This window comes from Eleutherodactylus coqui, chromosome 8, assembly GCF_035609145.1.
Source record: "Eleutherodactylus coqui strain aEleCoq1 chromosome 8, aEleCoq1.hap1, whole genome shotgun sequence".
NCBI classification, from domain to species: Eukaryota; Metazoa; Chordata; class Amphibia; order Anura; family Eleutherodactylidae; genus Eleutherodactylus; species Eleutherodactylus coqui.
In genome coordinates, this window is record NC_089844.1 from 139,670,891 (window position 1) to 139,815,069 (window position 144,179).

The following is a 144,179-nucleotide window of genomic DNA, read 5'->3' on the forward strand; positions in this document are numbered from 1 at the left end:
AATCTACCAAAGTAGCACATTATTTACCTCGCAAGGTGAACCTCGTCCGAAAAAAAAGAACGCCAGAAATGCACTTTTTTTAGTCACCCTGTCTCCCAGTAAAAACGCAATAAAAAGCAATCACAAAGTCGTATGTATTCCAAATTGATACTACGTGAAACTACAGGACATTCCGCAAAAAATGAGCCCTCACACAACTAAGTCAACGGAAAAATAAAAAAGTTGACGCTCGCGCACAAAATGACCGCAGAAAATAATTGAAAAAAAATAAGTCTTTGAAAAAAAAATAGTACAGTAAAAAAAAAAACTACAAGTTTGGTATCGTAGCTATTGTACTGACCCATAGAATAAAGTTATCATGTCGTTTTTGTTGCAGTTTGTGCGCCGTAGAAACAAAACACACTGAAAGATGACGGAATGTCATTTTTTTCCCCTTTTACTCTACTTAGAATATTTAAAAAGTTTTTCAGTATGGTACATTAAATATGGTACGTTAAATAGCACCAATGAAAAATACAACTCGTCCCGCAAAAAACAAGCCCTCATACAGCGACGTCGATGGATAAATAAAGGAGTTAAGATAAAGAGGGGAGGAAAAAACAAAAATGGAAAAAAAAAAGTGGTCGCGTCATTAAGGGGTAAATGAAGTCCAGCCTAACTACACTTCGTTAAATGAACTGGCAGTTAGAACAGTTGCTTTTAACTTGCAGGTAAAGTACTTTTATCATGTAGTGCCAGTCTAGGTCACTACAACTGGTTTGTCTTCATTTCTTCTCTTCATCTTCTTTTTTCTTGTCGGATGTTTTGTGACTTTTGACGGAAGACTTGCCTCCCATCCGAAGATGTGTCATTGGTTTGTCTTCGTTTCTTCTCCTCTTCTTTACCGATGTTTTGGGTCTTTTGACGGACGACTGTCTCGCATCCGAAGATGAGTCCCTGGTTTGTCTCTGTCTTTCTTTTTCTTTTTTCGCCTCCATGAAATCGTTCTGCTTACAGTCTGTAGACGTCTTCCTAACAGTCACTCCAACTGTCACTCTGCCGGTTCTATGGAATCATGACAATTGATTCCACACTGGTCATATGGCCAGGCACCAACCAATCATATTGAAGGACAAGTATTTTAAACTGAGATTGACATTCCAGATATTTAAGGTCCTGTAAGATGTTCTGTGGGATACAAGGATCCACCTTTACTGATCTCAGTGGAGCCACACAAAGTGGCCATTTTTGTCTGTTACTACAGATCATCTTGCGTGGGTACTTCACCAAATCTCAGCAAGATGAATGTTTCCCCTCTATGTACTATAGACATATGGATTACCATTTTTCTATATGGATTATGAATATCATGGGTTACCTGCTTTGACCTTTTGTTCTTGTAGTTCCTGTTTACTTGGTAAAGTGGATTGGCCCACAGATATCATGAATCACCTTTCCACAGCACAGCAGGTGGAGTGACGATGGCACGTTCTTCTTTAGAATGGCGCCGGACGCGCTCAGTATTCATTAACCTCCTGGAAGTATTTCACTGAAATTTGTAGTTTTTTTTTGTGTGAGATGTGGGAAATAGCTTATTTATGTATTGCCATATGATTGCAGTTTAGGACATTTAACAGTTGTGGAGAAAATGTGTAATTGCCAAATCCTGAGTTATGGAGTTGCTATTTGAGGTTTTGGCTACAGTTTAGTAGTATATATGCTGGCCACTTTATTAGAGATTCTGTCCCTTTCACAATTCTCCCCGTGACCCTAAAGTGCAGCAGAAAATCACCTGACAAGTTTTCCATGGATCCCTTTTTGTGAATCCACATTAGAATGAGAAAATCCAGCCACCCGAGTGACTTCCAACGAGACCCGGTCATTGGTGTTAGAGTAACCCGGGCCGGGATGTCACTGCCAACCTTGTGAGGTTTTTTCCGTGCAGCGGTGTGGAGAATATACAGAGAATGGTGTAATCAAAGGAAAACATCCATTGGAAGGGGATCCTGGGAATGGAAACAACCCATCAAGGAAAAGGGATCAGAGGAGGATGTCAAGAATCATTCTAATAAATAGTGCACAGTCAAGGAAACTGCAGGCGAACACAATGATGGCGCTGCATCGAGCATGTCCAAATGTACAACTCTTCGTTCTTTAGCACAATGGGTTAGAACAGCAGATAACCAGTTCCAGAACCATTGCTACCTAAGATAAGCAGAGAGACAAGACCCCAGAGAGCAAAAGAGCATTAAAATCAGGGTGGATTCAGGCGACCGTATATCGGCCTCGTATTCACGCTGGCCGATATACGGCGCCTTTCTCTGCAGAGGGAGGAGGCTGGAAGAGTTGGGAGCAGTGCCCTGAGCTCCCCCCCCCTCTGCCTCCTCTCCACCCCCTGCACTATTTTCAATGAGGTGAGGCGGGACAGGGGCGGGGCTAATTCCCAGAACCTAGCCACGCCCACGTCCCGCCTCCTCTTATTGCAAATAGTGCAGAGGGGCGGAGAGGAGGCAGAGAGGGGGCGGTAGCTCAGAGCACTGCTCCAGGCTCTTCCAGCCTCCTCCCCCGGAAGAGAGAGACGCTGTATATCGGCTGGGCGTGAGATGGGCAATTAGGTTAATTAGTTCAATATGTGCTATTTTTATAAATGCGCAGAAAAATAGAGCATGCTGCATATTTTTTTGCGCAAACAAAATGCATGCAAAATAAGCTTATGTAAGCGACTTTATTGACATCAATGGATTCCATCCACTGTATATTGCACGCGCAAATTGCTGAACAAATACTTTTGTGTGGCGAGCATTAAAATAGTGTGAAATAAAAAAAAGAATACTTACCTATTCTGGCGGCCCACTATCCAGCATTGCAGCCCCGGTACTTGCCACTCGGAACCCAGCGAAAGCAGTGGGCGGTCATGTGCCATTCATTGTGCATGTGACCACTCAGCCATTTGTAGGAAGGTGATCGGGTGCCCGCTGACAGCGCTGGTATACAGTGGGATCTCAGGTGAAGGAGCTGCTCCATCCCCTGCCTACTGGCCGGCGCTTGGAATTGCAGGAGCAGCTCCTATTGATTTCAATAAAGGCTGTTGCTGCAGTTTCAAGCGTCGGCCACTACACAGATGTCGAAGCAGCGGATCCCGCTGCGACCCCAGTGTATATCAGTGCTGTTAGCGGGCGGCAAATCAACCATTGACAACCTATTCTAAGGATAAGTCCTTAGCCCTTACCAATTCACTTTGGATTAAGAGTTTTCTAGGGGGCTTGCGGTTTCTGCCATTATACAATGGCGCCATCTACTGGCTAAAACCAGTAACTACATGATGGGATGCTTTGGAGCAGCGTGAGGAGTAGCTGGCGGAATAATACAAGTATACACTGTCTGACATCGGAGCTGTACAGGCTTCAGTGGTTATGTCGGAAGATCTTCGAGAGTGGATTGGAAAGGGTTAATAGTATTTTAGTGAAAAATCTCATTTAGCTGTGCCAACAGTAAGCTTGCAGACATAAAATATACTGCAATACAGAAGTATTGCAGAATATTGTATAAGCGACCAAATGGTTCCTAGTTAAAATTGCCTTTCGGGTCTAAAAAATAAAGGAAAAAATAAGTAGGGTTTTTTTTTGTAATTCTAAAAAAAATTTAACAATTAAAAAATGCTTTTTGTCATTTTTAACTTAAAAAACGTATCTGTTCCCCCTGATCCTGTAAAAGTCTGATTTATTAAAATAACCCACAATGTCTCCCACACAGTGACCGTCTTCAGACACCGTGCCGGAGTTCTGCTTTTTTAGTCACCCGGTCTGCAAGAAAAATGTTATACAAAGTGATCACAAAGCTGTATGTGGCCCAAAACAACACCAACTAGAGATGAGCGAGCACCAAAATGCTCGGGTCCGCGTTATTCGAGTCGAGCTTTGCGTAAAATTCGCGAGCTCTACTCAAGTAACGAACCCCATTGACTACAATGGGAGACTTGAGTATTTTTGTATGTGGGACGCCGGGTGCCGAGCTTTTTTTTTTTTTTTCTAGTCTCTCTCTCTCTCTTTCTCTCCCTCTCTCTTTCTCTCCCTCTCCCCCCTCTCTCTCTCTCTTTCTCTCCCTCTCTCCCTCTCTCTCTCTCTCCCCCTCTTTCTCTCTCTGGCCTGCCAGACAAAAAATTTGCCATTGATGCGCGCTGCGTCGCGGCAGGGAGGTGCCAAAACAGGAACGTCACAGCGGGGAGGAGCCAAAAACTGGGGCGAGGTCAAACACGGCTTGATGCTCATTCGAGTAACGAGCAACATCGAGTACGCTAATACTTGAACGAGCATCAAGCTTAGCAGAGTATGTTCGCTCAACTCTAGTACCAACATTTTTTGGTGGGGCAACCCCAAGAAAAAACGCACCGTCACACTGCTGCATCGACGAAAAAATAAAGTGATGGAGCTCAAAAGATGGGGGCAGGAATTTTTTTTTTCTTTTTTCAGAGCAGTACAACAAAAAAGACATAGAAATTTGGTATCGCCGTATTCATACTGAGCCACAAAATAAAGTTAACGTCATTTTTTCGACATCATGAAAACAAGACCCCTTAAGAACAGTGTAATTGCATTTTTTCCATTCTACCCCACTTTAGACATTTTTAAAAGCTTTTTTTTTCAGTTCCTTTTATGGCACCCTTGTACCTATAAAATCTCGTCCTACAAAAAACAAGCCCTCAGATGGCGCTGCCAACAGAAACATTAGAGTTATGAGTTATTGAAAGTGGAAAGGAAAAAGGCAAAAATGAAAAATTGCTCAAGAGTGAAGTGATAAAAACCAATGGGCTTACTATAAAATGTACTGACCTGCCTGGTGCTCCCAAGGAGATCATTTCTGTAATCTCTTTTCACGTAGTTGATGGGCCGAGGTCCTGAAACAGGAGGCGCCTAGCTATTCAAATTTAATAATAGGGAATATTGAAAATCCATCCAGTGTCTTCCTGGCTGTGGATGTACACGTGGAGGGGGGTCCTATCAGTAGAACCACCATTAATGTAACATATCACCTATCCAGTGGATAAGTGCTGAATGTATTAGGCTAGAATATCCCTTTAACGCCTTAGTGACCAAGCCTGTTTGCGCCTTAGTGACGGAGCCAAATTTTGGAAATCTGACTTCATTTTGGACGCACATTTTTTAAAAAGCCATTTAGGAGACGTACAAATTTAACATTGATTATCCACATTTTGAGGAACGCCTTGTTTTCCTACACCAAGCCAACATTGTAAAGGCTCATAGGTGTCAGGATGATAGATACCCCCCCAAATGACCCATTTTTAAAAACTACTTAATATACTCACTGAGGGGGGCATGAGTATTTCAATCCCACAGTTTTTTTTCGAAGGCTCAGTCACACAGGCGGCGATCCGCCTGTGTTTCTGTATGATAAGACGGCCGCACCGTGTGTGGACGACTCTCTGCCTGACCGGCTCCATTGCCGGTCATGTGTTCTTTCTAACGGCGGTGCGGAGAGTCGTCCGCACCTGCAGTGCGGCAGTCTAAATCGTGCAGGAACACGAGCAGATCGGCGCCCGTGTGACTGAGCCCTCAGGAGTTAATGCAATTTAGAGGAGAAAAAATAAAATTTCATATTTTTGCAAATACGTCATTGTATAGAGCACATAAAAAGGATTCGCACCCCAAAATGGATCCCCCTGTTTGTCCATGTTCGGAAACTTACCCATTGTGGCCCCAATCTTATGTCTGTATGCACAATGAGGCCCAAAATGAAAGGAGCAGCCGGTGGCTTTCAGAACAGACATTTTGCTTGAAGGTGTTTTAGGCCCCATTGCACACTTGTAGAGCCCTTGAGCGGCCAAAACAATGGAGAACCCCCACAAATGACCCCTTTTTGAAAACTGGACCCTTAACAAATTCATCTAGGGGTGCACTGCGTATTCTGACCCCACAGTTTTTAAATGACTCTAAGCAAAGCAGAAGAAAAAACTTACGATTTTCATTTTTTTGCAAATTGTGTCATTTTAAAAACAGTTTTTTTTGTACAGCATACATAGGAATGAAGACTTTCACCCCAAAACCCCTGTTTATTCATGTTCAGAAACATACGCATTGTGGCCCCAATCTACTTACAGGACACATGGCTAGGCCTATAATGGAGGGGACACCCGTTGGTATTTAGGGCAACACTGAATAAATTTCAGGCCCTGTTGCTCACTTGTGCGGAAAAAAATGGACTCTCTAAAAATAATCCCCCCACCTCCCACACACACTCCGCGCCCTTTTTGGCATTCCCTACATCTTAGATAAAAGTAATAATGTAAACTTTGTGGTGTGTCCGAAGACAGGGGTAATTACGGTGGCCTGTTTGGGATGGGCACATGGGGCAATAAAACCGGGTATCACTACTACTCTCATGCTTTTTTTGTTTTTTTTTCTTACCAGCAGCCCGTGCACAATGTAGTTGCGTATCGGCTGTGGGTATATCCGCAACCATAGAGAATAATGGGCTATATGTTGCGAATATCCGCAATAAAACAGAACATTCTGCTTTCTGTTTTTTGCAACTGGATTGCGTAATTCCGACCCGCTAATATAAGCGGAATTGTGTAATCCAATGCATTTGATTGATCGTTCTATTACCACGCATCAAAAGCATGCAGAATCCGTAATTCGTATCCGGTCGTGTGGGATCTGCCTAAGGTAGATTGCTACCTTTTTTTCATGTGACCGGGGACAGCTTAACGAGGCCACCGATCACTGCTCCAGGCTCTCGGTTACCTTTGGTTGCCGGGAGTGAAGAGATTTTAAATTTCCCAGGCCCTCCCCGCCTCCTGCGCATATGTCTGGCATTTTGCCCACAGACGCATGTGCAGAAACCAGGTAACATCCATGGAGGAGGATCGCATCGGGGGTTCAAATACGGAGGCCTCCGGTAAAAGGTTTCATCGACTCTCACTGATCACATCGGTGAGGGGAGATGAAACTTCAACTTTTATTTAACTTTTACGTGTTCGCTATTATCCATTGGATAATGAGGATCACGTGACAAGAAACCGCATACTGCAGCTCCCCGTGACATCTCCAGGCTCTTGGCTACTTTGGTAGCCAAGACCAGGGAGATTTTACATTTCCTGGGCAATCCCTGACTTTTGCGCATGCATCTGCCATGTTGCTGCTGGGCACATACGCCGAAGCCGGGGTAAGGTCCATGCCCGGGGACAGGTCACCGTGATCGCCGGTGATATCTCCTGCCTCCCGGCTACTTTCAGGAGCCAGGAGATTTCAAGTCTCTCAGGGATCCAGGGTTGTGTGCGTCAGGTCATAGGTCTGGCACGCATGCGCAGAAGACTGGCTTCAGGTCCTGGAGGACTAGATCGCTGCAGGACATCGCAGAGGACGGGGGTGAGTACTCACCTGCCCCCATGGATCCGATCCCTGAGGGCAGCTGAATCTTTAAATTTATTTAACTTTTTATGCACTTTTATGTGAGCTGCGTTATCCATTGGATAGCGCCAATCACATTGCCGGGGGGGGGGGGCTTCCCATGGCCCCCCATGACAGCTCCATGTTCTCGGCTTCCTCCATTAACCGATAGCATGTAGCTGTCACGTCCACAGTCTATGGGACTTTAATCCTCAGGGACATAAAAACATGCATCCCCTGAGGATTAAAGCCCACTTAGGAGGGACATAAAAAGGCAACGGTGCCGTCACAAAGAGGTTAAAATTGTCATGAGTTGCGTCTCATTCGTAAAATCTTTACTTTTTTTATTTAGTAGGCGCCATGTTCACATGAAAGCTGTTGACCCTCGTTCTAGTGGTCCAACCACAACCAATTTTGCTGGGCATGAAGAAACGTGGCTTTGGTGCGGGTCGGTGGAATTGGCTTTTGGTGGTAAAGTACAGGATGAAGAAACAATTGAGGAATCTGCAAAGCGGTAAATAAGGGGTCTGAATACAAACTACTTCCCAACATACAACTTCCATTGAAAGGATGAGGCTGTGATCTATGATCAGACAGGGTAATCCAATCCTGAGGCTCCGACTATTAGAGGGGAGGCTCAACCCCCATCTGTGAAACCTAACAAGTCATTTGAAAAGGATTATCCTGATGGAAGTACCCTTCTATAAAGCGGGGGCTTCAAATGGGGCACTCCATGGTTAGCCAAGGTAAAGTTGCCCATACACCTTCTGTCAGGGTACTATATTCTAAATACAGCACCAATCGGGCCCACCCCACTTGCCCCGTTGCCGGCGGTAAGAAGAGACACCACACAGGGAGGTCTGGTATCATTCCTCACACGGGACATGGCTGCGCTTTGCCAAGCTTTATTACAGATTACATGAGATCTTATACCCTTTGTCCCATCACCATCAAGGGGTGATGGGCTAATAACCATATATGGGCAGTCCGGCCTGAGACACTGAAAACAGCCGTTATCTTGCTACGGCGCCTCTGGCTTATGTACAGAAAATCACGTATTCAATTAACTCCAGTACAAAGAATCACCCACTCAATTCTAAGAAAACGGCCAAGCATGCATTCTCCATATATGGGAAGTCCGGATTTCCGGCCTAAGACAGTGAAAATTATGTACATAGTGGAACATCTTGATATGGGCTTCTGGGAAAACGGCCAAGTACATGCGTCCTTCATGTCTGGTTCGGTATCATCTCTGAATTTCTAGAACATCTCTCTCAGCCTTGCAAAGCCTTGGAATATCTGATGTAAGGCGACATATAAGTTTTTTCCTCATTTGGAATTGAATAAAACTTGCATATAGGTATAAAAGTATAAAGAACATATGGCAATATATATATATACCCTCACACTTCTATAGTTGCCCCAGCTGACAGCCATTTCTCCGGACTCACTGATACACGTGAATGCTCAGTTCATCCAATCGTTCCTCTGTTTACAGTGGACAGAGGGAGGTAAGCAGCAACCAGACTCTTCTGGTGGTGGTTTATCTTCAAGGAAAACAAAAGTATCGGGCGTTGAACTTCAAGGTGCCTGATCCTTCCTTCCCCCAACATCATCTGTTAGAGAACATTTTGTGAGGTCCCTAAATTAAAAAAAAAGTCACTGGTCCCACTGAAATCAGCAGGTCTGGACGTATTCTCACTACTGTATGGCAATCTTAAAGGGGTTTTCCAGGTAATTGAAAGGGTGCTTTTAGATGGACCGAACAAAAGTGAATGATATAGTCAGAGAATGAAAATCGAATCATTTACTCATTATTATTTGCCTGTGTTGGCTTTGGTTACTCCATCTGCTGCATCGTACCCTGAGCCTTGTGCCACCATCACTCCGTCCATGACACTAGGACGTGCTGAAAGTTGTAGTTGTGCAGAAGTTAGAGCCTCAGGTTTGGAAGAATACTAGAAAGAACAGTGAAACCACAGGCAGGATGACACGACTCTGCCACGGGCAGCCTCCTGTGACTTTAGAGCTCGGCGTCGGATGGCACAGCGCAGGAAGCAGGAGTGGTGCCCAATTGGCAGTCTTTGAGGAAACCAATTGTCTTTCTGTGCAGGGAGGAGAAGCATGGGCTAGAAGGAAAGAGTGCAGACAGCGAGGACCCGTGTGTGAAAAGCAAGTCTTCCTGTCTAGAATATTGACTCCCTCTTCCGGCATGTACAATATGATGAGACAATAAGTAACAATGGGAACGACACGTAGTGATTCTGGCTACTTTTCCTTGGTCAGTTGTAATTGCAGCCAAACCCCTGTGCCCAGAGGGCCCCACAAACATCAGGCCAGTATAAGCTAATATAAGCCCCATATAGGGCCAGATTCACACCAGCGTATGCGTTTTTGCGCATCGAGCGGTGCATATTTGCATGGGCAACTAAGTTTTCACTATACTTTTTGAGCGCGCAAAAAAATCTAATTAGCCTAATTAGTTTCATATGTTCTATTTCCCTGCACAGGAAAGTAGAACATGCTGTGTACTTTTTTGTGCAACAGAATTGCGCATGCAAAATACGCACTTGTGAATGAACCCTTTGAAATCACATTTTTTGTGTACAAATACGCTTACGTGAATCCGACCTAGGAGTTTACATAGTGGGCCTCACAGCAAAATCAACATGGGGGTTCTTCTTGCTGCACGTTCACCCCTTTACTCCTTCCTTGTTGAAAAGAAGAAACTTGTGGTCCCTGGGATACTCCATTTTTTTCTCAAAAAGATTTTCTGGAGTTTTAATATTGATGACTTATCGTTGGTATAGATCATCAGTATAAGATCAATGGGCTTTGACTCCTGGTACTGTCACCAATCTGCTGATTTAAGGAGCCTCTGCAACCTCTTTATTGTATACCTGGCATAGCTCCATGCATTTTGCAGTGGTTGTGCATGGTACTGCAGCTCAGACTTGCATTACTAAACACAGCTGCTTCAAAATGTACGGAGCTCAGCCTGGTAAACAATGAAGAGGCCACAGCGCTTAGGTGACGTTGTGGAAGTTATCTGATTAGTAGGGGTGCTGGGAGTAAAACACCACTTACTTACTGATCGTCTACCCTTTAAAAGGGTTTTCTAGAAAAAAAAACAATTGATGACTTATCATTAGGATAGATCATCAATAGTTGATCGGCTGGGGTCCGTCACTTGGGACCCTGACCAATCAACTGAAAGGGCGCATGCTGTCAGCGCTGCAAATACACAGAGCTTGGAGCGAAAGTCTCTGAGCCGAACTCTGTGTAGTGGCGGTGCTTGTAACTGCAGGCATGGCTCTGGTTGAAATCAATGTGAGCCGTGCTTGCAGTTACAAACGCCAGCCACTACACAGAGGTCAGCGCGGAGCCTTTCGCTCTGACCTCTGTGTTATTGACAGCATGCGCCCACTCAACTGATCGATTGGAGTCCTGAGCGACAGACCCCAGCCGATCACCTATTGATGACCTATCCTGATGATAGGTCATCAATAGTATTTCCCTGGAAAACCCTGTTAACCCCTTAGTGACCAAGCCTGTTTGCGCCTTAATGACCAGGCCAAATTTTGCAAATCTGACATGTGTCACTTTAACATGGAAAAACACCAGAAAGGTTTTGCCTATCCAAGCGATTCTGACATTGTTTTTTCGCCACATGTTGTACTTCATTTAGGCGGAAAAAAAAGACCGATAGAATTTGTGTTTATTTATTAAAAGCGCCAAAATTGGGAAAATTTTGAAACAAATCGTCATTTTTTCACATTTCCAACTGCAATATCTCAAATATGTGCAAACATAATATAGAAATTTTTGCTAAGATTTATATTTCCACCCGTTTACTTTATTTTGGGCGCACATTGGAAAAACTTTCGGTTTTTTTAACCATTTAGGAGACGTACAAATTTAACATTACTTTTTAGCATTTTGAGGAACACTGTTTTCCTATACCAAGCCAAGATTGGAAAGGCTCATGAGTGTCAGAATAATAGATACCCCCCCCAAATGACCCCATTTTAAAAACTACACCCCTTAGTGTATTCACTGAGGGGTGTCATGAGTATTTTGACCCCACAGTTTTTTTTCAGGAATTAATTCAATTTAGAGGAGAAAAAGTAAAATTTCATATTTTTGCAAATCTGTCATTTTAAAGACATATATTTTTTTCCTATAGTTTACATGAAAATCAGGAATTACACCCCAAAATGGATACCCCTATTTCTCCCGTGTTCAGAAATATACCCAATGTGGCCCTATTGTTATATCGGAGTCCACAACAGGGCCCAAAATGAAAGGAGTAGTCAGTGTCTTTCAAAACAGAAATTTTGCTTGAAGTCCTTTTAGGCCCCATAGCACACATGTAGAGTTCCTGAGCGCCCAAAACCATAGAAAACTCCCACAAATGGCCCCATTTTGAAAACTAGACCCCTTAAGGAATTTATCTAGGGGTGTACTGCATATTTTGACCCCACAGTTTTTGAATGAATTCAAACCAAGCAAAAGGAAAAAATTGTGATTTTCGTTTTTTCGGCAATTCTGTCATTTTAAAAACACCTTTTTTTGTACAGCACACATATGAAGGAAGACTTGCACCCAAAAATGAATACTCCTGTTTGTCCCGTGTTCAGAGACATACCCATTGTGGCCCTAATCTTATGTCTGGATGCACAACGGAGCCCAAAATGAAAGGATGAAAGGAGTAATCAGTGGCTTTTAGAACATAAATTTTGCTTGAAGTCCTTTTAGGCCCCATTGCCCACTTGTAGAGTTCTTAAGCGCCCAAAACCATAGAGAACCCCCACAAATGACCCCATTTTGAAAACTAGACTCCTTAACGAATTTATCTAGGGGTGTACTGCGTATTTTGACCCCACAGTTTTTGAATAAATTCAAGCAAAGCTAAAGGAAAAAATTTGGATTTTCATTTTTTGGCAATTCTGTCATTTTAAAAACAGCTTTTTTCGTACAGCACACATATGAAGGAAGACTTGCACCCCAAAATGGATACCCCTGTTTGTGCTGTTTTCAGAAATATACCCATTGTGGCCCTAATCTTATGTCCGCATGCACAACGGGGCCCAAAATGAAAGGAGTAATCGGTGGCTTTCAGAACATAGATTTTGCTTGAAGTCATTTTAGGCGCCATTGCCCACCTGTAGAGCTCTTGAGCGGTAAAAACCATAGAGAACCCCCACAAATGACCCTATTTTGAAAACTAGACCCCTTAACAAATTTATCTAGGGGTGTAGTGTGTATTTTAACCCTACAATTCTTGAATAGATCTAAGCAAAGCAGTAGGAAAAAATTAAGATTTTTCATTTTTTGGGCTATTGCGTCAATTTAAAAACAGGTTTTTTTGTACAGCACACATATAAATGAAGACTTTCACCCCAAAATGGATACCCCTGTTTGTCCCGTGTTCATAAACATACCCATTGTGGCCCTAATAGACTTACAGGACCCATGGCTAGGCCTACAATGAAAGGAATACCCGTTGGATTTCAGGGTACAACGGAATAAATTCCAGGCCCCATTGCCCACTTATAGAGCCATTGAGCTGCCAAAACTATAAAGAACCCCCTCAAATGACCCCATTTTGAAAACTAGACCCCTTAACGAATTCATCTAGGGGTGTACTGCGTATTTTGACCCCACAGTATTTGAATGAATCTAAGCAAAGCAGAAGGGAAAAGTTACGATTTTCAATTTTTTGGGCAATTTTTTAAATTTAAAAACAGTTTTTTTGTACAGTGTACATAGGAATGAAGACGTTCACCCCAAAATGGATACCCCGTTAGTCTCGTGTTCAGAAAGATACCCATTGTGGCCCTAATTTACTTACAGGACCCATGGCAAGGCCTATAAAAGAGGGAACACCCGTTGGATTTCAGGGCACAACTGAATACATTCCAGGCCCCATTGCTTATTTGTATGGAATAAAAATTGACTCCCTAAAAATCCCCCCCACACACACTCCGCGCCCTTTTCGGCATTCGCAGATCTTAGATAAAAGTAATAAATTGAACTGTGTAGTATTTCCGAAGACAGGGGTAATTACGGAGGCTGGTTGAAATGGGCCCATGGGGCAATAGAACCGTGTATCCCCCCTCCTCTCATGCTTTTTGGGGGTATTTCATGACCTCAGTGGCGGGTATGGGGTGTAAAAAGTGGCGTTCCGTGAGTCTCCGTAAGCTTACGGAGGTGCGGCGGTTTCACACAGAAGGCGCTCAACAAGCTGCTCCTGGTACTGCATGAAGGCAAGCGTTCCCGGGTCTTCTTGTAAATTACGTATTACAAGTGGCGGTCTGAATAACACCGTGCTTACGCAGCCATAGGCGGAATCCGCTTGCGGAGGCCCGCAGCGGATCTCATCTGTGAGCCCAGCTGTGACCCTGCGTACGGCTGCGTAATGTACTGCGCATAACTGCGTACTTACACGGGCGGTCATGCGCAGTACACTTTTTTTTTGTTGTTTGTATTTCCCGCACCGTCGCTTAGCGATGACACGGGTTCCCGCAGCCCGTACACAATGTAGTTGCGTATGGGCTGCGGGTATATCCGCGACCATGGAGCACAATAGGCTCTATGCTGCGGATAGCTGCGGTAAAATAGAACTTTCTGCGTTCTCTTTTCTGCGAGTGGATTACACAATTCCAACCCGCTAATGTGAGCGGAATTGTGTAATCCAATGCGATTGATCTGCGTATTACCGCGGATCAGACGCATGCGGAGTCCGTAATTCCTATCTGGTCATGTAAGACCGACCTATGTTAGAGCGGTCCGCGGCCTCCCGTGAAATCTCCAAGCTCTTGGCTACGTTTTGTAGCCAGGAGCAGGGAGAATTTAAATTATCCTGGCAATCCACAGCTTTTGCGCATGCGTCCGCCATTCTGGCAACGGGCGCGTGCGCAGAAGCTGGTGTGAGGTCCACGGATAAATCCGGGGGCCTTATGTACGTACTTTCATCCTCCCTCACGGATATGATCCATGAGGGGAGATGAAACGTACGCTTTTTAAACTTTTTTTTAACTTTTTAAAACTTTTTTTAACTTTTTTTTTTTTTTACTTTTTTGAACTTTACATGATCACTGTCATCCATTGGATAACAGTGATCATGTCCCCGGTATAATCTCTCTGCTCCTGGCTACACATGGCAGCCTGGAGCAGAGGGATTTTGAATTTCCCGGGGCTCGAGCCCCTCTGTGGACACGCCCGACATCAATCATCGGGCGCGCATGCGTAGAGGGGGACTTTGGGTCCCGGAACACCGGGGACATCGGCGGACCTGAGGTGAGTATTTTCACCTCCCCTCATGGATCCGATCCATGAGGGGAGGTGAAACATTTACTTTTTTAAAACTTTTTTGCACTTTTCCGCGATCGCCGTTATCCATTGGAATAATATCCATTCGGGGCCTGGAGCAGCGGACCTCGGTGAGTATTTTTACCGATCCATCAGGGCAGCTGAATCTTTAACTTTTTTTGTACTTTTATTTACTTTTTTGCGATCGGCTCTAGCCATTGAATAGTGCCGATCGCAATGCCGGGGGGGGGGGGGGGGGTTCCCGTACAGCCCGGGATGACAGCTCCATGCTGTCGGCCACCTGCGGACACCGACAGCATGGAGCTGTCACGTCCAGAGCCCGAGGGGCTTTATTCTCTGCAGGACACATATTTTTACGTCCTCAGAGAATAAAGCCCACTTCGGGAGGACGTAAAAAGACTATGCTCCTTCTCGTGAAAAACACATTTGGAGACAGTGCTGGGAACAATGAGCAGGAGTGTGTGTTGGAGATAGCGCACAAGAATCCAACATACACACCAGTGTACAATATTGAACCAGTTAAAGGAGATGTCCCGCGCCGAAACGGGTTTTTTTTTTTTTTTAAACCCCCCCCCCCGTTCGGCGCGAGACAACCCCGATGCAGGGGTTAAAAAAACCACCCGCACAGCGCTTACCTGAATCCCGGCGGTCCGGCGTCTTCATACTCACCTGCTGAAGATGGCCGCCGGGATCCTCTGTCTTCATGGACCGCAGGGCTTCTGTGCGGTCCATTGCCGATTCCAGCCTCCTGATTGGCTGGAATCGGCACGTGACGGGGCGGAGCTACACGGAGCCCCATAGAGAAGAGGAGAAGACCCGGACTGCGCAAGCGCGGCTAATTTGGCCATCGGAGGGCGAAAATTAGTCGGCACCATGGAGACGAGGACGCCAGCAACGGAGCAGGTAAGTATAAAACTTTTTATAACTTCTGTATGGCTCATAATTAATGCACAATGTACATTACAAAGTGCATTATTATGGCCATGCAGAAGTGTATAGACCCACTTGCTGCCTCGGGACAACCCCTTTAACCATTTAACTGCTTGCTATTTCCTATGAAGGTAGATGTATGGATATATATATATATTAGCCTAGGCTGATGTAGGAAACACATATTATTACTATAACAGTTCCTCCTTTTGTTTCTTTACAGCAGCCAGGAGAACATCTAGCCAGGTACTTATAAATGGCCTAGTGACATAAGCCAGAATTCCTACACAACTTCCCCAGATCCCCCAACTGACGTCCGCTAGCACTCACAAACAAAAAGTATCATAGTAAGGCACTGCAAGAAGAGAGGGTTGATCGAAAGCAGATTAATCTTCAGGGTCAGTAGTCAAAGGCAAAGCATCATCATACATAACAGGGGCAGCTTTGTCAATAGTCTTTGAGATAAATCCTCGAAGGCACTGAATAATGCAGTCAATAATAGCAATAGCATTAAGAATATTCACTAAAGTTGACAGTTTGTCAAGCTACCATGCTCCATCTGGAGTTATCGTGATACATACAATTGCAGCATCACATAGGGTGACCCTGGACACAAGGCATACGTTGAGGAGTGGGGAGGGTAAGATGCTGGCTTGTCACCACAGCACTTACCATGCTCCCTCCCAGAGGGACACATGTAGCCTTGGCCAGGGCAGCGCTGGGCCTCTGCCGGACACCCCGAGGAGAGGGATGCCCAATAAATGTAGAACAGAGATAGTAGCTGTCACGGGTGACGCCACCGTTCCGCTACACACCAGAATGACCTTCGGCAGAGAATAAAGGAGCTGCAGACAGATATAAAATACCTCAGGTACCTGGGAACGGTCATGGCCTGGCAAAACTTTACTTGAATAAAACTCCACGGTACAAGGCAGAATAAACGCTTGGGTGTGAACAATTGAAAAAGAGTACCTCCATCCAGCGGTCTCAGACTTCAGGACGCTCGGGTATGTGAATTAAAGACGAGTACCTCTGCACTAGGCCTTGGGAAGAACACACTCACGGTTCGCTCACGCTCCCTCTCTCTCTGGGGCTTACTCTTCGCTCATGCTAGAACAGTCAATCAAGGGAACCTCTCCTCTTCTTCCATTCTTCACTGCATGAGGGTTGAAGGTACCCCCATGCAGCCAGCACTCTTGATCAGGAACCCAGAAGAATCTCAACCTCTGAAGAATGGACCTCTCAAAACTCACAGGCAATTTGCAGGCCTCTGCAAACACTTAACCCATCACACGCTGCAGCTGTGCAATACACATAAGAGCATGACTAGACAGATTTGCACGGTACACCAACATAAGACAGGACATGTATGACATTATGGAGTGAGCCAGGAAAGCATGTACTGGGCCACTACACAATCCTAACCCTGGGGCCGACCCAAAAAGTACCTCATGTGGGTTGGGGCCTATTCTGTTAGGTATGTAACGTACAGAGATGACTGCCAGGGGGAGACACTCGGTCCATGGTCTATTGGGCTCTGCCATGGCCTTCTGGATCGTGTTTTTTAAGGTACCATTTAAGCTCTCTGCTCTACCTCTGCTTTGTGGATGGTACGGGGCATAAAAGGCCTATTCTACCCCCAACGCTTTCATTGCTTTCTGTATCACTTCTCCTGTGGAGGGAGTACATTGGTCACTCTGTTATCTCTGGTACACCGTACCTGAATACCACCTCAGATATCAGTTCTTGGCCGTCCTGAGCGGAAAAACCCCAGTCGATCAAACGAGGATAGGTTATCAATAAAAATAGCCCAGAAAAGCCCTTCAATCCACAATTTGGCTTATCTCCTTTGGAACAAAAGGATGGGGTATTAAAAATGAACATCCCTAGCCGTCTTTTCCTTGACATCAGTCAGGTGACAGTTGAGCTACCCTAATACCCATTAGAGAGTCGTCTGACCCTGCTGTTATCAGCAGGTTTGGATGACTAAACTCTAATATGTATGGGGACCTTAGGCTTCCTTCACATGGGTGACACGAAAAAAAAGATTGCTCACCTATTCTGGTGGCACCCATCCATCGCTGCAGTCTCAGTACCTGCCACTTGGAACCCAGCAGAAGCGGTGGGCGGTCATGTGCCATTCATTGTGCATGTGACCACTCAGCCATTTGTAGGAAGGTGATCGGGTGCCCACTGACAGCGCTGATATACACTGGGATCGCAAGTGAAGCCACTGCTCCATCCCCTGCCTACTGGCCAGCGCTTGGAATTGCAGGAGCAGCTCCTATTGATTTCAATAAAGGCTGTTGCTGCAGTTACAAGCGCCGGCCACTACACCGATGTCGGAGCAGCAGCTCCCGCTGCGACCCCAGTGTATATTAGTGCTGTTAGTGGGCGGTCAAACAACCATTGAAACCTATTCTGAGGATAGGTCAATAACCCTTTCCAATCCATTTTTGGATTGAGGGTTTCCTAGTGGGATTGTGATTTCTGCCGTTTTATATAACGGCGCCATCTACTGGCTAAATTCAGTAACTACATGATGGAATGTGTCGGAGCAGCCGGACAAGTGGCCGGCAGAATAATATAAGTATACACTGTCTAACAAGCATACATCTTCCGATATTGGAGCTGTACAGACTTCAGTGGTTAACATATTTGTTATCCCTGATCCTGTAAAAGTCTGATTTATTAAAATAACCCACAATTTCTCCCACACAGTGACCGTCTTCAGACACCGTGCCGGAGTTCCACTTTTTTAGTCACCCAGTCTGCAAGAAAAATGTTATACAAAGTGATCACAAAGCTGTATGTGGCCCAAAACAACACCAACGGAAACTTCAGGCTGCCCCACAAAAACCGCACCGTCACACAGCTGCATCGATGGAAGAATAGAGTGATGGAGCTCAAAAGATGGGGGCAGGAGTCTTCTTATTTCTTAAAAACAAGGAAATTTGGTATCGCCGTATTCATACTGATCCACAAAATAAACGTCATTTTTTCTGTACTATTGACGTCATGAAAACAAGACCCCTTAAGAGCAGTGGGATTTGCATTTTTTTAGTTCATTTTATGGCACCCTTGTAAAATACATCTCGCCCTCACATGGCAATGTCATCTGATACACGAGAGAGTTGCGTCTCAGTCGTAACATCCATACTCTTTTTTTATTTGGGAGACGCCATGTTCACATCAAAGCTGTTGACCCTCGTTCTAGTGGTCCAACCACAACTAATTTTGCTAGGTATGAAGAAATGTGGCTTTGGTGCCAGCTGGTGGAATGGGTTTGGTGGTAAAGTACAGGACGGAGAAACAATCTAGCATGCTGCAAAACACTGAATATAGGGTCTGAATACAAACTACTTCCCAACATACAACTTCCATTGAAAGGATGAGGCTGTGATATATGATCAGACAGAGCAATCCAATCCTGAGGCTCCGACTACTAGAGGGGAGGCTCAACCCCCATCTAGGAAGGTCCAGAAAACAAACCTGCATACTTTAATTAAGCTGTGGGTGCCCATGAATAGTCTATCGGCGGCTTGAACTCCGGATCATCCGCGCAAGTGCCCTACGTGGATCCTGGGACATGAGCCCTAAAATAGAATTCAAGTTTCCCACACACTATGCGAATAGCTGTAGGATATTCCATAGACCAGGAGTCCCCAACTCCAGTCCTCAGGGACCACCAACAGCTCATGTTTTCAGGATATCCTATAGTAAGAACACCCGTGGCAATGTCTGAGGCACTGACAATAATTACATCACCTGTGCAACACTGAGGAAATCCTGAAAACATGACCTGTTGGCGGTCCCCGAGGACTGGAGTTGGGGAACACTGCCATAGACGGACCCGTACTGTCTATGCTGCCCCCATTGCATAATCCAGCCCCTCTCTCGATCGGTGATGTGAATGACATCTCCTACATCATCCACAGCACTGTCCGAATCTGATGCATGCGCCGTGACCACAAACCAGCGCATGCGCAGAAAAATCACTTGAGTGCATCCACAATAGGGCCCGGCGATCCCACACTGCAGCCCCGCAGTCCTTCCGGTCCTTGTTTTGGACCGACTACCACCTGATCACTGTAGCCAATTAGAGGCCTCAGTAGTCCGGTGTCCTTCTCCTGGTATAGATGCTGCTAGTGGATATGCCAGGAGAACAACAGCTGGCCATTGCAGCGGTCAGGTGGTAGTCGTTCCACAACACAGATCGGTGGGACTGGGGGGCTGCAGCGCTGGATCACCGGGTCTGTCAGCGGATAAGTCCCTCTATGATGTTATTTTAGCATGCGCAGACATAAAGCCCCATTCACAGGAGCGCATTTTCGGTCCATATTTTTTACTGACTGAATATGGACGGCGCACAAACCCCCCTAATTTGTTGTATTCAGATGTGCGGTTTTTGGGGGGTATTTTTTAAATGGGGACTTATGTTGCGCAAAAAAATAAAATTAAATCGAAATACGTCCTACTATATTCCATATTCACGGACCAAAATCACCCAATAAAGTCTATAAAGAAAATTTTTTGCACGCTCCGTTTTCTGTGGATTGTGACAAAATGGACATCACATGGGCCTTCTTGCTTTATTTTTCGCCCACACATGAAAAACAGCTGACACATGGATGCAGCATGGACATAAGAATAAAACACACACGGACAACCCCTATACGGCCGGCTCCACATGGGCGCACACATATTTGCAAGCGACGGGACACTGTGAATTCGCGGAATGAGCAATGCTTTTTTGCACGCGCATTGAAGCATCGTACTATATATTTGGCCCCGCAGGACATGTTTATTTGTGTGCGGCAAACAAAAACACCCCAATTGAAATGGCTAATTAGTTCCCGAGGTGTTCTTTTCCCAGTGCGATTACAGGGTTTCACGCATCTCCATGCGTATCGTGTGCCCCCCATTGACTTCTATGGGGACCTGTGGTGCGCAAATGTGCAGAAAAATAGAGCAATGTTTTATCTTTCTTTTGCGGAAGCGAAATGTAAATGAAGTCATTGAGATCAGCGGGTTCTGTTCTCTGCATATTGTGGTGTGAAGCCAGCCTAACTGAATGGCTGCCCGTCTCTCCACATGGCATCGCCCGCCCTATATATATAGCGGGGTTATCTCTGCACTGACACACTGGATACATACAACACATCCTCCTACGCACCAATAACCTCCGCACGCTGCGGTCAGGAGAAAAACTTTATCAGCACAACCTATTTAAAAAAAAAAAAAATAGAATTTGAAGCAGCAAAATCTACAATGGAAAGCAGCAGCCGAGGTGAAACCGCGAGAGGCCAACGGCGCGGTCTAGACACAGATAGACCCCACAGCGGTGCGCCTAGTGCCGGGTTATATGGCTGCACCCACCAGTAACATCACAGTGCACAACACCAAGGCTTGTATACACCGGTCAGTAAAAGGTCTCCGCAAATCCTTGAGTCATCCTCTTATGGAAAGAGGATTCTTAGTCATATCTGAGCGGTGACCACTATGGGAGTTGTAGTGGCAGCCATATTGATTGTGACCCAACTTTCCCAGAAACAGAATGACTCAAGTCCATAGACTTTCATTGCCTCCATTCACCACGTGTTGCGCACGGGAAAAAGGCGTGCAAAATACGTGGTGACAAGACCCCTTGTGAATGCGACCTTATGTACACACATCGCTTCTGCAGGAATTCTAGTTATTGTCCTAAACTACAGTTCCCAGCAGGCATTGCCAGACCGACAGTCTGACTAATCGCACACCAATCTGAATTTTAAAGATACAGAAACATTTATAATCAAAAGCATAATTCAACCAGACAACATCAAAAGAATTGCCTAGAAGTATAACTCAATAGTATGTGAGCGCAGAGCCCATCCATATCAGTCCGCTGGTCCGCTTCAGTATAGAACACTGGCAGATGAGAGACGAATGGAAAGGCAGCAAAAAAAGGAATTCTAGTCCTGCTTAGGGAGATTAAAGGGGCTCTCCAGTTTTGTGTACATAAAGTTAATTGAAGCAAGAACGGGACGTTCTACTGTTAGAGGAAAGACCGTTCCATCACCAACACAGAAGGATGTTCTTTACTGTAAGAGCAGTGAGACTGTGGACTGGGGGGACTTCCCACCTTATAACGCTCCCTTTAATAAAACACGGGACCACTTCTTATTAACAAAACTTCTTTATTAAAACAACCATATTTCTTTATGCTGGCATAAATTTGTGGGAAGGCCACAGCTTATTTATTAATATATAAAATCCAACTATTTATTTCTTTCCATGCCTATCGCCTATTCTTACTCCTAACGCTACCAAAACTTTCGAGGCGTGAGAAAGCCCGTTACGGCCTGTACGCACCCTCAATTCTCCAGCTGGCATGGAAATACCGCTAAACCGCCTACTGCTGTGACAACTTAACAACAAAACTTCCGCCAGGAACCCCTTCCCTCTCCCCCCTCAGCTCAGAGGGCGGGCGGGCGTCTTCCTTCTTCTCTTTCTCCACGTGGAATGAGCCACTCTTCCCCTCTTCCTCCCATCACTCCACCCACTTCTTCCGATCGCTTAACCCTTCCTTTGCTCAACATCCCGCCCCCCAGTCCCTCGCTCCTACGCTACTTGCTTTGTAGCTATCTAGGACACAAAATCCACAAACAAGGCCATCAACTAACTTTATTGAATGTCCCTGGAGAAGCACAGATACAAGTAAAGCTTACATCACAGTGTAAGGAAAAGTTCTGCAACTTTCTAATATAGCTTGCATTTCAATTTTAAATATTCAAAATCTTTGCCTGCTGTCAGTGAATGGAAACATTGTTTACATCTCAAGGCTTATAAACCTGCCCTTGATCATGTGCTGCTCCTGGCATGTTACAATGTATCAGAGCTCTCCCTTCTAGTGGCCGGTGCAGCTGTGTGAGCAGGATACGTTTTCAAACTCTGTGTTTGCATTCACTGAAAGCAAGCAGAGATTTTGAAAATTGTCAGCAAGCGATACACATGTATATTAGCAGTTGTAGACCTTTTCATTATACAGTAGCAAGAGTAATTCTGTAGAGACCTCTGGCAGGATGCACTCAGCATTAAGTACCCGATGGCGGCCGTCAGTTGGCTTTAAACAACCTCATTTTCTTAGCAAGGAGCTGGGATCAGAAAAAAAAATCTGATACAGTCCAAAGCCGATCTCCTCCTCCATCAGGGGCGAGAATAAATTGACTTCTTCGTTAAAATAGCAAGGGAGGGTCCTGCTGCCCAGATACCCGATGAGCGCCTCTATGACCTGTAGGAAACGGTCGGCTATACTAGACTCTGACCAATCAGATGAGTCATTACTGACAAGGAGAAGAACATGTCTTAGATGGGTTAAAGACAGTTGGCCAAGTCCTGAGCGCTGATGGCCGATATTCTTTAGTATGTGTAGGCGCTTCTGTTGAATCGTTGCTGTCTAGGCCCTGGAGGCGGAGAATCTCCTCGCGGTAAAAGGTCCTTCACCAGGGGTTTTCGGACGGGGCGGTAGAGTGGGGGTATACCAGCAGGATAATGTCTTTGGTTTCAGCCTCCAGCCTAAGGTCATGAGCACAACAACCCGCCAAACATTGCACTCAAGGACCGTCCCGATCGATGGCCAGTTAATGGACGATGTGATGGTCTTGTGCAAGGACTCCACGATTATCCTGGTGGAAAGGTAGCCCCCCAACATATACCTGTCCCATGGACTAAGCCCCCAGACTGTATGCTCCAGAATAACCCTTTTAATTATCCAAAATAGAGGGTCATTGAGATGGTCCACAGTGCCGGTTCAAGTATTAGAGGCAGCAATACGTAAGCCTGGTCCAAACTGGTAACGGGGAGGCCATTACCCAGGGAACCCCCCCCAACTGCATGGCGAACAAAGGCATTTCGGGGTGCTTTGCCTTCAGAAAGTCCTGTAGTTCGCTAACATAGTCCAGCAGCAGCTGTCTGGCCACTTGTGTCTTGTCGTCGGGCACAACTGCTTTGTGGGTGTAGTAATGCAGGAGGGTCTCCCGTATGGTGAGGCACATAGGGGTCTTCTCAGCAGCAGGGGGTTGTGGAGGATCACTGCTCGAAGCTGCGACATCTGGAAGGATGGAAAGAAAAGAATCAGGCTCTCCTTCGCTCCATCTCTTGCTATAAAAGGAACCGGTCAACTCCGAACAGCACTGAAAACTAAGTTATAGTGTGTGGGGAGGCGACGGGAGTCAGGGGGGATGTATTACCTTTACTCACCTACTCCTGCACTGCTCCACTCACCTGCTCCTAGTAAAGTCCGCACGCAGTCAAAAAAATATGACCAATTTCAGACCGCTGTGCGAACACAGTCCCATAGGCTTCCAGGGGAGAGCGTGTGCACAGCCGTTTGAAAAGATCTTGGACACCGCAGGAGGGTCAAAAAGAAAAATACATTTTTTTGACTCTCCCAAGGTGTCCACGATCCGTCCAAAAATCTGACTCTTTTCAAACTGCTGTGCATCCCCCAGATTCTCCGGGGCGTAGCATTTAGGAATATGTAGCGTTCACACTCCCTAAGGGACATTCATAGAAGATTAGACGACAGTTTCTCACACAAAAAAGCAGCAATTTTTTGCACGTGGGGATCTGAGCAAAAACAGGCAACTTTTTCACTTTCTATGTCACCGACTACCAATTATTTTTTAAAGAGCGTGGCTTGTCAGAAAGGGGGCGTGGCTAGCACAGACAGCCATTTATGTATAATATACGCCGGTGTAAACTATACCAGAAATGAACCCCAGATCGGATCTTGCATACATTTCTGATTAGGTGCATAGAGGAGCTGAGATGTGCCTAATATATGAAGTGTTGTGCGCCTACTCATGTATTAGGTGCGTCATGCCCCGGTGGAAATATTAAGACCAGCACTTGAAATACGGGTCTTAATACAATTTCCCCGGTGTTGTAGTCTGAAGTAGAAATAAACCAGGAGATTTCTGTTAGCAGCTTTGGGTATGACCGGAGTAGAGATGTGATAAAGCATATTATATATGATATTATAGCCACTGGTGAGGACACTTTCGGTTCCTCTGCTGACCTGTGACAGGCGGGTCTGGCTCAGGTGCTGCTAATGCACTGCTCAAGTCCGGGCAGGTTGCTTTTCACAGACGTTTGGGGGAGGCCTTCATCGGAACAGCTTCCTTCCAGCTTTCTTCTATGGTTTTCTCTTCCACTTTCTCCTCAGGGGGCGATGCTGCTCGGTGAATCAGCTGCAGACAATAGGAGTAGAATTAGCCATAATCATGTGCAGAGTCAGCTTTACAGCAATGACTCATTTAAAGGGACCATGACCCAAATGCATATGTATTTTTCATTTACACAGTGCCAAATTTGAAATCTCCTTTAGGGTGCGTTCACAAGAGCGTATATCGGCTCGGTTTTCACACCGAGCCGATATACGTTGTCCTCGTGTGCAGAGGGGGGAGGCTGGAAGAGCCAGGAGCAGGAACTGACCTCCCGCCCCCCCTCTCTGCCTCCTCTCCGCCCCTCTGCACTATTTGCAATAGGGAGAACCGGGACAGGGGTGGGGCTAATTCCCAGAACTTAACCCCGCCCCGCCTCTTCCCATTGCAAATAGTGCAGAGGGGCGGAGAGGAGGCAGAGAGGGGGCGGGAGCTCAGTTCCTGCTCCTGGCTCTTCCATCCTACCCCCCCCCCCCTGCACAGGAGGACAACGTATATTGGCTCGGCGTAAAAACCGAGCCGATATACGTTCGTGTGACTTCACCCTCAATGTGGTCTTTCCCATTAATGACATTCTTCCCTTTTTTACACGAAAGGCAATATATGTTTGATCACTGGGGGTCCAACTGCTGGAACTCCCAGCGATCCTGAGACTAGCTCATCCGAATGCCCCATATGAATAGAGCAGCAGTGCGTATGTTGAACCGCTCCCCCGTTCCCTGCTACTATGGGAAGAATGGAGATGGCTGTCCTTGGCAATCTCCTTCTGTCCCATAGAAGTGAATGAGACAGTAGTCATGCCTGTCCATCGCCACTCCATTCATGTGAGGCATTTGGGTGCACCAGGCTCAGAGTCGCTGAGGGTCCCAGCAGTCAGATATGTATCCCCTATTCTGTAGACAGGGAATAGAGCTCTGAAGTGCTAAAACCCCTTTGAGTATAATTTACCACTTACATATAATTCCTGAGTTATATCATGTCTTATACTCCAGTCACACATAAAGCGGCAAAAAGGGGGGCAGCTTTTTGCCACAAACGGCTAATCGCACCGCGGGAACTTACTTTTGTCACACTTGGCCAATCGCAAGGCGGACACCTTTTTTTCATTTCCCCACATGGCTAATCGCACTGCAGGCACCTTTGTTTCTCATTTGCCACACACGGCCAATTGCACCGTGGGCATCTTTTTTTTGTTTGCCACAGTCAATCGCACCTTGGGCACCTTACGGCCAATCGCACCATGGTCACCTCTCTTTTTCGTTTGCTACACACGGCCAATTGCACCATGGGCACCTTTTTTATAGTTCGCTACACACGGCCAATCGCACTGCGAACACCTTTTTTTATAGTTCGCTACACACGGCCAATCGCACTGCGGGCACCTTTTTTATAGTTCGCTACACACGGCCAATCGCACTGCGGGCACCTTTTTTATAGTTCGCTACACACGGCCAATCGCACTGCGAACACCTTTTTTATAGTTCGCTACACACGGCCAATCGCACTGCGGGCACCTTTTTTATAGTTCGCTACACACGGCCAATCGCACTGCGGGCACCTTTTTTTTGTTCACCACATGCAGCCAATTGCACTGCATTGAGATGCGGCAGATGTCGGTCCGGAGGCAATGGGTCCCAGAGAAAAACACATAGTGTCCCAGTAAAAATAACACCCCCAGTAGTAATAGTACCCCCTAGTGGCCCCAGTAGTAATAATGCCCCCATAGTAGCCCTAGTAGTAATAATACTCCATAGTGACCTAAGTAGTAATAATGGCCCCCATAGTGATCCCAGTAGTAATAATAACCCCATTGTGGCCCCAGTAGTAATAATGCCCCCATAGTGGCCCCAGTAGTAATAATACCCCCATAGTGACCCCAGTAGTAATACTGCCCTCATTGTGGCCCCAGTAGTAATAATGCCCCTATAGTGGCCTCAGTAGTAATACCCTCCTAGTGTCCCTAGTACTAATAATACCCCTATAGTGGCCCCAGTAGTAATAATGGCCACCATAGTGGACCCTGTAGTTTTAATGTCCCCATAGTGGCCCTAGTAGTAATAAGGACCCCATAGTGACCCGAGTAGTAATAATACCCCCATAGTGGCCCCAGTAGTAATAATGCCCCCATAACAGCCCTAGTAGTAATAATACCCCCATAGTGACCCCAGCAGTAAAAGTGGCCCCATAGTGAGCCCAGCAGTAATAATACCCCCATAGTGGCCCCATGGTGACCCCAGTAGTAATAATACCCCCATAGTGACCCCAGTAGTAATAGTGGCCCCATAGTGACCCCAGTAGTAATAGTGGCCCCCTTAGTGACCGCAGTAGTAATAATACCCCCATAGTGGCCCCATGGTGACCCCAGTAGTAATAATACCCCCATAGTGACCCCAGTAGTAATAGTGGCCCCATAGTGACCCCAGTAGTAATAGTGGCCCCCTTAGTGACCCCAGTAGTAATAATGCCCCCATATCACCCCTCTTTGACGTTCTCTCTGGATGTGGCTGGTGTTTTTTAGCATGAAGTAGCTGACAATCAGGAATACTGGAGATCTGGAACCCCTTCCCAGCAAACTGTGAGTACGAGGTTAGAGCCGGGGGTCTGGTTGCTGATGGTAGTGGGGGTCTGCTAATTATAATTATAGATCCCCACCGTACGGCCCCCAAAGAAAGGAATTGGCCCGTACTGCCCCTTATTATGTCCTTTACGGGGTCGGCAGGACAACTAGCCGCGTTACGCCATATTACGGACGCGTTCTCCCTACAAGCGTTACTCTGAGGGCCTTACTATTATATGGTAACTTCTATTTAGCACAGCTGAGGATTTGTTACAGATGCAGTCAGAGCCGACGATCAGCTGTGAATTCTACTGGATTCCAGCAAAGTAAAGCGGCAGAAAAAAATGGGAGAAAAATAAAAATCCGTAATAAAAAAAAGTAATAAAAAACCTCTTTTGCGCACTTTTCCTCTTTTGTTAAATAAATAAAAACCCGCATTCGGTATTGTCGCATCCGTAATGATCTGTACAATAAATGGAACCGACTTCTGATCCCGCACGGCAAACAATAAAAGTGATAAAAAAACACATGTAGCCCAAAGTGGTCCCATTGAAAACTGCACCTCGTCACCGAGCCCCACTGATCAAAAATAAAGTTATGGGATTTTGAATGCAGCGCTCTAAAACGAAGACCTTCCAAATAGGAATCAATGTTATGGCTTTTAAAGAGCGGAGATGAAAATCCCCCCCAAAATCGTCGCCTCCTTAAGCCTAAACTAGGTTGTGTCACTAAGGGGTTAATGCCTTTAACTTGATGCACAACAACACTGGCAGCCCTGGAGACGGCACATGGCAGATCACCGTAGCAACAGAATGTCCAGAGATCTCACCCGGCGGCCATCTTGTGTCAGCTGAGCTGGACAGCATGCAGATGACTGGTGCAGGTATGTAGCTCCTCCCTCAGCGCTGAGGCCTCGCCCACACATGGCGTAGCTGGTAAAATGGGCACATCTGGGCACGGTGGGGTAGATTTACTGAAGGCCTTCAGTGTTGTGGCGTACAACAGCTGGACATGATGTTGCGCAGCATCTTGTGCGCCGTGCGGGGGACTTTTTACACTTTCTTACACTGGCCACACTACTTTTAAGAGAGTGGGCGTGGCTTCACATGAGGGGGCGGGGCTGCTCACGGCCATCGCATCTGTTTTTACACCAAAAACTGGTGTAAATTTATCTTTGGCGCACAGCAGACGGAAAATACCCCAACTGTATGAAGAGGAGCGAGCGCTCTGTACATTTAGGACGCTTCCCGCCACCACGATGTTTCCTTAGACCGGCGTACGACGTCGCTGAGTAAATCTGCTCCCTGAAAAGCACTAAATACAGTTTGTGGTTTGTATGGAGCCGATCCCACGCCATACAATGCGTCAGACGGAGACAGCGTGAACACTGAGCGTGGCTGTTAACCCTTTAAATGCCGTTATCACGCCTGACCATGGCATTTAACCCCTTAATGACGTGGCCCCTTTTTCTTTTTCCATTTTCGTTTTTTCCTCCCCCCTTTATCATAACTCCTTTATTTATCCATCGACGTCGCTGTTTGAGGGCTTGTTGTTTTTCGCGGGACGAGTTGTATTTTTCAATGGTGCTATTTAAAGTACCATATAATGTACTAAAAAACTAAAAAAATTTTAAGTGGAGTAAAATAAAAAAAAAATGACATTTCGGCATCTTTTAGTGCATTTTGTTTCTACGGAGCACAAACGGCAACAAAAGCGACATGATAGCTTCATTCCATGGGTCGGTACGATTACTGCGATACCAAACTTGGATAGCTTTTTTTTTTTACTATACTACTCTTTTTTTTTTTTCAAAGACATTTAACTTTTTTCAATTATTTTCTGCGATCATTTTGCGCGCGCAATAACTTTTTTATCTTTCCATCGATGTAGTTGAGCCAGGGCTCATTTTTTGCGGGATGTTCTGTAGTTTCTGATAGTACCAATTTGGAATGCATACGACTTTTTGATCGCTTTTTATTGCGTTTTTTCTGGGAGACAGGGTAACTAAAAAAGTACATTTCTGGCGTTCTTTATTTTATTTTTCGGACGACGTTCACCGTGCGGGAAAAATAATGCACTACTTTGATAGTTCGGACTTTTACGGACGCGGCGATACCAAATACATATTTTTATTGTATGATTTAGATTTTTTAATAATAGATATGGCAAAAGGGGGTGATTTAAACTTTGACAATTTTTTTTTTTTACAATTAAAAAAACTTTATTGATTTAAAAAAAAATTACTTTGAAGTCCCCCTGGGGGACTTTAACATGCGATGCTTTGATCGCTCCTGCAGTATGACGTAATGCGGGACCCTCGAACATCGTTCGGGGGATTTAAATGCCGCTGTCAGAATTGACAGCGGCATTTAAATGGTTAATAGCCACGATCTGCCACACGGCTATTGCCTGCGGTGTCAGCTGTTATAAACAGCTGACGCCCGCACTGTATGAAGAGAGGTCGCCACGCGGCTCCATGACGTACCAGTACATCATGGAGCAGGAAGGGGTTAAATGCCCCAATCACTATTCCGGGGTCCCAAACGCCCCTCCACTTCCCCCCTGCAATGAGATCATGAGGCGCCATCCGGTTGCATGGCTGCGAAGGCATGCCTGTAGTGTGGCTGGAAAGACTGCCTGTCAAAACATAGTATAATGCAATACTATGATAGCTTATTATACTCTATGAGCGAGCTAAAGACCGCAAGTTCAAAACCCCTATGGTGACTAAAAAAATGTAAACAGGAGTTTAAAAAAGTTGTATTAATTTGCAAAACTAAAAGGTATTAAAAGTTAAAATAAAACCCTTTGTAATTTTTTTATACAAAATTAAAAAAAATTATATATATGTGTGTGTGTGTGTGTGAGATATGATTGCGTCCGTAAAAGTCCAATCAAAGAAATGTATTATTCATCTCACATGATGGAACGTCGTCAGAAAAAAAAAATAAACATCAGAATGGCATATTTTTGGTCAAATTGTCTCCAAGAGAAAAATAAAAATAAAGAAAATCATAAAGTCACATGTGCTCCGTAATGGAGCCAATAGGAAGCACAGGACACCCCTCAAAAAGACAAACCAAACCATATAAGCCTGGTATTGTCGTCATCGTACTGACCCATAGAATAAAGTTATTTTGTTTTTGTCAAAGTGTGCATGCCGTAAAAATAAGTCCCCCCACCCCCAAAGATAGTGGAATATTTTTTTATATTTCACCCCAATTAGAAATTTTTAGTATTTACCTGTCCGTTGTCTTTGGATACGACAAATCTCAGCTTCTTCTCGTCCCACAGGCGCAGTAGAGCTTGTCGGCTGGTTGGGTCCTCGAGAACGCGCGGTCCGCTCACCCAACGGCTCCCGCTGACAGTCCGGACCTGAAAATAAACAGAACAGCAGCTTCCACCTGCCAACCGTCCCCCTGCTGAAGGGTAAGTTTGGAATGAGGGGCTTATGTATGTGACTGTTTATGTGCCAAGGGGGGGGGGGGGGGAGGGCTATCACAGTAATTTGTCGTGGTAGAGGGTGTCACTATTACAGTGATCGCGAACCTATGACACGCGTGTCAGCACTGACACGCGTAGCCATGTTTGTTGACACGCCGCCGCATACAGAGAAGTATGGGGCCGCATGCCGAGAACCGAAAAGAATGTTTCATCCTCGGCTCCTGCACGGCCAGGTGTCACTCACTGCTCCGCTGCCCCTTTTGTGTCCTCTGCAGAGCATAGGGGACACGGAGGAGCGCTGAACATCGCCCAACGCGGGGGCACTATCAAGTGCTGTAGAGAGGCGCCGGTGCTCACTCCCTACAACGGAGGACCGCAGTGGGACTGGAGATTGCAGCACAAGGCTTCCCCCACCACTGCTGTGTGCCCGCTGTCAGCCGCCATTCATAGAGTCTGGAGCTGTAGGGACGGGACAGACTACGAAGCTGCAGGCAATCGGAAGCTAGGGGTGTGACAGGGGCATTCCCTCCTGCTAAGTGCTGTCACACCCCTAGCTTCCGGTGTCGACAAGGTACAACAGTACCCACAGCGGCACCTTGTCACACATCTTCTGGTCCTATCCACTAATCATGCCTTATTGGCAGGAAGTATAAGCACGTATCAAAAAAGATACAAATCTAACCGTACCTGTTGTCCCAAAACTCGCTCTACTGATTATTGGTTTCAATAGAATTCACCCAGCATACAAAAAATTGATAGGCCATGTCCTATTAGGTGCCAAATTGCTTTTTCCAAAAATTGGAAATCTGAGGCCCAACTGTTTGTCAAAGATCTAATTAGTAGAGATAAGCGAGCACGCTTGTTTAACCCTTTGAGTGGCGGGTTTCCTACCACCCTGTCGTGCCCACCAGGGCAGGTTTTTTAACCCCTAAACGACCGCCCCATCGGGAAACTACATCCTCAGAAAGTGGGCTTTAATCCTAGAGGACGTAGTTTTATGCATCCTCTTTGGATTAATGCCCACTGGCCTGAGGACGTGACAGCTCCATGCTGTCGGTGCCCGCAGGTAGCCGACAGCATGGAGCTGTCATCCCAGGATGCGGGCAGTCCCCCCCGGCATTGCGATCGGCGCTATAAAATGAATAGCGCCGATCGCAAAAAAGTAAATAAAACAGTGTAAAAAAGTAGTAATTCAGCTGCTATGATGGATCCGATCCATCACGGCAGCTGAAAATACTCACACGGCTTGTCGGCGGTGTCCCCCGGAGATCTGGTCCTCCCGGACCCGCCGGCGGCCTTCTGCGCATGCGCGCCAAACGATGACGTCACGCACACGCGCAGAAGCCTGGGTGTCCCCGGCAAATTTAAAATCTCCTGGCTCCCGGCTCCTGAAGGTAGCCGGGAACCAGGAGGTGTTACCGGGGACCATTGCGATAGCGGTGATCGCGAAAAAGTTGAAAAAGTAAAACAAAAGTAAAGTTTCACCTCCCCTCATGGATCGGATCCATGAGGGGAGGTGAAGATACTCACCCCCGGTCCTCTGCGATGTGCCAGGACCCGAAATCCCCATCTGCGCATGCGCGCCCGATGATTGACATCGGGCGCTTGCACAGAGGGGCTCGAGCCCCGGGAAATTCAAAATTGCTCTGCTCCTGGCTGCCATGTGTAGCCAAGAGCAGGGGGATGTCACCAGGGACATGATCACTGTCACCCAATGGATGACAGTGATCATGTAAAGTAAAAAAAAAAAGTGCAAAAAGTAAAAAAAAATAAATAAAAAAGGGGTAAAAGGTAAAATAAAAAAAAGTGCAAAAAGTAAAAAAAAAGTTTTAAAAAGTTAAAAAAAGCTTGCGTTTTATTTTCCCCCATGGATCATATCCGTGAGGGAGGATGAAATGACATACCTAAGGCCTGCGGATTTATCCGCGGACCTCACCCAAGCTTCTGCGCACGCGCCCCGTCGCCAATGTGGCAGGCGTATGCGCAAAAAACGTGGTTTTTTAAAATCTCCCTGCTCCTGGCTACAAAACTTAGCCGAGAGCCTGGAGATTTCACGGGGGCCGCGGTGAGCGGTTCCTGGTCACGTGTTCGCCGTTATCCAAAGAATAATGGCGATCACGTAAAAGTTAAAAAAAGGGGAAGGTTCAACTCCCCTCACCGATGCGATCGGTGAGAGGAGATAAAACTTTTTACCGGAGGCCTCCATATTTGCACCCCAACGCAATCTTCTTCCGTGAACTTTCCCGTATTCTGTGCATGCGACCGCCGGCAAAACACCGGGCACATGCGCAGGAGTCGGGGAGCCCAGGAAACTTAATATCTCCTTGCTCCTGGAGCAGTGACGGGTGGCCTCGTTGAGCGGTCCCCGGTCACGTGAAAAAATGGTAGCGATCTACCTTTGGCCGGTCTCACATGACCGGATAGGAATTACGGATTCCGCATTCGTCTGATCCGCGGTAATACGCAGATCAATCGCATTGGATTACACAATTCCGCTCACATTAGCGGGTTGGAATTGTGTAATCCACTCGCAGAAAAGAGAATGCAGAAGGTTCTATTTTACCGCGGATATCCGCAACATAGAGCCCATTGTGCTCCATGGTCATGGATATACCCGCAGCCTATACGCAACTACGTTGTATACGGGCTGCGGGTACCCGCGTCATCGCTAAGCGACGGTGCGGGAAATACAAACAACAACAAAAAAAGTATACTGCGCATGACCGCCTGTGTAAGTAGGCAGTTATGCGCAGTACATTACGCGGCCGTACACAGGGTCACAGCCGGGATCCACCTACGGCTGCGTAAGCCCGGCGTTATTCAGACCGCTACCTGTAATACGCAATTTACAAGAAACCCAGGGAACGCTCGCCTTCCTGCAGTTCCAGGAGCAGCTTGTTGAGCGCCTTCTGCGTGAGACCGTCGCACCTCATCCAGCTTACGGAGACTCACGGAACGCCACTTTTTACACCCCATCCCCGCCACTGAGGTCAAAAAATGACCCCCAAAAAGCATGAGAGGAGGGGGGATACCCGATTTTATTGCCCTAGGTGCCCATCCCAACCAGCCTCCATAATTACCCATCTTTGGAAATACACAGTTCACATTATTACTTTTATCTAAGATTTGGGGAACGCCGAAAAGGGCGTGGAGGGGGGGGGGGGATTTTAGAGAGTCAATTTTTATTCCGTACAAATGAGCAATGGGGCCTGGAATTTATTCAGTTGTACCCTGCAATCCAACGGGTGTTCCCTCCATTACAGGCCTTGCCATGTTTCCTGTAAGTAGATTAGGGCCACAATGGGTATGTTTTTGAACACGGGACAAACGGGGGTATCCATTTGGGGTGAACGTCTTCATTCCTATGTACACTGTACAAAAAAACTGCTTTTAAATTGACAAAATTGCCAGAAAAATGAAAATCGTAATTTTTTCCTTCTGTTTTGCTGAAATTTATTCAAATACTGTGGGGTAAAAATACGCAGTACACCCCTAGATGAATTCGTTAAGGGGTCTAGTTTTTAAAATGGGGATATTTGTGGGGGTTCTTTATAGTTTTGGACGCTCAATGGCTCTACAAGTGGGCGATGGGGCCTGGAATTTATTCCGTTGTACCCTGAAATCCTTCCATTATAGGCCTAGCCATGTGTCCTTTAAGTAGATTAGGGCCACAAGGGGTGTGGTTCTGAACACGGGACAAACAGGGGTATCCATTTTGGGGTGAAAGTCTTCATTCCTATGTGTGCTGTACAAAAAAACAGTTTTTAAATTGATACAACTGCCAAAAAAATGAAAATTGTAATTTTTTTCCTACTGCTTTGCTTAGATTTATTCAAAAATTGTAGGGTAAAAATACACAGTACACCCCTAGATAAATTCGTTAGGGGGTCTAGTTTTCAAAATGGGATCATTTGTTGGGGTTCTCTCTCGTTTTGGCCGCTCAAGGGCTCTACAAGAGGGCAATGGGGCCTAAATCACCTTCATGCTAAATTTCTGTTCTGAAAGCCACCGACTACTCCTTTCATTTTGGGCCCCGTTGTGCATCCAGACAAAAGATTAGGGCCACAATGGTTATGTCTCTGAACACGGGAGAAACAGGGGTATCCACTTTGGGGTGCAAGTCTTCATTCATGTGTGTGCTGTACCAAAAAAGCTGTTTTTAAAACGACAGAATTGCCAAAAAAACGAAAATCACAATTTTTTCCTTTTGCTTGGCTTGAATTCATTCAAAAACTGTGGGGTCAAAATGGTCAGTACACCCCTAGATAAATTCGTTAAGGGGTCTAGTTTGTGGGGGTTCTCTTTGGTTTTGGCCACTCAAGAGCTCTACAAAAGTGCTATGGGGCCTAAAACGCCTTCAAGGAAAATTTATGTTCTGAAAGACACCGACTACTCCTTTCATTTTGGCTCCCGTTATGCATCCAGACATAAGATTAGGGCCACAATGGGTATGTTTCTGAACACGGGAGAAACGGGGGTATCCATTTTGGTGTGTAAATCCTCATTTTCATGGGCACTATAGCAAAAAAATATGTCTTTAAAATGACATATTTGCAAAAATATGAAATTTTATTTTTTCTCCCCTAAATTGAACTAATTCCTGAAAAAAACTGGTGGGGTCAAAATACTCATGACCCCCCTCAGTGAATACACTAAGGGGTGTAGTTTTTAAAATGGGGTCATTTGTGGGTGTATCTAATATTCTGACACTTATGAGCCTTTGCAAACTTGGCTTGGTGCAGGAAAACAAAGTGCTCCTCAAAATGCTGAAAAGTAATGTTAAATTTGTACGTCCTCTAAATGGTTAAAAAAACACACAAAAGTTTTTCAAGTGTGCATTCAGAATAAAGTAAACAGATGGAAATACATATCTTATCAAAAATTTGTACAGTATGTTTGGACATATTTGAGATATTACGGTTGAAAATGTGAAAAAATGACAATTTTTTCTAAATTTTTCCAATATTGGTACTTTTAATAAATATACACAAATTATATCGGTCTCTTTTTACAATCTAAATGAAGTACAACATGTGGCGAAAAAACAATGTCAGAATCACTGGGATATGTAAAGCCTTTACGGAGTTATGCCACGTTGAACGACGCATGTCAGATTTCCAAAATTTGGCTCCGTCACTAAGGCGCAAACAGGCTTCGTCACTAAGGGGTTAAAATGGTCTAATCATTGAATTTCAACTAATTTTGCAGTTGCGTCTCAAGAGCCATAACTTTTTCATTTTTCCATTGACATGGCCATGTGAGGGCTTGTTTTTTGCGGGACAAGTTGTGATTTTTTAAACAGGGGGGAGGAAAAAAAGAAATGGGGAAAAAAGAAAAAAAGGGGCCATGTCATTAAGGGGTTAAATAATGCATTAAAGGGGTTGTCCCGAGGCAGCAAGTGGGTCTATACACTTCTGCATGGCCATAATAATGCACTTTGTAATGTACATTGTGCATTAATTATGAGCCATACAGAAGTTATAAAAAGTTTTATACTTATCTGCTCCGTTGCTGGCGTCCTCGTCTCCATGGTGCCGACTAATTTTCGCCCTCCGATGGCCAAATTAGCCGCGCTTGCGCAGTCCGGGTCTTCTCCTCTTCTCTATGGGGCTCCGTGTAGCTCCGTGTAGCTCCGCCCCGTCACGTGCCGATTCCAGCCAATCAGGAGGCTGGAATCGGCAATGGACCGCACAGAAGCCCTGCGGTCCATGAAGACAGAGGATCCCGGCGGCCATCTTCAGCAGGTGAGTATGAAGACGCCGGACCGCCGGGATTCAGGTAAGCGCTGTGCGGGTGGTTTTTTTAACCCCTGCATCGGGGTTGTCTCGCGCCGAACGGGGGGGGGGGGTTAAAAAAAAAAAAAAACCCGTTTCGGCGCGGGACATCTCCTTTAACTTCCTTCTCTGGGTCATTACGACGCAGGGATACCACATGTGTGATTTGTATTTTTGATTTTTTTTACAAAGTAAAGGGAGACAAGTGTTTTTATAATTTTTTTTAGAATTTTTTAACTTTTTTTTTTTTTTTTTTGTCCCTTTGGGGGACTTTCACAGGGACCCATCAGGACCCCTGATCACATTCCGGGGGTCCGATGGTGACAGCCCTTTACATGCTGCAGTGACAGCCCTTTACATGCTGCAGTCACATAGACTGCAGCATGTAAGGGGTTAACACAGCAGAGATGGAGGTTTTCTCTGATCTCTGCTGTAAGAGCAGGTACCTAGCTGTCCTCTCACAGCTAAGCACCAAGCTCTCCCTGCCACAGAGACCGTCGGCTTGCTTCTGACAAGCCGATGGTCTCTATGGCAACCTGTAAACAAAGCAGGAGGTTGACGACATATCGGCAATATCTTCTGCTGGTTTTTCAAAGCCCTTGCACTGCTCTGTGTGGGTCTGTGCAGGCAGAGCACACTGCCACAGCTTGTGGCATTGTGCTCTGCAGCTCCCATAGTGATACATAGCCCGGAAAATTTCAGGGCGTGCCACTCAAGGGGTTAAGGCTGATGCTCGAGAGAGCATCGGTCTTTTTAAGTAACTGCTTACTTGTTCGAGCACCTTGTGGGGAAGCGGTGGGGGGAGCAGGGGGGAGAGTGAGAGTGAGAGAGATCTCTCTCTCTCCCCCTGGCTCCCCGTCACCCCCCACCCCCGCATGGTGCTCAGACGAGTAAGCAAATCTGCTTAAAGCGGGTTTCACCTCAGGCTTCGTCATTCCCCATGTTCCGGGTTCGGCACTTATGCTTAGCTGCAACTTAAAATCCGCGCGCGACAACAAGGAGTTGGTGATGGATAAGCTGCTAAAGGAAGTAGAGCTGGGTCGCATGGCGGGTCCTTTTCTGGAGCCGCCGTTCGAGAATTTGCGGGTTTCTCCTTTGAGTTTGGTTCCAAAGAGGGAAACAGGCAAGTTTCGGCTTATCCAACATCTGTCTTCTCCAACGGGCGACTCAGTCAACGACGGGATTTCAAAAAACCAAACGGCGGAGTCGTATACGTCTTTCGATAGGGCGATATACTTAGTCCAACAGGCGGGTCCCGGAGCCCTTCTGGCAAAGGCAGATATTGAATCGGCCTTTTGTCTGCTCCCGGTGCACCCTGACTGTTTCCATTTACTGGGTTGCCTCACTCCTTTAGAATCGGCGCAGCGACGTCGGCTTTTGCTTGCGGCTTAAAAGGGGAAGAGGTTAAGAGGGTGGGCCGATGGAGGTTGGAGGCGTACAGGTCGTACGTCCGACCTGATCTGAGAGTGTTATGATAACCCCGTAGGAAATGGGGATTGTGTGTCGTGTTGGTGCTTTCTTTGGTTTTCCTTTTACAGAATCGGGCTGGACAGTTTGGGTAGTCGGCCATTCGTATGTCTATTGGGCCGAAAAACGAGCGGGGTCCAGGCCCATTGGTGCGAACCTAGGAATACAGGATGCCCAAGTGAGATGGCATGGCATCAGGGGTTTGCAATGGGCCAGGCTGCTCCACGAAGTCTTATGCATCAGCAGGTGGTCTCCCGAAAAGGTGGTGCTAGTTATTCATGCCGGAGGAAACGATTTAGGAAGGGTGAAGGTAGCGGAGTTAACAACATTAATGAAGAAGGATATGGTTCGTTTTAAAAATTTTTTTAGAAAAGTTATATTAGTGTGGTCTGATATTGTTGCAAGGAGATTTTGGAAGGAAGCAAGGGATGCAGAAGCCATCGAGAGGGTGAGAAGAAGCATTAATTTTAAGATGTCTAAATTCGTAAGATCGCTAGGTGGAGTAGCTATCAGGCATTGGGAGCTAGAAAGGAGGGAGCCAGGGAGGATGAGGTGTGACGGGGTGCACCTCAGCGATATAGGAATGGATACATTCCTTTCAGGGCTACAGGACGGAGTCGAGGCGGCTCTGTCGCTGGCATGTGGGGGGCGGAGTACAGCGTAGGTTTACGCTGCATCCTTCTTAGCGGTAGAAATTGGACTTTCCATGCCAGCTGGGGAAGGAAGGCGTTTACAGGCCATTATGGGCTTCCTCACGCTTGTTTACAGTTATTGGACTATCAGTGAGTTTAACAAGACGTCTGTAGGCATGGGAAGAAATAGGAGTGAAAGTTAAATGTTCGGTTATATATAAAAATTTTAAATAAAGCTGTGGCCTTCCCACAAAATTTATGCCAGCAACTTTTATGGTCTTCTCATTATTATTGGGGAGCGAGTTAAAGGGATGGGGAAGTCCCCCCAGTCCCGTACTGTCTATGCTGCCCCATTGCATTGCATAATCCAGCCCCTCTCGATCGGTGATGTGGATGACATCTCCTACATCATCCACAGCACTGTCCGAATCTGATGCATGCGCCGTGGCCACAAACCAGCGCATGCGCAGAAAAATCACTTGAGTGCATCCACAATAGGGCCCGGCGATCTGGCACTGCAGCCCCACAGTCCTTCCGGTCTTTGTTTTGGACCGACTACCACCTGATCACTGTAGCCAATTAGAGGCCTCAGTAGTCCGGTGTCCTTCTCCTGGCATAGATGCTGGTAGTGGATATGCCAGGAGAACAACAACTGGCCCTTGCAGCGGTAAGGTGTTAGTTGTTTCACAACAAGGATCGGGAGGACTGGGGGTCTGCAGCGCTGGATCGCCGGGTCTGTCAGCGGATAAGTCCCTCTATGATGTTATTTTAGCATGCGCAGACATAAAGCCCCATTCACAGGAGCGCATTTTCGGTCCATATTTTTTACTGACTGAATATGGACGGCGCACAAACCCCCCTAATTTGTTGTATTCAGATGTGCGGTTTTTGGGGGTTTTTTTTAAATGTGGATTTATGTTGCGCAAAAAAAAATAAAATAAAATCGAAATACGTCCTACTATATTCCATATTCATGGACCAAAATCACCCAATAAAGTCTAAAAAAAAAATGACATTTCGGCATCTTTTAGTGCGTCTTGTTTCTACGGCGCACAAACGGCAACAAAAGCGGCATGATAACTTCATTCCATGGGTCGGTACGATTACTGCGATACCAAACTTGTATAGCTTTTTTTTTTACTATACTACTCTTTTTTTTTTTTTCAAAGACATTTAATTTTTTTCAATTATTTTCTGCGGTCATTTTGCGCGCGCGATAACTTTTTTATCTTTCCGTCGACGTAGTTGAGCAAGGGCTCATTTTTTGCGGGATGTTCTGTAGTTTCTGATACTATCAATTTGGAATACATTCGACTTTTTGATCGCTTTTTATTGCGTTTTTTCTGGGAGACAGGGTAACTAAAAAAGTGCATTTCTGGCGTTCTTTATTTTATTTTTCGGACGACGTTCGCCGTGCGGGAAAAATAATACACTGCTTTGATAGTTCGGACTTTTACGGACGCGGCGATACCAAATACATATTTTTATTGTATGATTTAGATTTTTTAATAATAGATATGGCAAAAGGGGGGTGATTTAAACTTTGACAATTTTTTTCTTTTTACAATTAAAAAAACGTTATTGATTTTTTTAAAAATTACTTTGAAGTTCCCCTGGGGGACTTTAACATGCGATGCTTTGATCGCTCCTACGGTATGACGTAATGCGGGACCCTCGAACATCGTTCGGGGGATTTAAATGCCGCTGTCAGAATTGACAGCGGCATTTAAATGATTAATAGCCGCGATCAGCTGCACGGCTATTGCCCGCGGTGTCAGCTGTTATTAACAGGTGACGCCCGCACTGTATGAAGAGAGGTCGCCACACAGCTCCATGACGTACCGGTACATCATGGAGCAGGAAGGGGTTAAATGCCCCAATCACTATTCCGGGGTCCCAAACGCCCCTCCACTTCCCCCCTGCAATGAGATCATGAGGCGCCATCCGGTTGCATGGCTGCGAAGGCATGCCTGTAGTGTGGCTGGAAAGACTGCCTGTCAAAACATAGTATAATGCAATACTATGATATCTTATTATACTCTATGAGCGAGCTAAAGACCGCAAGTTCAAAACCCCTATGGTGACTAAAATAATGTAAACAGGAGTTTAAAAAAGTTGTATTAATTTGCAAAACTAAAAGGTATTAAGAGTTAAAATAAAACCCTTTGTAATTTTTTTATACAAAATTTAAGAAAAATTATGTGTGTGTGTGTGTGTGTGAGTGATATGGTTGCGTCCGTAAAAGTAAAATCAAAGAAATGTATTATTCATCTCACATGATGGAACGTCGTCAGGAAAAAAATAAACATCAGAATTGCATATTTTTGGTCAAATTGTCTCCAAGAGAAAAATAAAAATAAGGTAAATCATAAAGTCACATGTGCTCCGTAATGGAGCCAATAGGAAGTACAGGACACCCCTCAAAAAGACAAACCAAACCATATAAGCCTGGTATTGTCGTCATCGTACTGACCCATAGAATAAAGTTATTTTGTTTTTGTCAAAGTGTGCATGCCGTAAAAATAAGTCCCCCCACCCCCAAAGATAGTGGAATATTTTTTTATATTTCACCCCAATTAGAAATTTTTAGTATTTACCTGTCCGTTGTCTTTGGATACGACAAATCTCAGCTTCTTCTCGTCCCGCAGGCGCAGTAGAGCTTGTCGGCTGGTTGGGTCCCCGAGAACGCGCAGTCCGCTCACCCAATGGCTCCCGCTGACAGTACGGACCTGAAAATAAACAGAACAGCAGCTTCCACCTGCCAACCGTCCCCCTGCTGAAGGGTAAGTTTGGAATGAGGGGCTTATGTATGTGACTGTTTATGTACCAAGGGGGTGGGGGGGGGCTATCACAGTAATTTGTCGTGGTAGAGGGTGCACTATTACAGTGACACGCGTAGCCATGTTTGTTGACACGCAGCCGCATACAGAGACTATGGGGCCGCATGCCGAGAACCGAAAAGAATGTTTCATCCTCGGCTCCTGCACGGTCAGGTGTCACTCACTGCTCCGCTGCCCCTTTTGTGTCCTCTGCAAAGCATAGGGGACATGGAGGAGCACTGAACATCGCCCAACGCTGGGGCACTATCAAGTGCTGTAGAGACGCGCCGGTGCTCACTCCCTACAACGGAGGACCGCAGTGGGACCGGAGATTGCAGCACAAGGCTGCCCCCACCACTGCTGTGTGCCCGCTGTCAGCCGCCATCCATAGAGTCCGGAGCTGTAGGGACAGGACAGACTACGAAGCTGCAGGCAATCGGAAGCTAGGGGTGTGATGGGGCATTCCCTCCTGCTAAGTGCTGTCACACCCCTAGCTTCCGGTGTCGACAAGGTACAACAGTACCCACAGCGGCACCTTGTCACACATCTTCTGGTCCTATCCACTAATCATGCCTTATTGGCAGGAAGTATAAGCACGTATCAAAAAAGTTACAAATCTAACCGTACCTGTTGTCCCAAAACTCGCTCTACTGATTATTGGTTTCAATAGAATTCACCCAGCATACAAAAAATTGATAGGCCATCTCCTATTAGATGCCAAATTGCTTTTTTCCAAAAATTGGAAATCTGAGGCCCAACTGTTTGTCAAAGATCTAATTAGTAGAGATAAGCGAGCACGCTCGTTTAAGGCTGATGCTCGAGAGAGCATCGGTCTTTTTGAGTAACTGCTTACTTGTCCGAGCACCTTGTGGGGAAGCGGTGGGGGGAGCAGGGGGGAGAGTGAGAGAGATCTCTCTTTCTCCCCCCGGCTCCCCGTCAGCCCCCACCCCCGCATGGTGCTCAGACGAGTAAGCAGTTACTCGAAAAGACCAATGCTCTCTTGAGCATCAGCCTTAAACAAGCGTGCTGGCTCATCTCTACTAATTAGCTTGATTTTAGAACATAGTTTATATGAGAAAATACTAGCCCTTTGAAATAATGCAATTTCAAAATATCAGAAAATGTAGAACCCATGGATAGTACAATTCTCTCCTTTAAGTGTCTTCTCTCATTCTATTACTTCGTTTTTTCCCAGTTTACAAACAGATGGGAGTGATCCTTGTATTGTCCCTCAATGTATTTATACATAGTTATTTGGTCGCCTCTTAACCGTCTTTTTTCCAGGGTGAATAATCCTAATTTTGATAGCCTCACTGAGTATTCCGGTCCTCTCAGTCCATTTATTGATTTAGTTGCCCTGCTTTGGACCCCTTTAAGCACTGCAACAGCTTTCCTGAGCACCACTGTCCAGAACTGTAGACGGTATTCCATATGAGGCCTGACAAGTGCCTTATATATCAGAACATATATCATGTGGCTTGGGATGTCACAAAAATGGGTGTCTTTAAAAAGAAAGCTTGCTGAAGCTCTGAGGGTCAGCCTATGGATGGGCCCCTCAAAAAGGACAGAAAAAAACACAAAACAGCAAAAATGTAAAAAAATGTGCTATAAAACCGTAAAGCAAATAAAAGTAAACCCAAAAAAAACAAGCAGAAACCCTGAGGGTCGATTCCGTTGAAGGGCCTCCTTAAAAACAAAGCCTGAAAGCTTGATGGAGCCCTGAGGGTCGGCCTCTAGACGGGTCTACTCAAAAAGCACAAAAAGTGCAAGAAAACGTGCCTGAAAGCACAGAAAGAAAAAGCAAGCAAAAAAAAAACAACGGGTGTCACTTGGCTCGGCTGTCATGTGGCTCGGGTTGTCACTTGGCTCGTCTGTCATGTGGCTCGGGTTGTCACAAAATTTAGTTTCCTTAAAAAGAAAGCTTGCTGAAGCTCTGAGGGTCAGCCTATGGATGGCCCCCTCAAAAAGGACATAAAAAAACACAAAAAAAGCAAAAATGTAAAAAAATGTGCTATAAAAGCATAAAGCACAAAAAAGTAAACCAAAAAAAAAAACAAGCAGAAACCCTGAGGGTCGATTCCGTTGAAGGGCCTCCTTAAAAACAAAGCCTGAAAGCTTGATGGAGCCCTGAGGGTCGGCCTCTAGACGGGTCTACTCAAAAAGCACAAAAAGTGCAAGAAAACGTGCCTGAAAGCACAGAAAGTAAAAGCAAGCAACAAAAACCCAACGGGTGTCACTTGGCTCGGCTGTCATGTGGCTCGGGTTGTCACTTGGCTCCGTTATGTCACGTGGCTCGGGATGTCACTTGGCTCGGCTGTCATGTGGCTCGGGTTGTCACTTGGCTCGTCTGTCATGTGGCTCAGGATGTCACAAAATTTAGTTTCCTTAAAAAGAAAGCTTGCTGAAGCTCTGAGGGTCAGCCTATGGATGGGCCCCTCAAAAAGGACAGAAAAAAATACAAAAAGAGCAAAAATATAAAAAATGTGCTATAAAAGCATAAAGCAAAAAAAAGTAAACCAAAAAAAAACAAGCAGAAACCCTGAGGGTCGATTCCGTTGAAGGGCCTCCCTAAAAACAAAGCCTGAAAGCTTGATGGAGCCCTGAGGGTCGGCCTCTAGACGGGTCTACTCAAAAAGCACAAAAAGTGCAAGAAAATGTGCCTGAAAGCACAGAAAGGAAAAGCAAGCGAAAAAAAACAACGGGTGTCACTTGGCTCGGCTGTCATGTGGCTCGGGTTGTCACTTGGCTTCGTTATGTCACGTGGCTCGGGATGTCACTTGGCTCGGCTGTCATGTGGCTCGGGTTGTCACTTGGCTCGTCTGTCATGTGGCTCAGGATGTCACAAAATTTAGTTTCCTTAAAAAGAAAGCTTGCTGAAGCTCTGAGGGTCAGCCTATGGATGGGCCCCTCAAAAAGGACAGAAAAAAACACAAAAAGAGCAAAAATATAAAATATGTGCTATAAAAGCATAAAGCAAAAAAAAGTAAACAAAAAAAAAACAAGCAGAAACCCTGAGGGTCGATTCCGTTGAAGGGCCTCCTTAAAAACAAAGCCTGAAAGCTTGATGGAGCCCTGAGGGTCGGCCTCTAGACGGGTCTACTCAAAAAGCACAAAAAGTGCAAGAAAACGTGCCTGAAAGCACAGAAAGAAAAGCAAGCAAAAAAAAACCAACGGGTGTCACTTGGCTCGGCTGTCATGTGGTTCGGGTTGTCACTTGGCTCCGTTATGTCACGTGGCTCGGGATGTCACTTGGCTCGGCTGTCATGTGGCTCGGGTTGTCACTTGGCTCGTCTGTCATGTGGCTCAGGATGTCACAAAATTTAGTTTCCTTAAAAAGAAAGCTTGTTGAAGCTCTGAGGGTCAGCCTATGGATGGGCCCCTCAAAAAGGACCGAAAAAAACACAAAGAGCAAAAATGTAAAAAATGTGCTATAAATGCATAAAGCAAAAAAAAGTAAACCAAAAAATAAAAAATAAAAAAAAAGGAAGAAACACTGAGGGTCGATTCCGTTGAAGGGCCTCCTCAAAAACAAACTGCATCCAGACTGACAGAGCTGAGAACAGACAGCAGGATGCGGACAGACTGAGCTCTTGCAAAGCTGCACACCACAGCAGACATAGGCAAAATGACCAGCGCCAAGACAGGGCACAGCTATCTAACGGTGCCCATATACCGAAGTAGCAGGATATCAAGTATTCTAATAGATTGGAAGCTCCTAGGAGCAGGTTGTATTTATCTCTTTCTTTACAGCATCAGCTCTCCTGAGCCTGGAATTACATACAAATATATATACAGCAATATGCAGCAGGACCGATTCCATCCTGGGTGATAGCCGATCGCCACATCTGGGGCCAGGAAGGAATTTTTTGCCCCACTGAGGTAGAACTCTCCAGGGGTTTTTTCGCCTTCTTCTGGATCTTTGGATCCGGCGGCTCTCATCTTAGGACATTGGTGGACTGGTCAGAAGGACCGCAGCAAGTTCTGTGGTCTCCAGCGGTCCTAACCTGAGAGTCACTGTGATCATTGTGTCATTTATTAAAGGGCCGGTAATATTTAATTACAATGTTGCTTATTGCTATTCTAATAAAGCAGAATTCTATCATCTACATTGTGGTGTTTGTCTTTTGTCTGATTTCTCCTTACACAGCGACCATGATGGGATGCCGCCCAATAGTCCAGTAGACGTATCTTGCACATAATAAAGTGTTTCCTCTCCTAACCACACGGTGACAGCTGTTGCCTGACAGGAACTATAGTGTGGCCATTATAGGACAAATCACGCCATAACCTGATGGGACTGAAAACTGACATTTCTATAGAAATTCTAGTAATGAACAAATGTGCATATTTTCCTAAACATGGTAGATGGTCGGGTGTTACCCGTTGGGTGATTTGTCTTGGAATGACCCTTCAAACAGTCGTTCACGATCATCTGCACGTGTAAAAAGTGATTTTCACAAGAAAGACATTTATCCCCTAACTACAGGATAGGGGATAAATGTTTGATTTACTGGGGGCCCCAGCATTCGGACCCTCAGTGATACCGAAACAAGTGCTCCCAGATGCCCCATGTGAATGGAGCGGTAGTGCGCAGGCTCGACCGCTGCTCAGTTCAGTTCTATTGGCAGGCGGAGATTGATGTGCTCAGTAATCTCCCTCAATCCCATAGAAAGTGAATGGAGTGGTCACTGACAATCCATTAACATGGTACATTTGGGTCTGCTGGCCTTGGGAATGCCGGTGGTCTCAGCATTTGGCACCCCAGCGATTAGACATTTATGACCCTTACCTGCAAATAGGATATAAATGTCTTTAATAGGAAAACCCTTTGAAAGTACCAAAATCCACTATTACCTAGGTGATAGGTGATAAAAGTCTGATTAGTAGGGGTGTTACGGCTAAGACCCCCAGTAATCCCAAGAACGGGGTTCCCATGTCCCTTCTCCTTTTCCCTGTGGGTTTATTGCATCTTCCACGGTGAGGAGTTTGGTTTCCCAAAGTATGCTCCGCGGAGCCCATGGAGCTCCACGATTGATTATCAGGGCTTGGATGGAGGATCTAGGTCCCCGCTTACCTCACCTAATATGCAGTCCTGCAGTCAGCATAGCAATGCAGATCACATCAGCTGACTCTGATCACATGATCCTCGCTGCTATGCCAATCGTAGGGCCTGTGTATTAGGTGTCCTAGACATTCATTTCGCCTGTACAGGCTGTCGGGACACCGCTACAGGGGTGAGTAAAGCGGGGACTAATGGCAGATCATTACTGGGGCTGCAATAGGGGTCACTATTACAACTGGGGCCACAATAGGAGTCACTATTACTACTGGGGCTCCAACAGGGGGAGCCTATTACCACTTGGGCTGCAATAGGGGTCACTATTACCACTCGGGCTGCAATAGGTTAAGCCTATTACTACTGGGACCATGATATGGGTCATAATTACTACATCTGACCAATGGCAGATCATTACTGGGGCTGCAATAGGGGTCACTATTACTACTGGGGCCACAATAGGAGTCACTATTACTACTGGGGCTCCAACAGGGGGAGCCTATTACCACTTGGGCCGCAATAGGGGTCACTATTACCACTCGGGCTGCAATAGGTTAAGCCTATTACTACTGGGACCATGATATGGGTCATAATTACTACATCTGACCAATGGCAGATCATTACTGGGGCTGCAATAGGGGTCACTATTACTACTGGGGCCACAATAGGAGTCACTATTGCTACTGAGGCTGACATAGGAGGAGCCTGTTACTACTAGGGCCACAATAGGGGACACTATTACTACTGGGGCCAATATCGGGGTCACTATTAGTTTGGGACCACTGTGAGGGTCACTATTACTACTGAGGCCAATGTAGGGAAAAGTATTACTCCTGAGGCCAATATAGGGGACACTATTACTACTGGGACCGCAATAGGGGTCACTATTACTATCTGGGCCATAATAGGGGACACTTACTACTGGGGCTTCAATGAGGGAACCTATTACAACTTGGGCTACAATAGTGGTCACTATTACAATTGGGGCAAATATAGAGGTTACTATTACTACTGAAGCCACCAATATAGGGGGTCACTATTACTACTGGAGCCAATATAAGGGTCACTATTTCTACTGGGGCCACCAATTTAGAAGACACTGTTACTACTGGGGCAACCAATACAGGGGAAACTTTTACTGCTGCGGCCACTTTGGGGGACACTTATTACTGAGGCCATTGTGGGGGACACTTACTACTGGGGCCAATATAAGGGACGCTATTACTACTGGGGCCACCAATATAGGGGGTCACTATTACTACATGGGGTGGATTTGCTGTGGAGTTTACAGAAGCTGTAGTAGCAAAGTGGATGAGATTTTTAAAATCTCAAAAGCGCATCCAGTGCTCCAGCGTTCCGACCTGTGCTTTTTTAAAATGGCTCTATCCTTTTTATAACGATGGAGGTAAAAATCATACGTCATGATAAGGGTGGCTTCACACGAGCATGTTTTTGTGCGTACATACGTGCGTACATAACTGTGCACCCATGTACGTGCAAAAACACACGTGAATGCAGGTCCATGCATTGCCTTAAATGGAGCCGTGACTGCTGCCGGCGGCTCCATTCTGCCAGCACCCCGTAATTGTTTTTTCAGGGAAGGGCTTTAAATATAAGCCCTTCCATGAAAAACAACAATTTTAGTGTAAAACAATCAAACAAACAAAAAAACTTACTTACTCTGCTGTGTCCTCGCGGGGATGAAGAACACTCTATGATCGTAACACATGAGTAGCAAAAGTCTCTCTCCTGTCCTGATGGTTTGTTACATTGTATCAATGCAGATAAAATGTATCAGTTTGGAGCTTAAAGGGGTTGTCCCGCGAAAGCAAGTGGGTCTATACACTTCTGTATGGCCATATTAATGCACTTTGTAATGTACATTGTGCATTAATTATGAGCCATACAGAAGTTATTCACTTACCTGTTCCGTTGCTAGCGTCCTCGTCTCCATGGAGCCGTCTAATTTTCAGCGTCTAATCACCGGATTAGACGCACTTGCGCAGTCCGGTCTTCTTCTTTTCTGAATGGGGCCGCTCGTGCCGGAGAGCGGCTCCTTGTAGCTCCGCCCCGTCACGTGCCGATTCCAGCCAATCAGGAGGCTGGAATCGGCAATGGACTGCACAGAAGACCTGCGGTCCACCGAGGGAGAAGATCCCGGCGGCCATCTTCACCAGGTAAGTAAGAAGTCACCGGAGCGGGGGATTCAGGTAAGCACTGTGCGGTTTTCTTGTTTAACCCCTGCATTGGGTTTGTCTCGCGCCGAACGGGGGGGGCTATTGAAAAAAAAAAAAAAACGTTTCGGCGCGGGACAACCCCTTTAAGCTTTCTATCTGAAGCCATTATTTACATGAGAGATTTTTCTTGCATGATGTGAGCCGGTAAAGACTGCGGCATGTCCTATTTTTTTGCGATCTCACTCATTACTTTCTATGGGACTACATAAAAGCGTATCGCACTCTCCTGGAAGATTGCATATTTGCCAGCGTGATATTGGTCTGAGTTTCACAGACTGATATCGCTCTTGTCCGCATGACTACAGCCTCACAGAGGATTGTCTAGACTGGATGCAGACCCTCAGCTGTGAGAAGTAGGAGGTCTTCACAGATTTTTCAGCCTCTGGATGTAAATAAAAAAATATCTTGTCCTTAACTGACAGCAAGCAGAGATCCTGAACTGGTCAGGAATTCCAACACACTGAATTTAATGGATGGCAACCCTTTAGAGCTCTGTCTATAGGGGAGATTCTGATAATGCTCTGAAATATCTTCATTGGGCAGTCACTACAGTACGGTACGGTGCCCATAGACATTTTCAGCCCCCTCGTGTCTGTAGTTGGGGTACATTTTGCCCTGTGATAGTCATGAGGGGTGTTAGGAGAAGTTTACAGAAGCCCTGTACTATAGTGCTGCCCTATTAACAGGCAAGGATGTGACTCGGGATGTAATCATTAATACCTACAGGAGGGAGTGGAAATACCCATCTATGCCCAAATGAAAGGTACATTAGCCACAGAAGGAATAGGATGATGGCCGCATAGTCACACTGTGTTCTTCCTTCATGATCAGGCATAGACATACAATCACAAAGATAGGTATGGCTACATGGTAACTGTGGCTACTATTGCTATATGGTCACTGTAGTTGGTATTACTACTACTTGGTGATTATGGCTGGCACGCAGTGCGGTCCTGATGGTTGGAATGACTAAGGTTCAATGTGGTTGGTATTACTATGTGGCCCCGTTGGTTGCTATTGCTACCGGTACATGGTCTTTGTGACTAGCACTGATATATTGTCACTGTAGTTGGTATTACTGTATTGGCATTGTTGATTGACAATGCTATTAGGGCACTGTAGTTTGTACTGCTGGCTAGCACTGCTATATGGGCAATGTGTTTGGTACCACTAAATGGTCACGATGGTTGATCTTACTAGATGCTCGCATTGGATAGTGTTATTAAAGGGCCACTCCGGTGAAAACACATTTCCCATCCCTGCCCCATCACCTGATTGCCTGCGACACTCTGGAGGTCTCCTCTATGTATTGCAGCCACTTCCATGCAGTGCAGCCCCCTGTCCGATGCTCATCAGGCACCATCTGGAGGCTGAGGTTTTTTGCTTCCACATCTATCCCATGAGGCACTAGCTGAGGCTATAGCATTTCTACCTGCTAAGGAGAAAGTTTATTTATCATTACCTTCTATAATCCCCTAAATAAGCTACAGTACACAAGTATATGGTCCGGAAGATGAGACGCGATCTCCTCAGGCACTTTTCACTCAGCTTCACCTACACTTTATTAAACGTTAATTGTCCCTTCAGCTAGAGGAACTAGTGGGGGAAATTGTCTTTCAAATCAGTTCAGAGAAAGGAAAGGAGAGAACGTTTAAGTCAGTTGTTAAGTAAATATTGCTGTATTCTTCACCCTGTTCAATTCACTGCATACTGCTGTATCTTCTTGTGCCATTTCCAAGTTTAGTAAATCTGCGTACTCCCAGATTACTACCACAAGCTACTGGACTCGTCTCAGTTATTTCATCGGCATTCCATCCTGAGAGTCCGGTTGGAGTACTGACGTCACGCGTGACAAAACAGGCCTTCCTGTTAAGCATACCGCGGTACGTTCTCTGGGTCGCTGCACAACCCCTGAGCAGAGCACTTTTGGCGCCAATGTCGAGAGGGACCACAGAGCCACCTGTGACAACACTTCATCGCCTCCCTACTGTCAGTACACCACCCAGCCCGCTCACTCCGATCGGCTAACACACTCAGACTAAACACCCCTGTAATACGAACCTCACATGCTCGCCTACAGGACTTCACCAGAGCACGGCCATCCTCTGGAATGCTCTACCCCAAGGCATCCGGACAATTCCCGATGCACGAAATTTCAGACGTGCCTTAAAAACGCACCTCTTCAGGGAAGCATACCAAATCTCCTGACCTAGTCCCTCGCCCCTCCCTATGGTGCCCCACCCTGTTTGCCTTCTAATAAATGATCTGTACATGAAATTTCCTATTGCCTGTGTTCCCCAACCCCTGTACCTCCTGTACTACCCTCAACCCATTTGTGTCTAACCCAACGTATCTCACATTGTAATTGTTGTATTGTTTTGCATTTATCCATGCCTGAAAGCGCTGCGGAATAAGTTGGCGCTATACAAATAAAGATTATTATTATATTATATTCTGCAAACCTCATGGTCTCCCTCACTTTGGCATGCCAGGGACGGCCGTTGCACAATCGTAATGCACTCGCAGTGAACATCGCAATTTAACAAGCATGATGGCGGTGTGAGTTCCTCAGAGCATTATCACGCTCGCCCATATGAATGCACCCTAAGGGTGTATTCCCACAAACGTATATCGGCTCGGTTTTTACGCCGAACCAATATACGTCGTCCTACTCTGCAGGGAGGGGGGATGGAAGAGCCAGGAGCAGGAACTGAGCTCCCGCCACCTCCCGCCCCTCTGCACTATTTGCAATGAAAGGAGGCGGGAGGGGGGGGGGCTAAGTTCCGCAAATAGCCCCGCCCCTCCCCATTGCAAATAGTGCATAGGGGCGGAGAGGAGGCAGAGAGGGGGCGGGAGCTCAGTTCCTGCTCCTGGCTCTTCCATCCTCCCCCCCCCCCCCCTGCACATGAGGACGACGTATATCGGCTCGGCGTGAAAACCGAGCCGATATACGTTCGTGGGAATGCAGCCCACGAAGGACGTATAAAAAAAGAGAAAAAAACTAAAGTAGGCATCCCTGAAAGAAAACACTACATTTTCTCCTACTGCTCCTTCACATGGTGTTTTTTTGCTGCTGATTCTGCACCAAATCCTCATGAAATTCACACCATTTTAGCATTCTATGAAATACTATGTAAGTCTGTGCTGCAGTTCATACGGCGCAGATTTTTCCGTGCGTGAGTTCTGAGATACACATTGCTGGGGAAACACCTGCGTCAGTCGGCCGCACACACGCTGTCCCCATTGACTGGAGCCAAATCTTCATGTGGGTCTGCATGAACATCTGTGGCAGAACGCTGCGGCTCAGCCTTGTATTTCTCCAACACGGACGTGACGTAATTTTTAGAAAAATGTAATTACTATACAAAAAAATCAACAAAACAAACAGAGAACGTCCCCCTACCGCACCTTTTCTGTTCCAACGCCCCCAGTTGTGCCTTTTCGTTCCTCCGCCCCCCTTGAGAAGTAAAAACGCCCCCAAGGGGACAATAACGCCCACGTTGAGAACCACTACTCTAGATGTAGAGAGCGCCCCTTTGTGACAGTACTGGGCATAGATAAATGATGGGAAAAATCTCTGTATTGTAGTCCGCCCATTCCGTTTATTACTTTAGTTGCCCGCCCTTGTACCCGCTCCAGCTTTGATGTCCTTCTTGACTACCGATGCCCACAACTGTACATTACATGTGTGCTCTGACCAGTGACTTGTAAAGAGGAAGAACAATGTTCTCTTCATGTGCCCCTAGACCTCTATTGATGCACCCTATGATCCTATTTGCCTTGGCAGCAGCTGCCTGACACTGGTTGCTTCATTTTAGCTTAGAGATCACTAAAATCCGCAAGTCCTTTTCCACATCAGTGTTATCCAGTGGTTTCCCATGTAGTGTGTAATTGTGACACATATTTCCCTTTCCATGTGCAAAACCTTACATTTATCAATGTTAAACCTCATTTCCCACTTTTCTGCCCCTGACTTATCCAGATCCTCTTGTCACCACATTCTGTCTTCTCTTGTGTTCATTTCTTTACATAGTTTTGTCATCTGCAAATATGGGTATTTTACTGCACAATGCTTCTACCAGGTCATTAATAAATATACTAAAAAGAAGAGGGCCAAATACTGCCCCCTGTGGTACCCCACTACTAACAATGACCCCTCTAATTCTGCCCCCTGTGGTACCTCACTAGTAACCCTCCCAATACTCCTATGAGGTGACAGGACACAGCAGGAGAGATCGTGAAGTGACAGGACACAGCAGGAGGGACAGTGAAGTGGTAGAACCCATTAGCAGGAGGGATACTGAAGTGACAAGACACAGCAGGAAGGACAGTGAGGTGACAAGACACAGCAGGAGAAATCGTGAAGTGACAGGACACAGCAGGAGGGACAGTGAGGTGACAGGACACAGCAGGAGGGACAGTGAGGTGATAGGACCCATTAGCAGGAGGGATACTGAAGTGACAAGACACAGCAGGAAGGACAGTGAGGTGACAGGACACAGCAGGAGGGACAGTGAGGTGACAGGACACAGCAGGAGGGGCAGTGAAATGACCTCACACAGCAGGAGGGATACTGAAGTGACAAGACACAGCAGGAAGGACAGTGAGGTGACAAGACACAGTAGGAAGGACAGTGAGGTGATAGGACATAGCAGGAGGGAGAGTGAGGTAAGAAGATACAGCAGGAGGGACAGTGAGGTGACAGGACACAGCAGGAGAGACAGTGAGGTGACAGGACTCAGCAGGAGGGATAGTGAAGTGATAGGACACAGCAGGAGAGACAGTGGGGTGGCAGGACACAGCAGGAGGGACAGTGAGGTGACAGGACACAGCAGGAGGGACAGTGAAGTGATAGGACACAGCAGGAGGGACAGTGAGGTGGTAGGACACATTAGCAGGAGGAATAGTGAATTGACAAGACACAGCAGGAAGGACAGTGAGGTGATAAGACACAGCAGGAGGGACAGAGAGTTGACAGGAAACAGCAGGAGGGACAGTGAGGTAACAGGACAAAGTAGGGAGAAAGTGAGGTGACAGGATACAGCAGGAAGGAGAGTGAGGTGGCAGGACACAGCAGAAGGGACAGTGAGGTGGCAGGACACAGCAGGAGGGACAGTGAGGTGACAGGACACAGCAGGGGGGACAGTGAGGTGACAGGACACATTAGCAGGTGGGATAGTGAGGTGACAGGACACAGGAGGAGGAACAGTGAGGTCACAGGACACAGCAGGAGGGACAGAAAGGTTACAGGGCAGAGAAGTAGAGACAGTGAGGGCAGGACATAGCAGGAAGGACAGTGAGGTGACAGGACACAGCAGTAGGGACAGTGAGGTGACAGGACACAGCAGGAAGGACAGTGAGGTGGCAGGACACAGCAGGGGGGACAGTGAGGTGGCAGGACACAGCAGTGGGGACAGTGAGGTGACAGGACACAGCAGGAAGGACAGTGAGGTGACAGGACACAGCAGGAAGGACAGTGAGGTAAAGGGACACAGCAGTAGGGACAGTTAAGTGACAGGACAGATTAGCAGGGGTGACAATGAGGTGGTAGGACACAGCAGGAGAGACAGTGAAGTGACAGGACTCAGCAGGAGGGACAGTGAGGTCACAGAACACAGAAGGGGGACACTGAAGTGACAGGAAACACTACCAGGAGAGACAGTGAGGTGACAGGACATATTAGCAAGAAGGGCAGTGAGGTAACAGGACACAGAAAGAGGGACAGTGAGGTGAAAGGACACAGCAGGAGAGATAGTAAGGTGACAGGACACAATAAAAGGGACAGTGAGGGGCAGGACACAGCACAAGGGACAGTAAGGTAACAGGACACAGCAGAAAGGACAGTGAGGTGATAGGACACAGCAGGGGGACAGTGGGGTGACAGGACACAGCAGGAGGGACAGTAAGGTGACAGGACACAGCAGGGGGACAGTGGGGTGACAGGACACAGCAGGGGGACAGTGGTGTGACAGGACAAAGTAGGGAGAAAGTGAGGTGACAGGACACAGCAGGAAGGACAGTGAGGTGGCAGGACACAGCAGAAGGGACAGTGAGGTGGCAGGACACAGCAGGAGGGATAGTGAGGTGACAGGGCACAGCAGGGGGGACAGTGAGGTTACAGGACACATTAGCAGGTGGGATAGTGAGGTGACAGGACACAGGAGGGTTGAACAGTGAGGTCACAGGACACAGCAGGAGGGACAGAAAGGTTACAGGGCAGAGAAGTAGAGACAGTAAGGGGCAGGACATAGCAGGAAGGACAGTGAGGTGACAGGACACAGCAGTAGGGACAGTGAGGTGACAGGACACAGCAGGAAGGACAGTGAGGTGACAGGACACAGCAGGAAGGACAGTGAGGTGAAGGGACACAGCAGGGGGGACAGTGAGGTGAAGGGACACAGCAGGGGGGACAGTGAGGTGAAGGGACACAGCAGGGGGGACAGTGAGGTGACAGGACACAGCAGGAAGGACAGTGAGGTGACAGGACACAGCAGGAAGGACAGTGAGGTGAAGGGACACAGCAGTAGGGACAGTTAAGTGACAGGACAGATTAGTAGGGGTGACAATGAGGTGGCAGGACACAGCAGGAGAGACAGTGAGGTGACAGGAGTCAGCAGGAGGGACAGTGAGGTCACAGAACACAGAAGGGGGACACTGAAGTGACAGGAAACACTACCAGGAGGGACAGTGAGGTGACAGGACATATTAGCAAGAAGGGCAGTGAGGTGACAGGACACAGAAGGAGGGACAGTGAGGTGACAGGACACAGCAGGAGAGATAGTAAGGTGACAGGACACAATAAAAGGGACAGTGAGGGGCAGGACACAGCACAAGGGACAGTAAGGTGACAGGACACAGCAGGAAGGACAGTGAGGTGACTGGGTACAGCAGGAGGGACAGTAAGGTGACACGACACAGCAGGAAGGACAGTGAGGGGCAGGACACAGCAGGGGGACAGTGGGGTGACAGGACACAGCAGGAGGGACAGTAAGGTGACAGGACACAGCAGGGGGACAGTGGGGTGACAGGACACAGCAGGAGGGACAGTAAGGTAACAGGACACAGCAGGAGGGACAGTAAGGTGACAGGACACAGCAGGAAGGACAGTAAGGTGACAGGACACAGCAGGAAGGACAGTAAGGTGACAGGACACAGCAGGAGGGACAGTAAGGTGACAGGACACAGCAGGAGGAACAGTGAGCTGCAGAACACAGCACTAGGGACAGTGAGGTGCAGGACACAGCAGGAGGGACAGTGAGGTGACAGGATAAAGCAGGGGGGACAGTGAGGTGACAGGATAAAGCAGGGGGGACAGTGAGGTGACAGGACACAGCTGGGGGGCAGTGAGGTGACAGGACACAGCTGGAGGGACAGTGAGGTGACAGGACACAGCAGGGGGGGTAGTGAGGTGACAGGACACAGCAGGGGGGACAGTAAGGTGATGGGACACAGCAGGAAGGACAGTGAGGTGACTGGAGACAGTCTGCTGCACTCAGGGAGCCTCCTGCCCTCCTGTCATCTCCTCACTTTGGACTGGGCCAGCCTGACGGCTCCGACGGCCCCTTAGAGCTTCCAGAAGGTTCCAGTCTCACTGGTAATGCCTGGTCTGGTAGGAGGACATTGCTCATCCATTTTGTTGTAATTTTCTTCCATTGATAACTCGGCTTGGTAACAGCAAATATGGCCGCTGCCTTCTGTTGGACAGAGACTATTCAGGACGTAGTTTGTTCTCTTGTGACTGAAGTGGCAGGTTCCTGTGACTACAAATGAGATGCTACAGTTGTCAGTACTGTGCCAAGTGGTCCCAGAAGCAAGAATAAACTCCATAGTGTCCCCAGTGGAAATAATACCCGCATAGGGGCCTCAATAGTAATAATACCCCCATAGTGAGCCCAGTAGTGTCCCCAGTAGTAGTAATACCCCCATAGTGGCCCAAGTAGTTATAATGCCCCCATAGTGACCCTAGTAGTAATAATACCCCCATAGTGACCCCAGTAGTAAAAGCACCCCCGTAGTGTCCCCAGTAGTAGTAATACCCCCATAGTGGCCCCAGTAGTAATAATGCCCCCATAGTGACCCTAATAGTAATAATACTCCCATAGTGACCCCAGTAGTAATAATGCCTCCATATCACCCCTCTCTGACATTCTCTCTGAATTTGGCCAGTGTTTTTCAGCATCAAGCAGCTCGCAATCAGGAATATTGGAGATTCAGAACCCCTTACCCAGCAAACTGTGAGTACGAGCCGGGGGTCTTATTGCTGATGGTAATGGGGGTTTGCTAATTATAATTATAGGTTCTCGCCATCATGCCCCTTCTTATGTCTTTTACAGGATCGGCAGGACAACTAGCCGCGGTACACCATATTACGGTTGCATTCTCCCTACAAGCGTTACTCTGAAGGCTTTACTTTTATATGGTAACTTCTATTTAGCACAGCTGGGGATTTCTTACAGATGCAGTCAGATCTGACGATTTAAAATTTAAAAAAAGCATCCCTCACCTAGAAGCGCTGTCCAGGGCTCCGCTGCAGCTTCTTCCGGGTCCCTGATACTTGTTTTCTTCTTCCCTTCTGGCCAGGGATTGAAAATCCCTGCCTCTTGGAAGCACTGGCTGTGATTGGTTGATGTGTAGCCAATCACAGCCAGCGCTCGATGAATGGCTGTGATTGTTTCATCGAGTGCTGGCTGTGCTTAGCTAAGCGTCAGCCAGTCACAGCCAGCACTTCAAGGAGGCAGGGATTTTTCAATCCCTGGCCAGAAGAGATGAAGGAGAATAGTGCCGAGGACCCGGGGAGAAGATGCAGCTGGGCTGACAGCACCAGAGAGGTGATGTATGGTTTTTGTTTGTTTTTTTTTGCAGCCAGGGCTTAGATTAGGGCTTTGACAGTAGGAGTGCCAAGAGTCAGTCTCCCACCAATCTAAAATTGATGGCCTACCCTAAGGGTAGACAATCAAATATTAAGTCCTGCAGAATGTCTTTAGCCCACACAAGGTAGATTTCTATTTACACAAATAGGATATTACTTAAAGGGCTCTTAGTCCGTGTTTGATTTTATACTCACTTCAAGATTTTTGCACTGAATGTCTCCATCTTATGCGGATTGCCAAAGCGGTGTGCCCTGTGGTAACGTGAGAACCAGCCATTGATTTCACTGTGCAAAAAAGAGAAAACATCACTGAAGAATGCAAAAACGGATTATACAATATACACTATTTTGCCACTTTATTAGAGACCCCCATCTAGTATTATGTTGAGCCTACTTTGGCCTTCAGAACCGTAGCAATTTGTGTTGGCGTAGATTCCACTAGGTGAGGAAATCGTTCTGCAGGAATATCGGCCCCTGCGGACAGGAAGCTTCTTGTAGTTGCTGCAGATTAGATGGAGGTGCTGACATGTTCTGATCAGCTGACAGGAAGGGGTCATCGATTCATGCTTCTTGCGCCAAATTCTGACCTCCCATCAGCACGAGGCAACAGAAGTCTGGAATTATCTGACCAGGGGAGGTTTGCCGCTGCTCAAGGATACAATTTTTGTGCTCTTTTGCCCTCTGGAGTCTTCTCTCTTACACAGCAATGTCACTGGAACTCGTTACCAGCTGTTTTAGCCCATTTGTGTTAAAGAATAAGAAGCTGTGCATTTGGACACATTAGTTGTGGTACCCGCATTGTATTTGGCTGCATTTTGCCTGACTGTGCAGCGCCTGTCATTAGAATGATTTTTCACATCCTCCTTTGACCCCTTTCCTCATGGAGTTTTTCCATCCACAGGATCCCCTTTTGCTGGATGTGTTTTCTTGATCACACCATATCTGTATGCTCTCCACATTGCCATACAAGAAAACTCCAAGCGTCTGGCAGTGACATCCTGGCCCCCGGCTAGTCCAGCACTGATGACCGAGTCTCGTTGGAAGTCGCTCCGATCGCTGGATTTTCCCATCTAATGTGGATTCACACTGAAACTGATTCACGGAAAACTTGTCACCTGATTTTATGCTGCACTCCGGGGTCACGGGGAGAATTTCCATATAGGAGAGTCCAATCGTGAAAGGGCTGGTATCATTAATAAAGGGGCCATTCAGAGTAATATATATATATGATGATTTGATGGGAGTATATACGGGTATAATCATAGAGCCCTGCAGAAAAACTTTGGTTGGGGTCAAGGTTACCAAGACCAGCGTGTTCATGAAATAAATCAGGATTATGTTCCTCACTCTCCCCAATTATTATTTATTTTTTTTAAAATTCTTTATTTCTCGTTTTCAAATTAGTTACAGTTTACCAATAAACACTTTCCGAGTACAGATATATATAACAGATCAACGTATACGATTTTCTATTCTTCACTGTGACTCACGGAGTAAAGCAGTAAGGGGTTCTTGGTTCCTTGTCGGTTTCATTTGTTTGAGTGGTGGGTGGGTATATGCTCCGTCTGGATATAATTCTTATTTAGTTTTAACTTCGGGAACAACTGGTCTCAGAACTATCTGGCTCTAACACATCCTATCTCGGTCCTATTTAACAATCAAACATTGAACCTAAACTAAAGACAGGAAAAAACATTAGGGGTTTAGACACACAGGGGAGGGCTGGGGTACGGGTTCACGGGCTCTCAGTTATTGGGGTTTTTGAGCCTCTGGTATTCCGTCGTATTTTGGTACTCCAACCAGTAGTACCACGTTTTTGTAAATTTTTCCTGGGTTCCTCTGAGTGTCGCTGTAAGGTCCTCCATTTCCATCAACCCCTGCATCGCGTTGAGCCACATTGCCACTGTAGGGGGAGTGGTCTGCCGCCATAGTCTCGGGATGCAGGATCTCGCCGTGCCGACCAGGTGTCTTACTATTGAATTCTTGTATGTCGATAGAGGGATCGTGTTGTGGTGTAAAAGGAACAATACTGGTGTTTTGGGAATTGGGTATTGTGTAAATTTGGAGGTGATTCTCCATACCTCCGCCCAGAAGCCAGCCAGCACCGGACAGTCCCAAAATATGTGTAGGAAAGTCCCCTGTGCAGCCCCACATCTCCAACAGAGGGGTGAGACCGAGGGGTATATTTTGTGTAATCGAGAGGGCACCCTGTACCACCTTGAAAGCACCTTGTATCCGGATTCCTGTATTTTGCTAGAAATCGATGCGGAGTGTGTGAGTGTAAAGATTTTTTCTCTTTCAGCTGTAGAGAGAGTGATTTTGAGGTCTTCCTCCCATCTCTGTATAAAACCCGGTGGATGTGGGTCTGATTGAGAATTGAGGATATTGTATATGCGTGACAAGGTATGTCTGGATGGTCCTTCTGCGCTGCATATTAGTTCAAAGTGTGTTTTTGTGCGTTTGAAAGTGCTTGGATGGGGTAGGGATCTGAGGAAGTGTCTTAATTGTATTGTCTCCCAGAAGGTTATTGGGTGGGGGTCTGTTATCCTATTCAGTGCGTCCGTTGTTAACCATTCGTCATCTTGTAGGAAGTGTAGTGCTCTGAATTTGCCTTCTTGGAACCAACGGCGGAAGGCTTTGCTCTCATTGCCCGGCGGAAATGCAGGGTTCCCTAGGATCGGGAACATGGGGGATGGTTTGGGCGCCAGCTCCGGTCTTGCAAACACTGTTTGCTGTCGCCAGGGTGGGGCCAATGGTGGGGTGCTGCGCCAATTCTGTGGGGGTCTGTTCCTGGATCCATGGGAGTACCACTAGAGGGATAGGAGTGGTTGCTTGCTCAATGGCAGTCCACTGTTTAAGGGCCCCGTGCCTATGCCAATCAACTATGCGTACCAGGTGGGCCGCTTGGTGGTATCGTGGGAAGCTCGGGAGGCCCATTCCTCCCTCTGTTTTTGGTCTTGTTAATATGTTTCGTGCTGTTCGTGGTGTTTTATCTGCCCATATAAATTTCGCCATCAGAGATTGGAGGTGTTGGAAAAATTGCCTGGGTATGTGTATCGGGAGAGCTTGGAGCAAGTATAGGATTCTGGGAAGGATATTCATTTTGAATATCGCACTTCTCCCGAACCACGAAAACTGGCCTTTTGTCCATGCGTTTAGGTCTGTCCTGATTTTACTCAGGAGCAATGGGTGGTTTGCTGCATATAGGTCTCCGGGGTCCGCTGTGATGTTGGTTCCCAGGTATTGAATATGGTGGTTCGCCCAGGAGAAGGGAAACGAGCTTTTGAGGTCGCTAACAAGTGCTGGATGGAGAGATATATTGAGGGCTGCCGATTTCTGGTAATTAATTTTGAAATTTGATAGATCTGCGTATCGTTTGATTTCCGTTAGCAAGTTTGGTATTGAAATTCTCGGGTTGGTAATGAAGAACAGCAAATCATCTGCGTATGCTGCAATTTTATGTTCTGATTTGGCTAGTTTGATCCCTGACACGTTTGGATTGTTGCGTATATGATTTAGAAGGGGTTCTAGGCATAGTATAAAGATTAGCGGTGATAGAGGACATCCTCGTCTCGTACCGTTCGAGATATTAAAGGGGGATGAAAATTGTCCGTTCACTCTAACCGCTGCCGTGGGGCGTGGGTAGAGGCTATTGATCCAGCGTCGCATTTTGGGACCCATTCCCAGGTGAGACATAGTGGCAAACAGAAAGTCCCAGTCCACCCTATCGAACGCTTTGTCCGCGTCTGTGGAGAGTAAGCAGGAGGGGAGGGCTAGTTTTTTGGCTTGGTATATTAAGTTTATGGCTTTTGTTGTGTTGTCTCGTGCTTCCCTAAGTGGGACGAATCCCACTTGGTCTCCGTGGATTGTGTGCTGTAGGAGGGGGGAGATCCTGTTTGCCAATATTTTGGCGAAGAGCTTTAAGTCTACGTTTAGCAGGGAAATCGGGCGGTAGCTCTGGCACTGTGAGGGGTCTTTCCCCTCCTTCGGGATTACTGTAATGTGTGCTCCTAAGGTGTCTCTGGGCATATCTTTTCCCTCGTTGAGGGAGTTAAAGGCCCGTAAGAAGTGTGGGGTCAGTGTCTCTGCGTACTTCTTATAGTATGTAAGAGTGAGTCCGTCTGGTCCTGGGGATTTTCCAGAGTTGGTGCCGGTTATGGTGTCTGCTAGTTCGGTCTGCGTGATCGGGGTTTCCATTACCTCTATTGCCTCTGGTGGGAACCTAGGGAGATTTGATTGTCGTAGATATTCTCTTATTTTGGCCTTGCGGTTAGTCTTTTCTTGTTCTGTTATCGAGGGAGTCAGATTATATAGGGCTTGGTAATAGTTGCGGAATGCTTCCGTTATCTTTTTGGGTAGATGTAGAGTGTTGCCCGGGGATGGAGTAATGTGGGGAACATATGTCCTGGATCTAGTTACCCGGAGGGCCCGTGCTAGTGTATGGCTAGGTTTGTTGCCATACTCATAGAAATGGCGCCTACATTTTATTAGCGTCCCCTTCGCCTGTGCTAAGCATAGTGTGCGCAGTCTGTCTCTGAGTCGCGTTAACTCTGCGCCTAAAGTACTGTCCTGGTTCGATTTGTGTCGGAGTTCGAGGTTTTGGATCTGGTCTAATAGCCCGCGGAGAAGCCTCCCTCGCTCTTTTTTGATACGGGATCCCAGTCCTATACAAATTCCTCGTATGACACATTTGTGGGCTTCCCAGACTGTCAAGGAGTTACTATCCACTGTACAATTATTCCTGAAGTATTCCTCAAGAGCTTCTTGGATCTCTTTAAATGTCTCTGGATTGTGTATGAGGGACTCATTCAGGCGCCAATGCCATATTTTGTCATGAATTGTTGGGAGCGATAGTGATAACGCGATAAGTGCGTGGTCCGAGATTGTGATATTATCTATTTCTACTGAGGTCACTAGGGGGAGAGATGAGTGGTGTAGAAGAAAGTAGTCAATCCGGGAGTAGGTGTTGTGGGGCGGGGAGAAGTATGTGTAGTCTCTCACGTCGGGGTGGAAAATTCTCCAGACGTCTGTCAATTGATGATTATAGAATGTCTTCCTAGCTCTGCGATGTGTGGCTAAGGTGAGGCTGCTGCTTCCTTTGGATGTGTCGGTGCGGGGGTCAGGTGGCAGGTTAAAATCTCCCCCTAATATCAGGGTGCCCTCTTTGAACTCCTCCAAGTCCTCCAAGGATCTTTCGAGGAAAGTCACCTGGTTGGAGTTGGGGAGGTACATTGTGGCTAGTGTGACTGTGGTGCTGGCTAGCTTACCTTTCACGAAGAGGCATCTTCCTTCGGGATCGGATTTCGTAGCTGCGTGTTCCCACGGGATTGAACTGGCGATCAGGATAGATACCCCTTTGGATTTTGATTCAGGGTTCAGGCTGTGGTAGACGTTAGGAAATCTGGCATCCGAGAATCTGGGTGCCGCACGTGCGCAGAAGTGGGTCTCCTGTATGAAGGCCACTTGAGCACGCTTCTTCCAGAGGAGACGGAGAATGGAGGACCTTTTCTCTGGGACGTTAAGACCCTGTGCGTTAAGGGAGACAACAACAAGATTAGATGAGGCAGAAGGCATTTTGAATACTGGTGTCCTGGTCTCGTCGTCCCTGAGTCAGCGTCTGCAGGCCGTGGGGGTGGGAGGGTATAGGATGGGAATAGGGGGGGGGGGCGGAAGGGGAGACTGGAAACGAAGGGGTTGTGTTCGGGACGGGGTAGACAAAACAATAGACAGGCTTAGTAGTATTTCTATTTCCTATATTATTCAGGGGTCCTGTCCCCCCTGCCAAACTCTGAGGGGGGAAGAGTCAGGGTCCCTGATGCCCTACTGGGGGAAACGTGGGAAACACAGAGAGACGGAGAGTCACCGCCCGTGGAGCAGGGGATCTCACGGCTGCGAAAGATTCCAGCCACCAGTCCGGACTTCCTGCTGTGGGGTTCTGGGCTTGAAGTGCTGGTGCCTGGTCCGTGGAACTCCGTCGGTCCGTCTCGCCGTAGCTTGTATTTCTTTTTCTGTGGAAAACAGGTTAACCTGGTAAAGAAACTGAGGAGGTGATGTATTGAATGGGCTTGGTTAGGCCGAGAGAGTGTCTTGGCGCGTTGTGGGACTTCATTATCCTTGAAGGTTGTGCCGCGTTTTAGACATCTGGGTTCTATTGGGTCGGATCCTCATCTGGGGGTAAAGTCCAGTCTGAGATTGGCACCTGGGGTACTCCCAAAAAGTCAAATGCCCCCTCCAGGTCGGCCGGTGATCGGACCGTGAATATGCGGCCGCGCTTTCGAAGAATCAGGTGAAAGGGGTGTCCCCATCTGTAGGTGGCCTCTGCTGTCCGAGCTGCGTCCAGAAGGGGACGGATCATTCTTCGGCTATTGAGGGTCAATCTAGACACGTCTGGCAATATTGTGATTTCAGCTCCGTTGTATTTGATCGAGCCTTGTTCCCACGCCATTTGTTGAATCTCTTCTTTTTGTCTGTAAAAATGCACTCGGCAAATTACATCTCGCGGGAAGTTCGGGTTTCTGGCTCTTCCGCCTTGTAAGCGGTGCACTCTGTCCAGTTCAATGGCTCTGTTGTCGGGTCGCTGTAGTAACCTGTTGAAGATTGTAGTCACGTGGTCATATAGGTCTTCCGGCGGTATGTCTTCGGGGAGTCCCCTCAGCTTAAGGTTATTGCGGCGACCTCTGTTTTCAATATCGTCTAGGTGGAACGTTAGGTCTCTGATTTGCTTCTGTTGTTTTTCGATCGTGCGTGCCATTTGTTGAAAATCTGTAATTGACGTCTCTGTATCTTGCTCCAATACGGTTACCCGCTCGGCCAAGTCTTGCACGGTGTGGGCAACTGCATTGATTGCTGTAGTCTGTTTTTCTTCAATACGTCTGATTTGTTGCTCGAGGTCTTGTTTGGTCGGCAGGGCTCGCATCATGACCCAGAGGGCCTGCAGTGTCTGGGAGGCGTCCATCGGTGGGTCTGTAAGATCTGTGATTGCCCCCGTGTGGGGTGGCGCTGGGTTGGTGGGGCCCGGAGTTGTCGGGTTGGAGTCAGAGTGGTTCGCCCCAGGTGGCAGGGCATATTCGACCGACGCCATGGTGCCTGCAGTTTCTTGTCCCCCCAGGTTTGCTCTTCCGTTCTGTGGTGGGGGTAGGGCTGCCTCGTGGCCCCTAGTGCTGTTGGTGCTGGAGGGTTCAGAGCCGTGGTGGGTGCCTGGTAGTGTTCTTCGTTTTCCTTGCGGGGACACTGCTGGGGTTGGGGGGAGCAGGCGTGTTTTTTGCTGTGCTTCCTCTAACCCCTCTGGGGACCCCGTGTTTTGTGGCTTTATGGTGGTTGTGGAGTTTTTCCCTCCATGAAATGATTGGGCTCCACTGTGGTTCGACCCCTTTTTAGGGGTGCAGTGTGGTGTGCCTGCCATCCCCATGTTCTCCTGTACCTGGGATCGTTCGGGGTCCAGGTCCTGCTGCCGCTCTCCCTTCTGTGACTGCTCGTCTCTGCCATGGGGAAGTTGTGTCCCTGAGTCCCCGCTGCTATGCGGCACCTGCGCTCTTTGGGTTTCGGGTCCCTCGCTGTGTGAGCGGCGTGGGGTGTCCGGTGCCACGTGGTGTGAGCAGCGCGGGGAGCCGACTGTCTCCGGGGCGTTCGGGTGCCCGGTCTCCCGCGCTGCTCGTCTCGGCTCTTTCCCCTTTTCTGGTCCCCCGTCCTGGCGTTGGAGCGGTACCTCTTGTTCCTCCGCTCGGAGGGGAGCCCGCTCTGCAGGGTGTTCCGGTCGAGCGGCGTGCGGTGCCGGGGGTACTCTGGCTCGTCAGGAAGCGGCTCAGCGGGGTGCTGTTCACTGGCGACGGCTCTCCTCTTCTTCTGCTACTTCTCCCCATGCCGTTGAGTGGGTTTTTTGCCTGTTTTCCCGGTTTGCTGTGTGGTAACGGCGGAGGAGCTCCAGACCGCGCTCCCTTACTCCTCCATGCTTAGGCCACCCTCCCCAATTATTTACTCTCCTTCCATCATACATTGGGATCACTACCTACTGTTCCCAATTAACCGCTGGGCCCCATAGCAGCTGCTATACCTTTTTTCCATATATATAACACATTTCCAAGCTTCAGCATAATGTGGTCATAACATTTGTTGCATAGAGTATTAAAGGACACATGGTCTGGACAATGGGGTCAGTTCACTATGCCCACGGTTGGTACCCAAGAGGGTACATGACATGTCCAGTACTGGTACACTGGTACAGTGCATGATCATAACTTTAATGGTACTTTGATGTAGTTTACTTGAGTAAAAGGTAGGACTTGGCGATTAATTGAATTATTTATATTACTTCACCCCTCGGTAACCCCGTGATTCTGTTTTCACACTAAATTGCAAAAGTCAATTATTTTCCTTAAATTGTCAGGTACTACACTGTATATCAAAGTATTAACTTACGTAGTTCACATTGAGAGGCCAACTCCTCCCCTGCATCTACACAGCAGTCATTGGCTCATTGCAGCGAGTGGTTAGAGCCAATCAAGAAGAAGAAGGCCCTTCATGCCATTTGCCCACATGAGAAGTAAAAGTAGGAAGCCGTCCCTTCGTCACCATTGTGACTCTGCTTCTTAAACCTTTCCAATCCACTGTCTGACTTTTGAAGACATTATGATTTAAAGCTGTACAGCTCTGATGTTGGAAGACGTCCGTCGGGGTTCTATTACTATATATTGCCAGCCTCTCTGCCGTCAGAGCCTATCCAACGTGCCACCTCATGCACTCCTGGCTTTAGCTAGCATATAGCGCCGTAGTATAATGGCAGAAAAAGAGTAAGCCCCTTAGGAAAACCAGGATACAAATTGGATTCAAAAGGGTTAATCTCGCCGCCAGCCACCACTATCATGACCGCCACAGCAGGGCAATTTGTGATGGCCTACGCCAAAGGAGGTGCAGATCAGCATATGCAAAGGGAGGAAGAAGAGGGCGCCTTGGGAAGAGGAGACTGGGACAGGCGCCGGATTGGCAGCAAACTTCAAGATAGCGTGGATACTGCTACCACCCGGCCCTCTACTTCAACAGCGTCCCTGTCCACCTGGCAACACTATTGCATATAAGGGATGAATTATGTGCAGGCAGTCCGTCCTTCACTCTCTTCGAGGCAGCGCTTCTCAGAATTCTTCACAGTCTGTAATTCAATGTAACACAGATAGCAGGTAAAACTTGGTGCAATACAGAACTTGTACCAAGGCTTACCTGCTATCTCTGTCCCATTACAATACATGTTGCGAAGGGTACATCTAGGGCTGGGTACATGTGCAGGGCGCCCCGTTACAGCCGTTGATTTCTTACAACAGAACAACTAATGCGACGGCTGCCCAATACATTTACTTATCTCTGATACAAGAGAGTCCGGACAACTGCGGCACTGGTCAGCGATCAAATGCGGGGTGGGTAGCTGCTGTATCAGCTGATTTTCTGACAACAGCATTCCTGATCGCATCTTCCAGTCACTTCCAAGGGACAATAAAAAAAGAAGTAAAGTGTTCAAAAACCAAAAAGGAAAAAAGTTTACTCTAAGGGCGAGCACCCACTGGCGTTTTTTTACCTGCGTTTTGCGTTTTGCGTTTTGCGTTTTTCCTGCACAGGCATAGAGATAACATGTGTTCCTGTCCACTGGCGTTTTTTTTGCGTTGCGTTTGCGTTTTTAACATAGGAACTGTCAGTTGCATATGTGTCCTTATTTTTCTCCATTGAAATTAATGGAAAAGCCGCGAAAACGCCGCGAAAACGCCGCGAAAAACGCCGCGAAAAGCGCGCGGAAAAAACGCGGGAAACGCGGCGAAAACGCTACGTTTTTTTCCCGCGGAAAACGCAAACGCCAGTGGGTGCTCGCCCTAAAATAGTAAATAACGAAAATGGTTATGGAAAAGCCGAAAAAAATTGGGTATCGCCTCGTTTATAAAAATCAGCACTATAAAAGTATTATGCTTGTTATCCTGTACAGCAAACTGCATGGAAATATATTAAAAATGAAGCCAGAATTGCTATTTTTCATTCATCTGTCTCCTAAAAAACACAATAAAAAGCAATCAAAAAGTTCCACTTGTACCCCTACATGGTACCACTGAAGTCTACAACTCGTCTCGCAGTCTTAGTATTTAGCAAAAAAAGAAAATTGAGATTGAAATTGAAACTTTTCCATAAATGAAACAAAAAAAGATTGAGATTTTAATTTTTGGCAAAATCAGCCCCAGCAGAAGGTATTTAGTACTGAGAAACTCTGCCCTGTACCATGGAAACTATGGAGCTGGTGCCCAGCAACACCGTATGGACCCTGTGATGTACCCTGTCCCTGGGTACTGTACTAGTCATATAGCTCACATCCACTGCTGTGCAGTCATAGTTTGGTCATTCCCTTCTTACCTGTCTCCCTCTGTGATTTCATGAACCTTCCCTTCAGTTCGCTGTGGACTTTCTTCACCATGTTATAAATTTCAGATCCAGGAAATCCTCCGGTCCCGTCACTAAGAGGAAGAAATCACCAAAGAATTATATTTCTACTGTAAACTTCATTGTCGTTCATTAAAAGGGTTTCCAGGGTTTTTCTGGAAACAGCGCCACTCTTGTTCATGGGCTATGTTTGGTATTGCAGCCTCACTGAAAACCTGCCATTGCGTTTGAGCTCCATATACTGTGTCATGGGGCTGAAAGGTGATGGAACAGAGAGTCCTGGGAGCTGTGTTCCATACTCACTGGGTGCTCCATTCCAGAGCTGTATCTCCACAAAGATTACAGGTGCCAACAGCTTGACTCTTTCTGCACATGCATCTTACATAGAGATGAATGGGAGATGTGCACGCAGAAAGTGAATATGAGACACTGCTCCAAGGACTGCCCATTCCATCACCTTGGAGCCCCATAACATAGTTTATGGGGGTCAAACATAATGACAAGTTCCCTTTAATGGGATTATCTGTGATGTAAATATTGATGGCCTGTCCTTAGGATGTCATCAATACTAGATTGGTGGGGTCTTACTCCTGGGATCCCGATCAATCAGCTTTTTAACCCCAGAAAAGTGCTGTGAGGACACGTTTATTGGTTACGTGACCTTTCTGCAGCTCAGTCCCAATCCACTGAATGGGATTAAGTTGCAAATACCTGACACCAATGCTATGTAACCTACAGCTCTGTGCCTGGTATACACTGATAGAAGTCTAAAAAAGGGAGGACTCCGGCACAACCTGGTGGCAGGTGTCAAATTAGATGAGAGGTGGAGCCAAAGATAACTAAAGATGCTTTATTATATAACCAGCAGGTTACATGTTTCGAGGTATAACCTCTTCTTCAGAAAGCTGAGTGAACACTAAAAACAGTACAAACAAGGTGCAAGGAAAAAGCAAAGTATGGAAAGAGTACAGAAAAGCATTAAAAATTAAAACTTAGCTCCGCCCCTGCCCCGCCTCCCCTCATTGCAAATAGTGCCGAAGGGCGGAGAGGGGGCAGGAGCTCAGTGCACTGCTCCCGGCTCTTCCAGCCTCCTCCCCCTGCAGAGAGGGACGCCATATATTGGTCAGCGTGAATACCCGGCTGATATACGGTCGTCTGAATAAGCCCTAAGGGTGAATGCACATGGGCGGACTAGAATTGCAGAATCCGGAGAGAGCGACCACCTCCGGATTCCGCAGCAAATACCGACCATATAGTGCAATGCAAAAGTGATTCTTCATGCACATGAGCGAAAACCAATTGCGATTTCCGCTCGTGAATGAATAAAAAACAAATCGCAGCATGCTCCATTTTCCTGCGGATTACCCACGGATGGCTTCCATTGAAGTCAATGGAAGCCGTCTGACCCGCGGTCCGTTTGCAATTGACATTGGGGGCCGCGGATTCCGCAAGAAAAGTAAGAATTAAAAAAAAATCTGTACTGCGCATGTCCGACGGCGAACCGTGCAGCCATCCGCAGTACAGAAAGAAGAAAACGAAAACAGGTACACACGGGCGCTGCTGCTGCCAGGGCCGGATTCCACATGCAGAATCCGACCCGCCGCTGTGCAGACGGCCTAAATGAAAGTAAATAAAGTGGACAGGAGAGAACTTGAAATTCTGGTCCAACCTTTTTAACCCCCTCAGTAAAGGCTGTGGGTTGTAGTTACCAAGTGTTTTTCTCCGGATTGATGCTGCTGAATCCTAGTATGTGACTGATGTCCTTCTTGGCATCTTCGTTGAGTTCTCCTGTGTGGGAGAAGACAGGTGACAATGCTGCAGATAAGGCGACACATCTCAGTGACTTCAGTGAACGCACTTACCGTACTTGAGAGTCTTTAGACACACCGCCAGGGAGGGGATGCCCACCGGGAGCAGCTCACAGAGCACTGAGTAATGATCGTACCTGCAGGGACAGACAACGGGCAATCAGTGACATCAGCACTATAGGTCTGTAGGTAGACCATCTTCATCTCAGCCATAAAGAAGCGCCGGAATATTAGCCGCAGGCGTATATATGTAGGCAGCACATGACAGGGTTAACGGGGAGGCTAGGGGTTAACAGTAGTGCAGAGTTGGGGGGGGTGAGAATAGGGAGGGGGGAGCAGTTAGAAAGTGCGGGAAAAGCAGGAGGAGGAGTTTCAGTCGGCAGCAGAAGGAAGAAGGAGCAGAAGAGAAGAAGACGGAGACAGCGAGGAAGTAGAGAGAAGAAATCGTGAGTAAAGAAGAGTGAAGACGGCTGGAAACACCGAAGAGCCCGAAAAGGAGCGTCTGGAAGAGCCCAGAAGACGACTTACCGGTATGGACGGCGTCATGGAGAGGATCCGGGCAGCGGTGGAGGAGCGGGGCTTAGACTGGCTGGTGAGCTTACTGGATGCAGGGGCCCCTGGCCCGGAGCACGTGGGAGCGGGTCCGGCACAGGCTGCAGGAGCGGAGGAAGCGGCGCCCGTTGTAGCAGCTGCAGCGCCGGGCAGAGGAAGAGGACGGAGCCCGGCTGCTGCTGGGAGCCGTGTGACAGAAGCAGCAGCGGGACGAAGCCCAGGGACAGAGCATGGCCGCAATGCCTCAGCGGTGGGGAGGCGTGGGACATAGGCAGTGGAGAGGAGAGAGCCGAGGCCACAGAGGGCTCGCGCCCCAGCGCGGCTGAGCCCTGATTTAACCCCTCAGCGTCGGCGCCGCATTGAGAGTCCCTCACGGGCCCCTCCGGGCCGGCTCCCAGTTTCCAATTCAGCAGGTGGGGAGCGCAGGCCCGGGAGGAATCTCACCAGGCGGGTCGGTGCAGCGTCTGGCTCCAGGTCCCGTGCCGCCAGGGGGGCGGGGCCTGGCACCGGACCGTCGGCGGAGAGAGCTGGAGCAGCGTGGGGTCGCTCGCCGGGAGAGGTGGTGGTCGGCGAGCAGCCTCACAGTTTTCTTTCAGTCCCACAGGACACGCGGCCCGTGGGAGCCAGTTCGAGCAGCAGAGGAGCGGCTGCGACTCCGGTGGCGCGACTGCAGCCAGATGAGGACCTCGAGTGCCAGCGCGGATCACCGTCTGACGAGGACTCGGATCCGCTGGAGGGAGGATCGGCGGCTGGTGGGACTACAGCCCCTACGCAGCCAGGTGAGCGAACACACTGGGACACACATATCGCAGTTAGCCGCGTTGCGCCAGCGGCAGATAGTGTGGGGGGGCGGACAGGGGGCGGGGGGGCGACGGTAGGCACACGGGGCGCAGCGAGCGAGTTGGGGTTAATGTTAGGGGGATTATTGGAGCTTTGGCGCAAGCAACAGTCTGGGCCAGGGCCGTCGCCGGTATCCGCCTGGACTTTACCGTCCAATGCGGTGAGTGGTCGCGATAGCGATACGGGGGGAGTTGGGACGGGATCGTCGGTAGGGCAGCAAACAGCTCCTGTCACGGTAGGCGTTCAGACAGAAAAGGAAGGGGACAGGATTCGCCTTGATGACAGAGCGAAGGGGGAGGTATATGTTTGCTTTGAGGGCCCCCTAGGTGCGCACTTGAAAAAGGAGGTTAGAGAAAAGATCTGGTGCGACGAGTACGTCGAGATCTTTTCCCTTCTCCCTTTAGAAAAATTTAATTTGGATAAAGGGAAAAGGACGGAATACAAGAAGGAGGAGGAAGAGAAACGTCGGTGGCGACTGATTCCACAGACTTTCTCTAATTGGATGCAAGCTTTCGCTATTCTGGCTAGCGTTATAGGGGAAAAGGCGCCGGAGAATTGTTCCGGCCTCTTTTGTTACCTCGATGCGATAGGTGAGGCGTATAGGGTGTATGGGGGCCAGACGTGGCTTAGGTATGACGAGCAGTTTCGTCAAAGAAAAGCGATCCGACCGTCTATTCGGTGGGATCAGAAAGACATAGGGCTGTGGTTGAGGGTAATGGCCCCAGTTAGGTTCGGGCAGCCCTTTCAGGGAGGGGCCGGGACGAGTAGCTCGGCCAGCGGTTCCCAGGGAGGAAGTCAGGGTGGACAGTCGGGGAGTCATAGGCTCGGATTGTGTTGGCAGTTTAACGACGGCCAATGCAAATTCGGAAATAGCTGCAGGTTCAAGCACGTTTGCTCCCTGTGTAACGCTACATCACACGGAGCAGCAAGGTGCTTTAAGAAAGGAAAAGGAAAGTTTTTCGGGGCAGCTGGAAAAAGGGATGACACCAGTGAAACTGGCAAAGATGGTGCCGTTTCTAAATAGGTACCCCGACCGAGAGAAGGCGAGTTTATTATTAGAAGGTTTTAGGGATGGTTTTAAAATTCCCATCCCAGTTCATAAGGTTCCTGTTACTACAAAAAATTTACCGTCGGCGCTCCGGTATTCGGCGGTGGTAACAGAGAAATTGCGTAAGGAGGTTCAGTTAGGACGGATGGCGGGGCCGTTTAGCTCCCCTCCGGTTACGGAGTTGGTAGTTTCTCCGCTTGGAGTAGTTCCTAAAAAAGAGCCAAATAGGTTCAGGCTCATACATCACTTGTCTTACCCGAAAGGGGCGTCAGTGAACGACGGTATCGACCCGGAAATATGTTCCGTGGTGTATACCTCTTTTGACGCCGCTACGAAATGGGTGCGCAAGTACGGGCAGGGGGCTAGGTTGGCTAAAGTGGACATTGAGTCCGCTTTTAGGTTACTCCCAGTGGCCCCAGAAAGTATTCGTTTGTTAGGCTGTTTTTGGGAAGGAAGTTACTTCGCGGATAGGTGTCTACCCATGGGCTGTTCTATTTCGTGCGCTTATTTTGAAGCGTTCAGCTCATTTTTAGAATGGGTAGTTAGGGATTGCACTGGGATTAGGTCGGTTATCCATTATTTGGATGACTTCCTATGCATAGGTCCGGCAAGTTCGCCACTTTGCGCAAACTTGCTGGGGTCCCTTCAATGGGTTACCGGTCAGTTCGGGGTGCCTTTGGCACCAGGGAAGACCGAAGGGCCCACAACGTGTTTGAAGTTTCTGGGCATTACCATTGACACTGAGGCAATGGAATGCAGGTTGCCCGAGGACAAAGTGGCGGAATTAAAGGCTGAAGTCAACAGGGCAAGGGTTGTCACAAAAGTTACGTTAAGAGAGCTGCAATCGTTGTTAGGCAAGCTCAATTTCGCCTGTCGCATTATGCCGATGGGTCGGATTTTCAGTAGGAGATTAGCATCAGCCACAGCAGGGGTTCGGTTACCCCACCATTTTATACGGCTGGGCAAAGGCCACAAGAAGGACCTGGCAGTATGGGCGGCGTTTTTAGAAAATTATAACGGAAGGTCAGTGATGATGGAGGAGGTGGTGGACAATTTCGATTTGGAATTGTTCAGTGACGCCGCAGGTAGTTCGGGTTTTGGAGCATACTTCCAAGGCCGGTGGTGCGCGTCAGGGTGGCCGAGCGAATGGTTTTCGTCGGGTTTGGTAAAAAACCTGGTGCTGCTTGAGCTATTCCCCATAATAGTAGCTGTTGAGCTATGGGGAGCTCAGTTTAGAGATAAAAGGGTGCGCTTTCACTGCGACAACCTGGGGGTGGTGCAGGCAATAAACAGATTGTCTGCATCATCCCCCCCAGTGGTAGCATTATTGCGCCACCTGGTGCTGCAGGCGTTGTTGCTGAATGCTTGGATTGGGGCTGTACACGTGCCAGGGGTAAGCAACTCAATAGCGGATGCTCTTTCTCGCTTTCAGTGAGAGCGATTCCGACGGTTGGCCCCAGGAGCAGAAGAAGAAGGGGTGTCTTGCCCGAGACACATATGGAGCGTGGTCAGCGAGCAGTGAGGCACCTGATAGGTGCCTCCTTGGCTCGGAACACATGGGCGGCTTACAAGGCAGCATGGGTAGAATGGGAGGAGTGGTTGAAGCAGTGGGGCAATGTACGGACAGACGAGGACGCGGCAGGGGCGTTGTTGGGGTGGCTGGCAAAAAGCGCGGAGGCTGGTTTGTCGGTGGCTACAGTTAACAAGTTTATGGGGGGGGTGGCGTTTGGCGCTAAGTTGAGGGGTGTAACGGATGTAACGAAGAACTTTGTAGTGAGGCAGGCGCTTAAAGGTTTTAGAAAGGGGCGCGGTAGTCCGGATCGCCCCGCATCCTAACTGGCTCCGAGAACTCCACCCCCCCCTCCAACTGCCGCTATGACAATCTACATATCACCTCCAAAGCGCCCCCCCCTCCCTCTCACTAAACTTTAACCCCTAGCTACTAACCAACGAGCGGGTGGGTGGGACTTCCTCGCTGTCTCCGTCTTCTTCTCTTCTGCTCCTTCTTCCTTCTGCTGCCGACTGAAACTCCTCCTCCTGCTTTTCCCGCACTTTCTAACTGCTCCCCCCTCCCTATTCTCACCCCCCCCACCTCTGCACTACTGTTAACCCCTAGCCTCCCCGTTAACCCTGTCATGTGCTGCCTACATATATACGCCTGCGGCTAATATTCCGGCGCTTCTTGACGCGGGTATCACGGAGTGAGCCTCTGTGACCTATTCCCCCACTTCCCTGTAACCCACCAAAACAATACGCTACTACTTCTAGCTTGGATAATTTTTGGCCACAGCGGCCATTTATTTAACTTTAAGTTTAACAATGGGTAAAAAACACAAGAATATACAACCCACCAAAAGGGGGAAGTCCCCGGAGCCTACAACCCCCTCTGTCGCCTCACTACAGGGAAAAGGATCTTCCGTACTGCCTCCCGCCGCTCTCCCACTATCCGACTCGGGAGACCGAAGATCCCTCCCGCTACCGCCCTCCCGTCGCGAGACCGCCGACTCGGGAGGCAACACACACACGGTTGCCCCTAGTCGCCCACCTCCCGACTCAGAGACCCGCTAGCCGTTCCTAGGCCAGCCGACTGGTCTCCGCAGGGACTACGGCCTGACAGAGCCGGGAGGCGACAGACCTACCACACACTGTAAATCAACAATGGGGCGGGAAGGGGGGACAAGCAGCCATCGGCCCTCCGCTCCCCCCCCCCCCCTCGCCCCGCATCCTAACTGGCTCCGAGAACTCCACCCCCCCCTCCAACTGCCACAGCCAGCATGGCATGACCACCTCATGCCTGCGCAGCCCCCCACAGAACCAATGCGCGTTCTATCCCCTCCTGTATGCCCTCTAACCAAAGATCTGTCCCAATCTCGTTGAGATGGACCCCGTCGCCTCTCCAATAATTTCCCGCCCCTTTCTCAAGATCAATATGCCGCACGGCGACTCCTCCATTCCGCACCACGAAACGAGACACCTCACGATTCACTTTGATCCTTGCCTTATCTATACCGCGCACCGAACGCACATTCCGCCAAACCTTACGAGGGACCATCTCGGACCAGACCAAGATCAAGCCCCGGTACATCTGCAACAACCGAAGCATATCATACCGTATGTCTCTGCCTAGCTCCCTGAACGGTCTACGCCCCAAGTCGTTGCCCCCGACGTGCAATACTAGAATGTCGGGCGTCCTGTCCAGGGAGACTAGGCGCTGTACATCCTGCAAAACCCGCGACCAGGCCATGCCCCGCACTCCTATCCAGCGAAGTACCGCCGCATCCTTACTCAGTCTAAGTTGCCTCCCATTAGGCCTAACCTTAGACCTCTCCCCCCCCAAAAAAACATACGAGTGGCCCATTATCCACACGAGTGCAGCACGCGGATCTGTAACAAAAAAAGAACAAAAACTAACCGTAAATAACGCCCCCACCATGTGCCCCCTACCCGCCCTTACAGCAAATGCGGTCTAATATACCGTCTGAACCTCTCCGACTTCCACCGACCGATTCCCATCACCGCCTGACTATCCATACCCCTCGCTGCCGCCTCTGTCGCCGCACCTATTCTAAACGAATGCGTTCCAAAACCTGACCCATCCAGTCCCAGAACAGCTATCGCTCTTTTAAACACCGCCTCAAACTGGAACCTTGATAAATAATGACCATCCTGATGCTGTAACAGGGGACCTACCCTGGCCCCTGCTAGAGAACAGTAGTTCTCCCAACAACTAACCGGGCACATGTTTTCCCCTGGAATACGCCCCAGCGACACCCGACGACCCCTTCCGACCTGATCCGTCTTAGAACGCCGAATGACTATCTCTAAACGTCCCTTTACAACTCTAGTGTCCTCGGCTTTCAACCCCCCCCCCCCCCCCTATCTTTTTGCTTGGGGAAACCAATTCCCCCACTCGTAACGCCCCGAAAAAGGCTAACGAAAAAGCGAACCTAAAAAGAGAATACTCAAACCCGTTCCCACAAACCTCCTGCAACGCGAACCCCAATTTTTGTAGTAACTCAAACGAAACCGGGCGACGCGTATCCGGACTACCGCGCCCCTTTCTAAAACCTTTAAGCGCCTGCCTCACTACAAAGTTCTTCGTTACATCCGTTACACCCCTCAACTTAGCGCCAAACGCCACCCCCCCCATAAACTTGTTAACTGTAGCCACCGACAAACCAGCCTCCGCGCTTTTTGCCAGCCACCCCAACAACGCCCCTGCCGCGTCCTCGTCTGTCCGTACATTGCCCCACTGCTTCAACCACTCCTCCCATTCTACCCATGCTGCCTTGTAAGCCGCCCATGTGTTCCGAGCCAAGGAGGCACCTATCAGGTGCCTCACTGCTCGCTGACCACGCTCCATATGTGTCTCGGGCAAGACACCCCTTCTTCTTCTGCTCCTGGGGCCAACCGTCGGAATCGCTCTCACTGAAAGCGAGAAAGAGCATCCGCTATTGAGTTGCTTACCCCTGGCACGTGTACAGCCCCAATCCAAGCATTCAGCGACAACGCCTGCAGCACCAGGTGGCGCAATAATGCTACCACTGGGGGGGGATGATGCAGACAATCTGTTTATTGCCTGCACCACCCCCAGGTTGTCGCAGTGAAAGCGCACCCTTTTATCTCTAAACTGAGCTCCCCATAGCTCAACAGCTACTATTATGGGGAATAGCTCAAGCAGCACCAGGTTTTTTACCAAACCCGACGAAAACCATTCGCTCGGCCACCCTGACGCGCACCACCGGCCTTGGAAGTATGCTCCAAAACCCGAACTACCTGCGGCGTCACTGAACAATTCCAAATCGAAATTGTCCACCACCTCCTCCATCATCACTGACCTTCCGTTATAATTTTCTAAAAACGCCGCCCATACTGCCAGGTCCTTCTTGTGGCCTTTGCCCAGCCGTATAAAATGGTGGGGTAACCGAACCCCTGCTGTGGCTGATGCTAATCTCCTACTGAAAATCCGACCCATCGGCATAATGCGACAGGCGAAATTGAGCTTGCCTAACAACGATTGCAGCTCTCTTAACGTAACTTTTGTGACAACCCTTGCCCTGTTGACTTCAGCCTTTAATTCCGCCACTTTGTCCTCGGGCAACCTGCATTCCATTGCCTCAGTGTCAATGGTAATGCCCAGAAACTTCAAACACGTTGTGGGCCCTTCGGTCTTCCCTGGTGCCAAAGGCACCCCGAACTGACCGGTAACCCATTGAAGGGACCCCAGCAAGTTTGCGCAAAGTGGCGAACTTGCCGGACCTATGCATAGGAAGTCATCCAAATAATGGATAACCGACCTAATCCCAGTGCAATCCCTAACTACCCATTCTAAAAATGAGCTGAACGCTTCAAAATAAGCGCACGAAATAGAACAGCCCATGGGTAGACACCTATCCGCGAAGTAACTTCCTTCCCAAAAACAGCCTAACAAACGAATACTTTCTGGGGCCACTGGGAGTAACCTAAAAGCGGACTCAATGTCCACTTTAGCCAACCTAGCCCCCTGCCCGTACTTGCGCACCCATTTCGTAGCGGCGTCAAAAGAGGTATACACCACGGAACATATTTCCGGGTCGATACCGTCGTTCACTGACGCCCCTTTCGGGTAAGACAAGTGATGTATGAGCCTGAACCTATTTGGCTCTTTTTTAGGAACTACTCCAAGCGGAGAAACTACCAACTCCGTAACCGGAGGGGAGCTAAACGGCCCCGCCATCCGTCCTAACTGAACCTCCTTACGCAATTTCTCTGTTACCACCGCCGAATACCGGAGCGCCGACGGTAAATTTTTTGTAGTAACAGGAACCTTATGAACTGGGATGGGAATTTTAAAACCATCCCTAAAACCTTCTAATAATAAACTCGCCTTCTCTCGGTCGGGGTACCTATTTAGAAACGGCACCATCTTTGCCAGTTTCACTGGTGTCATCCCTTTTTCCAGCTGCCCCGAAAAACTTTCCTTTTCCTTTCTTAAAGCACCTTGCTGCTCCGTGTGATGTAGCGTTACACAGGGAGCAAACGTGCTTGAACCTGCAGCTATTTCCGAATTTGCATTGGCCGTCGTTAAACTGCCAACACAATCCGAGCCTATGACTCCCCGACTGTCCACCCTGACTTCCTCCCTGGGAACCGCTGGCCGAGCTACTCGTCCCGGCCCCTCCCTGAAAGGGCTGCCCGAACCTAACTGGGGCCATTACCCTCAACCACAGCCCTATGTCTTTCTGATCCCACCGAATAGACGGTCGGATCGCTTTTCTTTGACGAAACTGCTCGTCATACCTAAGCCACGTCTGGCCCCCATACACCCTATACGCCTCACCTATCGCATCGAGGTAACAAAAGAGGCCGGAACAATTCTCCGGCGCCTTTTCCCCTATAACGCTAGCCAGAATAGCGAAAGCTTGCATCCAATTAGAGAAAGTCTGTGGAATCAGTCGCCACCGACGTTTCTCTTCCTCCTCCTTCTTGTATTCCGTCCTTTTCCCTTTATCCAAATTAAATTTTTCTAAAGGGAGAAGGGAAAAGATCTCGACGTACTCGTCGCGCCAGATCTTTTCTCTAACCTCCTTTTTCAAGTGCGCACCTAGGGGGCCCTCAAAGCAAACATATACCTCCCCCTTCGCTCTGTCATCAAGGCGAATCCTGTCCCCTTCCTTTTCTGTCTGAACGCCTACCGTGACAGGAGCTGTTTGCTGCCCTACCGACGATCCCGTCCCAACTCCCCCCGTATCGCTATCGCGACCACTCACCGCATTGGACGGTAAAGTCCAGGCGGATACCGGCGACGGCCCTGGCCCAGACTGTTGCTTGCGCCAAAGCTCCAATAATCCCCCTAACATTAACCCCAACTCGCTCGCTGCGCCCCGTGTGCCTACCGTCGCCCCCCCGCCCCCTGTCCGCCCCCCCACACTATCTGCCGCTGGCGCAACGCGGCTAACTGCGATATGTGTGTCCCAGTGTGTTCGCTCACCTGGCTGCGTAGGGGCTGTAGTCCCACCAGCCGCCGATCCTCCCTCCAGCGGATCCGAGTCCTCGTCAGACGGTGATCCGCGCTGGCACTCGAGGTCCTCATCTGGCTGCAGTCGCGCCACCGGAGTCGCAGCCGCTCCTCTGCTGCTCGAACTGGCTCCCACGGGCCGCGTGTCCTGTGGGACTGAAAGAAAACTGTGAGGCTGCTCGCCGACCACCACCTCTCCCGGCGAGCGACCCCACGCTGCTCCAGCTCTCTCCGCCGACGGTCCGGTGCCAGGCCCCGCCCCCCTGGCGGCACGGGACCTGGAGCCAGACGCTGCACCGACCCGCCTGGTGAGATTCCTCCCGGGCCTGCGCTCCCCACCTGCTGAATTGGAAACTGGGAGCCGGCCCGGAGGGGCCCGTGAGGGACTCTCAATGCGGCGCCGACGCTGAGGGGTTAAATCAGGGCTCAGCCGCGCTGGGGCGCGAGCCCTCTGTGGCCTCGGCTCTCTCCTCTCCACTGCCTATGTCCCGCGCCTCCCCACCGCTGAGGCATTGCGGCCATGCTCTGTCCCTGGGCTTCGTCCCGCTGCTGCTTCTGTCACACGGCTCCCAGCAGCAGCCGGGCTCCGTCCTCTTCCTCTGCCCGGCGCTGCAGCTGCTACAACGGGCGCCGCTTCCTCCGCTCCTGCAGCCTGTGCCGGACCCGCTCCCACGTGCTCCGGGCCAGGGGCCCCTGCATCCAGTAAGCTCACCAGCCAGTCTAAGCCCCGCTCCTCCACCGCTGCCCGGATCCTCTCCATGACGCCGTCCATACCGGTAAGTCGTCTTCTGGGCTCTTCCAGACGCTCCTTTTCGGGCTCTTCGGTGTTTCCAGCCGTCTTCACTCTTCTTTACTCACGATTTCTTCTCTCTACTTCCTCGCTGTCTCCGTCTTCTTCTCTTCTGCTCCTTCTTCCTTCTGCTGCCGACTGAAACTCCTCCTCCTGCTTTTCCCGCACTTTCTAACTGCTCCCCCCTCCCTATTCTCACCCCCCCCAACTCTGCACTACTGTTAACCCCTAGCCTCCCCGTTAACCCTGTCATGTGCTGCCTACATATATACGCCTGCGGCTAATATTCCGGCGCTTCTTTATGGCTGAGATGAAGATGGTCTACCTACAGACCTATAGTGCTGATGTCACTGATTGCCCGTTGTCTGTCCCTGCAGGTACGATCATTACTCAGTGCTCTGTGAGCTGCTCCCGGTGGGCATCCCCTCCCTGGCGGTGTGTCTAAAGACTCTCAAGTACGGTAAGTGCGTTCACTGAAGTCACTGAGATGTGTCGCCTTATCTGCAGCATTGTCACCTGTCTTCTCCCACACAGGAGAACTCAACGAAGATGCCAAGAAGGACATCAGTCACATACTAGGATTCAGCAGCATCAATCCGGAGAAAAACACTTGGTAACTACAACCCACAGCCTTTACTGAGGGGGTTAAAAAGGTTGGACCAGAATTTCAAGTTCTCTCCTGTCCACTTTATTTACTTTCATTTAGGCCGTCTGCACAGCGGCGGGTCGGATTCTGCATGTGGAATCCGGCCCTGGCAGCAGCAGCGCCCGTGTGTACCTGTTTTTGTTTTCTTCTTTCTGTACTGCGGATGGCTGCACGGTTCGCCGTCGGACATGCGCAGTACAGATTTTTTTTTAATTCTTACTTTTCTTGCGGAATCCGCGGCCCCCAATGTCAATTGCAAACGGACCGCGGGTCAGACGGCTTCCATTGACTTCAATGGAAGCCATCCGTGGGTAATCCGCAGGAAAATGGAGCATGCTGCGATTTGTTTTTTATTCATTCACGAGCGGAAATCGCAATTGGTTTTCGCTCATGTGCATGAAGAATCACTTTTGCATTGCACTATATGGTCGGTATTTGCTGCGGAATCCGGAGGTGGTCGCTCTCTCCGGATTCTGCAATTCTAGTCCGCCCATGTGCATTCACCCTTAGGGCTTATTCAGACGACCGTATATCAGCCGGGTATTCACGCTGACCAATATATGGCGTCCCTCTCTGCAGGGGGAGGAGGCTGGAAGAGCCGGGAGCAGTGCACTGAGCTCCTGCCCCCTCTCCGCCCTTCGGCACTATTTGCAATGAGGGGAGGCGGGGCAGGGGCGGAGCTAAGTTTTAATTTTTAATGCTTTTCTGTACTCTTTCCATACTTTGCTTTTTCCTTGCACCTTGTTTGTACTGTTTTTAGTGTTCACTCAGCTTTCTGAAGAAGAGGTTATACCTCGAAACATGTAACCTGCTGGTTATATAATAAAGCATCTTTAGTTATCTTTGGCTCCACCTCTCATCTAATTTGACACCTGCCACCAGGTTGTGCCGGAGTCCTCCCTTTTTTAGACTTCTATCAGTGTATACCAGGCACAGAGCTGTAGGTTACATAGCATTGGTGTCAGGTATTTGCAACTTAATCCCATTCAGTGGATTGGGACTGAGCTGCAGAAAGGTCACGTAACCAATAAACGTGTCCTCACAGCACTTTTCTGGGGTTAAAAAGCTGATTGATCGGGATCCCAGGAGTAAGACCCCACCAATCTAGTATTGATGACATCCTAAGGACAGGCCATCAATATTTACATCACAGATAATCCCATTAAAGGGAACTTGTCATTATGTTTGACCCCCATAAACTATGTTATGGGGCTCCAAGGTGATGGAATGGGCAGTCCTTGGAGCAGTGTCTCATATTCACTTTCTGCGTGCACATCTCCCATTCATCTCTATGTAAGATGCATGTGCAGAAAGAGTCAAGCTGTTGGCACCTGTAATCTTTGTGGAGATACAGCTCTGGAATGGAGCACCCAGTGAGTATGGAACACAGCTCCCAGGACTCTCTGTTCCATCACCTTTCAGCCCCATGACACAGTATATGGAGCTCAAACGCAATGGCAGGTTTTCAGTGAGGCTGCAATACCATACATAGCCCATGAACAAGAGTGGCGCTGTTTCCAGAAAAACCCTGGAAACCCTTTTAATGAACGACAATGAAGTTTACAGTAGAAATATAATTCTTTGGTGATTTCTTCCTCTTAGTGACGGGACCGGAGGATTTCCTGGATCTGAAATTTATAACATGGTGAAGAAAGTCCACAGCGAACTGAAGGGAAGGTTCATGAAATCACAGAGGGAGACAGGTAAGAAGGGAATGACCAAACTATGACTGCACAGCAGTGGATGTGAGCTATATGACTAGTACAGTACCCAGGGACAGGGTACATCACAGGGTCCATACGGTGTTGCTGGGCACCAGCTCCATAGTTTCCATGGTACAGGGCAGAGTTTCTCAGTACTAAATACCTTCTGCTGGGGCTGATTTTGCCAAAAATTAAAATCTCAATCTTTTTTTGTTTCATTTATGGAAAATTTTCAATTTCAATCTCAATTTTCTTTTTTTGCTAAATACTAAGACTGTGAGACGAGTTGTAGACTTCAGTGGTACCATGTAGGGGTACAAGTGGAACTTTTTGATTGCTTTTTATTGTGTTTTTTAGGAGACAGATGAATGAAAAATAGCAATTCTGGCTTCATTTTTAATATATTTCCATGCAGTTTGCTGTACAGGATAACAAGCATAATACTTTTATAGTGCTGATTTTTATAAACGAGGCGATACCCAATTTTTTTCGGCTTTTCCATAACCATTTTCGTTATTTACTATTTTAGGGCGAGCACCCACTGGCGTTTGCGTTTTCCGCGGGAAAAAAACGTAGCGTTTTCGCCGCGTTTCCCGCGTTTTTTCCGCGCGCTTTTCGCGGCGTTTTCGCAGCGTTTTCGCGGCTTTTCCATTAATTTCAATGGAGAAAAATAAGGACACATATGCAACTGACAGTTCCTATGTTAAAAACGCAAACGCAACGCAAAAAAAACGCCAGTGGACAGGAACACATGTTATCTCTATGCCTGTGCAGGAAAAACGCAAAACGCAAAACGCAAAACGCAGGTAAAAAAACGCCAGTGGGTGCTCGCCCTTAGAGTAAACTTTTTTCCTTTTTGGTTTTTGAACACTTTACTTCTTTTTTTATTGTCCCTTGGAAGTGACTGGAAGATGCGATCAGGAATGCTGTTGTCAGAAAATCAGCTGATACAGCAGCTACCCACCCCGCATTTGATCGCTGACCAGTGCCGCAGTTGTCCGGACTCTCTTGTATCAGAGATAAGTAAATGTATTGGGCAGCCGTCGCATTAGTTGTTCTGTTGTAAGAAATCAACGGCTGTAACGGGGCGCCCTGCACATGTACCCAGCCCTAGATGTACCCTTCGCAACATGTATTGTAATGGGACAGAGATAGCAGGTAAGCCTTGGTACAAGTTCTGTATTGCACCAAGTTTTACCTGCTATCTGTGTTACATTGAATTACAGACTGTGAAGAATTCTGAGAAGCGCTGCCTCGAAGAGAGTGAAGGACGGACTGCCTGCACATAATTCATCCCTTATATGCAATAGTGTTGCCAGGTGGACAGGGACGCTGTTGAAGTAGAGGGCCGGGTGGTAGCAGTATCCACGCTATCTTGAAGTTTGCTGCCAATCCGGCGCCTGTCCCAGTCTCCTCTTCCCAAGGCGCCCTCTTCTTCCTCCCTTTGCATATGCTGATCTGCACCTCCTTTGGCGTAGGCCATCACAAATTGCCCTGCTGTGGCGGTCATGATAGTGGTGGCTGGCGGCGAGATTAACCCTTTTGAATCCAATTTGTATCCTGGTTTTCCTAAGGGGCTTACTCTTTTTCTGCCATTATACTACGGCGCTATATGCTAGCTAAAGCCAGGAGTGCATGAGGTGGCACGTTGGATAGGCTCTGACGGCAGAGAGGCTGGCAATATATAGTAATAGAACCCCGACGGACGTCTTCCAACATCAGAGCTGTACAGCTTTAAATCATAATGTCTTCAAAAGTCAGACAGTGGATTGGAAAGGTTTAAGAAGCAGAGTCACAATGGTGACGAAGGGACGGCTTCCTACTTTTACTTCTCATGTGGGCAAATGGCATGAAGGGCCTTCTTCTTCTTGATTGGCTCTAACCACTCGCTGCAATGAGCCAATGACTGCTGTGTAGATGCAGGGGAGGAGTTGGCCTCTCAATGTGAACTACGTAAGTTAATACTTTGATATACAGTGTAGTACCTGACAATTTAAGGAAAATAATTGACTTTTGCAATTTAGTGTGAAAACAGAATCACGGGGTTACCGAGGGGTGAAGTAATATAAATAATTCAATTAATCGCCAAGTCCTACCTTTTACTCAAGTAAACTACATCAAAGTACCATTAAAGTTATGATCATGCACTGTACCAGTGTACCAGTACTGGACATGTCATGTACCCTCTTGGGTACCAACCGTGGGCATAGTGAACTGACCCCATTGTCCAGACCATGTGTCCTTTAATACTCTATGCAACAAATGTTATGACCACATTATGCTGAAGCTTGGAAATGTGTTATATATATGGAAAAAAGGTATAGCAGCTGCTATGGGGCCCAGCGGTTAATTGGGAACAGTAGGTAGTGATCCCAATGTATGATGGAAGGAGAGTAAATAATTGGGGAGGGTGGCCTAAGCATGGAGGAGTAAGGGAGCGCGGTCTGGAGCTCCTCCGCCGTTACCACACAGCAAACCGGGAAAACAGGCAAAAAACCCACTCAACGGCATGGGGAGAAGTAGCAGAAGAAGAGGAGAGCCGTCGCCAGTGAACAGCACCCCGCTGAGCCGCTTCCTGACGAGCCAGAGTACCCCCGGCACCGCACGCCGCTCGACCGGAACACCCTGCAGAGCGGGCTCCCCTCCGAGCGGAGGAACAAGAGGTACCGCTCCAACGCCAGGACGGGGGACCAGAAAAGGGGAAAGAGCCGAGACGAGCAGCGCGGGAGACCGGGCACCCGAACGCCCCGGAGACAGTCGGCTCCCCGCGCTGCTCACACCACGTGGCACCGGACACCCCACGCCGCTCACACAGCGAGGGACCCGAAACCCAAAGAGCGCAGGTGCCGCATAGCAGCGGGGACTCAGGGACACAACTTCCCCATGGCAGAGACGAGCAGTCACAGAAGGGAGAGCGGCAGCAGGACCTGGACCCCGAACGATCCCAGGTACAGGAGAACATGGGGATGGCAGGCACACCACACTGCACCCCTAAAAAGGGGTCGAACCACAGTGGAGCCCAATCATTTCATGGAGGGAAAAACTCCACAACCACCATAAAGCCACAAAACACGGGGTCCCCAGAGGGGTTAGAGGAAGCACAGCAAAAAACACGCCTGCTCCCCCCAACCCCAGCAGTGTCCCCGCAAGGAAAACGAAGAACACTACCAGGCACCCACCACGGCTCTGAACCCTCCAGCACCAACAGCACTAGGGGCCACGAGGCAGCCCTACCCCCACCACAGAACGGAAGAGCAAACCTGGGGGGACAAGAAACTGCAGGCACCATGGCGTCGGTCGAATATGCCCTGCCACCTGGGGCGAACCACTCTGACTCCAACCCGACAACTCCGGGCCCCACCAACCCAGCGCCACCCCACACGGGGGCAATCACAGATCTTACAGACCCACCGATGGACGCCTCCCAGACACTGCAGGCCCTCTGGGTCATGATGCGAGCCCTGCCGACCAAACAAGACCTCGAGCAACAAATCAGACGTATTGAAGAAAAACAGACTACAGCAATCAATGCAGTTGCCCACACCGTGCAAGACTTGGCCGAGCGGGTAACCGTATTGGAGCAAGATACAGAGACGTCAATTACAGATTTTCAACAAATGGCACGCACGATCGAAAAACAACAGAAGCAAATCAGAGACCTAACGTTCCACCTAGACGATATTGAAAACAGAGGTCGCCGCAATAACCTTAAGCTGAGGGGACTCCCCGAAGACATACCGCCGGAAGACTTATATGACCACGTGACTACAATCTTCAACAGGTTACTACAGCGACCCGACAACAGAGCCATTGAACTGGACAGAGTGCACCGCTTACAAGGCGGAAGAGCCAGAAACCCGAACTTCCCGCGAGATGTAATTTGCCGAGTGCATTTTTACAGACAAAAAGAAGAGATTCAACAAATGGCGTGGGAACAAGGCTCGATCAAATACAACGGAGCTGAAATCACAATATTGCCAGACGTGTCTAGATTGACCCTCAATAGCCGAAGAATGATCCGTCCCCTTCTGGACGCAGCTCGGACAGCAGAGGCCACCTACAGATGGGGACACCCCTTTCACCTGATTCTTCGAAAGCGCGGCCGCATATTCACGGTCCGATCACCGGCCGACCTGGAGGGGGCATTTGACTTTTTGGGAGTACCCCAGGTGCCAATCTCAGACTGGACTTTACCCCCAGATGAGGATCCGACCCAATAGAACCCAGATGTCTAAAACGCGGCACAACCTTCAAGGATAATGAAGTCCCACAACGCGCCAAGACACTCTCTCGGCCTAACCAAGCCCATTCAATACATCACCTCCTCAGTTTCTTTACCAGGTTAACCTGTTTTCCACAGAAAAAGAAATACAAGCTACGGCGAGACGGACCGACGGAGTTCCACGGACCAGGCACCAGCACTTCAAGCCCAGAACCCCACAGCAGGAAGTCCGGACTGGTGGCTGGAATCTTTCGCAGCCGTGAGATCCCCTGCTCCACGGGCGGTGACTCTCCGTCTCTCTGTGTTTCCCACGTTTCCCCCAGTAGGGCATCAGGGACCCTGACTCTTCCCCCCTCAGAGTTTGGCAGGGGGGACAGGACCCCTGAATAATATAGGAAATAGAAATACTACTAAGCCTGTCTATTGTTTTGTCTACCCCGTCCCGAACACAACCCCTTCGTTTCCAGTCTCCCCTTCCGCCCCCCCCCCCTATTCCCATCCTATACCCTCCCACCCCCACGGCCTGCAGACGCTGACTCAGGGACGACGAGACCAGGACACCAGTATTCAAAATGCCTTCTGCCTCATCTAATCTTGTTGTTGTCTCCCTTAACGCACAGGGTCTTAACGTCCCAGAGAAAAGGTCCTCCATTCTCCGTCTCCTCTGGAAGAAGCGTGCTCAAGTGGCCTTCATACAGGAGACCCACTTCTGCGCACGTGCGGCACCCAGATTCTCGGATGCCAGATTTCCTAACGTCTACCACAGCCTGAACCCTGAATCAAAATCCAAAGGGGTATCTATCCTGATCGCCAGTTCAATCCCGTGGGAACACGCAGCTACGAAATCCGATCCCGAAGGAAGATGCCTCTTCGTGAAAGGTAAGCTAGCCAGCACCACAGTCACACTAGCCACAATGTACCTCCCCAACTGCAACCAGGTGACTTTCCTCGAAAGATCCTTGGAGGACTTGGAGGAGTTCAAAGAGGGCACCCTGATATTAGGGGGAGATTTTAACCTGCCACCTGACCCCCGCACCGACACATCCAAAGGAAGCAGCAGCCTCACCTTAGCCACACATCGCAGAGCTAGGAAGACATTCTATAATCATCAATTGACAGACGTCTGGAGAATTTTCCACCCCGACGTGAGAGACTACACATACTTCTCCCCGCCCCACAACACCTACTCCCGGATTGACTACTTTCTTCTACACCACTCATCTCTCCCCCTAGTGACCTCAGTAGAAATAGATAATATCACAATCTCGGACCACGCACTTATCGCGTTATCACTATCGCTCCCAACAATTCATGACAAAATATGGCATTGGCGCCTGAATGAGTCCCTCATACACAATCCAGAGACATTTAAAGAGATCCAAGAAGCTCTTGAGGAATACTTCAGGAATAATTGTACAGTGGATAGTAACTCCTTGACAGTCTGGGAAGCCCACAAATGTGTCATACGAGGAATTTGTATAGGACTGGGATCCCGTATCAAAAAAGAGCGAGGGAGGCTTCTCCGCGGGCTATTAGACCAGATCCAAAACCTCGAACTCCGACACAAATCGAACCAGGACAGTACTTTAGGCGCAGAGTTAACGCGACTCAGAGACAGACTGCGCACACTATGCTTAGCACAGGCGAAGGGGACGCTAATAAAATGTAGGCGCCATTTCTATGAGTATGGCAACAAACCTAGCCATACACTAGCACGGGCCCTCCGGGTAACTAGATCCAGGACATATGTTCCCCACATTACTCCATCCCCGGGCAACACTCTACATCTACCCAAAAAGATAACGGAAGCATTCCGCAACTATTACCAAGCCCTATATAATCTGACTCCCTCGATAACAGAACAAGAAAAGACTAACCGCAAGGCCAAAATAAGAGAATATCTACGACAATCAAATCTCCCTAGGTTCCCACCAGAGGCAATAGAGGTAATGGAAACCCCGATCACGCAGACCGAACTAGCAGACACCATAACCGGCACCAACTCTGGAAAATCCCCAGGACCAGACGGACTCACTCTTACATACTATAAGAAGTACGCAGAGACACTGACCCCACACTTCTTACGGGCCTTTAACTCCCTCAACGAGGGAAAAGATATGCCCAGAGACACCTTAGGAGCACACATTACAGTAATCCCGAAGGAGGGGAAAGACCCCTCACAGTGCCAGAGCTACCGCCCGATTTCCCTGCTAAACGTAGACTTAAAGCTCTTCGCCAAAATATTGGCAAACAGGATCTCCCCCCTCCTACAGCACACAATCCACGGAGACCAAGTGGGATTCGTCCCACTTAGGGAAGCACGAGACAACACAACAAAAGCCATAAACTTAATATACCAAGCCAAAAAACTAGCCCTCCCCTCCTGCTTACTCTCCACAGACGCGGACAAAGCGTTCGATAGGGTGGACTGGGACTTTCTGTTTGCCACTATGTCTCACCTGGGAATGGGTCCCAAAATGCGACGCTGGATCAATAGCCTCTACCCACGCCCCACGGCAGCGGTTAGAGTGAACGGACAATTTTCATCCCCCTTTAATATCTCGAACGGTACGAGACGAGGATGTCCTCTATCACCGCTAATCTTTATACTATGCCTAGAACCCCTTCTAAATCATATACGCAACAATCCAAACGTGTCAGGGATCAAACTAGCCAAATCAGAACATAAAATTGCAGCATACGCAGATGATTTGCTGTTCTTCATTACCAACCCGAGAATTTCAATACCAAACTTGCTAACGGAAATCAAACGATACGCAGATCTATCAAATTTCAAAATTAATTACCAGAAATCGGCAGCCCTCAATATATCTCTCCATCCAGCACTTGTTAGCGACCTCAAAAGCTCGTTTCCCTTCTCCTGGGCGAACCACCATATTCAATACCTGGGAACCAACATCACAGCGGACCCCGGAGACCTATATGCAGCAAACCACCCATTGCTCCTGAGTAAAATCAGGACAGACCTAAACGCATGGACAAAAGGCCAGTTTTCGTGGTTCGGGAGAAGTGCGATATTCAAAATGAATATCCTTCCCAGAATCCTATACTTGCTCCAAGCTCTCCCGATACACATACCCAGGCAATTTTTCCAACACCTCCAATCTCTGATGGCGAAATTTATATGGGCAGATAAAACACCACGAACAGCACGAAACATATTAACAAGACCAAAAACAGAGGGAGGAATGGGCCTCCCGAGCTTCCCACGATACCACCAAGCGGCCCACCTGGTACGCATAGTTGATTGGCATAGGCACGGGGCCCTTAAACAGTGGACTGCCATTGAGCAAGCAACCACTCCTATCCCTCTAGTGGTACTCCCATGGATCCAGGAACAGACCCCCACAGAATTGGCGCAGCACCCCACCATTGGCCCCACCCTGGCGACAGCAAACAGTGTTTGCAAGACCGGAGCTGGCGCCCAAACCATCCCCCATGTTCCCGATCCTAGGGAACCCTGCATTTCCGCCGGGCAATGAGAGCAAAGCCTTCCGCCGTTGGTTCCAAGAAGGCAAATTCAGAGCACTACACTTCCTACAAGATGACGAATGGTTAACAACGGACGCACTGAATAGGATAACAGACCCCCACCCAATAACCTTCTGGGAGACAATACAATTAAGACACTTCCTCAGATCCCTACCCCATCCAAGCACTTTCAAACGCACAAAAACACACTTTGAACTAATATGCAGCGCAGAAGGACCATCCAGACATACCTTGTCACGCATATACAATATCCTCAATTCTCAATCAGACCCACATCCACCGGGTTTTATACAGAGATGGGAGGAAGACCTCAAAATCACTCTCTCTACAGCTGAAAGAGAAAAAATCTTTACACTCACACACTCCGCATCGATTTCTAGCAAAATACAGGAATCCGGATACAAGGTGCTTTCAAGGTGGTACAGGGTGCCCTCTCGATTACACAAAATATACCCCTCGGTCTCACCCCTCTGTTGGAGATGTGGGGCTGCACAGGGGACTTTCCTACACATATTTTGGGACTGTCCGGTGCTGGCTGGCTTCTGGGCGGAGGTATGGAGAATCACCTCCAAATTTACACAATACCCAATTCCCAAAACACCAGTATTGTTCCTTTTACACCACAACACGATCCCTCTATCGACATACAAGAATTCAATAGTAAGACACCTGGTCGGCACGGCGAGATCCTGCATCCCGAGACTATGGCGGCAGACCACTCCCCCTACAGTGGCAATGTGGCTCAACGCGATGCAGGGGTTGATGGAAATGGAGGACCTTACAGCGACACTCAGAGGAACCCAGGAAAAATTTACAAAAACGTGGTACTACTGGTTGGAGTACCAAAATACGACGGAATACCAGAGGCTCAAAAACCCCAATAACTGAGAGCCCGTGAACCCGTACCCCAGCCCTCCCCTGTGTGTCTAAACCCCTAATGTTTTTTCCTGTCTTTAGTTTAGGTTCAATGTTTGATTGTTAAATAGGACCGAGATAGGATGTGTTAGAGCCAGATAGTTCTGAGACCAGTTGTTCCCGAAGTTAAAACTAAATAAGAATTATATCCAGACGGAGCATATACCCACCCACCACTCAAACAAATGAAACCGACAAGGAACCAAGAACCCCTTACTGCTTTACTCCGTGAGTCACAGTGAAGAATAGAAAATCGTATACGTTGATCTGTTATATATATCTGTACTCGGAAAGTGTTTATTGGTAAACTGTAACTAATTTGAAAACGAGAAATAAAGAATTTTAAAAAAAATAAATAATAATTGGGGAGAGTGAGGAACATAATCCTGATTTATTTCATGAACACGCTGGTCTTGGTAACCTTGACCCCAACCAAAGTTTTTCTGCAGGGCTCTATGATTATACCCGTATATACTCCCATCAAATCATCATATATATATATTACTCTGAATGGCCCCTTTATTAATGATACCAGCCCTTTCACGATTGGACTCTCCTATATGGAAATTCTCCCCGTGACCCCGGAGTGCAGCATAAAATCAGGTGACAAGTTTTCCGTGAATCAGTTTCAGTGTGAATCCACATTAGATGGGAAAATCCAGCGATCGGAGCGACTTCCAACGAGACTCGGTCATCAGTGCTGGACTAGCCGGGGGCCAGGATGTCACTGCCAGACGCTTGGAGTTTTCTTGTATGGCAATGTGGAGAGCATACAGATATGGTGTGATCAAGAAAACACATCCAGCAAAAGGGGATCCTGTGGATGGAAAAACTCCATGAGGAAAGGGGTCAAAGGAGGATGTGAAAAATCATTCTAATGACAGGCGCTGCACAGTCAGGCAAAATGCAGCCAAATACAATGCGGGTACCACAACTAATGTGTCCAAATGCACAGCTTCTTATTCTTTAACACAAATGGGCTAAAACAGCTGGTAACGAGTTCCAGTGACATTGCTGTGTAAGAGAGAAGACTCCAGAGGGCAAAAGAGCACAAAAATTGTATCCTTGAGCAGCGGCAAACCTCCCCTGGTCAGATAATTCCAGACTTCTGTTGCCTCGTGCTGATGGGAGGTCAGAATTTGGCGCAAGAAGCATGAATCGATGACCCCTTCCTGTCAGCTGATCAGAACATGTCAGCACCTCCATCTAATCTGCAGCAACTACAAGAAGCTTCCTGTCCGCAGGGGCCGATATTCCTGCAGAACGATTTCCTCACCTAGTGGAATCTACGCCAACACAAATTGCTACGGTTCTGAAGGCCAAAGTAGGCTCAACATAATACTAGATGGGGGTCTCTAATAAAGTGGCAAAATAGTGTATATTGTATAATCCGTTTTTGCATTCTTCAGTGATGTTTTCTCTTTTTTGCACAGTGAAATCAATGGCTGGTTCTCACGTTACCACAGGGCACACCGCTTTGGCAATCCGCATAAGATGGAGACATTCAGTGCAAAAATCTTGAAGTGAGTATAAAATCAAACACGGACTAAGAGCCCTTTAAGTAATATCCTATTTGTGTAAATAGAAATCTACCTTGTGTGGGCTAAAGACATTCTGCAGGACTTAATATTTGATTGTCTACCCTTAGGGTAGGCCATCAATTTTAGATTGGTGGGAGACTGACTCTTGGCACTCCATCAATCAGTTGTACACCTTCATTATTTACCAGGCACAGCACCGTACTGTTAGTAGTGGCCATGTCTGGTATTACAACTCACAGCAGCTTCATCCTTCCCAAGTGAATGGGATGGAACTGTAATACCAGGCATAAGCACTTCGAAAAGTATGGAGCTGTGGCTAGTAAATAGTGAAGGAGACTCTTCAAGCAAATGATCCACATAGGTTTGAGAGTCAGACCCTCAGCGGTCTAATATTAGTGGATTATTCTAAGAATGAACCATCAGTTTTGAAGTGTCAGATAACCCCTTTGAAGTTATAGACTCCACATAATTATAGAATCCCTGGCAACACGTCCTAGAAATGTGCTCCGGTAGTGTTATCATAGGTATACGAGGCACAACCAATAAGTAATCCTCATTTTCTTATTCGTGCTGCAATCTGCACACTGGACTCTGGCTGATAGCAAGTTACTCATATGGGGAGCTGTTTCTGACAAAAATGCAGATCTCAATTTTTAGGTCTTATCACACAAGCTTATATCGGCCGGCCAATATATGCCACTGTGTGATGAACGGGGTGGCGTATACGCTGTCGGGCTGTCTTCCCCTTTCCTCCCCCTCGCCGGCTCTCTGCAATGGGAGAAGGTGGGACGAGGCGGGAGCTGGTGTGCTGAGCTCCCTCCCCTCTCCACTGTTTACACTGGGGTGAAGAGGTTTAGCTACACCCCTGTCCCACCCATCCTATTGCAAACAGTGGCAAGGGGCGGAGAGGAGAACAGAAGAGGGGCGGAGTTTAGCAGTCACATTGCTAAACTCCCTCCCACCTCTCTTCACCTGCAGCTGTCATTGGCTCCCATAGGAGTCACTGCAGCTACCGCCGCCTACGTAAAGGGGCCCGACCGCAGCGCTCATGTGAAGGAGCCCTTAAACATATTTTTTAAGAATTGTTGGTGATTTTCCATTTTGTTTTTGATCACAATTTATGTTTTTAAAAAATCCTACAATCTTGCATTTTTCGCTCTGACCACAGAGCCTTATACTAGTCTGACAGTTTCTGATCTGTAGAGAAAGATTTGTAGCAGTCATCTATCTAAGGGCTTATTTACACGAGCGTATATAGGCTTCCATCTAAGCAGTCCGCCCCCCCCCCCCTTCCCGCCCCCTCAACGACTCTCTACCTCTCTCCTCCCCGCTGAGCGGTTTACAATGGGAGTGGGCAGGATGGGGGTGGAGCTAAGCTCCGCCCCGCACCCTCCCATTGCAAACGCCGAACTGGAGGAGAGAGGCAGAGAGCTGGTGAGGGAACCGCTTAGATGGAAAAGTACATCAAGCGGCTGTGAAAACCCGGCCGATATACGCCTGTCTGAATAAGCCCTAAGGGTGGATTTACACGGAACGATTATCATTTTAAAAAAATTGCTGAATCATTCGCATTTGAATGATAATTGTTCAATGTAAACATAGCCAACAATCAAATGATGGATGATAATTAGTTCGCTCATCATTCATTTCATGCAAGCATGAAAATCATTCTTGGCTTGTCCGCTAATTGTTTGGTTTAATACTGATTGTTCCGTCATTCTGGTACAGCGAACTAAACAATTTATCTGCCTGTATGAACAGGATGTACAAATAAAAACCTGACATCGTTCGCTCGTACAAACAATGAATTGCTCCATCTAAGGGCTTCGACAGATGAGCGTATGCCCAAATTGCGCATGAATGGGAATGGCAATAATCAGGCTGTTACACACGTGTCTGCACACAGTACTGTAATTTTTGTGCTCGCATGGCCAGTTTACAAGCACACATGATGCTCCCTTTAGCTAAAATTGAATGGCCAGCTGTCTTCTCTTCCTGGCATTGATTGCTGGTTGCACCCTCCCATTGCTTTTTTGACCCTGCCATAGACTTCTATGGTAGCTTACCGCATAAAACGCAGAAAGATAGGGCAGGTCCTATCTTTTCTCACACATAGGAATTGCGCACAACAATGGGTTGTATTCATCGCATTTTGCGCAACGTTTTACTCCACCTCCCTGCAGAAAGACCTCTACACAAGTCATAGAGCATGCCTAGAACAGCCTCCCATACAAGTCAATGGATCCCCTGCTGTCCAATCTGTGCATGGTCCATGAAGCTGCTGTAAAGCACATTTTCTAAATGCTCTAGATGCTGTTAAATGTAGCTCAGGAAAGATGGCCGCCCCCATAGTCATGTGTAGAGAACAGAATCTAAAAAATGTTAGTGACATATTCCCTATAAGGCCTCATGTCCACGGGCATAAATGAAATACGGATCACCCACGCTGATGATCCGCAGTTCAACCTGCCCATAGACAATCATTGGCATCTGCAGGTAATTAAATACATGCGGATGTCACTTTATCCCATCATGCGGATCACACGCGCGGGGAAAAAATGCGGCATGCTCCATTTTCTGTGGATTCCCGCATAGATGGCCTCCATTGAAATCAACGAAGCCCGGCCGATCCGCGGCACACCCGCAGCTGACACTGCAGACGTGCCATACATCCGTGGGAAAGCAGGAGATTTGAAAAAAAAATGAAAAAGATTTGAAAAGAAGATCGTCCAGGACGGAGGAGACCCGCAACGGACTGGTGAAAAAATGTCCATGGCTGCGGGCACGGGTGTATTCCGCTGCGGGATTCTGCGCTTTGAATCCACACGTGCCCATGGACATGAGGCCTACGGCAATATAGGAGGCTGTAAAAGTACAGATGTCATAGGCTGGATGACCAGAAACAGCAGCATGACCTCGGTGCAAAAACAAGGTAACATGATGTCTGTTTATGAGCTTCTTCCATGTTCTTCCAGAGCCAACGAAGAATGGGAATCTCATATAGACACCCTGCGATCCCAGCTCGATGCAATCTACTTCCCAGACACAGTGGAGGAGTGGATGGAAGAGAATGTGAACCCGTACATGGACGCTCTACGACAAATGGCTAAAGATTTCCAGGAGATTCTGCAACTCAATGCTCGCCCAAAGGTCCTATTGCAAAAGTGAAGTATAGAAGCGCCCAGGAAATGTGAGAACACCACGGACTGGATTTTGCTAGAAATCAGAACTAGGGGAAGGGTTAATATTCTGCAGAATCCAAAGCACTGGGGTGCAGCAGACGATTGCCAGGGTGTCTGGGAATTGCCTTTATTATATACGGGTAGATATGAATACGCACTGTGTATATGAGAAGAGCTCCTTATGACTCAGCATGTGAAAGGTGATGCCACCCCAACCCTACTAATCTACATCTCCAGTGATGGGTTATTTTTAGTCATCCGCCTTGTGAAGCATCATGGGAGTGTCTTGCTGCCTTCTGCACATAGCAATATGGTAATATAACATAAGGTAATATGGCTTCTTTACATCCGCCAGACTCGTACCTGAACTGAGGCACAGAACAGACCAGCTCCAGTAGCCATATTATACAGTCAATAGTATCTCATGACTGCCCCCTGCATTATAGTTTATGTGCATTTAAAAACATTTGCCTCTGAGGTGATGGGTTCTTCTAAAATCGCTCACAGATTCTTCAGTCCATACAGAGTAGAGAACTTTTATTTCCCCAGTCGTCTCCACGCCAGCACCAATTGAGAGATTGCCTCCTCCTGGTAGGACAGGAACATACTGAGAGGTTAAAAGCCCCCCCCCTTCCCCACTTTCCTCAGTGTCTTCCTGTCCTGCCAGGAGGCAGGATCGCTGAGAGGAGCTGGTGGAGAAGCCAGCCCGAACTACTTACCGGCGGATCGGAGGGCAGTGGCTCAACCTGTCCTCCCTTCCAAGCCAGACGACTCCCGGGACGCCACATGGGGTGGTAACCCCCCGGGCCAGGTTCCTCCCGCGGCGGCCCATGGGGGGTACAAAGCGGGAGCCTCAGTCCCCCTCGTCCTCCAGGCAGAAGTTACAGCGCGGCGCTCCAGGAAGCCCTTTGACGGCAGGGGGCGGGGCGCCGCATCACGTGTCCAAGCGCGATGACGTCATCGCGCCTGCATCAGGAGCGGAGGGGGCGGGGCTTAGCGCAGGAGCGTGAAAATTTAAAAAATAAGGAACCTGAGAGAAGCCAGAACAAACCAGCACTACAGGTCGCAGGGTGTCTGCAGCACCGGTATAGTAATGAGTGCTCCAGCCCCAGAGACAGCTGAAACCTCAGCCTCAGTGGCCGTAAGTAGCCAGTGCGGCAAAAAATACAATGCAAATATCCAGTATGTTGTGTATGGAAAAATTGCATATTTACCCGCAATAAATGCTTTGTTTGTCAGGGGGATAAAAAAGACATCACCCCCAGAACAAAATTGCGAAAATGCGTGGAATGCGGGACGAGACTGCCAGCCACGTAATAGAGGCCCCTATGCAAGGCATGCGTGGCTAGGCTAGTCAGAGAGGAATCGGGGGGATTCCTGGAGGATGTTAGGAAGCTAGTGAAAGAGGAGGTTAGATCAGCCCTAACGTCACAGTTGGCGCCGCCAGCGAAACGCCAGAAAAAGGCGTATGTTCCCGACGAGCCTTCCGATTCCGAGAGTTCTATCGGATCGGAGCAAGAGGAACAGGCGGCCGAGGAGTCCTCAGACGAGGAGGGCCAAAAAAAGATATTTATTCCGTCAAGACGACCTAACGGAATTAATTAAGTCGGTCAGGGCTACACTAAAAATGGAACAGCCCAGAGAGCCACGTACTCTACAAGATGAGATATTCGGTGGACTAGGGGAGAGGCGCAAGCATACCTTCCCTGTCCACAAGAATATCACCAAAATAATCCAGAAAGAGTGGAGGAAACCAGACGCAGGCTCCTTCTCCGCTAGAAGCGTAAAAAGAAGATACCCACTCGAAGAGGAAGTTTGCGCAAGCTGGGAAGAGGTACCTAAGGTAGACGTCCCGGTGGCCAAAGTAGCCAAGAGGACGACTCTTCCCTTTGAAGACGTCGCACAGTTAAAAGACCCCATGGATCGCAAAGCGTAGGGCCTTCTAAAGAAATCATGGGAGGCAGCGGCAAACATACTTAGGCCAGGGATCGCAGCCACTTGTGTGGCGCGGACCCTGGGGGTATGGTTAGAACAGCTAGAGCTTCACCTAACCAATAGGACGCCGAGGGAGCAGATCCTAAACTCCCTTCCGATCCTGCGCATGGCAGCTAACTTCCTAGCGGACGCCGCGGCCGAAACTGTTAAACTTTCGGCGAAGGCCTCAGCCCGCTCTAATTCAGCCAGAAGGGTGTTATGGCTGAAATCATGGTCAGGCGACCTAGCCTCAAAAAATAAGTTATGCGCCCTCCCGTTCTACGGCCTGTTCTTGTTCGGACCGGACCTAGACAAAATTTTAGAGAAAGCAGCCGAAAGAAAGAAAGGGTTCCCCGAAGAAAAACCACAGAGAGGGAAGACCTTCTTCCGGGCTCCAATGCAACAGCCCGAGACCTACCGAGGCAAGGGCAAGACAGGCCGCTGGAGTTACCCCAAGGGGGGCAGAGGAAGGAATATCCTCTTCAACCCCCACCAGGGAGAGCCGAAGCAGAGACCCTGACGCCATCCCCGTAGGGGCAAGGCTGGGGAACTTTGTGGATCAATGGGCCGCAATCTGCGAGGGCCCATGGATCCCAAAGATCTTACAGCAGGGATACCAGATAGAGCTGGTGTCCCTCCCCAGAAGAAAATTCATTATCACGGGATGCTCAAAAAGACAGTTACACCTACTAAGACGAAGCGTGCGCGACTTGCAACAACTAAATGCAATATCCCGCGTACCGCAAAACGAGGAAACCTAGGGCCATTATTCCAGGCTCTTCCTAGTAAGAAAACCCTGCGGAAAACATCGGTTGATAGTAAATCTGAAACCCCTGAATACCTGCGTCCGATACAGAAAATTCAAAATGGAAACCATCTCCTCAACGATAAAGTTGATTCCCAGAGGAGCCTACATGGCATCCATCGATTTAAAGGACGCTAATTTCCACGTACCGATCCACAAGGGGTCCCAGAAATACCTAAGGTTCGCAGTGGACATGGGCAAAGGAATAGAGCACCACCAATTCAGATGCCTGCCCTTCGGGATATCCTCAGCCCCCAGAATCTTTACCAAAATTATGGCAGAGGTAGCCGCCTACCTGAGGAAAAAATAGGTCCTAATAGTACCCTACCTGGACGATATTTTGATAATAGCAGAGTCCAGGGAACTCCTAACAAAACACCTGGAGATAGTGCTAGAGCTTCTCCAATCGTTAGGATGGATCATAAACTGGGAAAAATCCAGCCTAGATCCCGACAAGCAGAAGACGTTTCTGGGAATAACACTCAACTCAGAATCGCAATGCTCCTACCTACCCGGGGAGAAAATACAAAAAATCCGAAGAATAGTCAAAACCTTCCTACGAAGACGATTTTGCACAATTCGGGAAGCAATGTCTCTCCTGGGAACCTTGACGTCATGCATTCCAGGAGTGACATGGGCCCAGGCCCACACCAGAGCCCTGCAGGCCTTAGTCCTATCCTCATGGGACAAAAGGCAGTCCTCCCTAGGAGCAAGAATGTACATCCCAGGCGGGGTGAAAACATCCTTGCGTTGGTGGGCATCCCCAGAGAACCTGCGGAAAGGGGTTCACTGGCTACAAAACCCAGCCACCCACATCACAACGGACGCAAGCGCCTGGGGATGGGGAGCGCATGTGGGGAACCAGTTCTTTCAGGGCCCTTGGCCTCAGAGGACAAAAGAACAGTCCTCAAATTACAGAGAACTACAGGCAGTATGGCAGGTCCTACAGCAGTTGGGGAACTCGCTACAGAACCGACATATAAAGATACTGTCAGACAATATCACCGCGGTCGCCCATTTACGACACCAAGGGGGCACAAGATCTCCCGCCCTGCAAAGCATCACACAGAAAATTTTTCACTGGGCAGAAGGACGGATGCTCTCGATCACGGCAACCCACCTGAAGGGGACGTTAAACCAAAAAGCGGACTTCCTCAGCAGGAGGCAAATAGACCCAGGAGAATGGTCCCTCTCCCTAGAGGCATTCAGATTCCTGACCAACCGGTGGGGGACCCCACAGTTGGACCTCTTCGCAACCAGGGAGAAAGCCAAAGTAGGCAACTTCTTCTCCCTCCGGCCAGGAAATCGTCCAACAGCAGTAGATGCCCTAGGCCAGGACTGGGGACAAGGGCTGGTGTACGCCTTCCCTCCTATACCACTGATCCCCAGGGTTCTACAGCATTTCAGAACCCAGGTATGCACACTAGTCCTGGTGACCCCCTTCTGGCCAAAAAGAAGCTGGTTCGGTCCTCTAGCAACATTGAGCGTCCAGGACCCAGTCACCTTGCCTACCTGGACAGATCTCCTATCGCAAGGGCCACTGAACCACCCAGGCCTAGACAAACTCCATTTAACGGCATGGCTCTTGAGGAATCCTCACTAAGAGAGAAGGGATTCTCAGAGAGAGTAGTAGAAACCTTAATGTCCAGTAGAAAAAAGACGACCCACCGGATCTACCAGAAGGTTTGGAGAAGGCTTTTCCTCATGGAAACAGGGAAGGGATCGCGGGGATTCTATCCCTGACACTCCGCTAATCTTAGAGTTCTTGCAGGAGGGCCTAGAGATGGGCCTCTCTCCAAGCACCCTAAAGGTCCAGGTCTCAGCCCTTAGCGCCATATGTGACACAAAGTTCGCAGACAACAGATGGGTCAACAGGTTCCTAGCAGCAGCAACTAGATTGCGACCTAGGCCCATAAATCGTTTTCCAGACTGGAACCTTAATTGGGCTCTAAGGGCCATGACAGCGGCACCGTTCGAACCGATCGAGGCACTACCCATAAAAATGCTTACAATCAAAACCATCTTTTTAGTAGCGATCACCTCCGCAGGACGGGTTAGCGAGCTACAGGCCTTGTCCATCCGCCACCCGTTCATGAAAATCGCAGACACCAAACTAGTATTTAAAACGGACCCTGCTTTTTTGCCAAAGGTAGTATCAGAGTTTCATAGGTCCCAGGATATAATAATCCCCTCATTTTTCAGTAATCCAAAGAACGAGGAAGAAAAAACCCTAAGCTGCCTGGACGTTAGGAGAGCAGTTCTAGCCTACATAGATGCAACAAGCCACTGGAGACGGGACGACAACTTGTTCGTCCAGTTCAGTGGCCCAAATAAAGGTAGCAAAGCAGCAAAAAATTCCATAGCCAGGTGGATCCGCCTAGCCATCATAGAATCCTATAAGGCCCTCGGGAAGGAAATCCCGTTAGCTCTTAAAGCCCATTCCACAAGGGCAATGGCATCCTCATGGGCGGAACACAGCTCAGCCTCGGTCGAGCAGATATGCAAGGCCGCAGTCTGGAAGAAACCCCATACATTCGTGAAACACTATAGGGTAAAAGTGCAGCAGGACGAGGACATGGCCTTCGGCCGCAAAGTCCTCTCGGCAGCAATCCCACCCTAAGAAAACTTTAGTTGGTACGTCTCAATTGGTGCTGGCGTGGAGACGACTGGGGAAAAAATAGATTATATCTACCCGATAATCGGGTTTCCAGTAGTCTCCACGACAGCACCCATCTCTTCCCCCCCCTAAGAAAGTAGTATAGTATATAATTTCCAAAAAAACTCCGGTTAAGGGAAGAATTTTAAGTTGAGCTCCTGCCCCGGCAATTCGTTAGAATCCACTGAGGAAAGTGGGGAAGGGGGGGAGCTTTTAACCTCTCAGTATGTTCCTGTCCTACCAGGAGGAGGCAATCTCTCAATTGGTGCTGTCGTGGAGACTACTAGAAACCCGATTATCGGGTAGGTATAATCTATTTTTTTTAGGGTTATAGAAACAGACAATTCCAGTAAAAAAAAAGTGTGAAAAATATGATAGGATCACAAACACTAATGTTCAATGACAGCAAAAAGTAACAAAACAAATCAGTAATTGTCGGTCTGGTTAAAAAGTAGAGCATGAATAGATTCGTCAATGAGAACTAATCTCCAAGAAATCAGGTGAATCAGCAAAGCTTGGATTGTGAGAGAAAATTTGCTCACCTCTATTAAAGGGTTGGCCAACCTTAAAAGTAAAGCACGCTGGGCAGTAATCCACCTAGTCGTGATGGCGGTATGCCCTCAGCTGTCACTCTACCCCCCAGCAAGCTGGGTACTCATTGCACCGACCTCGGAAGGACAGAAGGCTGAGTCGACCCTGAGCCGGCTACCTGACGTACGCGGGGATTGAACCCGCACATCTCAGGTCGTGAGCGACAGCTTAGCACTGCGTAAAGCTGCACTAATGGTCTGCGCCACACGAGGCCCACGATGTAACAAGGTGCCGGTTTACATCTATAATCCTGGTCCAGTGTCTAGCTTGGAAACGAGATGCCATATAGACAGGCGTGGAGGCTCTGGTACCCTGCTGTACCGCCTCTAGCTTGGATACAAGATGTGCTACGGTGTGGTGGGGCATGGATGCTGTAGTGCTAAGTTCGGCCACCTCTTGCTTGGATTCAGGATGTGATACGGGCGGGCATGGAATCCCTAGTGCCCTGTTGGGACACCTCCAGCTTTCGTATAAGATGTGATACGGGGGTGGGAGAAGGGGAAGGTAGCTGCAGCAGCCTGTTTCACCGCCTTTAGCTTGGATACGAGATGTGATACCGGGGGGGCATGGATGCTCTAGTGCTAAGCGGGGCCACCTTTTGCTTGGATCCAAGATGTCATACGGGCTGGCATGGACTCTCTAGTGCCCTGTTGCTCCAGCTTTCATAGAAGATGTGATACGGTTGGGCACGGAGGCTCCAGTTCACTGCTGTACCACCTCTGACAGATGAGCCGTCATCAGCTCCCTTCCGACAATGCTTTCAGTTTTCAGGCCCCTGGGGTTCAGTTGCAGCGCCACCGGCCGCACTGTGTTCTCATGCCAATTTGGAGCCATTACCCTGGGCCCGGGCCTATGGCTGCTTTGAGATGCCCATAATGAATCGCCTTGCGGGTGGTGCTACACTAACCATAAAGCTACAGTGTCAGTCAATCACAGCGCTTGCTTAGTGACGCACGCTAAGGAGCTGGTGGAATAAGCAGATAGGCAGGTGACAAAGCCACTGTTTTTCCAATGGCAATCTCCTAATGGTAAATTTCGGTTGGCTCTTTCAGGGTTTTCAGCACGCGGAGCTAATAGTTCGGCACGCATTTTGCGTTCTGTTGTGGTAAGTAAAATGCGCGTCTCCCTGAGGGCAAAGACTCTGCGGTTGGCGGCATAGAGATAGTGCTCAGGTTTACAGTCACGATTGGGCGGTACTATAGGTCGACCGCCACAACGGCAAGGGGGTGCGGCAGTGGAGCTGTGAGGCCCAGCGAGCCAAGCCAGGTGAGGGTCGGCCTCACCCATAGCCACCTACGTTTTTGGTGGCTAACAGCGTGGTGGGCAGTGCAGCGTTCGGGGTTCCGGGTAAAAATGCGCCTTGGTGACATGTGCAGAATGTAAGAGGCCTGTAATGATTTTCTGTGGTCTTCTGTATGTGCAAACTGTTTGGGTTAAATGGACGTCCACGGGAGTGCGGTAGGGAAATTGCAGAGTGTAACGGAACTATGTTGTGCGGTGATGATTTGAGGTTTGTCGGTTTTGAATTCTTCTCTAATTAGAGTAAAAGGCTGTGAAATGAGCGGTTAATTTATTACAGAGCCCAGACGGTTGGGTGTGGTAGGAAGCCTAGGCCACTAAGGTAAAAGTAAAGCGCGCTGGGCGGTATGCCTTCAGCTGTCACTCTACCCCCCAGCAAGCTGGGTACTCATTGCACCGACCTCGGAAGGACAGAAGGCTGAGTCGACCCTGAGCCGGCTACCTGACGTACGCGGGGATTGAACCTGCACATCTCAGGTCATGAGCGACAGCTTAGCACTGCGTAAAGCTGCACTAATGGTCTGCGCCACACGAGGCCCACGATGTAACAAGGTGCCGGTTTACATCTATAATCCTGGTCCAGTGTCTAGCTTGGAAACGAGATGCCATATAGACAGGTGTGGAGGCTCTGGTACCCTGCTGTACCGCCTCTAGCTTGGATACAAGATGTGCTACGGTGTGGTGGGGCATGGATGCTGTAGTGCTAAGTTCGGCCACCTCTTGCTTGGATTCAGGATGTGATACGGGCGGGCATGGAATCCCTAGTGCCCTGTTGGGACACCTCCAGCTTTCGTATAAGATGTGATACGGGGGTGGGAGAAGGGGAAGGTAGCTGCAGCAGCCTGTTTCACCGCCTTTAGCTTGGATACGAGATGTGATACCGGGGGGGCATGGATGCTCTAGTGCTAAGCGGGGCCACCTTTTGCTTGGATCCAAGATGTCATACGGGCTGGCATGGACTCTCTAGTGCCCTGTTGCTCCAGCTTTCATAGAAGATGTGATACGGTTGGGCACGGAGGCTCCAGTTCACTGCTGTACCACCTCTGACAGATGAGCCGTCATCAGCTCCCTTCCGACAATGCTTTCAGTTTTCAGGCCCCTGGGGTTCAGTTGCAGCGCCACCGGCCGCACTGTGTTCTCATGCCAATTTGGAGCCATTACCCTGGGCCCGGGCCTTAGGCTGCTTTGAGATGCCCATAATGAATCGCCTTGCGGGTGGTGCTACACTAACCATAAAGCTAAAGTGTCAGTCAATCACAGCGCTTGCTTAGTGACGCACGCTAAGGAGCTGGTGGAATAAGCAGATAGGCAGGTGACAAAGCCACTGTTTTTCCAATGGCAATCTCCTAATGGTAAATTTCGGTTGGCTCTTTCAGGGTTTTCAGCACGCGGAGCTAATAGTTCGGCACGCATTTTGCGTTCTGTTGTGGTAAGTAAAATGCGCGTCTCCCTGAGGGCAAAGACTCTGCGGTTGGCGGCATAGAGATAGTGCTCAGGTTTACAGTCACGATTGGGCGGTACTATAGGTCGACCGCCACAACGGCAAGGGGGTGCGGCAGTGTAGCTGTGAGGCCCAGCGAGCCAAGCCAGGTGAGGGTCGGCCTCACCCATAGCCACCTACGTTTTTGGTGGCTAACAGCGTGGTGGGCAGTGCAGCGTTCGGGGTTCCGGGTAAAAATGCGCCTTGGTGACGTGCAGAATGTAAGAGGCCTGTAATGATTTTCTGTGGTCTTCTGTATGTGCAAACTGTTTGGGTTAAATGGACGTCCACGGGAGTGCGGTAGGGAAATTGCAGAGTGTAACGGAACTATGTTGTGCGGTGATGATTTGAGGTTTGTCGGTTTTGAATTCTTCTCTAATTAGAGTAAAAGGCTGTGAAATGAGCGGTTAATTTATTACAGAGCCCAGAGGGTTGGGTGTGGTAGGAAGCCTAGGCCACTAAGGTAAAAGTAAAGCGCGCTGGGCGGTATGCCTTCAGCTGTCACTCTACCCCCCAGCAAGCTGGGTACTCATTGCACCGACCTCGGAAGGACAGAAGGCTGAGTCGACCCTGAGCCGGCTACCTGACGTACGCGGGGATTGAACCCGCACATCTCAGGTCGTGAGCGACAGCTTAGCACTGCGTAAAGCTGCACTAATGGTCTGCGCCACACGAGGCCCACGATGTAACAAGGTGCCGGTTTACATCTATAATCCTGGTCCAGTGTCTAGCTTGGAAACGAGATGCCATATAGACAGGCGTGGAGGCTCTGGTACCCTGCTGTACCGCCTCTAGCTTGGATACAAGATGTGCTACGGTGTGGTGGGGCATGGATGCTGTAGTGCTAAGTTCGGCCACCTCTTGCTTGGATTCAGGATGTGATACGGGCGGGCATGGAATCCCTAGTGCCCTGTTGGGACACCTCCAGCTTTCGTATAAGATGTGATACGGGGGTGGGAGAAGGGGAAGGTAGCTGCAGCAGCCTGTTTCACCGCCTTTAGCTTGGATACGAGATGTGATACCGGGGGGGCATGGATGCTCTAGTGCTAAGCGGGGCCACCTTTTGCTTGGATCCAAGATGTCATACGGGCTGGCATGGACTCTCTAGTGCCCTGTTGCTCCAGCTTTCATAGAAGATGTGATACGGTTGGGCACGGAGGCTCCAGTTCACTGCTGTACCACCTCTGACAGATGAGCCGTCATCAGCTCCCTTCCGACAATGCTTTCAGTTTTCAGGCCCCTGGGGTTCAGTTGCAGCGCCACCGGCCGCACTGTGTTCTCATGCCAATTTGGAGCCATTACCCTGGGCCCGGGCCTATGGCTGCTTTGAGATGCCCATAATGAATCGCCTTGCGGGTGGTGCTACACTAACCATAAAGCTACAGTGTCAGTCAATCACAGCGCTTGCTTAGTGACGCACGCTAAGGAGCTGGTGGAATAAGCAGATAGGCAGGTGACAAAGCCACTGTTTTTCCAATGGCAATCTCCTAATGGTAAATTTCGGTTGGCTCTTTCAGGGTTTTCAGCACGCGGAGCTAATAGTTCGGCACGCATTTTGCGTTCTGTTGTGGTAAGTAAAATGCGCGTCTCCCTGAGGGCAAAGACTCTGCGGTTGGCGGCATAGAGATAGTGCTCAGGTTTACAGTCACGATTGGGCGGTACTATAGGTCGACCGCCACAACGGCAAGGGGGTGCGGCAGTGGAGCTGTGAGGCCCAGCGAGCCAAGCCAGGTGAGGGTCGGCCTCACCCATAGCCACCTACGTTTTTGGTGGCTAACAGCGTGGTGGGCAGTGCAGCGTTCGGGGTTCCGGGTAAAAATGCGCCTTGGTGACATGTGCAGAATGTAAGAGGCCTGTAATGATTTTCTGTGGTCTTCTGTATGTGCAAACTGTTTGGGTTAAATGGACGTCCACGGGAGTGCGGTAGGGAAATTGCAGAGTGTAACGGAACTATGTTGTGCGGTGATGATTTGAGGTTTGTCGGTTTTGAATTCTTCTCTAATTAGAGTAAAAGGCTGTGAAATGAGCGGTTAATTTATTACAGAGCCCAGAGGGTTAGGTGTGGTAGGAAGCCTAGGCCACTAAGGTAAAAGTAAAGCGCGCTGGGCGGTATGCCTTCAGCTGTCACTCTACCCCCCAGCAAGCTGGGTACTCATTGCACCGACCTCGGAAGGACAGAAGGCTGAGTCGACCCTGAGCCGGCTACCTGACGTACGCGGGGATTGAACCCGCACATCTCAGGTCGTGAGCGACAGCTTAGCACTGCGTAAAGCTGCACTAATGGTCTGCGCCACACGAGGCCCACGATGTAACAAGGTGCTGGTTTACATCTATAATCCTGGTCCAGTGTCTAGCTTGGAAACGAGACAGGCGTGGAGGCTCTGGTACCCTGCTGTACCGCCTCTAGCTTGGATACAAGATGTGCTACGGTGTGGTGGGGCATGGATGCTGTAGTGCTAAGTTCGGCCACCTCTTGCTTGGATTCAAGAGGTGGCCGAACTTAGGTGGGGCATGGATGCTGTAGTGCTAAGTTCGGCCACCTCTTGCTTGGATTCAAGAGGTGGCCGAACTTAGGGAAATTGCAGAGTGTAACGGAACTATGTTGTGCGGTGAACCCGCACATCTCAGGTTGTGAGCGACAGCTTAGCACTGCGTAAAGCTGCACTAATGGTCTGCGCCACACGAGGCCCACGATGTAACAAGGTGCCGGTTTACATCTATAATCCTGGTCCAGTGTCTAGCTTGGAAACGAGACAGGCGTGGAGGCTCTGGTACCCTGCTGTACCGCCTCTAGCTTGGATACAAGATGTGCTACGGTGTGGTGGGGCATGGATGCTGTAGTGCTAAGTTCGGCCACCTCTTGCTTGGATTCAGGATGTGATACGGGCGGGCATGGAATCCCTAGTGCCCTGTTGGGACACCTCCAGCTTTCGTATAAGATGTGATACGGGGGTGGGAGAAGGGGAAGGTAGCTGCAGCAGCCTGTTTCACCGCCTTTAGCTTGGATACGAGATGTGATACCGGGGGGGCATGGATGCTCTAGTGCTAAGCGGGGCCACCTTTTGCTTGGATCCAAGATGTCATACGGGCTGGCATGGATTCTCTAGTGCCCTGTTGCTCCAGCTTTCATAGAAGATGTGATACGGTTGGGCACGGAGGCTCCAGTTCACTGCTGTACCACCTCTGACAGATGAGCCGTCATCAGCTCCCTTCCGACAATGCTTTCAGTTTTCAGGCCCCTGGGGTTCAGTTGCAGCGCCACCGGCCGCACTGTGTTCTCATGCCAATTTGGAGCCATTACCCTGGGCCCGGGCCTATGGCTGCTTTGAGATGCCCATAATGAATCGCCTTGCGGGTGGTGCTACACTAACCATAAAGCTACAGTGTCAGTCAATCACAGCGCTTGCTTAGTGACGCACGCTAAGGAGCTGGTGGAATAAGCAGATAGGCAGGTGACAAAGCCACTGTTTTTCCAATGGCAATCTCCTAATGGTAAATTTCGGTTGGCTCTTTCAGGGTTTTCAGCACGCGGAGCTAATAGTTCGGCACGCATTTTGCGTTCTGTTGTGGTAAGTAAAATGCGCGTCTCCCTGAGGGCAAAGACTCTGCGGTTGGCGGCATAGAGATAGTGCTCAGGTTTACAGTCACGATTGGGCGGTACTATAGGTCGACCGCCACAACGGCAAGGGGGTGCGGCAGTGGAGCTGTGAGGCCCAGCGAGCCAAGCCAGGTGAGGGTCGGCCTCACCCATAGCTACCTACGTTTTTGGTGGCTAACAGCGTGGTGGGCAGTGCAGCGTTCGGGGTTCCGGGTAAAAATGCGCCTTGGTGACATGTGCAGAATGTAAGAGGCCTGTAATGATTTTCTGTGGTCTTCTGTATGTGCAAACTGTTTGGGTTAAATGGACGTCCACGGGAGTGCGGTAGGGAAATTTCAGAGTGTAACGGAACTATGTTGTGCGGTGATGATTTGAGGTTTGTCGGTTTTGAATTCTTCTCTAATTAGAGTAAAAGGCTGTGAAATGAGCGGTTAATTTATTACAGAGCCCAGAGGGTTGGGTGTGGTAGGAAGCCTAGGCCACTAAGGTAAAAGTAAAGCGCGCTGGGCGGTATGCCTTCAGCTGTCACTCAACCCCCAGCAAGCTGGGTACTCATTGCACCGACCTCGGAAGGACAGAAGGCTGAGTCGACCCTGAGCCGGCTACCTGACGTACGCGGGGATTGAACCCGCACATCTCAGGTCATGAGCGACAGCTTAGCACTGCGTAAAGCTGCACTAATGGTCTGCGCCACACGAGGCCCACGATGTAACAAGGTGCCGGTTTACATCTATAATCCTGGTCCAGTGTCTAGCTTGGAAACGAGATGCCATATAGACAGGCGTGGAGGCTTTGGTACCCTGCTGTACCGCCTCTAGCTTGGATACAAGATGTGCTACGGTGTGGTGGGGCATGGATGCTGTAGTGCTAAGTTCGGCCACCTCTTGCTTGGATTCAGGATGTGATACGGGCGGGCATGGAATCCCTAGTGCCCTGTTGGGACACCTCCAGCTTTCGTATAAGATGTGATACGGGGGTGGGAGAAGGGGAAGGTAGCTGCAGCAGCCTGTTTCACCGCCTTTAGCTTGGATACGAGATGTGATACCGGGGGGGCATGGATGCTCTAGTGCTAAGTGGGGCCACCTTTTGCTTGGATCCAAGATGTCATACGGGCTGGCATGGACTCTCTAGTGCCCTGTTGCTCCAGCTTTCATAGAAGATGTGATACGGTTGGGCACGGAGGCTCCAGTTCACTGCTGTACCACCTCTGACAGATGAGCCGTCATCAGCTCCCTTCCGACAATGCTTTCAGTTTTCAGGCCCCTGGGGTTCAGTTGCAGCGCCACCGGCCGCACTGTGTTCTCATGCCAATTTGGAGCCATTACCCTGGGCCCGGGCCTATGGCTGCTTTGAGATGCCCATAATGAATCGCCTTGCGGGTGGTGCTACACTAACCATAAAGCTACAGTGTCAGTCAATCACAGCGCTTGCTTAGTGACGCACGCTAAGGAGCTGGTGGAATAAGCAGATAGGCAGGTGACAAAGCCACTGTTTTTCCAATGGCAATCTCCTAATGGTAAATTTCGGTTGGCTCTTTCAGGGTTTTCAGCACGCGGAGCTAATAGTTCGGCACGCATTTTGCGTTCTGTTGTGGTAAGTAAAATGCGCGTCTCCCTGAGGGCAAAGACTCTGCGGTTGGCGGCATAGAGATAGTGCTCACGTTTACAGTCACGATTGGGCGGTACTATAGGTCGACCGCCACAACGGCAAGGGGGTGCGGCAGTGGAGCTGTGAGGCCCAGCGAGCCAAGCCAGGTGAGGGTCGGCCTCACCCATAGCCACCTACGTTTTTGGTGGCTAACAGCGTGGTGGGCAGTGCAGCGTTCGGGGTTCCGGGTAAAAATGCGCCTTGGTGACATGTGCAGAATGTAAGAGGCCTGTAATGATTTTCTGTGGTCTTCTGTATGTGCAAACTGTTTGGGTTAAATGGACGTCCACGGGAGTGCGGTAGGGAAATTGCAGAGTGTAACGGAACTATGTTGTGCGGTGATGATTTGAGGTTTGTTGGTTTTGAATTCTTCTCTAATTAGAGTAAAAGGCTGTGAAATGAGCGGTTAACTTATTACAGAGCCCAGAGGGTTGGGTGTGGTAGGAAGCCTAGCCACTAAGGTAAAAGTAAAGTGCGCTGGGCGGTATGCCTTCAGCTGTCACTCTACCCCCCAGCAAGCTGGGTACTCATTGCACCGACCTCGGAAGGACAGAAGGCTGAGTCGACCCTGAGCCGGCTACCTGACGTACGCGGGGATTGAACCCGCACATCTCAGGTCGTGAGCGACAGCTTAGCACTGCGTAAAGCTGCACTAATGGTCTGCGCCACACGAGGCCCACGATGTAACAAGGTGCCGGTTTACATCTATAATCCTGGTCCAGTGTCTAGCTTGGAAACGAGATGCCATATAGACAGGCGTGGAGGCTCTGGTACCCTGCTGTACCGCCTCTAGCTTGGATACAAGATGTGCTACGGTGTGGTGGGGCATGGATGCTGTAGTGCTAAGTTCGGCCACCTCTTGCTTGGATTCAGGATGTGATACGGGCGGGCATGGAATCCCTAGTGCCCTGTTGGGACACCTCCAGCTTTCGTATAAGATGTGATACGGGGGTGGGAGAAGGGGAAGGTAGCTGCAGCAGCCTGTTTCACCGCCTTTAGCTTGGATACGAGATGTGATACCGGGGGGGCATGGATGCTCTAGTGCTAAGCGGGGCCACCTTTTGCTTGGATCCAAGATGTCATACGGGCTGGCATGGACTCTCTAGTGCCCTGTTGCTCCAGCTTTCATAGAAGATGTGATATGGTTGGGCACGGAGGCTCCAGTTCACTGCTGTACCACCTCTGACAGATGAGCCGTCATCAGCTCCCTTCCGACAATGCTTTCAGTTTTCAGGCCCCTGGGGTTCAGTTGCAGCGCCACCGGCCGCACTGTGTTCTAATGCCAATTTGGAGCCATTACCCTGGGCCCGGGCCTATGGCTGCTTTGAGATGCCCATAATGAATCGCCTTGCGGGTGGTGCTACACTAACCATAAAGCTACAGTGTCAGTCAATCACAGCGCTTGCTTAGTGACGCACGCTAAAGAGCTGGTGGAATAAGCAGATAGGCAGGTGACAAAGCCACTGTTTTTCCAATGGCAATCTCCTAATGGTAAATTTCGGTTGGCTCTTTCAGGGTTTTCAGCACGCGGAGCTAATAGTTCGGCACGCATTTTGCGTTCTGTTGTGGTAAGTAAAATGCGCGTCTCCCTGAGGGCAAAGACTCTGCGGTTGGCGACATAGAGATAGTGCTCAGGTTTACAGTCACGATTGGGCGGTACTATAGATCGACCGCCACAACGGCAAGGGGGTGCGGCAGTGTAGCTGTGAGGCCCAGCGAGCCAAGCCAGGTGAGGGTCGGCCTCACCCATAGCCACCTACGTTTTTGGTGGCTAACAGCGTGGTGGGCAGTGCAGCGTTCGGGGTTCCGGGTAAAAATGCGCCTTGGTGACATGTGCAGAATGTAAGAGGCCTGTAATGATTTTCTGTGGTCTTCTGTATGTGCAAACTGTTTGGGTTAAATGGACGTCCACGGGAGTGCGGTAGGGAAATTGCAGAGTGTAACGGAACTATGTTGTGCGGTGATGATTTGAGGTTTGTTGGTTTTGAATTCTTCTCTAATTAGAGTAAAAGGCTGTGAAATGAGCGGTTAATTTATTACAGAGCCCAGAGGGTTGGGTGTGGTAGGAAGCCTAGCCACTAAGGTAAAAGTAAAGCGCGCTGGGCGGTATGCCTTCAGCTGTCACTCTACCCCCCAGCAAGCTGGGTACTCATTGCACCGACCTCGGAAGGACAGAAGGCTGAGTCGACCCTGAGCCGGCTACCTGACGTACGCGGGGATTGAACCCGCACATCTCAGGTCGTGAGCGACAGCTTAGCACTGCGTAAATCTGCACTAATGGTCTGCGCCACACGAGGCCCACGATGTAACAAGGTGCCGGTTTACATCTATAATCCTGGTCCAGTGTCTAGCTTGGAAACGAGATGCCATATAGACAGGCGTGGAGGCTCTGGTACCCTGCTGTACCGCCTCTAGCTTGGATACAAGATGTGCTACGGTGTGGTGGGGCATGGATGCTGTAGTGCTAAGTTCGGCCACCTCTTGCTTGGATTCAGGATGTGATACGGGCGGGCATGGAATCCCTAGTGCCCTGTTGGGACACCTCCAGCTTTCGTATAAGATGTGATACGGGGGTGGGAGAAGGGGAAGGTAGCTGCAGCAGCCTGTTTCACCGCCTTTAGCTTGGATACGAGATGTGATACCGGGGGGGCATGGATGCTCTAGTGCTAAGCGGGGCCACCTTTTGCTTGGATGCAAGATGTCATACGGGCTGGCATGGACTCTCTAGTGCCCTGTTGCTCCAGCTTTCATAGAAGATGTGATACGGTTGGGCACGGAGGCTCCAGTTCACTGCTGTACCACCTCTGACAGATGAGCCGTCATCAGCTCCCTTCCGACAATGCTTTCAGTTTTCAGGCCCCTGGGGTTCAGTTGCAGCGCCACCGGCCGCACTGTGTTCTAATGCCAATTTGGAGCCATTACCCTGGGCCCGGGCCTATGGCTGCTTTGAGATGCCCATAATGAATCGCCTTGCGGGTGGTGCTACACTAACCATAAAGCTACAGTGTCAGTCAATCACAGCGCTTGCTTAGTGACGCACGCTAAAGAGCTGGTGGAATAAGCAAATAGGCAGGTGACAAAACCACTGTTTTTCCAATGGCAATCTCCTAATGGTAAATTTCGGTTGGCTCTTTCAGGGTTTTCAGCACGCGGAGCTAATAGTTCGGCACGCATTTTGCGTTCTGTTGTGGTAAGTAAAATGCGCGTCTCCCTGAGGGCAAAGACTCTGCGGTTGGCGGCATAGAGATAGTGCTCAGGTTTACAGTCACGATTGGGCGGTACTATAGATCGACCGCCACAACGGCAAGGGGGTGCGGCAGTGGAGCTGTGAGGCCCAGCGAGCCAAGCCAGGTGAGGGTCGGCCTCACCCATAGCCACCTACGTTTTTGGTGGCTAACAGCGTGGTGGGCAGTGCAGCGTTCGGGGTTCCGGGTAAAAATGCGCCTTGGTGACATGTGCAGAATGTAAGAGGCCTGTAATGATTTTCTGTGGTCTTCTGTATGTGCAAACTGTTTGGGTTAAATGGACGTCCACGGGAGTGCGGTAGGGAAATTGCAGAGTGTAACGGAACTATGTTGTGCGGTGATGATTTGAGGTTTGTCGGTTTTGAATTCTTCTCTAATTAGAGTAAAAGGCTGTGAAATGAGCGGTTAATTTATTACAGAGCCCAGAGGGTTGAGTGTGGTAGGAAGCCTAGGCCACTAAGGTAAAAGTAAAGCGCGCTGGGCGGTATGCCTTCAGCTGTCACTCTACCCCCCAGCAAGCTGGGTACTCATTGCACCGACCTCGGAAGGACAGAAGGCTGAGTCGACCCTGAGCCGGCTACCTGACGTACGCGGGGATTGAACCCGCACATCTCAGGTCGTGAGCGACAGCTTAGCACTGCGTAAAGCTGCACTAATGGTCTGCACCACACGAGGCCCACGATGTAACAAGGTGCCGGTTTACATCTATAATCCTGGTCCAGTGTCTAGCTTGGAAACGAGATGCCATATAGACAGGCGTGGAGGCTCTGGTACCCTGCTGTACCGCCTCTAGCTTGGATACAAGATGTGCTACGGTGTGGTGGGGCATGGATGCTGTAGTGCTAAGTTCGGCCACCTCTTGCTTGGATTCAGGATGTGATACGGGCGGGCATGGAATCCCTAGTGCCCTGTTGGGACACCTCCAGCTTTCGTATAAGATGTGATACGGGGGTGGGAGAAGGGGAAGGTAGCTGCAGCAGCCTGTTTCACCGCCTTTAGCTTGGATACGAGATGTGATACCGGGGGGGCATAGATGCTCTAGTGCTAAGCGGGGCCACCTTTTGCTTGGATCCAAGATGTCATACGGGCTGGCATGGACTCTCTAGTGCCCTGTTGCTCCAGCTTTCATAGAAGATGTGATACGGTTGGGCACGGAGGCTCCAGTTCACTGCTGTACCACCTCTGACAGATGAGCCGTCATCAGCTCCCTTCCGACAATGCTTTCAGTTTTCAGGCCCCTGGGGTTCAGTTGCAGCGCCACCGGCCGCACTGTGTTCTAATGCCAATTTGGAGCCATTACCCTGGGCCCGGGCCTATGGCTGCTTTGAGATGCCCATAATGAATCGCCTTGCGGGTGGTGCTACACTAACCATAAAGCTACAGTGTCAGTCAATCACAGCGCTTGCTTAGTGACGCACGCTACGGAGCTGGTGGAATAAGCAGATAGGCAGGTGACAAAGCCACTGTTTTTCCAATGGCAATCTCCTAATGGTAAATTTCGGTTGGCTCTTTCAGGGTTTTCAGCACGCGGAGCTAATAGTTCGGCACGCATTTTGCGTTCTGTTGTGGTAAGTAAAATGCGCGTCTCCCTGAGGGCAAAGACTCTGCGGTTGGCGGCATAGAGATAGTGCTCAGGTTTACAGTCACGATTGGGCGGTACTATAGATCGACCGCCACAACGGCAAGGGGGTGCGGCAGTGTAGCTGTGAGGCCCAGCGAGCCAAGCCAGGTGAGGGTCGGCCTCACCCATAGCCACCTACGTTTTTGGTGGCTAACAGCGTGGTGGGCAGTGCAGCGTTCGGGGTTCCGGGTAAAAATGCGCCTTGGTGACATGTGCAGAATGTAAGAGGCCTGTAATGATTTTCTGTGGTCTTCTGTATGTGCAAACTGTTTGGGTTAAATGGACGTCCACGGGAGTGCGGTAGGGAAATTGCAGAGTGTAACGGAACTATGTTGTGCGGTGATGATTTGAGGTTTGTCGGTTTTGAATTCTTCTCTAATTAGAGTAAAAGGCTGTGAAATGAGCGGTTAATTTATTACAGAGCCCAGAGGGTTGGGTGTGGTAGGAAGCCTAGCCACTAAGGTAAAAGTAAAACGCGCTGGGCGGTATGCCTTCAGCTGTCACTCTACCCCCCAGCAAGCTGGGTACTCATTGCACCGACCTCGGAAGGACAGAAGGCTGAGTCGACCCTGAGCCGGCTACCTGACGTACGCGGGGATTGAACCCGCACATCTCAGGTCGTGAGCGACAGCTTAGCACTGCGTAAATCTGCACTAATGGTCTGCGCCACACGAGGCCCACGATGTAACAAGGTGCCGGTTTACATCTATAATCCTGGTCCAGTGTCTAGCTTGGAAACGAGATGCCATATAGACAGGCGTGGAGGCTCTGGTACCCTGCTGTACCGCCTCTAGCTTGGATACAAGATGTGCTACGGTGTGGTGGGGCATGGATGCTGTAGTGCTAAGTTCGGCCACCTCTTGCTTGGATTCAGGATGTGATACGGGCGGGCATGGAATCCCTAGTGCCCTGTTGGGACACCTCCAGCTTTCGTATAAGATGTGATACGGGGGTGGGAGAAGGGGAAGGTAGCTGCAGCAGCCTGTTTCACCGCCTTTAGCTTGGATATGAGATGTGATACCGGGGGGGCATAGATGCTCTAGTGCTAAGCGGGGCCACCTTTTGCTTGGATCCAAGATGTCATACGGGCTGGCATGGACTCTCTAGTGCCCTGTTGCTCCAGCTTTCATAGAAGATGTGATACGGTTGGGCACGGAGGCTCCAGTTCACTGCTGTACCACCTCTGACAGATGAGCCGTCATCAGCTCCCTTCCGACAATGCTTTCAGTTTTCAGGCCCCTGGGGTTCAGTTGCAGCGCCACCGGCCGCACTGTGTTCTAATGCCAATTTGGAGCCATTACCCTGGGCCCGGGCCTATGGCTGCTTTGAGATGCCCATAATGAATCGCCTTGCGGGTGGTGCTACACTAACCATAAAGCTACAGTGTCAGTCAATCACAGCGCTTGCTTAGTGACGCACGCTACGGAGCTGGTGGAATAAGCAGATAGGCAGGTGACAAAGCCACTGTTTTTCCAATGGCAATCTCCTAATGGTAAATTTCGGTTGGCTCTTTCAGGGTTTTCAGCACGCGGAGCTAATAGTTCGGCACGCATTTTGCGTTCTGTTGTGGTAAGTAAAATGCGCGTCTCCCTGAGGGCAAAGACTCTGCGGTTGGCGGCATAGAGATAGTGCTCAGGTTTACAGTCACGATTGGGCGGTACTATAGATCGACCGCCACAACGGCAAGGGGGTGCGGCAGTGTAGCTGTGAGGCCCAGCGAGCCAAGCCAGGTGAGGGTCGGCCTCACCCATAGCCACCTACGTTTTTGGTGGCTAACAGCGTGGTGGGCAGTGCAGCGTTCGGGGTTCCGGGTAAAAATGCGCCTTGGTGACATGTGCAGAATGTAAGAGGCCTGTAATGATTTTCTGTGGTCTTCTGTATGTGCAAACTGTTTGGGTTAAATGGACGTCCACGGGAGTGCGGTAGGGAAATTGCAGAGTGTAACGGAACTATGTTGTGCGGTGATGATTTGAGGTTTGTCGGTTTTGAATTCTTCTCTAATTAGAGTAAAAGGCTGTGAAATGAGCGGTTAATTTATTACAGAGCCCAGAGGGTTGGGTGTGGTAGGAAGCCTAGCCCCTAAGGTAAAAGTAAAGCGCGCTGGGCGGTATGCCTTCAGCTGTCACTCTACCCCCCAGCAAGCTGGGTACTCATTGCACCGACCTCGGAAGGACGGAAGGCTGAGTCGACCCTGAGCCGGCTACCTGACGTACGCGGGGATTGAACCCGCACATCTCAGGTCGTGAGCGACAGCTTAGCACTGCGTAAATCTGCACTAATGGTCTGCGCCACACGAGGCCCACGATGTAACAAGGTGCCGGTTTACATCTATAATCCTGGTCCAGTGTCTAGCTTGGAAACGAGATGCCATATAGACAGGCGTGGAGGCTCTGGTACCCTGCTGTACCGCCTCTAGCTTGGATACAAGATGTGCTACGGTGTGGTGGGGCATGGATGCTGTAGTGCTAAGTTCGGCCACCTCTTGCTTGGATTCAGGATGTGATACGGGCGGGCATGGAATCCCTAGTGCCCTGTTGGGACACCTCCAGCTTTCGTATAAGATGTGATACGGGGGTGGGAGAAGGGGAAGGTAGCTGCAGCAGCCTGTTTCACCGCCTTTAGCTTGGATATGAGATGTGATACCGGGGGGGCATAGATGCTCTAGTGCTAAGCGGGGCCACCTTTTGCTTGGATCCAAGATGTCATACGGGCTGGCATGGACTCTCTAGTGCCCTGTTGCTCCAGCTTTCATAGAAGATGTGATACGGTTGGGCACGGAGGCTCCAGTTCACTGCTGTACCACCTCTGACAGATGAGCCGTCATCAGCTCCCTTCCGACAATGCTTTCAGTTTTCAGGCCCCTGGGGTTCAGTTGCAGCGCCACCGGCCGCACTGTGTTCTAATGCCAATTTGGAGCCATTACCCTGGGCCCGGGCCTATGGCTGCTTTGAGATGCCCATAATGAATCGCCTTGCGGGTGGTGCTACACTAACCATAAAGCTACAGTGTCAGTCAATCACAGCGCTTGCTTAGTGACGCACGCTACGGAGCTGGTGGAATAAGCAGATAGGCAGGTGACAAAGCCACTGTTTTTCCAATGGCAATCTCCTAATGGTAAATTTCGGTTGGCTCTTTCAGGGTTTTCAGCACGCGGAGCTAATAGTTCGGCACGCATTTTGCGTTCTGTTGTGGTAAGTAAAATGCGCGTCTCCCTGAGGGCAAAGACTCTGCGGTTGGCGGCATAGAGATAGTGCTCAGGTTTACAGTCACGATTGGGCGGTACTATAGATCGACCGCCACAACGGCAAGGGGGTGCGGCAGTGTAGCTGTGAGGCCCAGCGAGCCAAGCCAGGTGAGGGTCGGCCTCACCCATAGCCACCTACGTTTTTGGTGGCTAACAGCGTGGTGGGCAGTGCAGCGTTCGGGGTTCCGGGTAAAAATGCGCCTTGGTGACATGTGCAGAATGTAAGAGGCCTGTAATGATTTTCTGTGGTCTTCTGTATGTGCAAACTGTTTGGGTTAAATGGACGTCCACGGGAGTGCGGTAGGGAAATTGCAGAGTGTAACGGAACTATGTTGTGCGGTGATGATTTGAGGTTTGTCGGTTTTGAATTCTTCTCTAATTAGAGTAAAAGGCTGTGAAATGAGCGGTTAATTTATTACAGAGCCCAGAGGGTTGGGTGTGGTAGGAAGCCTAGCCCCTAAGGTAAAAGTAAAGCGCGCTGGGCGGTATGCCTTCAGCTGTCACTCTACCCCCCAGCAAGCTGGGTACTCATTGCACCGACCTCGGAAGGACGGAAGGCTGAGTCGACCCTGAGCCGGCTACCTGACGTACGCGGGGATTGAACCCGCACATCTCAGGTCGTGAGCGACAGCTTAGCACTGCGTAAATCTGCACTAATGGTCTGCGCCACACGAGGCCCACGATGTAACAAGGTGCCGGTTTACATCTATAATCCTGGTCCAGTGTCTAGCTTGGAAACGAGATGCCATATAGACAGGCGTGGAGGCTCTGGTACCCTGCTGTACCGCCTCTAGCTTGGATACAAGATGTGCTACGGTGTGGTGGGGCATGGATGCTGTAGTGCTAAGTTCGGCCACCTCTTGCTTGGATTCAGGATGTGATACGGGCGGGCATGGAATCCCTAGTGCCCTGTTGGGACACCTCCAGCTTTCGTATAAGATGTGATACGGGGGTGGGAGAAGGGGAAGGTAGCTGCAGCAGCCTGTTTCACCGCCTTTAGCTTGGATATGAGATGTGATACCGGGGGGGCATAGATGCTCTAGTGCTAAGCGGGGCCACCTTTTGCTTGGATCCAAGATGTCATACGGGCTGGCATGGACTCTCTAGTGCCCTGTTGCTCCAGCTTTCATAGAAGATGTGATACGGTTGGGCACGGAGGCTCCAGTTCACTGCTGTACCACCTCTGACAGATGAGCCGTCATCAGCTCCCTTCCGACAATGCTTTCAGTTTTCAGGCCCCTGGGGTTCAGTTGCAGCGCCACCGGCCGCACTGTGTTCTAATGCCAATTTGGAGCCATTACCCTGGGCCCGGGCCTATGGCTGCTTTGAGATGCCCATAATGAATCGCCTTGCGGGTGGTGCTACACTAACCATAAAGCTACAGTGTCAGTCAATCACAGCGCTTGCTTAGTGACGCACGCTACGGAGCTGGTGGAATAAGCAGATAGGCAGGTGACAAAGCCACTGTTTTTCCAATGGCAATCTCCTAATGGTAAATTTCGGTTGGCTCTTTCAGGGTTTTCAGCACGCGGAGCTAATAGTTCGGCACGCATTTTGCGTTCTGTTGTGGTAAGTAAAATGCGCGTCTCCCTGAGGGCAAAGACTCTGCGGTTGGCGGCATAGAGATAGTGCTCAGGTTTACAGTCACGATTGGGCGGTACTATAGATCGACCGCCACAACGGCAAGGGGGTGCGGCAGTGTAGCTGTGAGGCCCAGCGAGCCAAGCCAGGTGAGGGTCGGCCTCACCCATAGCCACCTACGTTTTTGGTGGCTAACAGCGTGGTGGGCAGTGCAGCGTTCGGGGTTCCGGGTAAAAATGCGCCTTGGTGACATGTGCAGAATGTAAGAGGCCTGTAATGATTTTCTGTGGTCTTCTGTATGTGCAAACTGTTTGGGTTAAATGGACGTCCACGGGAGTGCGGTAGGGAAATTGCAGAGTGTAACGGAACTATGTTGTGCGGTGATGATTTGAGGTTTGTCGGTTTTGAATTCTTCTCTAATTAGAGTAAAAGGCTGTGAAATGAGCGGTTAATTTATTACAGAGCCCAGAGGGTTGGGTGTGGTAGGAAGCCTAGCCCCTAAGGTAAAAGTAAAGCGCGCTGGGCGGTATGCCTTCAGCTGTCACTCTACCCCCCAGCAAGCTGGGTACTCATTGCACCGACCTCGGAAGGACGGAAAGCTGAGTCGACCCTGAGCCGGCTACCTGACGTACGCGGGGATTGAACCCGCACATCTCAGGTCGTGAGCGACAGCTTAGCACTGCGTAAATCTGCACTAATGGTCTGCGCCACACGAGGCCCACGATGTAACAAGGTGCCGGTTTACATCTATAATCCTGGTCCAGTGTCTAGCTTGGAAACGAGATGCCATATAGACAGGCGTGGAGGCTCTGGTACCCTGCTGTACCGCCTCTAGCTTGGATACAAGATGTGCTACGGTGTGGTGGGGCATGGATGCTGTAGTGCTAAGTTCGGCCACCTCTTGCTTGGATTCAGGATGTGATACGGGCGGGCATGGAATCCCTAGTGCCCTGTTGGGACACCTCCAGCTTTCGTATAAGATGTGATACGGGGGTGGGAGAAGGGGAAGGTAGCTGCAGCAGCCTGTTTCACCGCCTTTAGCTTGGATACGAGATGTGATACCGGGGGGGCATGGATGCTCTAGTGCTAAGCGGGGCCACCTTTTGCTTGGATCCAAGATGTCATACGGGCTGGCATGGACTCTCTAGTGCCCTGTTGCTCCAGCTTTCATAGAAGATGTGATACGGTTGGGCACGGAGGCTCCAGTTCACTGCTGTACCACCTCTGACAGATGAGCCGTCATCAGCTCCCTTCCGACAATGCTTTCAGTTTTCAGGCCCCTGGGGTTCAGTTGCAGCGCCACCGGCCGCACTGTGTTCTAATGCCAATTTGGAGCCATTACCCTGGGCCCGGGCCTATGGCTGCTTTGAGATGCCCATAATGAATCGCCTTGCGGGTGGTGCTACACTAACCATAAAGCTACAGTGTCAGTCAATCACAGCGCTTGCTTAGTGACGCACGCTAAGGAGCTGGTGGAATAAGCAGATAGGCAGGTGACAAAGCCACTGTTTTTCCAATGGCAATCTCCTAATGGTAAATTTCGGTTGGCTCTTTCAGGGTTTTCAGCACGCGGAGCTAATAGTTCGGCACGCATTTTGCGTTCTGTTGTGGTAAGTAAAATGCGCGTCTCCCTGAGGGCAAAGACTCTGCGGTTGGCGGCATAGAGATAGTGCTCAGGTTTACAGTCACGATTGGGCGGTACTATAGGTCGACCGCCACAACGGCAAGGGGGTGCGGCAGTGTAGCTGTGAGGCCCAGCGAGCCAAGCCAGGTGAGGGTCGGCCTCACCCATAGCCACCTACGTTTTTGGTGGCTAACAGCGTGGTGGGCAGTGCAGCGTTCGGGGTTCCGGGTAAAAATGCGCCTTGGTGACATGTGCAGAATGTAAGAGGCCTGTAATGATTTTCTGTGGTCTTCTGTATGTGCAAACTGTTTGGGTTAAATGGACGTCCACGGGAGTGCGGTAGGGAAATTGCAGAGTGTAACGGAACTATGTTGTGCGGTGATGATTTGAGGTTTGTTGGTTTTGAATTCTTCTCTAATTAGAGTAAAAGGCTGTGAAATGAGCGGTTAATTTATTACAGAGCCCAGAGGGTTGGGTGTGGTAGGAAGCCTAGCCACTAAGGTAAAAGTAAAGCGCGCTGGGCGGTATGCCTTCAGCTGTCACTCTACCCCCCAGCAAGCTGGGTACTCATTGCACCGACCTCGGAAGGACAGAAGGCTGAGTCGACCCTGAGCCGGCTACCTGACGTACGCGGGGATTGAACCCGCACATCTCAGGTCGTGAGCGACAGCTTAGCACTGCGTAAATCTGCACTAATGGTCTGCGCCACACGAGGCCCACGATGTAACAAGGTGCCGGTTTACATCTATAATCCTGGTCCAGTGTCTAGCTTGGAAACGAGATGCCATATAGACAGGCGTGGAGGCTCTGGTACCCTGCTGTACCGCCTCTAGCTTGGATACAAGATGTGCTACGGTGTGGTGGGGCATGGATGCTGTAGTGCTAAGTTCGGCCACCTCTTGCTTGGATTCAGGATGTGATACGGGCGGGCATGGAATCCCTAGTGCCCTGTTGGGACACCTCCAGCTTTCGTATAAGATGTGATACGGGGGTGGGAGAAGGGGAAGGTAGCTGCAGCAGCCTGTTTCACCGCCTTTAGCTTGGATACGAGATGTGATACCGGGGGGGCATGGATGCTCTAGTGCTAAGCGGGGCCACCTTTTGCTTGGATCCAAGATGTCATACGGGCTGGCATGGACTCTCTAGTGCCCTGTTGCTCCAGCTTTCATAGAAGATGTGATACGGTTGGGCACGGAGGCTCCAGTTCACTGCTGTACCACCTCTGACAGATGAGCCGTCATCAGCTCCCTTCCGACAATGCTTTCAGTTTTCAGGCCCCTGGGGTTCAGTTGCAGCGCCACCGGCCGCACTGTGTTCTAATGCCAATTTGGAGCCATTACCCTGGGCCCGGGCCTATGGCTGCTTTGAGATGCCCATAATGAATCGCCTTGCGGGTGGTGCTACACTAACCATAAAGCTACAGTGTCAGTCAATCACAGCGCTTGCTTAGTGACGCACGCTAAAGAGCTGGTGGAATAAGCAAATAGGCAGGTGACAAAACCACTGTTTTTCCAATGGCAATCTCCTAATGGTAAATTTCGGTTGGCTCTTTCAGGGTTTTCAGCACGCGGAGCTAATAGTTCGGCACGCATTTTGCGTTCTGTTGTGGTAAGTAAAATGCGCGTCTCCCTGAGGGCAAAGACTCTGCGGTTGGCGGCATAGAGATAGTGCTCAGGTTTACAGTCACGATTGGGCGGTACTATAGATCGACCGCCACAACGGCAAGGGGGTGCGGCAGTGGAGCTGTGAGGCCCAGCGAGCCAAGCCAGGTGAGGGTCGGCCTCACCCATAGCCACCTACGTTTTTGGTGGCTAACAGCGTGGTGGGCAGTGCAGCGTTCGGGGTTCCGGGTAAAAATGCGCCTTGGTGACATGTGCAGAATGTAAGAGGCCTGTAATGATTTTCTGTGGTCTTCTGTATGTGCAAACTGTTTGGGTTAAATGGACGTCCACGGGAGTGCGGTAGGGAAATTGCAGAGTGTAACGGAACTATGTTGTGCGGTGATGATTTGAGGTTTGTCGGTTTTGAATTCTTCTCTAATTAGAGTAAAAGGCTGTGAAATGAGCGGTTAATTTATTACAGAGCCCAGAGGGTTGAGTGTGGTAGGAAGCCTAGGCCACTAAGGTAAAAGTAAAGCGCGCTGGGCGGTATGCCTTCAGCTGTCACTCTACCCCCCAGCAAGCTGGGTACTCATTGCACCGACCTCGGAAGGACAGAAGGCTGAGTCGACCCTGAGCCGGCTATCTGACGTACGCGGGGATTGAACCCGCACATCTCAGGTCGTGAGCGACAGCTTAGCACTGCGTAAAGCTGCACTAATGGTCTGCACCACACGAGGCCCACGATGTAACAAGGTGCCGGTTTACATCTATAATCCTGGTCCAGTGTCTAGCTTGGAAACGAGATGCCATATAGACAGGCGTGGAGGCTCTGGTACCCTGCTGTACCGCCTCTAGCTTGGATACAAGATGTGCTACGGTGTGGTGGGGCATGGATGCTGTAGTGCTAAGTTCGGCCACCTCTTGCTTGGATTCAGGATGTGATACGGGCGGGCATGGAATCCCTAGTGCCCTGTTGGGACACCTCCAGCTTTCGTATAAGATGTGATACGGGGGTGGGAGAAGGGGAAGGTAGCTGCAGCAGCCTGTTTCACCGCCTTTAGCTTGGATACGAGATGTGATACCGGGGGGGCATAGATGCTCTAGTGCTAAGCGGGGCCACCTTTTGCTTGGATCCAAGATGTCATACGGGCTGGCATGGACTCTCTAGTGCCCTGTTGCTCCAGCTTTCATAGAAGATGTGATACGGTTGGGCACGGAGGCTCCAGTTCACTGCTGTACCACCTCTGACAGATGAGCCGTCATCAGCTCCCTTCCGACAATGCTTTCAGTTTTCAGGCCCCTGGGGTTCAGTTGCAGCGCCACCGGCCGCACTGTGTTCTAATGCCAATTTGGAGCCATTACCCTGGGCCCGGGCCTATGGCTGCTTTGAGATGCCCATAATGAATCGCCTTGCGGGTGGTGCTACACTAACCATAAAGCTACAGTGTCAGTCAATCACAGCGCTTGCTTAGTGACGCACGCTACGGAGCTGGTGGAATAAGCAGATAGGCAGGTGACAAAGCCACTGTTTTTCCAATGGCAATCTCCTAATGGTAAATTTCGGTTGGCTCTTTCAGGGTTTTCAGCACGCGGAGCTAATAGTTCGGCACGCATTTTGCGTTCTGTTGTGGTAAGTAAAATGCGCGTCTCCCTGAGGGCAAAGACTCTGCGGTTGGCGGCATAGAGATAGTGCTCAGGTTTACAGTCACGATTGGGCGGTACTATAGATCGACCGCCACAACGGCAAGGGGGTGCGGCAGTGGAGCTGTGAGGCCCAGCGAGCCAAGCCAGGTGAGGGTCGGCCTCACCCATAGCCACCTACGTTTTTGGTGGCTAACAGCGTGGTGGGCAGTGCAGCGTTCGGGGTTCCGGGTAAAAATGCGCCTTGGTGACATGTGCAGAATGTAAGAGGCCTGTAATGATTTTCTGTGGTCTTCTGTATGTGCAAACTGTTTGGGTTAAATGGACGTCCACGGGAGTGCGGTAGGGAAATTGCAGAGTGTAACGGAACTATGTTGTGCGGTGATGATTTGAGGTTTGTCGGTTTTGAATTCTTCTCTAATTAGAGTAAAAGGCTGTGAAATGAGCGGTTAACTTATTACAGAGCCCAGAGGGTTGGGTGTGGTAGGAAGCCTAGCCACTAAGGTAAAAGTAAAGCGCGCTGGGGGGTATGCCTTCAGCTGTCACTCTACCCCCCAGCAAGCTGGGTACTCATTGCACCGACCTCGGAAGGACAGAAGGCTGAGTCGACCCTGAGCCGGCTATCTGACGTACGCGGGGATTGAACCCGCACATCTCAGGTCGTGAGCGACAGCTTAGCACTGCGTAAATCTGCACTAATGGTCTGCGCCACACGAGGCCCACGATATAACAAGGTGCCGGTTTACATCTATAATCCTGGTCCAGTGTCTAGCTTGGAAACGAGATGCCATATAGACAGGCGTGGAGGCTCTGGTACCCTGCTGTACCGCCTCTAGCTTGGATACAAGATGTGCTACGGTGTGGTGGGGCATGGATGCTGTAGTGCTAAGTTCGGCCACCTCTTGCTTGGATTCAGGATGTGATACGGGCGGGCATGGAATCCCTAGTGCCCTGTTGGGACACCTCCAGCTTTCGTATAAGATGTGATACGGGGGTGGGAGAAGGGGAAGGTAGCTGCAGCAGCCTGTTTCACCGCCTTTAGCTTGGATACGAGATGTGATACCGGGGGGGCATGGATGCTCTAGTGCTAAGCGGGGCCACCTTTTGCTTGGATCCAAGATGTCATACGGGCTGGCATGGACTCTCTAGTGCCCTGTTGCTCCAGCTTTCATAGAAGATGTGATATGGTTGGGCACGGAGGCTCCAGTTCACTGCTGTACCACCTCTGACAGATGAGCCGTCATCAGCTCCCTTCCGACAATGCTTTCAGTTTTCAGGCCCCTGGGGTTCAGTTGCAGCGCCACCGGCCGCACTGTGTTCTAATGCCAATTTGGAGCCATTACCCTGGGCCCGGGCCTATGGCTGCTTTGAGATGCCCATAATGAATCGCCTTGCGGGTGGTGCTACACTAACCATAAAGCTACAGTGTCAGTCAATCACAGCGCTTGCTTAGTGACGCACGCTAAAGAGCTGGTGGAATAAGCAGATAGGCAGGTGACAAAGCCACTGTTTTTCCAATGGCAATCTCCTAATGGTAAATTTCGGTTGGCTCTTTCAGGGTTTTCAGCACGCGGAGCTAATAGTTCGGCACGCATTTTGCGTTCTGTTGTGGTAAGTAAAATGCGCGTCTCCCTGAGGGCAAAGACTCTGCGGTTGGCGGCATAGAGATAGTGCTCAGGTTTACAGTCACGATTGGGCGGTACTATAGATCGACCGCCACAACGGCAAGGGGGTGCGGCAGTGTAGCTGTGAGGCCCAGCGAGCCAAGCCAGGTGAGGGTCGGCCTCACCCATAGCCACCTACGTTTTTGGTGGCTAACAGCGTGGTGGGCAGTGCAGCGTTCGGGGTTCCGGGTAAAAATGCGCCTTGGTGACATGTGCAGAATGTAAGAGGCCTGTAATGATTTTCTGTGGTCTTCTGTATGTGCAAACTGTTTGGGTTAAATGGACGTCCACGGGAGTGCGGTAGGGAAATTGCAGAGTGTAACGGAACTATGTTGTGCGGTGATGATTTGAGGTTTGTTGGTTTTGAATTCTTCTCTAATTAGAGTAAAAGGCTGTGAAATGAGCGGTTAATTTATTACAGAGCCCAGAGGGTTGGGTGTGGTAGGAAGCCTAGCCACTAAGGTAAAAGTAAAGCGCGCTGGGCGGTATGCCTTCAGCTGTCACTCTACCCCCCAGCAAGCTGGGTACTCATTGCACCGACCTCGGAAGGACAGAAGGCTGAGTCGACCCTGAGCCGGCTACCTGACGTACGCGGGGATTGAACCCGCACATCTCAGGTCGTGAGCGACAGCTTAGCACTGCGTAAATCTGCACTAATGGTCTGCGCCACACGAGGCCCACGATGTAACAAGGTGCCGGTTTACATCTATAATTCTGGTCCAGTGTCTAGCTTGGAAACGAGATGCCATATAGACAGGCGTGGAGGCTCTGGTACCCTGCTGTACCGCCTCTAGCTTGGATACAAGATGTGCTACGGTGTGGTGGGGCATGGATGCTGTAGTGCTAAGTTCGGCCACCTCTTGCTTGGATTCAGGATGTGATACGGGCGGGCATGGAATCCCTAGTGCCCTGTTGGGACACCTCCAGCTTTCGTATAAGATGTGATACGGGGGTGGGAGAAGGGGAAGGTAGCTGCAGCAGCCTGTTTCACCGCCTTTAGCTTGGATACGAGATGTGATACCGGGGGGGCATGGATGCTCTAGTGCTAAGCGGGGCCACCTTTTGCTTGGATCCAAGATGTCATACGGGCTGGCATGGACTCTCTAGTGCCCTGTTGCTCCAGCTTTCATAGAAGATGTGATACGGTTGGGCACGGAGGCTCCAGTTCACTGCTGTACCACCTCTGACAGATGAGCCGTCATCAGCTCCCTTCCGACAATGCTTTCAGTTTTCAGGCCCCTGGGGTTCAGTTGCAGCGCCACCGGCCGCACTGTGTTCTAATGCCAATTTGGAGCCATTACCCTGGGCCCGGGCCTATGGCTGCTTTGAGATGCCCATAATGAATCGCCTTGCGGGTGGTGCTACACTAACCATAAAGCTACAGTGTCAGTCAATCACAGCGCTTGCTTAGTGACGCACGCTACGGAGCTGGTGGAATAAGCAGATAGGCAGGTGACAAAGCCACTGTTTTTCCAATGGCAATCTCCTAATGGTAAATTTCGGTTGGCTCTTTCAGGGTTTTCAGCACGCGGAGCTAATAGTTCAGCACGCATTTTGCGTTCTGTTGTGGTAAGTAAAATGCGCGTCTCCCTGAGGGCAAAGACTCTGCGGTTGGCGGCATAGAGATAGTGCTCAGGTTTACAGTCACGATTGGGCGGTACTATAGATCGACCGCCACAACGGCAAGGGGGTGCGGCAGTGGAGCTGTGAGGCCCAGCGAGCCAAGCCAGGTGAGGGTCGGCCTCACCCATAGCCACCTACGTTTTTGGTGGCTAACAGCGTGGTGGGCAGTGCAGCGTTCGGGGTTCCGGGTAAAAATGCGCCTTGGTGACATGTGCAGAATGTAAGAGGCCTGTAATGATTTTCTGTGGTCTTCTGTATGTGCAAACTGTTTGGGTTAAATGGACGTCCACGGGAGTGCGGTAGGGAAATTGCAGAGTGTAACGGAACTATGTTGTGCGGTGATGATTTGAGGTTTGTTGGTTTTGAATTCTTCTCTAATTAGAGTAAAAGGCTGTGAAATGAGCGGTTAATTTATTACAGAGCCCAGAGGGTTGGGTGTGGTAGGAAGCCTAGCCACTAAGGTAAAAGTAAAGCGCGCTGGGCGGTATGCCTTCAGCTGTCACTCTACCCCCCAGCAAGCTGGGTACTCATTGCACCGACCTCGGAAGGACAGAAGGCTGAGTCGACCCTGAGCCGGCTACCTGACGTACGCGGGGATTGAACCCGCACATCTCAGGTCGTGAGCGACAGCTTAGCACTGCGTAAATCTGCACTAATGGTCTGCGCCACACGAGGCCCACGATGTAACAAGGTGCCGGTTTACATCTATAATTCTGGTCCAGTGTCTAGCTTGGAAACGAGATGCCATATAGACAGGCGTGGAGGCTCTGGTACCCTGCTGTACCGCCTCTAGCTTGGATACAAGATGTGCTACGGTGTGGTGGGGCATGGATGCTGTAGTGCTAAGTTCGGCCACCTCTTGCTTGGATTCAGGATGTGATACGGGCGGGCATGGAATCCCTAGTGCCCTGTTGGGACACCTCCAGCTTTCGTATAAGATGTGATACGGGGGTGGGAGAAGGGGAAGGTAGCTGCAGCAGCCTGTTTCACCGCCTTTAGCTTGGATACGAGATGTGATACCGGGGGGGCATGGATGCTCTAGTGCTAAGCGGGGCCACCTTTTGCTTGGATCCAAGATGTCATACGGGCTGGCATGGACTCTCTAGTGCCCTGTTGCTCCAGCTTTCATAGAAGATGTGATACGTTTGTGCACGGAGGCTCCAGTTCACTGCTGTACCACCTCTGACAGATGAGCCGTCATCAGCTCCCTTCCGACAATGCTTTCAGTTTTCAGGCCCCTGGGGTTCAGTTGCAGCGCCACCGGCCGCACTGTGTTCTAATGCCAATTTGGAGCCATTACCCTGGGCCCGGGCCTATGGCTGCTTTGAGATGCCCATAATGAATCGCCTTGCGGGTGGTGCTACACTAACCATAAAGCTACAGTGTCAGTCAATCACAGCGCTTGCTTAGTGACGCACGCTACGGAGCTGGTGGAATAAGCAGATAGGCAGGTGACAAAGCCACTGTTTTTCCAATGGCAATCTCCTAATGGTAAATTTCGGTTGGCTCTTTCAGGGTTTTCAGCACGCGGAGCTAATAGTTCAGCACGCATTTTGCGTTCTGTTGTGGTAAGTAAAATGCGCGTCTCCCTGAGGGCAAAGACTCTGCGGTTGGCGGCATAGAGATAGTGCTCAGGTTTACAGTCACGATTGGGCGGTACTATAGATCGACCGCCACAACGGCAAGGGGGTGCGGCAGTGGAGCTGTGAGGCCCAGCGAGCCAAGCCAGGTGAGGGTCGGCCTCACCCATAGCCACCTACGTTTTTGGTGGCTAACAGCGTGGTGGGCAGTGCAGCGTTCGGGGTTCCGGGTAAAAATGCGCCTTGGTGACATGTGCAGAATGTAAGAGGCCTGTAATGATTTTCTGTGGTCTTCTGTATGTGCAAACTGTTTGGGTTAAATGGACGTCCACGGGAGTGCGGTAGGGAAATTGCAGAGTGTAACGGAACTATGTTGTGCGGTGATGATTTGAGGTTTGTCGGTTTTGAATTCTTCTCTAATTAGAGTAAAAGGCTGTGAAATGAGCGGTTAATTTATTACAGAGCCCAGAGGGTTGGGTGTGGTAGGAAGCCTAGCCACTAAGGTAAAAGTAAAGCGCGCTGGGCGGTATGCCTTCAGCTGTCACTCTACCCCCCAGCAAGCTGGGTACTCATTGCACCGACCTCGGAAGGACAGAAGGCTGAGTTGACCCTGAGCCGGCTACCTGACGTACGCGGGGATTGAACCCGCACATCTCAGGTCGTGAGCGACAGCTTAGCACTGCGTAAATCTGCACTAATGGTCTGCGCCACACGAGGCCCACGATGTAACAAGGTGCCGGTTTACATCTATAATCCTGGTCCAGTGTCTAGCTTGGAAACGAGATGCCATATAGACAGGCGTGGAGGCTCTGGTACCCTGCTGTACCGCCTCTAGCTTGGATACAAGATGTGCTACGGTGTGGTGGGGCATGGATGCTGTAGTGCTAAGTTCGGCCACCTCTTGCTTGGATTCAGGATGTGATACGGGCGGGCATGGAATCCCTAGTGCCCTGTTGGGACACCTCCAGCTTTCGTATAAGATGTGATACGGGGGTGGGAGAAGGGGAAGGTAGCTGCAGCAGCCTGTTTCACCGCCTTTAGCTTGGATACGAGATGTGATACCGGGGGGGCATGGATGCTCTAGTGCTAAGCGGGGCCACCTTTTGCTTGGATCCAAGATGTCATACGGGCTGGCATGGACTCTCTAGTGCCCTGTTGCTCCAGCTTTCATAGAAGATGTGATACGGTTGGGCACGGAGGCTCCAGTTCACTGCTGTACCACCTCTGACAGATGAGCCGTCATCAGCTCCCTTCCGACAATGCTTTCAGTTTTCAGGCCCCTGGGGTTCAGTTGCAGCGCCACCGGCCGCACTGTGTTCTAATGCCAATTTGGAGCCATTACCCTGGGCCCGGGCCTATGGCTGCTTTGAGATGCCCATAATGAATCGCCTTGTGGGTGGTGCTACACTAACCATAAAGCTACAGTGTCAGTCAATCACAGCGCTTGCTTAGTGACGCACGCTAAGGAGCTGGTGGAATAAGCAGATAGGCAGGTGACAAAGCCACTGTTTTTCCAATGGCAATCTCCTAATGGTAAATTTCGGTTGGCTCTTTCAGGGTTTTCAGCACGCGGAGCTAATAGTTCGGCACGCATTTTGCGTTCTGTTGTGGTAAGTAAAATGCGCGTCTCCCTGAGGGCAAAGACTCTGCGGTTGGCGGCATAGAGATAGTGCTCAGGTTTACAGTCACGATTGGGCGGTACTATAGATCGACCGCCACAACGGCAAGGGGGTGCGGCAGTTGAGCTGTGAGGCCCAGCGAGCCAAGCCAGGTGAGGGTCGGCCTCACCCATAGCCACCTACGTTTTTGGTGGCTAACAGCGTGGTGGGCAGTGCAGCGTTCGGGGTTCCGGGTAAAAATGCGCCTTGGTGACATGTGCAGAATGTAAGAGGCCTGTAATGATTTTCTGTGGTCTTCTGTATGTGCAAACTGTTTGGGTTAAATGGACGTCCACGGGAGTGCGGTAGGGAAATTGCAGAGTGTAACGGAACTATGTTGTGCGGTGATGATTTGAGGTTTGTCGGTTTTGAATTCTTCTCTAATTAGAGTAAAAGGCTGTGAAATGAGCGGTTAATTTATTACAGAGCCCAGAGGGTTGGGTGTGGTAGGAAGCCTAGCCACTAAGGTAAAAGTAAAGCGCGCTGGGCGGTATGCCTTCAGCTGTCACTCTACCCCCCAGCAAGCTGGGTACTCATTGCACCGACCTCGGAAGGACAGAAGGCTGAGTTGACCCTGAGCCGGCTACCTGACGTACGCGGGGATTGAACCCGCACATCTCAGGTCGTGAGCGACAGCTTAGCACTGCGTAAATCTGCACTAATGGTCTGCGCCACACGAGGCCCACGATGTAACAAGGTGCCGGTTTACATCTATAATCCTGGTCCAGTGTCTAGCTTGGAAACGAGATGCCATATAGACAGGCGTGGAGGCTCTGGTACCCTGCTGTACCGCCTCTAGCTTGGATACAAGATGTGCTACGGTGTGGTGGGGCATGGATGCTGTAGTGCTAAGTTCGGCCACCTCTTGCTTGGATTCAGGATGTGATACGGGCGGGCATGGAATCCCTAGTGCCCTGTTGGGACACCTCCAGCTTTCGTATAAGATGTGATACGGGGGTGGGAGAAGGGGAAGGTAGCTGCAGCAGCCTGTTTCACCGCCTTTAGCTTGGATACGAGATGTGATACCGGGGGGGCATGGATGCTCTAGTGCTAAGCGGGGCCACCTTTTGCTTGGATCCAAGATGTCATACGGGCTGGCATGGACTCTCTAGTGCCCTGTTGCTCCAGCTTTCATAGAAGATGTGATACGGTTGGGCACGGAGGCTCCAGTTCACTGCTGTACCACCTCTGACAGATGAGCCGTCATCAGCTCCCTTCCGACAATGCTTTCAGTTTTCAGGCCCCTGGGGTTCAGTTGCAGCGCCACCGGCCGCACTGTGTTCTAATGCCAATTTGGAGCCATTACCCTGGGCCCGGGCCTATGGCTGCTTTGAGATGCCCATAATGAATCGCCTTGTGGGTGGTGCTACACTAACCATAAAGCTACAGTGTCAGTCAATCACAGCGCTTGCTTAGTGACGCACGCTAAGGAGCTGGTGGAATAAGCAGATAGGCAGGTGACAAAGCCACTGTTTTTCCAATGGCAATCTCCTAATGGTAAATTTCGGTTGGCTCTTTCAGGGTTTTCAGCACGCGGAGCTAATAGTTCGGCACGCATTTTGCGTTCTGTTGTGGTAAGTAAAATGCGCGTCTCCCTGAGGGCAAAGACTCTGCGGTTGGCGGCATAGAGATAGTGCTCAGGTTTACAGTCACGATTGGGCGGTACTATAGATCGACCGCCACAACGGCAAGGGGGTGCGGCAGTGGAGCTGTGAGGCCCAGCGAGCCAAGCCAGGTGAGGGTCGGCCTCACCCATAGCCACCTACGTTTTTGGTGGCTAACAGCGTGGTGGGCAGTGCAGCGTTCGGGGTTCCGGGTAAAAATGCGCCTTGGTGACATGTGCAGAATGTAAGAGGCCTGTAATGATTTTCTGTGGTCTTCTGTATGTGCAAACTGTTTGGGTTAAATGGACGTCCACGGGAGTGCGGTAGGGAAATTGCAGAGTGTAACGGAACTATGTTGTGCGGTGATGATTTGAGGTTTGTCGGTTTTGAATTCTTCTCTAATTAGAGTAAAAGGCTGTGAAATGAGCGGTTAATTTATTACAGAGCCCAGAGGGTTGGGTGTGGTAGGAAGCCTAGGCCACTAAGGTAAAAGTAAAGCGCGCTGGGCGGTATGCCTTCAGCTGTCACTCTACCCCCCAGCAAGCTGGGTACTCATTGCACCGACCTCGGAAGGACAGAAGGCTGAGTCGACCCTGAGCCGGCTACCTGACGTACGCGGGGATTGAACCCGCACATCTCAGGTCGTGAGCGACAGCTTAGCACTGCGTAAAGCTGCACTAATGGTCTGCGCCACACAAGGCCCACGATGTAACAAGGTGCCGGTTTACATCTATAATCCTGGTCCAGTGTCTAGCTTGGAAACGAGATGCCATATAGACAGGCGTGGAGGCTCTGGTACCCTGCTGTACCGCCTCTAGCTTGGATACAAGATGTGCTACGGTGTGGTGGGGCATGGATGCTGTAGTGCTAAGTTCGGCCACCTCTTGCTTGGATTCAGGATGTGATACGGGCGGGCATGGAATCCCTAGTGCCCTGTTGGGACACCTCCAGCTTTCGTATAAGATGTGATACGGGGGTGGGAGAAGGGGAAGGTAGCTGCAGCAGCCTGTTTCACCGCCTTTAGCTTGGATACGAGATGTGATACCGGGGGGGCATGGATGCTCTAGTGCTAAGCGGGGCCACCTTTTGCTTGGATGCAAGATGTCATACGGGCTGGCATGGACTCTCTAGTGCCCTGTTGCTCCAGCTTTCATAAAAGATGTGATACGGTTGGGCACGGAGGCTCCAGTTCACTGCTGTACCACCTCTGACAGATGAGCCGTCATCAGCTCCCTTCCGACAATGCTTTCAGTTTTCAGGCCCCTGGGGTTCAGCTGCAGCGCCACCCCCCGCACTGTCTTCTAATGCCAATTTGGAGCCGTTACCCTCGGCCCGAGCCTATGGCTGCTTTGAGATGCCCATAATGAATCGCCTTGCGGGTGGTGCTACACTAACCATAAAGCTACAGTGTCAGTCAATCACAGCGCTTGCTTAGTGACGCACGCTAAAGAGCTGGTGGAATAAGCAGATAGGCAGGTGACAAAGCCACTGTTTTTCCAATGGCAATCTCCTAATGGTAAATTTCGGTTGGCTCTTTCAGGGTTTTCAGCACGCGGAGCTAATAGTTCGGCACGCATTTTGCGTTCTGTTGTGGTAAGTAAAATGCGCGTCTCCCTGAGGGCAAAGACTCTGCGGTTGGCGGCATAGAGATAGTGCTCAGGTTTACAGTCACGATTGGGCGGAACTACGGGTCGACCGCCACAACGGCAAGGGGGTGCGGCAGTGGAGCTGTGAGGCTCGGCGAGCCAAGCCAGGTGAGGGTCAGCGTCACCCATAGCCACCTACGTTTTTGGTGGCTAACAGCGTGGTGGGCAGTGCAACGTTCGGGGTTCCGGGTAAAAATGCGCCTTGGTGACATGTGCAGAATGTAAGAGGCCTGTAATGATTTTCTGCGGTCTTCTGTATGTGCAAACTGTTTGGGTTAAATGTACGTCCACGGGAGTGCGGTAGGGAAATTGCAGTGTGTAACGGAACTATGTTGTGCGGTGATGATTTGAGTTTTGTCGCTTTTGAATTCTTCTCTAATTAGAGTAAAAGGCTGTGAAATGAGCGGTTAATTTATTACAGAGCCCAGAGAGGGGTGGGTGTAGTAGGAAGCCTAGGCCACTAAGGTAAAAGTAGAGCACGCCGGGCAGCAATCCTCCTAGGAGGATGGCGGTATGCCTTCAGCTGTCACTCTACCCCCCAGCAAGCTGGGTACTCATTGCACCGACCTCAGAAGGACAGAAGGCTGAGACGACCCTGAGCCACTGACGTACGCGGGGATTGAACCCGCACATCTCAGGTCGTGAAGCGAGAGCTTAGCACTGTGTACTGCTGCCCTAATGCTCTGCGCCACACGAGGCCCACGATGTAACAAGGTGCCGGTTTACATCTATAATCCTGGTCCAGTGTCTAGCTTGGAAACGAGATGCCATATAGACAGGCGTGGAGGCTCTGGTAGCCTGCTGTACCGCCTCTAGCTTGGATACAAGATGTGCTACGGTGTGGTGGGGCATGGATGCTGTAGTGCTAAGTTGGGCCACCTCTTGCTTGGATTCAGGATGTGATACGGGCGGGCATGGAATCCCTAGTGCCCTGCTGGGACACCTCCAGCTTTCGTATAAGATGTGATACGGGGGTGGGAGAAGGGGAAGGGAGCTGCAGCAGCCTGTTTCACCGCTGCTTTAGCTTGGATACGAGATGTGATACCGGGGGGGCATGGATGCTCTAGTGCTAAGCGGGGCCACCTTTTGCTTGGATGCAAGATGTCATACGGGCTGGCATGGACTCTCTAGTGCCCTGTTGCTCCAGCTTTCATAAAAGATGTGATACGGTTGGGCACGGAGGCTCCAGTTCACTGCTGTACCACCTCTGACAGATGAGCCGTCATCAGCTCCCTTCCAACAATGCTTTCAGTTTTCAGGCCCCTGGGGTTCAGCTGCAGCGCCACCCCCCGCACTGTCTTCTAATGCCAATTTGGAGCCGTTACCCTGGGCCCGGGCCTATGGCTGCTTTGAGATGCCCATAATGAATCGCCTTGCGGGTGGTGCTACACTAACCGTAAAGCTACAGTGTCAGTCAATCACAGCGCTTGCTTAGTGACGCACGCTAAGGAGCTGGTGGAATAAGCAGATAGGCAGGTGACAAAGCCACTGTTTTTCCAATGGCAATCTCCTCATGGTTAATTTCGGTTGGCTCTTTCGGGGTTTTCAGCACGCGGAGCTAACATTTCGGCACGAATTTTGCGTTCTGTTGTGGTAAGTAAAATGCGCGCGTCTCCCTGAGGGCAAAGACTCTGCGGTTGGCGGCATAGAGATAGTGCTCAGGTTTACAGTCACGATTGGGCGGTACTACGGGTCGACCGCCACAACGGCAAGGGGGTGCGGCAGTGGAGCTGTGAGGCCCGGCGAGCCAAGCCAGGTGAGGGTCAGCGTCACCCATAGCCACCTACGTTTTTGGTGGCTAACAGCTTGGTGGGCAGTGCAGCGTTCAGGTTGCGGGTAGAAATGGCGCCTTGGCGCCATGTGCAGAATGTAAGAGGCCTGTAATGATTTTCTGCGGTCTTCTGTATGTGCAAACTGTTTGGGTTAAATGTACGTCCACGGGAGTGCGGTAGGGAAATTGCAGTGTGTAACGGAACTATGTTGTGCGGTGATGATTTAAGTTTTGTTGGCTTTGAATTCTTCTCTAGTTAGAGTGAAATGAGTGGTCAATTGAATACAGAGGCCAGAGGGTGGGGTCTGGTACAAAGCCAAATAGGCCACTAAGGTAAAAAGTAGAGAGCGCTGCGCAGAAATCCACCGGAACACATGATGGTATGCCCTCAGCTGTCACTCTACCCCCCCAGCAAGCTGGGTACTCATTGCACTGACCTCGGAAGGATGGAAGGCTGAGTCGACCCTGAGCCGGCTACCTGGCCTATGCGGGGTTTGAACCCGCATACTTCAGGTCGTGAGCGAGAGCATGCACGGCCACTGCCCTAATGCTCTGCGCCACACGAGGCTCACAATGTAACTAGGTGTCGGTTTACATCTATAATCCTGGTCCAGTGTCTAGCTTGGAAACGAGATGCCCTATAGACAGGCGTGGAGGCTCTGGTACCCTGCTGTACCGCCTCTAGCTTGGATACAAGATGTGCTACGGTGTGGTGGGGCATGGATGCTGTAGTGCCAAGTTGGGCCACCTCTTGCTTAGATTCAGGATGTGATACGAGCGGGCATGGAATCTCTAGTGCCCTGCTGGGACCCTCCAGCTTTCATATAAGATGTGATACGGGGGTGGGAGAAGGGGAAGGTGGCTCTAGTAGCCTGTTTCACCGCCTTTAGCTTGGATACAAGATTTGATACAGGGGGGCATGGATGCTCTAGTGCTAAACAGGGCCACCTTTTGCTTGGATGCAAGATGTGATACGGGCTGGCATGGACTTTCTAGTGCCCTGTTGCTCCAGCTTTCATAGAAGATGTGATACGGTTGGGCATGGAGGCTCCCGTTCACTGTTGTACCACCTCTGACAGCTGAGCTGTCATCAGCTCCCTTCCGACAATGCTTTCAGTTTTCAGGCCCCGTAAGGTGTTACACCCCTGGGGTTCGCATATTAGTAGTTTACACTGCGGTTATTCCTGCTGCCGATTCCAGCCAATGAGGTGGCTGGAATCGGCACCATGTGACTTCCCATTGTGCACGAGCAGTACAGTTCAGCTGCCGTGCACGATGAGAGCTGTGCCCGCGCCTCACGTGACCGGTGACGTCACCGATACTTGAATTTGCCCGCGAATTCCGAGCCTACAGAGGAAGCTGATGGTTGGAGCCTTTTATACTACTTTCAACGTGGGAGAGGAAGATTTCTGCGCTGTGTGGTGAGTACCTACCTGAGATTAATGCGCTGTGTGCTACGTGTGCTGAGTACCTACCTGAGATTAATGCGCTGTGTGGTGAGTACCTACCTGAGATTAATGCGCTGTGTGCTGTGTGTGGTGAGTACCTACCTGAGATTAATGCGTTGTGTGCTGCTGTGTGGTGAGTACCTACCTGAGATTAATGCGCTGTGTGCTGTGTGTGGTGAGTACCTACCTGAGATTAATGCGCTGTGTGGTGAGTACCTGCCTGAGATTAATGCGCTGTGTGCTGTGTGTGGTGAGTACCTACCTGAGATTAATGCGCTGTGTGCTGTGTGTGGTGAGTACCTACCTGAGATTTCTGCGCTGTGTGGTGAGTACCTACCTGAGATTAATGTGCTGTGCGCTACGTGTGGTGAGTACCTACCTGAGATTTCTGCGCTGTGTGTGGTGAGTACCTACCTGAGATTTATGCGCTGTGTGGCGAGTACCTACCTGAGATTAATGCGCTGTGTGCTGAGTACCTACCTGAGATTAATGCGCTGTGTGCTGAGTACCTACCTGAGATTAATGCGCTGTGTGCTGAGTACCTACCTGAGATTAATGCGCTGTGTGCTGAGTACCTACCTGAGATTTATGCGCTGTGTGGCGAGTACCTACCTGAGATTAATGCGCTGTGTGCTGAGTACCTACTTGAGATTTATGCGCTGTGCGCTACGTGTGGTGAGTACCTACCTGAGATTTATGCGCTGTGCGCTACGTGTGGTGAGTACCTACCTGAGATTTATGCGCTGTGCGCTACGTGTGGTGAGTACCTACCTGAGATTAATGCGCTGTGTGCTACGTGTGGTGAGTACCTACCTGAGATTAATGCGCTGTGTGCTGTGTGTGGTGAGTACCTACCTGAGATTTATGCGCTGTGTGGTGAGTACCTACCTGAGATTAATGTGCTGTGCGCTACGTGTGGTGAGTACCTACCTGAGATTTCTGCGCTGTGTGTGGTGAGTACCTACCTGAGATTTATGCGCTGTGTGGCAAGTACCTACCTGAGATTAATGCGCTGTGTGCTGAGTACCTACCTGAGATTAATGCGCTGTGTGCTGAGTACCTACCTGAGATTAATGCGCTGTGTGCTGAGTACCTACCTGAGATTAATGCGCTGTGTGCTGAGTACCTACCTGAGATTTATGCGCTGTGTGGCGAGTACCTACCTGAGATTAATGCGCTGTGTGGTGAGTACCTACCTGAGATTTATGCGCTGTGCGCTACGTGTGGTGAGTACCTACCTGAGATTTATGCGCTGTGCGCTACGTGTGGTGAGTACCTACCTGAGATTTATGCGCTGTGCGCTACGTGTGGTGAGTACCTACCTGAGATTAATGCGCTGTGTGCTACGTGTGGTGAGTACCTACCTGAGATTAATGCGCTACGTGTGGTGAGTACCTACCTGAGATTTTTAGCGCTGTGTGCTGAGTACCTACCTGAGATTTATGCGCTGTGTGCTGAGTCCCTACCTGAGATTAATGCGCTGTGTGCTACGTGTGGTGAGTACCTACCTGAGATTAATGCGCTGTGTGGTGAGTACCTACCTGAGATTAATGCGCTGTGTGGTGAGTACCTACCTGAGATTAATGCGCTGTGTGGTGAGTACCTACCTGAGATTAATGCGCTGTGTGCTGAGTACCTACCTGAGATTAATGCGCTGTGTGCTGAGTACCTACCTGAGATTAATGCGCTGTGTGCTGAGTACCTACCTGAGATTAATGCGCTGTGTGCTACGTGTGCTGAGTACCTACCTGAGATTAATGCGCTGTGTGGTGAGTACCTACCTGAGATTAATGCGCTGTGTGGTGAGTACCTACCTGAGATTAATGCGCTGTGTGGTGAGTACCTACCTGAGATTAATGCGCTGTGTGGTGAGTACCTACCTGAGATTAATGCGCTGTGTGCTGAGTACCTACCTGAGATTAATGCGCTGTGTGCTGAGTACCTACCTGAGATTAATGCGCTGTGTGCTGAGTACCTACCTGAGATTTATGTGCTGTGTGGTGAGTACCTACCTGAGATTAATGCGCTGTGTGCTGCGTGTGCTGAGTACCTACCTGAGATTAATGCGCTGTGTGCTGAGTACCTACCTGAGATTAATGCGCTGTGTGCTACGTGTGCTGAGTACCTACCTGAGATTAATGCGCTGTGTGGTGAGTACCTACCTGAGATTAATGCGCTGTGTGGTGAGTACCTACCTGAGATTAATGCGCTGTGTGGTGAGTACCTACCTGAGATTAATGCGCTGTGTGGTGAGTACCTACCTGAGATTAATGCGCTGTGTGGTGAGTACCTACCTGAGATTAATGCGCTGTGTGCTGAGTACCTACCTGAGATTAATGCGCTGTGTGCTGAGTACCTACCTGAGATTAATGCGCTGTGTGCTGAGTACCTACCTGAGATTAATGCGCTGTGTGCTGAGTACCTACCTGAGATTTATGTGCTGTGTGGTGAGTACCTACCTGAGATTAATGCGCTGTGTGCTGCGTGTGCTGAGTACCTACCTGAGATTAATGCGCTGTGTGCTGAGTACCTACCTGAGATTAATGCGCTGTGTGCTGAGTACCTACCTGAGATTAATGCGCTGTGTGCTGAGTACCTACCTGAGATTAATGCGCTGTGTGCTACGTCTGGTGAGTACCTACCTGAGATTAATGCGCTGTGTGCTGAGTACCTACCTGAGATTAATGCGCTGTGTGCTGAGTACCTACCTGAGATTAATGCGCTGTGTGCTGAGTACCTACCTGAGATTAATGCGCTGTGTGCTTAGTACTTACCTGAGATTAATGCGCTGTGTGCTGAGTACCTACCTGAGATTAATGCGCTGTGTGCTGAGTACCTACCTGAGATTAATGCGCTGTGTGCTACGTCTGGTGAGTACCTACCTGAGATTAATGCGCTGTGTGCTGAGTACCTACCTGAGATTAATGCGCTGTGTGCTACGTGTGGTGAGTACCTACTTGAGATTAATGCGCTGTGTGCTGAGTACCTACCTGAGATTAATGCGCTGTGTGATGAGTACCTACCTGAGATTAATGCGCTGTGTGCTGAGTACCTACCTGAGATTAATGCGCTGTGTGCTGAGTACCTACCTGAGATTAATGCGCTGTGTGCTGAGTACCTACCTGAGATTAATGCGCTGTGTGCTACGTGTGCTGAGTACCTACCTGAGATTAATGCGCTGTGTGGTGAGTACCTACCTGAGATTAATGCGCTGTGTGGTGAGTACCTACCTGAGATTAATGCGCTGTGTGGTGAGTACCTACCTGAGATTAATGCGCTGTGTGGTGAGTACCTACCTGAGATTAATGCGCTGTGTGGTGAGTACCTACCTGAGATTAATGCGCTGTGTGCTGAGTACCTACCTGAGATTAATGCGCTGTGTGCTGAGTACCTACCTGAGATTAATGCGCTGTGTGCTGAGTACCTACCTGAGATTTATGTGCTGTGTGGTGAGTACCTACCTGAGATTAATGCGCTGTGTGCTGCGTGTGCTGAGTACCTACCTGAGATTAATGCGCTGTGTGCTGAGTACCTACCTGAGATTAATGCGCTGTGTGCTACGTGTGCTGAGTACCTACCTGAGATTAATGCGCTGTGTGGTGAGTACCTACCTGAGATTAATGCGCTGTGTGGTGAGTACCTACCTGAGATTAATGCGCTGTGTGGTGAGTACCTACCTGAGATTAATGCGCTGTGTGGTGAGTACCTACCTGAGATTAATGCGCTGTGTGGTGAGTACCTACCTGAGATTAATGCGCTGTGTGGTGAGTACCTACCTGAGATTAATGCGCTGTGTGCTGAGTACCTACCTGAGATTAATGCGCTGTGTGCTGAGTACCTACCTGAGATTAATGCGCTGTGTGCTGAGTACCTACCTGAGATTTATGTGCTGTGTGGTGAGTACCTACCTGAGATTAATGCGCTGTGTGCTGCGTGTGCTGAGTACCTACCTGAGATTAATGCGCTGTGTGCTGAGTACCTACCTGAGATTAATGCGCTGTGTGCTGAGTACCTACCTGAGATTAATGCGCTGTGTGCTGAGTACCTACCTGAGATTAATGCGCTGTGTGCTACGTCTGGTGAGTACCTACCTGAGATTAATGCGCTGTGTGCTGAGTACCTACCTGAGATTAATGCGCTGTGTGCTGAGTACCTACCTGAGATTAATGCGCTGTGTGCTGAGTACCTACCTGAGATTAATGCGCTGTGTGCTTAGTACCTACCTGAGATTAATGCGCTGTGTGCTGAGTACCTACCTGAGATTAATGCGCTGTGTGCTGAGTACCTACCTGAGATTAATGCGCTGTGTGCTACGTCTGGTGAGTACCTACCTGAGATTAATGCGCTGTGTGCTGAGTACCTACCTGAGATTAATGCGCTGTGTGCTACGTGTGGTGAGTACCTACCTGAGATTAATGCGCTGTGTGCTGAGTACCTACCTGAGATTAATGCGCTGTGTGATGAGTACCTACCTGAGATTAATGCGCTGTGTGCTACGTGTGGTGAGTACCTACCTGAGATTAATGCGCTGTGTGCTGAGTACCTACCTGAGATTAATGCGCTGTGTGCTACGTCTGGTGAGTACGTCACCTGAGATTTCCGCGACGCCACCTGACGAAACCTGTCTTTTTTGGCAGATTTGTGCGCTACGTGTGGAGACGCGGCCACCCGAGATTTGTGCGCTTTTTTGCAAACTTGCGTGTGGAGAGGATCCTGACGTTTGGACGCGTTTTGAGAAGAATTTCGCTTCGCTTGCACACAAGCTGACATAACTCGTCGAGGTAAGCTGCTGCATCTGCTAAAATTTTCATTGCGTGCGTCTGCTCATACGTGCTTATTTTGCGCATATTTGCAGGTTTTTGCTTGCATCTGTATGTGTGTGTGTGTGTGTGTGTGTGTGTGTGTGTGTATATATATAATATTCTTCTGACCAGGTTGGGGGAGTAGTGGTCAATGTAAGTGGGTGGAGCGGATCTAGGGATCAGTAATACTGGTGTGATGTGACTGTTAACCTGCTGATTTTTCGTCTTTTCCTGCAGATCTGACGTCCTTGAGAACGGGAAGGCTGTCCGACAGTGAAGAGACCCTCGCCGTTCAGCAATCTTGAAACCCTTCGTTTTTTGGACTGCTTTTTGCCGGTGATTCCCTTTTTTTTTTTTATAAGCTTTTTGGAGGATCCTGAAAAACTGCGCAATATTTTACACCGATTGAGTAAACAGAAAAGATCCCCAAACACAGCGGCCTTTGTTTTATCTGGGAATGACACTTGGTGTAAAATCCACATTTTTAATAAATAATAAAATGTGATTTGAATTTCTTTTTCTGTTTTACCTTATTTATGTTTTCAGGCTCCTGATTACCCACGCTGTAAAGCCGGCTGCACATGGCTGTGACGGGCTCCGCCATGGAATTCCGTGGCGGAGCCCGTCACGGCGGCCCCAAGAGACCCCAATACTTACCTCCGGTTCCGGAGTCCCGCATGACGCCTCACTGCGCATGGGCAATCGAGCGCGTGACGCACCGCAGCGGCATGTGACACGGCTGGCGGTAGGCATAGAGGCTGTTTCACGCTATTTTCCACTGTGCTACAGCGGAAAATAGCGTGAATGGACGGCTTCCACAGACTGCAATGGAAGCCGTCCGCGCGTACACCCGCGGCAAATGGAGCATGCCGTGGGTGAGGACGGGTGATTTTTACGGTGCGGAATTCCGCTGTGAAATTCCGCACCGTAAGCATTGAGCTATTAGGTTGAATAGATCCGTCTGTGGGAAGGAGCCCTAGGGCCTCATGGCCAATAGCAAAATGGAATAGCTGTTTCCACAACGGATTTGCCCCTAGGGAATCATTGGCCATCCGTGGTCCATTAAACTGATTTTTGCACCCGCGGATGGAATTTTAATAGAATTGCGTTTTTCATGCGTGGGAGAAAAAAACCCGGCATGCTCCATTTTACCGCGGATCGGCCACATTGCTATCACATTGATAGCAATGTGTGCAGATATCTGCATGCAAAAATTATACAATAGAAAGCTGATTCTACGCGGATTGTATTTTTCTAGTGGACATGAGGCCTAAGGCCGCCTGCAGACAGCCGTGTCGCATCCAGCTGCTCGCAATGGGACCCGACCTGAGCGCCTGCAGAGAGCAGTGCGGAACTCGCCCGCTCCCGCAGCTCTGACTCATGTGCCAGCAGACGCCACATGCGCAGAGACGGCAGCCAGCGAGTGACGTTTATGTCCTGGGCTCTGCGAACCCCGCACAGAATTAGAGCATGCCGCGGTTTGTTTCCTGCGCGTGATTTCACGTAGACAAACCACGGCCTTCTGCATAGGATTGCGTATTGAAATGCAATCCTATGCAGGCGTGTACAGCCGGAAATGTATGGTGCTGCGTCTGGCATAGACTGAAGTGGCAGTTGTGCGCACTCGTCATCAGCTGATTGGCAAGGATTCTGGGAGGCAGATCACCACTTCACTGCGCATAGATCATCAGTACTGGATTCCCAGGGACCACTTTTAACCCCTTGCCACCGCAGCACGTGAATGTATGTATATGTTAGGAAGCAGCTTTCTGGAATGGACTTGCATTTGCATCCTACAGATCTGAGCCCACACCATCTACTGCTGAAGATTGTTGCTAATGACAGTTGGCCTCCCGCAGCCACAGAGGGGATGGGTGAGACAACAGATTCCCGCTGTTAAC

At 49.5% G+C, this 144,179-nt stretch overlaps 1 protein-coding gene, 2 long non-coding RNA genes and 1 pseudogene across 5 annotated transcripts; 2 read left to right on the forward strand and 2 right to left on the reverse strand.

The window, feature by feature from the left end:
- Window positions 1-21,850: 21,850 nt before the first annotated feature.
- LOC136577939 (mitochondrial dynamics protein MID49-like) lies at window positions 21,851-45,488 on the reverse strand (annotated as a pseudogene).
- A 12,329-nt stretch (window positions 45,489-57,817) lies between these two features.
- Window positions 57,818-70,114, reverse strand: LOC136576918 (uncharacterized). 2 transcript variants are annotated; one of them, XR_010786420.1, is made up of 5 exons: window positions 69,981-70,114; window positions 69,828-69,906; window positions 68,092-68,192; window positions 62,979-63,237; window positions 57,818-57,996 (listed from the first exon to the last, which is right to left on the reverse strand). It is a non-coding gene; the product is annotated as an uncharacterized lncRNA (long non-coding RNA). The 2 variants fall into 2 exon arrangements; XR_010786419.1 differs by lacking the exon at window positions 62,979-63,237 and having other exon boundaries at window positions 57,837-57,996.
- A 10,365-nt stretch (window positions 70,115-80,479) lies between these two features.
- LOC136577603 (hexosaminidase D-like) lies at window positions 80,480-96,020 on the forward strand. 2 transcript variants are annotated; one of them, XM_066577526.1, is made up of 6 exons: window positions 80,480-80,613; window positions 80,688-80,766; window positions 82,402-82,502; window positions 87,345-87,603; window positions 92,586-92,675; window positions 95,669-96,020. In XM_066577526.1, the coding sequence occupies exons 4-6, from the start codon at window positions 87,587-87,589 to the stop codon at window positions 95,859-95,861; spliced, it is 300 nt and encodes a 99-aa protein (XP_066433623.1). In that variant the 5' UTR covers window positions 80,480-80,613; window positions 80,688-80,766; window positions 82,402-82,502; window positions 87,345-87,586; the 3' UTR covers window positions 95,862-96,020. The 2 variants fall into 2 exon arrangements, 1 of the variants encoding a protein (XP_066433623.1); XR_010786517.1 differs by lacking the exon at window positions 87,345-87,603.
- Window positions 96,021-137,173: 41,153 nt separating this feature from the next.
- Window positions 137,174-142,752, forward strand: LOC136576919 (uncharacterized). The gene is made up of 3 exons (XR_010786421.1): window positions 137,174-137,449; window positions 142,114-142,257; window positions 142,516-142,752. It is a non-coding gene; the product is annotated as an uncharacterized lncRNA (long non-coding RNA).
- The last annotated feature ends 1,427 nt before the right edge of the window (window positions 142,753-144,179 follow it).

Coding starts and splice junctions, on each gene's coding strand:
- LOC136577603 (XM_066577526.1), top strand. Junction 92,676..95,668: donor TTCAGTGCAAAAATCTTGAA/GTGAGTATAAAA, acceptor ATGTTCTTCCAG/AGCCAACGAAGAATGGGAAT.